At 39.8% G+C, this 144,179-nt stretch overlaps 2 protein-coding genes across 5 annotated transcripts; one reads left to right on the forward strand and one right to left on the reverse strand.

Moving 5' to 3' along the window:
• Window positions 1–21,337: 21,337 nt before the first annotated feature.
• On the forward strand, window positions 21,338–36,200 carry LOC122104563 (cytochrome P450 1B1). Of its 2 annotated transcripts, XM_042675500.1 has the most exons (4): window positions 21,338–21,721; window positions 22,091–23,134; window positions 26,672–27,270; window positions 36,189–36,200. In XM_042675500.1, exons 2-3 carry the CDS (start codon window positions 22,092–22,094, stop codon window positions 27,258–27,260), a joined length of 1,632 nt encoding a protein of 543 aa, XP_042531434.1. In that variant the 5' UTR covers window positions 21,338–21,721; window position 22,091; the 3' UTR covers window positions 27,261–27,270; window positions 36,189–36,200. The 2 variants fall into 2 exon arrangements, with proteins under 2 accessions (XP_042531434.1, XP_042531433.1); XM_042675499.1 differs by lacking the exon at window positions 36,189–36,200 and having other exon boundaries at window positions 26,672–28,800.
• A 12,840-nt stretch (window positions 36,201–49,040) lies between these two features.
• On the reverse strand, window positions 49,041–102,768 carry Rmdn2 (regulator of microtubule dynamics 2). Of its 3 annotated transcripts, XM_042675489.1 has the most exons (13): window positions 100,673–100,798; window positions 96,363–96,398; window positions 95,285–95,752; window positions 86,040–86,214; window positions 84,121–84,223; window positions 80,316–80,376; window positions 70,291–70,366; window positions 69,152–69,229; window positions 58,320–58,418; window positions 53,906–53,959; window positions 53,734–53,814; window positions 52,015–52,064; window positions 49,041–49,361 (listed from the first exon to the last, which is right to left on the reverse strand). In XM_042675489.1, exons 3-13 carry the CDS (start codon window positions 95,734–95,736, stop codon window positions 49,313–49,315), a joined length of 1,278 nt encoding a protein of 425 aa, XP_042531423.1. In that variant the 5' UTR covers window positions 95,737–95,752; window positions 96,363–96,398; window positions 100,673–100,798; the 3' UTR covers window positions 49,041–49,312. The 3 variants fall into 3 exon arrangements, with proteins under 3 accessions (XP_042531423.1, XP_042531425.1, XP_042531424.1); XM_042675491.1 differs by lacking the exons at window positions 96,363–96,398; window positions 100,673–100,798 and adding an exon at window positions 102,672–102,768; XM_042675490.1 differs by lacking the exon at window positions 96,363–96,398.
• Window positions 102,769–144,179: the final 41,411 nt, after the last annotated feature.

A 144,179-nucleotide genomic window follows, 5' to 3' on the forward strand; every position in this document is an offset into this window, starting at 1 on the left:
ACAAAAACAACCCTTCAAAAGAGGTCTCCATTGGACTCCTTTTTGGGGTTCTCTGCAAATGAAATCTCTCTCTCCTTAGCTTTCCTTTCACTTTACCACATAAACTTGCTGTGTCTGCTTTAAACGCTTTCCTGCCCCCTAATTTTTTAATGGTCAGAGGAAATGAATCCACACCTCTAGACAGAATCACCATCAACTCCTCACAACAGCCTGAGGAGAAAGACCCAACAGATATGGTTACCAGGTTTTGTAGACTTGGAACCAGCTGTGGGTCAGCAGAGGATGCTGTGCTGTATCACCTAGACTGGTCCTGAGAGCAGAGGAGCTGCCAGGAGTCCGGCTGCCCCTATGCAGATGAATCCCATCCTGAGAAAGAGAGGAGACGGTTTCATAGGCAGACTCTCCAATCTTTTTGTTTTCTTGCAAATGCTTATTGTAGAACCCATTTAATCCAAAATGAAACAGAGAAAAGGGTGAGAGATTGCCATAGCCACATTTTGGTGAACATCCTTTCCTATCTCTTTGCTGAGGTATATAAATGTAAGTGATGACTTAAACAAGTGGGTTTTACTTCATGTGTTGCTCTTAAAACTGCACTGTGTTGGGGCTGGGAAGGTGGCTCAGTGGTAGAGCGCTTGCCTTGCATGCATGAGGCCCTGGGTTCGATTCCTTAGTACCACATAAGCAGAAAAAACTGGAAGTGGCACTATGGTTCAATGGTAAAGCACTAGCCTTGAGCTGAAGAGCTCAGGGACAGCGTCCAGCCCCATGACCAATAAAAAACAAAAAACTGAACTCTCTTTTGCACAATAACACATTACACACATAATGTCCATCGAGTCACATTAAAAAAAATAGAGATGAGGGGCTGGGGAGGTAGCTCAGTGGTAGAGTGCTTGCCTTGCATGCATGAGGTCCTGGGTTCGATTCCCCAGCACCACATAAGCAAAAAGAAAAAAGCCGGAAGTGGCACTGTGGCTCAAGTGGTAGAGCGCTAGCCTTGAGCTGAAGAGCTGAGGGACAACGCCCAGACCCAGAGTTCAGGACCCACGACCGGACCCAAAAAAAAAAAAAAAAAAATAGAGATGACCTTTTTAAAATTTTTGCCAGTACTGGGGTTATAAATTTAGGAGCTCATGCTTGTTAAGCAAGTATTTTTATTACTCGAGCCACACCTCAACCGTTTATGTTTTGATCATTTTGCAGAGTCTCATGCTTTTGGTCCGAACTGGCCTTTGGACTGTAAACCTTCCACTTCAGCCTCTGGTGGAGCTGTGATTACAGCTGGCTCAGAATAGTTTTAATAGCTTTAAGCTGTACTATTGTATGGATATCTCCAAATTTATTTATCCATTTCCATCTCTTTTTAAAATTAATAGATACTAATTGTAAGAAAGGTTTTCATTATGTTATTTCCATACCTTTCTATTTGCTATTAATTATAAATGCTTTGTTATATATAATATACCACATATGTAAATATATGTGTATATGTATGTATATATATATGTTCATTAACTTGTTTAACTATCTTTAGGATAAATTCCTAGGATGGTAGAATGGGTGAAAGAAACTGTCCTCCAGAAAAAAATGTAGTGACTTACATTCCTACCTCAGTTTTTAGGAAATCCCAAATCCAGTGGTCTGCAGGATAAGGCTCAAGTGGAAACCAAGCATTGCACTCAACCACACATCAATTCTTCTAAACATTTTTATTTCTCATCAGTTCTATCCTAACCTTTCCTCTTACAAGCTTAGCTGATGTTTGGTTTCCTACCTTGTTTTCTTTTTCTCGTATTGGGTATTAAACCTAGGATTTTGCACATTTTAGCAAGCACTCTACCCCCTGAACAGCATTCCCAGCCTTTGCTTTTGCCCTTTAGAAGAAAATTAGAAGCCCCCCATCTCCTGCAAACTCACAGACACCGACAGACAGACAGACAGACAGACACACACACACACACACACACACACACACACACACACACACACACACTTTTGCTGCTTCACCTTTATCACAGAGAAGAGTCTACGTGGCTAACAATGGTCGATGACTTAATTGAATTATATTTGTTCAATCCTGTGAAGATTTCTCTCTCCTACACAATAGTTGGCACATGAAATCAATCCCAAACTTGGCATAGTCCAGAAAGAAAAATAGATACAGATCAATATCCTACCATCCCCGTCCACCTAATCTCAGTATATATTTACTGAGTATCTACTATGTGTCAGATACTGAGGAATTCGTTTATTAAACAGACGAGGTCTCTGTCCTGGAAGAATTTTAAATCTAGTCAGAAAGATTATATTCATCACTGCAACAAAATACCTGAGATGGACAGTTTGTAAAGATAGAGGATCCAAGAGTGTGGCATTAGTTGGTCAGTTCTGATGGTACATGCCATCCCATAGCAGAATTACATGAGGAAACAACCCTGTCTCATGGTGAGACAGGAGACCAGAGAGTGGGGAGGGACTAGTCTTTCCCTTTTTGTAACTCTCAAGAGAAGGAACAGGGGACCCACAAGAAGTACATTGATTCCTTCAGAGGGCAAGGTCCCAATAATCCAGTTAACTGTCTCCCACTTGAATCCACCTCTTCAGGATTCTGCTAACTCTTACTACTGCCATATCAGAGAGTACAGACACTTTTGGGAGATGATCTCATCCCATATGGAAACCATAGCACAAAAAGAAACTAGGTAGGAAACAGATGAACAGATGACAATGGAAGCCAACTAGAAAAAGCATGGTAGGACAGAACACAATGGGGTAGGGTCCAGGAAGTACTGTATACAATAGAAGGATAAGGAACAATGCTTTGGGAGGAAATACGTGATCAAGACAACCATTGAAAGATTCAGGTAAGAGAATAGAAGGCCCAAAAAATCTGAGGAACCAAAGCAGTACAAGGAGAATGGGTTGGCTGGAGAGTAGTTCATGAAGGGTAGTAGGGTCCAGATGATGGGAACCTTTGGAAGGGGTTAGACTTTTTTGCAAATCCATTGGGTGGAAACATGCTTAGGATTTCATTTGTAAATGTTTTGAGCTAACCTTTAGACAGTCAATTATATAGAAATGTAGTTAGAAAATGAACTCATATTTATAGTAAGAAGTTTCAATAATGCAAGGGTATACTTACAAGAAAATCTACCCAAAAGGTACAGGTAATAGAATATAAAAATCTGCCCTCAAAACAGAGGTGAGTTACTTGTCAAGATCCATGAGCTGGAACTGCATGTGAGCCCCGTTTTTATTATTTGGCTTTATTGAAGTATTTTAAGAAAAAAGAAAAAGCAGACTTGTGCCTCTGGGTAGAATAAAAGGTTGGCACAGATTCTAAACAAACACCCTAAAACCATACTCTTTAATCTTCCTGAATTCATAAATGAGCTATTTCCTTACTTAAGCACAATTAGGAATGGCTTATTTTCTCAATTTTAAGTGAGTTTCTGAAACATATCACATGGCAAAGAGGGTGAGTAGAAATGAGAAACATACTGTTCTCATAAGGTCATAAATCACAGCATTCTGTTTCCTTCAGCTTTGCTGCTGATAATGGGTGACATCTAAAACACCATCTGCACGTAATTCAATCACTTCAGGAGACCTTACCCAAATTAGGACTATTATATATAAACAAATATAAACATATGCAAGAGATATGCCCAATATGTACATATATATACATACCTCTCCTATGTGTAAATGATCCTTTCTGAATATTTAGATTGAAATAACATGCTTTTAGGATAAAATAAGGTAAGAATGGGCTGGGTAGCTCAAGCCTATAATCCTAGATACTCAGGAGACTGAGATCTGAGAATTGGCCCTTCAAAGTAAGCCTGGACAGACTAATCCTCGACTAGTTTTTCTCCAACGAACCAAAAAAGAGCCATAGGTAGAGGTGTGGTTCAAGTGGTAGAGTGTCAGCCTTGAGTGAAAAAGCTTAGAGACGGCCCAAGCCCTGAGTTCAAGCCTCAATACCCACTTGAAATGAGATGGGGATGGTGAAGGGGTTTCTCTGAGTTGTTTTCAGATAACACACATATAGAGAAGTGTATGATGTGTAAATTGGTCGACTCCCAAATCATCAGGGCAGACCCAGGCAGCAGAACCTTTGTATGTACACAGACTGAATTCTCTTGTTGGGAGGCTCTCTGGCTTCCTTTCATTCTCTTAAGATTTTATGTGGACATCTTGCATCATGGATTTCCCAGGCTAATTGTTCCAGCAGCCAGAGCCTGCTGGGCTTTCTCAAGGCTGTGATTAGTGCTGTTATTACTAGGAGATGAAAGTTGTCTCCTCCTCTTCATCTAGGTTCAAGATCTTTATGGGGAAGTACCTCCTGAGCCCTGGGGGACTAGAGAAGGTGCCTCTGACCTCCACTCCCCCATCCCTTATCATCTACTTCTCAGGCAGCCTTCAATCACTGCAAGGCACTTTGTGGAGTACTGTCAACAAGTTCAGTCTCCCAGGGTTAATAAAGAAGGAGGTGAGAGCCTTTGCTATACCCACTGTCATAATCATTGTAGAAATTGGTGTAGGAGAATCTAAGATCAGATATCAGAAACCTCCCAGGCATGGTTGGAGGAATTTTCCTTCCCCTCTGTGTCCCCTACACACTTCTCAAAACACATTTCCCAATGTCAGGTCACAAAGGAAACCTGCCTGCTCCAAGCTCCTCCATTTTCCCCAGAGTTGTTCCTGTTGCATTCCTTATTTCTCTGGGATCCAGCCACCCCCTGTGAGTTCCATCCACCTAAGCTGATGCATGCCGTGAAGTCAGGAAAGTTCTCATTCTTTTACCATTAACAGCTTCCAGTCAGCAACTTCTTATCTCCTGGTCAACTTCTTAACTTCCAAAGGCACCTTTTTTTTTTTTTTTCTGTGTTCATTAACAGTTTCTGAGATAACTTCTTAAGGAAAAACAAAATGTACCAAAAAATAAATAAAACCCCTAAAGTAAGTCCTTTTCCTTTACGCCTGCATTCCAGTGGGCCAGGAGGAGATGGATCATCAGCTCAGAGCTACTTCTTTCCTGGCAGTGGCAAGCCGGGGTTTTACCATCTCAGTTTCTCATGTGTTTATTTCTCATGTGTGCATCTTCTCTAGCCCCTCTTTTCACTCTCCTCTCTGAGGATGCTTTGTAGAGTTGAATTTGCTGTGCAGATGTTAGTGGAAAAGGATACTGTACCCATTGCACTCCCAATTTAGTTCTGTGCATTCTCTTCCAGTTCTAACCATGATCTGCCAAGTACACTATTTGCTACTGACCACTGAGAGCCAGGCAAGCACACAGGTTATTTCTCTTTAAGTATTGTTGGTGAGATTCTTTCTCACCAAAGAAAGCTCCACCCAAATCATCACCAAGATTTGTTTTTACAATTGACTTGATCCTTTTCTGAAGAAACTGTTCACATTTTCTCTAGCCCCAGCCTGAAGCCTCCCTCTGATCTTTTGTCTAAGGGAGTCTAGGGGAAAGGAAAAGGGGTGAAGAACCCCCCTAGGAAAATTCTTACTCCATTGTGATGAAATCCACAGGGATTCAACAAGTTAATTCTTCCCTGATTGATGATTGCATTCCAAGGGCTGGAGAAGGGGAGGAAGGAGGAAGGAGGGACTGGCTACACAGATGACCAACTCCCTGAAGGTTTAAGTTAAGCAGAGATTTATGGGCTTTGAAAACAAAAGTAGCATGAGAAGGCATGATGTCAACGGAGTAATAGTCTGAAGTACTTCAAGGAAGTACTTCAGAGTACTTCAGAGGTCAGAACAATTCCATTATGAAGAGGGCAGGGTAAAGGGAAGAGCATTTTCCAAAGGAGGTTTTTGATTGAAGGAACCCAACCTTCAAATTGGACTGTATTTAGATACAATTTATACTCTGGTGTGGGGAAATTTTAATTCCTAGGGAATGAGGCAAATGCAGAATCTTCACACCAAATCCTACCATGTGAGGTCCTACAATCCTTTTGTCTCATGTCAATCAGGGGCTCACTACGTAGGTTAAGCTAGTCTTGAACTCATGATCCTCTTGCCTGAGCCGCCAAAGTGCTGGGATTTTAGGAACCTACCACCATACCCAACTATACAAAAAAGTTTATTTAGCTTTGGTTTTTTTTTTTAATCAAAATTAGACAAAAAACAGTGCGATCACATCTGGTATGTTTAATTTGCTGTGACCATAGTGATGTTTAATTCTTCACTTTATGCAATTACATAAAATATTTTATTTTGTTTTTGTTTTTGTTTTTTGGGTCCGGTCGTGGGGCCAGAACTCAGCCTGGGTGCTGACACTCAGCTCTTCAGCTCAAGGCTAGCGCTCTACCACTTGAGCCACAGCGCCACTTCCGCCTTTTTTTTTTCTGCTTATGTGATGCTGAGGAATCGAACCCAGGGCCTCAGGCATGCAAGGCAAGCACTCTTCCACTGAGCTACCTTCCCAGCCCACATAAAATATTTTAAAAGAAGATTTTTTGGGGGGGGTCCAGTTGTGGGGCCTGAACTCTGGGCCTGGGCGCTGTCCCTCAGCTCTTCAGCTCAAGGTAGCGCTCTACCATTTGATCCACAGCGCCACTTCTAGCTTTTTTCTTTTTGCTTATGTGGTGCTGAGGAATCAAACTCAGGGCCTGGGGCATGCAAGGCAAGCGCTCTACCACTGAGCTACCTTCCCAGCCCTAAAAGAAGATTTTTGAAAGATTTGGGTGATGAGTAGAACCTTGGGACTATAGTAAGGAATCACAGCCATAATAATACCTATAATAATACTATTATTTTTTCTGTCAATTGTGGGGCTTGAACTCAGGGCCTGGAAGCTGTTCCTGAGCCCTTTTGCTCCAGACTAGCACTCTACTACTTTGAGCCACTGGTCCACTCCTAGTGTTTGAGTGGTTAGTTGGAGATAAGAGTCTCATGGGGACTTTTCTGCCCTGGCGAACTTTGAACCACAATCTTCAGATTTCAGCTTAATAGTAATAGAATGAGCCACTGGTGCCTGGCTCAATAATATTCTTAATTGTCAAGTTCTAAGTGATTTAGGATGGACAATTTCTAAAGCTGAGGTCTAGCTCACCTACTTTACAGATGAGGACATGGAGGTCCCTACAGAAGTTTCTGGTCTCAAATTGACAGTTAGGGACAAAAAGAAGTTGGAACAAAGCCTTATCATATGTATTAAAAAATGTGTTTGCCTGCATACCTTCACTGTGAATATGTCCTCTGTGTGTATGTGTGTGTGTGTGTGTGTGTGTGTGTGTGTGTGTGTGTGTGTTAGAGAGAGAGAGACAGACAGACAGAGAGAGAGAGAGAAACAGAGACAGAGACAGAGACAGAGAGAGATAGAGAGAGAGAGAAAGTGCCAGAGCTGGGGCTTAACTCAGGGGTTGGGTGCTCTCCTTTAGTTTTTCGCTCAAAACCGACACTCTACCACTTGAAATACACCTCCATTTCCAGCTTTCTGCTGCTTAATTGGAGATAAGATTTATCTGCCTGGGCTGGCTTCAAGCCTTGATTCTCAGATTTCAGAGTGCTGAGGAACCAGGCTCACAGATGTGAACCCCCAACGCCCAGTTTTTATATGTCTTTTGTTTTCCAGTCCTGGGGCTTGAACTCAAGGCCTGAGCTCTGTCCTTAAGCTTCTTTTTAGCTCAGGGATAGTGCTCTACGACTTGAGCCACAGCTCCACTTCCAGCTTTTTTGGTAGTTTATTGGGATAACAGTTTCATGGACTTTCCTCATCAGGCTAGCTTTGAACTGTGATCCTCAGATCTCAGCCTTCTGAGTAGCTAGGAGTACAGGTGCAAACCACCAGTGTCCTGAAATATATGTCCTATTTTTGAAAGAAAAAACACAGGATGGAATTTGAGGAGTTTGTGGCTTCTAATGAGACTCAAACTAGATATGTCATAGCTAGAATTATTCTTATTAAATTTAAACCATTAAGTGAAGCAGGAGACAGAAGAGAAAGTCTGGTGACTAAAGCCCCAACTCATATATCCCCAGCACCTGGGCTTTGGAGGCCTGCTATGCCAGCTACCAACCACGCCACTCCACACTAGCTAAGCCACAGTGAGTGCTCATTCTCCAACCAAGGACTTAACTGCAATGTGGTTTCAATCAGACATTTCTTGCCTGAGTAGAACAAATCACTTGGGTTATACACTGACTGAAAAAAAAAAAAAAAAAAAAAAAAAAGGAACAGTCTGCATGCTTGGAAAGCTTAGGGGGAATTAAATTATGTGCTGTCACTTCATAACTGCTCCTCTGTCCTCTACCGTCACCTCTGAACTGCCTGTGGGAAGCAGCCAGGGAGACTTGCGTGCAAATGCGGCTATAACCTAAGGCTTAACATAAACTCAGGTCATTGGGAAATAACAGGTATATCCGGTTGGGCCTTTGTGCTTGTCTGCACGCGATTTAAAGCGCGTGCAAAGCTAAGTCTTCTGGAGTGTCTGGTTCAGGAGAAGGGAGGATGTCTTGGAATTCTCACAGGATCACCCGGCTTGTTTGTTTTTCAGGGGATTTGGTGAAAGAGCTTGTTGGTGGGGAAGTTCTTGCACTCTGCGAGGCTGAGGTCAGAAGGGCTTGGATGCAGAGGTGGCCTTTGGTCTGCCGGGGAGCAGAGCTCCCAAGGACCCCAGATCAGAGCTTCATGGGGAGGGGATGGGGGGATGGGTGTAGATTTCAAATCCCAAACTTCCCAGCTAGCGGTACCAATGTCAACTTGGTCTTTACTGGCCTGCTCTAGCCAAGTGTGGTTGTCTTCTCAACAACCCTTCTCCAAGTCTTGTGACACAGTTCAGCTCTGAGCCCTCCAGAAGGATGGCAGGGGTAGGAACAGTGCCCACCTTGATATTATGTTTCTTGTTGTGGAAAACAGTCACATTCCCTGGGCTGTGACCACAGCCCACACCTATGCCTTTTGCCCTCAGTGACATTTTCTCCATCAGTAGATTTTGCCCACTTGGTGGGTCTGTGCTGGAAGAGAGTGTTTGGAGCTTGGTAGATCTGAAATCCAATTCCAGCTCAACCACTTTGGATGTTATGTAATTTTCATGGATAACTCCAACTTTGGCTGGATTGTTTTATTTGCTTATACAAATGGGTTTAGGATAATAGTGATCTCTGAGAGTTGGTCTAGAGGGATTAATGAAAAGATTAAAGTCGAGTGCTTTGGCACACTGCCCAGCTCAAAGTGCTCAAGGTAATGGTCGTTCTCACATTGTTAGTAATATATTATTATCACTGTCCTTGATATCATTGGCAGGCAACCACTGTGATTTCAGGCTGTGATGTTTCCTAGCCCTGTACCCCACACCCACACCCACCTTTTCCTCTGAGCCAGGTTTTCTCAGTTGTTTGATTGAGATAGCCCTGGATTCTGGGCAGCTGGGATTTGGGTACCATTCAATTTATCTTTTCTTCTTTGATCTCCTAAGATTTATGAATGGCATCATCCAGGCAGATGGCAGCCATGGAAAGGTGACATTTTCTAGGAGGGTGATAGCACCCCTGTTCTAGCCCAGCAGGGTTGCAGCTGTCTGAATGTGTCCAGACTCATGGAGATATTTCTTTCAAAATCAGTAGTTAGGATATGACTCCTGAAATCTATCATCACTCCTGCCAAATTCCTATCCCCAAAAGAAAAAAAAAAATCACACTTTTAATTACATTCCAACAGTGGTCCCCAAAGTGTGTTCCCTCGAGGAGTGTCTCTGAGACCTTTTCAGGGTATCCAGAAGGTCAAAACTATGGTCACAAGCTAGAATTACAGGCTCATGCCTGTAGTCCTAGCTACTCGGGAGGCTGAGATCTGCTCAAATGGAGCAGACAAATTCTTGAGACTCTTATCTCCATTTAGCCAGCAAAAAGCCAGAAGTAGAAATGTAGCTCAAATTGTAGAGTACCAGGGATAAAACCAGGCAAGAGCACAGAGCCTTAAGTTCAAGCTCCAGAGGCAGGAGTGATACAAACAAATAAATAATATCTGATGGCCAACAAGATATTCTTTGCATTTCTCACTCTCATACTCTCTGAAGTTTACTGAATGCAAAAACCGGTTGGGAATGTTCAGCTGTCTTCTATTAAGTCAGAAATTAAAAGACAGGTTGGGTTGGGAAGGATGGGGGAGAATGGGAAATGATTAATCAAGATGCATTGTACTCATAAACTGACATTGAATTGAAACCCTTTGCACAACTACTTAAAGAGGATACATTTTTAAAAAAATTAAAGAGATTTGTAAAAATGTAAAAGTCTCTCTGGTGCCAGGTGCTAGTGGCTCACACCTGTAATCCTAGCAAGTTGAGAGTCTGAGATCTGAGGATCATGGTTCAAAGCCAGCCCAGGCAGAAAAGTCCCCATACGACTCTTATCTCCACTTAACCATTCAAAAACTGGAAGTAGAGCTGTTGCTCAAAGTGGTAGAGCACTAGCCTTGAGGATAAGAGCTCAGAGATAGCACCCAGGCACCTCAGTTCAAACCCCACAACTAACAAAAAACAAAACAAAAAAAAGCCCTCTGACCAAACATTTTTGGTTTGGAAAAATATAGTAAATTTCCTAAAGTGTTGTTAATGTTAACATGCATTAGTTTGTTCTTTTTAAAAATGGTCTAGTGAGTAAATACCTTTAATTTGTAAGATTATAAATATTGGTGGATATAATTTAGACTAACAATAATTTTTCAGGTTGTACAATAATTTTTAAGTGTTTGGAAAGATCTTGGAAGCAAAACGTTTTGAGAAATACTGAGCTCATAATTTGGCACTAGAGCCTATGAAATCATCAATTTGCTCATTTACTTCCAAATAAAGCTGTATTTCTGGAGACTGGAATTGTGTGAATTTTATGATAATTTCAATATATTGGGTTTGAGTATAGCAGATCTAGTCATGAAGCCCAGGAGAAGGCTTTCTGCCAAGTCTCTGCAGGAAAGCTACTGTTTCAGAGGAAGATTCTCTAGATTCTTGCAAGATTTGATTGTACATTATGGACACCAAAGTGAGCTGGGCAGATGCTATGAATATGCCACACTGGGAGAGGAGAGAGAAATTTTGATTTACATCAATGGAATCTGATGGAATTCTGGACAACTAAAGGGAGTCAGCTCATCTGGCTGGGAAGGGGATTTGAGGTAGCACAAGTTCCTACCAGGTATGGATGCTTATGCCTATAATCCTAGCTACTTTGGAGACTGAGATGCAGAGGATTGCAGTTCCAAACCAGCTGGGCATGGAGAAGAGTACTGGAGAACTCATTTGAACAGAAACACTGAGAAGCAGTGACAGACTTCTACCATACCAGGTGCAACGGAAAGTGTGCATGGGAAGACCTTAGTCCTAGCCATCCCAGGCCACCAAAAAAGGCCCTCATTTCAAAAATAATCAGAACAAAGCTTGAGGAATAGCTGAAGCAGTAGAGTGCTTAGCAAGTGTCAAATACAAATGAATAAACAAACAAGCAAATATAAAATAAAGAACATTCTATTTTTCATCAAGAGTTACAAGGAAGAGGCTGTGGTAAGATTTGGGATGATTGAGATTAGTCTTTGGAGCTTGTAGACTGGAGTTCAAACCCTGGCTTCCCTTCTATGGTATGAGTGTGGTTTATTCCCCCAAAGTTCATGTTCACGGAGCTAGGTCTCCAGTGTGGCAGTGTCAAGGGTCACCTTGAAGAAGTGGAGCCTAAGGAAAAGTTTATTTGTTCATGGGAAGCTCCACCTTCATAAATAGGTTAATGTTGCCTTGGATACCTTGAGTCGGGCCTACCGTGACTGGATTAGTTCTTGTAAGAGATTTGTAAATAGAGACAATTCCACTCAGCTCTTTGGCATGTAGTCAGTTTTCTGCCATGTTGTGATGAAGCCACAAACCCTTGCTCAGATGTTAGCATGATGCTATTTGGACCCTCCAGCCACTAGAATGGTGACACAAATAAACTTCTTTACTTCGTAAATTATTCCACTTTAGGCCTGACAGCTTCCCTTAGTTACATCCTATGTGGCTTTTAACAAATAGTTCACTATCTCTAAGTTTTAACCCCCTTATACATAAAATAGGCCCCAAATGAATTTTTTAAGTTGGGAGAAATAAACAGATATGAAGCATAGAACCCAGTACTTGCATGAAGAGGGAATGAAGGTGGGGGAGAGGAGAATGTACTAATTCTTTTCTGTCTCCAACTAGCCCTGTGGTGTTGAGAATGCTAAGAGAATGAAGTAGCCTCAGCCACGGGCCCTGGCCTATAACACTGGAAGAGAGGACCATCTTGCCTTTTAGCGAGGTATGATGTGGCACTCAAAATATTTGATGTGCTTATTGCTTCTTAAACAATATATGTAACTGCATTTCCACCTCTTCCATCTGCTGCAGGAAGTCTCAGGTAAGTGTTCATAGCCAGAGAATAGAAGTGAGGCTCACATTCTCCTGCAGTCTTCATGTCTTTGCTGTGGAAGGGGTTTCTGACAAGGCTGATGTTCTACCACTCAAGCCACTCCGCCACTTTCAGAGAGTGGTTTCCACTTTAGCCTACAGCTCTAGAGATTCCACTGGGGCATGGCTGTGGCCTGGGGACTCGGGACACATCCTTACTGCACCCACACGTCTCTGAAATAGCGTAGGAGAGAAAGACATGTAAGGGAGGTAGCTGCCAGTCAGAGGCCTCAGCCATGAGCACACCTCAGTGCCCTGTTCTCAAGAACCAGACACTAAGCCAGGCACTGTGGCTGAGGATTGCAGTTTGCCAGCCTGGGAAGAATAGTCTGTGGGAGTTTCATTTCCAATAAACCACTCAGAAAAAGCCGGAAGTGGCATTATGGCTCAAATGGTAGAGTGCTAGCCTTGAGCACAAAGAGGCTCAGGGACAGCACCCAGGCCCTGAGTTCAAGCCCTAGGACTGGCAAAATAATACTATCAGACACTGACAACCCCTTTTCCCTTTTGCATTCTATCCTTAAAATGTACGACCCACCCAGGACTGACTCCACCCAATAAGTAAAGGAAAAATGGTTCATCAGGGCCAAAAATACAGACAATTGAATCTAATTTTCCATTTTGGACTGGGGACCATATCCCCCCTGGCATTGAAGATGGGAGATCCTCAGATCTCCCTGCCTTGTCTTGTGCTACAGTGCCCTGCACCAGGAAGAATACATCTGTCACATGAGCCAGAAGCCCCATGCTAAGGCCATGTGCAGTTCCTCCTAGACCTGGAATAGATGGCAGCAACAGAGCACTGTCTTCTGAGATGCCACATAGCATGGCTAGACACATGACCAGGAAGTCCTCAGCAGCATTCACTTGAGCTTTCTTCCAATCACACCACTTAGAGCTGTGTTTTGTCAATGGTCCTGTCAGGGATTGCATGAGGTCTGTCCTGGAGACTCATCATTACAGAGGTACAGAGCAGCCTTTAAAAGCCAGGGAGAGATGGATCTCTTTGGAGGAGGGGATGCAGCATGGCCTCTCTAGGTCCTTTGGGGAGCAAGCATTTTCCTGCCTGAAGAGCTGCCTCTTTAGCCAGGGTCCTGATAAGAAAGAGCACATGGGATAAGGTGAAATGGGGTGAGAAAAAAAGGACAGCAGAGCCGCCCTCTGGGAACTGGAGGAAATCACAAATGGGCTATTGGTGCAGGGCTCTTGTGCCAAGAGCAGCTGGCTGTGTGAGATCAGCCTTTTGAAGGCAGCCGCAGATGGTCTCCTAGAGAAGAGTGACAATGGCTGTCCCTGTCTGAGCACCTACTACATGTGCCAGACGTCATTCTAAAAGCTTTGCTTGTATTAGCTCATTTAGTGCTCACTCTATGAGATAAGCTGGTTTCATTGTCATTTCTTGAAGTGCTAAGTGGGCCAGCACCAATATCTCCTGCTTCTCTTTCTCAGGCAGTGTGTTTGGTGGCATTTCATCCCTCCAAAGCCAACGTACTAGGATCTGAGCCCAGTTCCATCCTGCAGAGCTGGGTGAATTCTGTGACTAGGCCCACTTAGCACTTCAAGGAATGACAAGGAAATGAGCTTATCGCATAGAGTGAGCACTAAATGAGCTAATACATGCAACGCTTTCAGAATGATGTCTGGCACACGTAGTAGTAGGTGCTCGGTGCTCAGACAATATCAGCCATTGTTACTCTTCTCTGGAGACCATCTGCTGCTGCCTTAAAAGGCTGAGAAGAGTTTGGGCTAGTTTTTCAGGTGACATTATCCCTTACATGTGTATATCTCCTTGATTCGATATTTGTACCAGACCACAGAATTGCACAGAAATGTGAAGTCACCATGTGGAGTCGATAATTACAGAGTTGAGAGCAACACAAAAGATCACTCATTATTTATGATTAAGTCATTCTCTGGAATTATTTTAAAGCATGAGCTAAATCAATACCTTCTATTGATAATCTTTAGATGGAAAAATGTCAAACAGTAATTCCAATATGATCTCATTTACATTAAAAAAAATGTGTGTGTGTTGCATGTGCATGTGTGTGTATAAATGGAAGGCCCAAAGTTACATGGTTAGGTCTGTGATGGAATGGGAATGTGAGTTGACCCATTTTTCTCTGTATTATATATTGACTCATTTTCAACCAGTCTATTTATATACTGTGTGTGTGTGTGTGTGTGTTTAAATCTGGCCCAAGCAGAAAAATAGTAAAATATGCACAATATTATAATGCATAATAATGTGAATACATAAACACAAATCAAAGCCCAAAGATTGTCCAGAGGTAATCCTGAGAGGGCTAGCGGCCACTTGATTTTTAGTGAAATCTTTCTTGCATGGTTTTCCTGTCCTGTTCTGGTTTCTGTCTATCAGGACCAGCTAGAGTATCAACATGGCCTCCTCGGATTGGACCACTGTCCTAAAGCCACACGATAAATTTAATGGGAAAAAATATAAAGTCTCATTTTTTTTAAACAATTGGAATTTGCCAATGAAAGACCAGGCCAGCTAGCAGATCTCGTGGTAAATGATAAAAATTTCAATTGATCCCAATTTTAGTACAATGCAAGTATTTTAACAGGGAATGGCAGGTATTCTGAAATAGGCAAGAACTTACCTTTGTTAAAAAGAAGTCTTATGGAAGGTAATTACATCTCCGTGGGCTGGACAGGATACTGCCTTTGGGATATTGTGCTCAGTTCCAGGCACATCCTTGGATAGACATTTTGAAAAACTACATTGTCCAGAAGGCATAGATATTCTTGATACATTTGTGGAAATAAATTTCTGCTTGGAGGCAGAACAACAGCCATGTTCCGTGAAAGGAGAATTAATCTTCATTTACATCCACTGATGTAAAGAGTAGATTGAGTTCCGCAGATGACAGAACAGTTATTCTAGATTTGACCTAATATGGAGAACTTCCTCACATCTGCTTTCTAACGGAACCAGTCCAGCAAAATAACAGGTTATGGCTGAGAAATAACCATTTCAATAATAGAAGGGGAAAATCCTGCCCCAGTCAATAGTTAAAAGAGCTAACATGCAATTATACAGGCCTTCTTTTGGCATCCTGAAGGAAAATATAACTCCTCTGTAATTTAACTAGCAATTATTCTCTCAAACCTTGGATACATTTTGGACTTAAACTGTTGTTCCTTTGTGGAAATAGATGAGATCTGGAAGAAAATATAGATACAATACTAAAAGCCAAGAGACTAGTGAACGAAAAGAAGAAAAGATTGGAATCTGTGTTTCCCAATAAGAAACTATCACAAAAATGGATGATATACACTTAACATACTCATAGCTAGATGTTGTGATTTAGCGGACCTGAATTATTATTACTTTTATTATTATAATATATAATTATTATTACTCTTATTATCCTTAATAAAACAGATACATTCAGTCATTCAAAGAGTAAGAACAGCAAAGAAATTAAGAGTTGCATAGAAAATTCTGAGGAAAATCATTGCCGTTGAGCACAAATATTTTCTTAGTGTTGAGATCTAGAATAGACAACATATCAGAGAGACAGAACATTGACTATAAATCCCAAGGGCTTTCCATTGTTCTTTCAAATAAAAATATTCTCAAAAAGATCTGAAAAGATAACATAAGGTCAATTTTCATATCCTTTCTGCAGGCTTTCATACAGAAGAGTTGCAAGAATATTTCAAAGACCTCTTTCTTATACAGATTCTCCAACTAAGATTTTACCATGGTTGTATTATAATTCTATCTCCTTTTCCCTTTTCTTCTCCCCTTTCCCAGTTTTTTCCTTAAATCATTTAAGAGTAACTTGAAGACATTAATGACCTTTTGCCTCTGAATATTCATGGAGCATTTTGATGGGAAATGAGAATAATAGTGTGCACTTCTATACCTTTTGTTAATACCAGACTACATAGAAATTGCTTAGCGGGGCAATGAAGTTAAAAGTGCTTTAATCTGTGTTGAGTGAGCAAGTGATCGTCTTTATGAAATGTACTTAGGTCAACAAAAATAAATACTTCCAAAGAAGCTTTGACTCACTGTATGTGTGTGTGCCAGTCCTCAGGTGTTTTTTTTTTTATTTTAATTTTATTGTCAAGGAGATGTTCAGAGGGGTTACAATTAAACGGTAAGGTAGTGAGTATATTTCTTATCTAACTTGTTAACCCCTCCCTCATTTTTCTCCTTCTTTCCCTCCCCCCTCCCACCCCCAATCTCCCAGTCCTCAGGTTTAAACTCAGGGTCTGAGCATTGTGCCTGAGGCTAGCACACTACCACTTGAGCCACAGGTCCACATTTGGGTGGTTCACTGGAGTTAAGAGTCTCAAAGATTTCTCTGCCTTGGCTGGCTTCGAGCTGCAATCCTCAGATCTCAGACTCTGAGTAGCTAGGATTATGAGCATGAGCCACCTGCATCCAGCTCACACTTTTTACATGATTGAGAAATATCAGTGTCTTCAATCTAGTGATATTAGTGGAAATAGCAATGGATTTGGAAGCAAATGCTACTGGTCAAAAACTGTTCATCAAAGAAATCTCAGCACCACCATTGCCTAATACAAAGATGAGGTTATAGTTTGAATATGAAATGTCCTCCACAGGTTCATGTGCACAGACATTGGTTCCCAGCTGTTAGAACTAGTTTTTGGAAAAGATAGAAATTTTAGGAGGACTAGCCAGAGGAGGTAGGTTACAAGGGGGCATGCCTTTGAAGGTTAGACTTCGTCCCTGGCCCTTCCTCTCTCTACCTCCTGGCTACCCCGAGGTGAGTAGACTCTGCCAAACTCTTCTACCACTATGATGTACTGCCTCACTATAAGCCTGGAAACAAGGAGCTACGCAACCGTAGATTGAATCCTCTGAAACTGCATGCCAAAATCAATCCTTTCTCCCTCAAGTTGTTTTGCTCAAGTATTTTGTCACAGAAATGCAAAAGAATAATGCAGATGGTGAATCCAGACTGGTTGCCAACATGAAAAATGCTTTATCAGTTCTAAAAAGTACTTTTAAAATGTTATGTTTCAATTTGAAATCTGGATGTGCTTGTATAGTCAACAGTATAATTTAAATCAGAAACACCCATTTCATATAGCAAAAAATGGTGTAACATGTGCTGACTTAAAATAATCATCATTATCATCATAATGAGTTTGGGTTTATCCTCTCAACCAAAAAAAGCAATGGGAGAAAGGCTGGAGTGGACTCTTGTGACTCTTTCACGTATTTCATTCAGTCTTTCTTTGGTAACAGGACCCAATTCCAGCCTGGCCCACCAGAGTTCTTCTAGTATCTTAGAGGGGACATTATCCTTCTCTTGGAGCTGTTAAAGGGTAGCATATAGGAAGGATAGCAAAAGTACTGACCATGTAGAGCAGGTCTGCTTGGAGCTTTCCATCCTGTGAAGTGTCCCTGTATTGATTCCACCTGAGACTGTGCGTTTTTGTCCTGCCTAAATAAGCTCAAGCTGTCTTTGGAACCGATACAAACTCTACTTTAAACCATCCTTTAGCTTAATCACTCTTTTTGAAAGTTATATGTAGCAAACAATTCAAGTTTGAGAGGTTGCAGGGTGAAATTCATATTGTGTGTTATTGACTAAAAAGTAATCATTAGATTGCTGAGTTGGTTAAAAAGCCATGACATGGATTCCCAGTTAATAAGCTGAATCAGAGGTACACAGAGACCACTTTGGATTGATTTGAAGTTTTCAACAGCTCCCTGCCAATGATGTCTGTGCCACAGAACCTGGAAGAACTTAAGGCCTGGTGATTCTGAAGATGGACCATTGCTAGCTGTTTTAGATGGCCATAGTTAATAAGGGTCTATGTTTCTGATAGCATATGTCCAGCTGGTTGCAAATGCTGATCCCAGGAAGGATCAGCATTTAAGTATTTGCTACAACAGGAAAACATGCATCTAGTTGACCTAAAGCTTATACCGCATTATTGAGGCATTAAAGAGGAGGTTCTTGGCCTTCTTGATTTATGCTTTTAAAATAGAAATTTGCTTAGATCAAAAAGGCAACTGCCATCTGCCCCAATTTTGGCCTAATTAAGGCTTTCAGGAATTCTAACTGTTTAGAATTGGCATTAGCCCATTGTTAATTCTTCCTCCCTAAATTAGAGTCTAGGGAGAACCTCGTGCAAGGGGGTAGAATCCTAAATCACTGAACAAGGGTCTTGCTAAAGTTGAATATTATAAGGATCCTACAAACTGCGATAGTTTGGATGTGCCCTCCAAAAGTGTTTGTATCAGAAGTTTAAATTTTTTCAATGCATTGTCAGAAGGCATGTGGAAGGAGAGCCCTCATTAATATATTGCTGCCTTTCTCCAGTGAGTGAGCTGTGATCTAGCAGGACTAGGGTTGGGGAAGAGGGTGGGAGATAATTACTTTTGCCCTCCCTTTTCCTGGAAGCTGATGCCACGCTCTTGGGCTTTCCAGTCTCCAGGATTATGATCTCAAATAATCTTTTTTCCTTCCATAAATTATCCAGTCTCACAGATTTGTGACAGCAAAAGAAAGTGGACTAAGATAGGTAGGCCAACACAGCTCTGAGAATAAAAAATGCTTATTATTAAAAATGGTGGTTGCTCCCAAACCATTTTCATCACTGGTCTGAATTCTCTGTCATGGGCTATAAAATCATTCTCAGAGAACTTTTCAAAAGCTACTTATGGAAGGCTTTTATTAAAAGGCATTTTCTTAACAGGCCAGGTATTTTTATTGCAAGAAGTCAGACTCTCAGACACTCCTTTCTGTTTCTCCATAATATAATCAGTTATGCCAAGGTCAGCTTTCAGGGAACATCCACAGGCCTTCTTCATGATCAATTTAATTGCCAAGAGCAAGTTATTGGGCTGGGGCTGGGCTGGGGCTCACATGGTGTGGCTCTGGCCTAGCCTGTGCAAGACTCTGGGCTCAGTCCTATGAACTGGGAAGGGAGTGCAGGAAGGCTGAACATAGTTTCTCTCTGGGACTCTCAGAATCCTTACTTCTGAAAACAAATCAATTCTTCAAGCTGACTTACTTATTTTTTAAACTCTGGGCCTGGGTGCTGTCCCTGAGCTCTTCAGCTCAAGGCTAGTGTTCTACCACTTGATCCACAGCGCCACTTCAGGTTTCTCGTGGTTTTTATTGGAGGTAAGAGTCTCTTGGACTTTCCTGCCCTGGCTGGCTTTGAACCACATCCTCAGATCTCAGCCTCCTGAGTAGCTAGGATTTCAGGCGTGAGCCCTGGCACCCGGCCCAGCTGATTTATTTTTTTAAGCAGGAGGAAAGAATGAACATGGGCCTTTTATCTGTGTTTTTCTTTCCTCCAAATCTTTGTTGGTTCAAATCCAGTCTCCACTTCTTGCTAGCTGTGTGATTTCTGTATGTCCTGTCACCTGTCTGATAGGATTTCCTCATTTGTGAGGCCTTCTTAACACAGGGGCCTGCGTGCTGGCAGAGCTCAAAACACCATCTTTTGTAATCACATTTACCTGGCCTGAAGGTGCAGTTCCTACTGGTTTAATGAGGTACACCCCACTGGTGAGCGGGGATCAGTCCTTTCACGAGAGCCCCTTCTCGCGCGCGTGTACTGAAAGAACCGCACTAAGCACCATTTGCCTCCGGGTTCGAGTCTCTCTGGCTTCGCTTCTGCAGGAAGCGCCCCCATTTCGAGCGCCCCGGCGCTGGGGAAGGAGACTCGAGTGGGCTGGGGGGTGTGGGAGGCGGGGAGCTGGGCTGGGGTCCTGGGGGCGCGCGCCCGGATCCCTCCGGTTTCGGCGGCTCCAGCCTCCGCCCCGTGGGCCGGGCGGGCTCGGCAGTGCGTGCGCCGGGGAGGGTGGTGGCGACAGGCACCCGCCCTTGGCGGCGGCCCCGGAGTGTCAGGTGCCGTGAGAAGCGCGCGCGGGAGGGGCGGCCGCGAGCAGCGCCCAGGGAGATGACGGGAGCCGACTTCCCAGAAGCGGTGCACGCAAGGCACAGCTCCGCACGCAAGGGGGAGGTGACCGCGGGAGAAACCTAGCCCGGGGCTAAAGTTCGTGGGCGTGGGGAGGGGTGCCGCCCCCGCCCCGCCCCCGCGGCTCGCCCGTCTCCCTGCCCCCCCACCCCACGTCGGGTGCTCACCCCTGCTTGGCTCCCCGCCCTGCGCCCTCGGGCTGGACGCGGCCAGGGCCACTCGGCCTTCAGCACTAGGCGTCGTCCCCGCCCCCCCTGGAGTCCATTCTACGCGGGAAACCCGGGGCGCCCTGCGAGGTGGCCGGGCTTTGTGTGCCCAAAGATGATCCAGGACCCAGATCGCGACTCCCCCGCCCTCTCCACCCCGCCCAGGTTTTCCTGATCTCTCCACCAGAGGCCGGATGAGAAGTTTGCCATGCCAAGTCTAGACGTCCGCGGAGTTTGTTTGCGAGAATTTAAGATTTATTATTATCATTTAAAATAATAAGCAGGCAAGGCCACCGCCACCACTTGTGGCTGTCCCCGGCTCCCAGAGGGACAGATTACCTTCCCTGGCCCCAGCAGGCACTGCGTGTCTGGGAAAACCAAGCTCAAGTCACCGAAAGGGGAGCGCAGGGACGTCCTCCCGGCGTGGGGCGCGCAGGGACAGACCTGGGCAGGTTGGGTCCCCCAGCGCGTCCTAGGGGAACCGGGAGGCCTCAGCGGAGCGGGGCTGGGATGCCGAGCCCTCACCCAACAAACGGAAAAGTGCTCGGGGCGGCCCCGGGCCAAGTCACCTGGCGGCTGCAGGACGCCCGGCGGATTCGCCGACCACGCTGGGCCCACCCCCTGACGCCCCCCACCCCCCGCCCGCCCGAGCCCCGTGGAGTGGACAGTGGCGGCGCGCCCCGCCCCCTCAGGCCCCACCCCCGCCACATCCCGCTCCCTCGGGTCTCCACATAGTCCTTAAAACTCGCGGGAGTGGGATGGCGCGTGTGCTGTCTGCCGCCAGCGCCGAGCCCTCGGCGACGCCAGCGGTGAGAACCGCCCGCGGGCTGGGAATCCGAGTCGGCCTGGATCCCAGAGCTATGGGAAAAGCCTGACTTCGGCGGAGCCCTCAGGTGCCCGAAAGGCTTGGCCCAGGACGGACCTTTCCTCGGGTTCCCATCGCCATCCGTGCGCTCGGCTGGCCTGGGACCGCGCCGGGCGCGCGCGCTCACGCACCTGCAGGTGTCCAGGGTGCCCCCCCCTCCCCCGGCTTCCCCGCGACCCTCAGGGTCACGTCCTGCCCCGGGCCAAGGCGCCAGCGTTTCGTGGAGGCGGCTGCTCCGCACCGCTGGGAACCACACGTGGCAGCAGGTCAGTCTGCAGAGCTGCCTTCCTGCGGCCTCTTCAGGGGAGGGGTGGTAGGGACTTGAAACCCCATGCCATCGTCGCCAGGCTTGTCCTGTGGCCCCGGGATTGCAGGAGCCGCTACCCAGCTGGGCAACGCAGAGGCCGGCGCGGGGGTCGCGGCGACGAACCTGCCTGCGCTCCCTTCCTTCTCCACAGAAGGCGGAGGCGCTGTGCAAAGGGCCATCGAACTCCACCTACCCCCGGCCTCCTCTCCATTCAACGGGGCACTGTAGTTTCAGGGTTTGGGACGTGGGGTACCCGCCTCCCCCGCCCCCCGCCCCCTTCTTTCTTTGCACACCCTGAGTGTCACACTCCTGCCTTCTCTGTCCTCAGCATGGCCACCGGCCTCAGCCCGGACGATCGGCAGCCGCTGAGCCCGCTGTCTATCCAGCAGACCACGCTCCTGCTGCTCCTGTCGGTGCTGGCCGCCGTGCACGTGGGCCAGTGGCTGGTGAGGCAGCGGCGGCGGCAACCTTGCTCCTCGCCCCCGGGCCCCTTCCCGTGGCCGCTGATCGGAAACGTGGCGGATGTGGGGCCCGCGTCGCACCTGTCGTTCGCCCGTCTGGCGAAGCGCTACGGCAATGTCTTCCAGATCCGCCTGGGCAGCTGTCCGGTGGTGGTGCTGAATGGCGAGAACGCCATCCAGCAGGCCCTGGTGCAGCAGGGCGTAGCTTTCGCTGACCGGCCGCCCTTTGCCTCCTTCCACGTGGTGTCTGGCGGCCGCAGCCTGGCCTTCGGGCGTTACTCGGAGCCGTGGAAGGCGCAGAGGCGCGCGGCGTACGGCATCATGCGCGCCTTCTGCACGCGCCAGCCGCGCAGCCGCCGCATCCTCGAGGGCCACGTGCTGGGCGAGACGCGCGAGCTGGTGGCCGTGCTGGTGAGCCGCTGTGCCGGGGGCACCTACCTGGACCCGACCAAGCCGGCGATCGTGGCGGTGGCTAACGTCATGAGCGCGGTGTGCTTCGGCTGCCGCTACCACCACGACGACGCGGAGTTCCTGGAGCTGCTCAGCCACAACGAAGAGTTCGGGCGCACGGTGGGCGCGGGCAGCCTGGTGGACGTCCTGCCCTGGCTGAAGCTCTTCCCCAACCCGGTGCGCACCACCTTCCGCGAGTTCCAGCAGCTCAACCGCAACTTCACCCACTTCGTGGTCGACAAGTTCCTGAAGCACCGTGAAAGCCTCCTGCCGGGAGCTGCTCCCAGAGACATGATGGACGCCTTCATCCTCTCGGCGGAAAAGAAGGCTGCCGAGGGCGCCGGCTCCGGCCGCGCTCTGTTGGACTGGGACACAGTCCCGGCCTCGGTCACCGACATCTTCGGCGCCAGCCAGGACACTCTCTCCACGGCGCTGCTGTGGCTGCTCATCCTCCTTACCAGGTAAGGACACCGGGAACGCTTGGGTTGGGCCTTTGGCTCCTCTTTGGGGAAAGGAGTGGGGCTAGAATGCTCTGAGGTCACCGCACGGGTTGAGGTTTCGCTCCAGGTCCCCACCCCTTGAAACGGAGATCGCGCCCCGGAAAGCGACGCCCAGGATCACAGAGCTCCGAGGCTGAGACGCGCGCACTCGCCACGCCTAAGAGCTGCCAGGACCTCTCTGAGTCTCGGATCTCCTCCGTCCCCTCCTCCCCCGCTGGTGAATGAGGACAAATTTGTGAGACAATCCCCCTCCCCCAACCTTAACAAGGTATTCACAATGCCCGCAGATCAGCCTTGGTCACTGTCGGCTACGCAACAGAAGCAAAAACTGGAACGGTTCCAGAAAAAAAAAAAAGGAGGGGGGAGAAGGAATGCAGTAAATACATTAAATAAATACAACAGGAATACAGCAATGTAATTGACACCGGGGTAAGAGGTCGCCTAGACCTGGCGCTAAAACTGTGCTGCAAATCAGAGGTTTGATTCCTGGGTAAAGTAACCTGGAGTAGGTCCGCCCCCAGAGGCCTGCCCTGGGACGGGAACACGCGCGGAAGTCCCCAGAAGGCAGCCAGGACCATCATAAAATTGCGCTTGGAATGAGAGAAGGATTAAGCAACAGCAGAAGCAGTTATTCTGACTGTGAAAAACAGCTAGAAGGCCTACGTGGTCTCTAGAAGGAATACAGAGTATGTAGAAGGAATATGGGTATTTAGGAGGTATCTGTGAACCTCTGTGCCTCTAAGGTGAAGCTCTTTCAGCTGTAGCTCAAGGCTCACCTTACTGAGAACAGCGATCTCTTCTGCAGTCTAGCTCACATGGATTAAACAGGTGTGGGTATCAAGTACCAGTATAAGCAAATAGAAGGAAAAATAAATTCTGTATGGAAATTTACCCTAGAGGACTAGCTTAGAGTTTGCCTGAAATTTAGAATTAACTAGTCATTTCTGTATATTATCTGGAACCATTACCCCAGGAACAAGCATTACCCATAAGAAAAATCTCAATTGAGATTTGAAAGACCTGAACTCTCCATGGAGCTATTTCTTGGTGTGTAAAAAAGCAGTAATGGATGCTGAATGAGCTGGTGCCCCAGGGTTTAGAAGGCAAAATCTGTTTAATTTTCTTACTAGAATCTATCCAACCTGTATTTCCTTAGATAATGTACAATTTTCACTAATTAAATGTTTTGCATTTTACCAATCCTTCTTTTGTTATTTAGAAATCCTGTTGCCATATTTATGAGGTAGGAAAGTCAACCAGAAAGTAGAAGGCCAGGCCAGAATGGGATCAGTAGGTCTGGGATAAACATAGAGTATTCTGAAAAGCAGGCTTTCTTTTTTCTTATGGGGAAGGAACTATAAAATAATTCTCCATGTATTCTATTTAGGGAGCAAAAGAAAAGAAATTTGAGGGTCACTTTCAATTCAATAAAGCCAAAGAATACTTTATTTTCCTTAGTACTGGGTTGGCAAAAGGTAATCCCTGGTTCTGGACATACATGTTACTGAAACCCCGCTGTGCCCATTCACTTATGTATTTATGGTCTATGTCTGCTTTCACTCTGCTACAGGAGGTAAGATTGAGGTGGCAAAAGGGAGGCTTTTGGCCACAAAGTCTCCAACACTGTCTGACCCTTTGTGAGGAGAAGGTTGGCAGGTTTCTTAAATGCAATGTTAAAGAACTGAATTTCAGAAGTCACCCACAGTTTCATCATTTCCATTGTTTTCAGAGTTACAGTGATTCTTATGTTCTTGAAAATTCATGACTGCTCTACTTACTGTTACCTGTAGCAAACACTTTCCCATCTATTAACACTGCTTTGAATACATGGGATAATTGTGTACAGATACATGTAATCATTTCATTTCATTTCATTTCTTTTTTTCCCATTCCTGGGGCTTGAACTCTGGGCCTGGGTAATATCCTAGAGGGTTGGGACTCTGGGCTAGTGCTCTACCACTTGAGCCACAGCTCCTTGGATTTTCTTTTTGTTTCTGTAGTTTGGGGAAGATAAGAGTCTCACAGACTTTCCTGCCCAGACTGGCTTCAAACCATGATCCTTAGATCTCAGCCTCCTGAGTAGCTAAGATTACTGGTATGAGCCATCAATATTTGGCTGGAATCATTTCTTAACCTTCAACTGTAGTCATTGATTTCATTGAAAACTTCTAGCTCCAGATGTGATGGTGCAGACTTGTGATTCTACCACTTGGAAGCTTGAGGCCGAAGGATCTCAAGTTTGAGGCTAGCCTTTGTTAGCCATGCTGTTGCATGGCTATAAACAAATATTGAAGGAGACACTATCTTTTTAAAAATATTTTTAAAGGCTACTGTTGTGTTATTGTACTGATTGATCTATTTTCTGAAAATACATTTCTAGATATGAATTACTGGGTTTAAAACAAAGGACAAAGACTTGGTAACCCTTATAGAACTTGCTTTCTGTTGAGCTTTGTTGTCCAAAGGATTTTCAGTAGTTTCTATCAGCAACACTGTGTAACTATTACAGCTTGTATTGGAATTAGCCTGTTAAAAGCTTTAAAATACATAGCTTATCAAGATAATAATAATACTTTATAAAGTAAGAGCAAAGCATTGCCCAGGGAAATGAGAAGACGAGATCTGACTTCAGGCATGCATTTTAATGTTTGTTGGTCCTGGGTACTTTTGACTTTATAGACTTCCCAACTCTTGCATGAATTAAAATTATATTTAATGACTACATTAATATAAAGGCCTACATTAAAATTATATAAAACATTTCTACCTACAAGTTCATTTTTAATGCCTAAGGGTTTTAAAAGATACGAAACATTTTTTGTGGTCTCTAAAAAGAATTGTAAGCTATAAACACTGTGTCTGCAGTGCCCAATAGACAAGTCAGTTTAGTTGTTACGATGTGTTTTTAGAATGAGAAAACTCCAGTCTAATTGTTTTCTGAGTTAGGAGAGGAAAGGGAGCTTTAGCCATATGGGGCTAATTACAAACATTGTAATTGTTGTGGGGCATAGGGACTCACTCCCATAATCCTAGCTACTCAGGAAACAGAGACTTAGAGGATTGAGGTTGGAGCTAGACTAGCCCAAAATGTCTGAAAAACTCCATGCCCAAAATAACCAGCAAAAAGCCTAGTTGGAAGCTTCGCTTAAGTGGTAGACTACTAGCCATGAGCATGTAAGCTGAGCAAGCACAGGGCCTAAGTTCAAGCCCTGGTACTGGCCAAAATACAAAGAAACATATATAATATGTATCAATCAATAAAATATAAATATATACAAATAGAAAGATATCAAATTACATATATATATGTCTATCTTAGAATTAAAAAAAATAGCAACCTGTTTTAGGTTTTTTTTTTTTTTCAGAAGTATTGATTCATTAACCTAGACAGCCTGTACAAGGAAAAGCAGAATTAAAACAAATTGCAATGTGCTTTTAGATGAAAGAATTAACTTGGCTAACTTGTTTCGTTTTCCTTGTGCATTAACTTCCAAACAGATACCCTGACGTGCAGGCTCGAGTGCAGGAGGAAGTGGATCTGGTGGTGGGAAGAGATCGCCTGCCTGGCATGGGTGACCAGCCCAATCTGCCCTACGTCATGGCCTTTATTTATGAAACCATGAGATTCTCCAGCTTTGTGCCTATCACCATCCCTCATGCCACCACTGCTAATACCTCCATCTTGGGCTACTACATCCCCAAGAACACAGTGATTTTTGTTAACCAGTGGTCTGTGAATCATGATCCAGTCAAGTGGCCTAACCCAGAAGTCTTTGACCCAACTCGTTTTCTGGACAAGGATGGTTTCATCAACAAGGAGCTGACGAGCAGTGTGATGATTTTTTCAGTGGGCAGACGGCGGTGTATTGGCGAAGAGCTATCTAAAATGTTGCTGTTTCTCTTTGTCTCCATCCTGGCTCACCAGTGCAACTTCAAGGCCAACCAAGATGAGCCGTCCAAAATGGAGTTCAGTTACGGCCTAACTATTAAACCCAAGTCATTTAAAGTCCATGTGACTCTCAGAGAGTCCATGGAACTCCTGGACAGTGCTGTTCAAAAGTCACAAGCCGAGGAAGCTTGCCAGTGAGAAGCCAGAGGTGAGCTAAGTTGAGAAGTTCTCCACCCTTGTTGGATGAGGGGAAAAATTGTTTTCCCCCTTGTTTTTGCAGCTTCACTTTTAGCTTCTAATGTGCTTTACACACCATATGGCCAGCAAATGAGGTGAGCTCTAGGTGTGAAAGCTCCTGGAAGAGGTTTAGTGTTGGAGATAAGGACCCAAGGAAGAGTGCATATTATATGCATCTATCCATACGCATATGCATTGTCTATATATGCATTGGATCCTGGTAATAATAATTTATTCTGAGAGCATTCTTTGGATTTAAAACATATACATGTGTACCCACATGTCCACACAACTATATGATGAAGAAATATTTCAGTGCCTTTCAAGGGAGACCTAAGATGGAATATCTATGAACAGAAATATATGCCATAGAAAAACTGTTAAGCAAAGCCTCAGGATGCATTCTGGCCACAAAGACAAGCAGTTTCAGTGTGCGATGTGACTAAGGGTGACAGAAAAAGGTAAAGCCAGCAATTCCTTTCTTGCTATTTCAGTAAAATAGCTTAGATTGAACATAGTTATTTTTGAGTGGATTTGTTTTTTTCTACTGATGTGCCTCTCTCCTTTAGGAGGAATCATAAATCCAGTGCTCAAAAAGAAATGAGTAGTTGAATTAATAAGCATACTGAGTTTTAGAGATTTACCCTGAATTTTAGAATGTAAATTATTTAAACTGCAAAATTCCAAGCTAAAGTTGTGCCAAAGTACAGTAACAGTTATGAAAAAGAAAACAACAACAAAAAGATTCAACAATCAAGCTAAGCTTTCGTTTATGTGAGAGAAATGTATTGATTTCACTCTTTTCTGCTAGAAAGAAGCTCATATCACCAAATAGTATTCAATACATACAAGATAGCATAGGTGTTCATAAGCAGCATGTAAGTTTTAATTATTTTGTTTAGAAAATGTTGAATAAAAAATCACACGTATAACCAGTTCAATGGGGGTGAAGTCAAAACCCATTTGTTGAACCTGGTTAAATCATCCTGTATATACAACTAGGCAATATCACCTATTTGTGATATAATTTAAACCAAACCAAAGCAAAAATCTCTTCTCATCAAAGTTTTGAGCTATTGACAAATCTCAAAATTAGAGCAGGAGATGTATTTTTATTTTGTTATATTTTTGTCAAAATTGTATTCATACTATATATTTTTTAAATTGATGCAGTTAATATGTAGAAATTGCAAGGCCTTGGTATGCCCAACTTTTAACTTGATTTTAAATCCATTCTGATTATTGAGTTCCATGTGAAGCTAGCAGAAATCTGGCTGTTGTTCTGTGGAAGACAATACGCCTAAACTTCTTTTGAGGGAAAAATGCCATGCATTATATAAATTATATAAATGTTCTTTTGCTAGGCAACAAGAAGGGAAACATGTTATTACAGAGTAGTTTCTCTTTTAAATGATTTCTGGAAATTTAGTCTTTTTGTCTTCTCTTTCTTCCTTTCTTCCTCTCTCTCTCTCTCTCTCTCTCTCTCTCTCTCTTTCCTGAGGCTGGCTGCTGTCCCTGAGCTTTTTTGCTCAAGGCTAGTATTTTACTGCTTAAGCCAAAGCTCCATTTCCAGTTTTTTGGTGGTTAATTGGAGAAAGTCTTGTAGACTTTCCTGCTGGGGCTGGCTTTAAACCAAGATCCTCAGATCTTAGCTTCCTGAATAGATAGGATTAAAGGCATGAACCACCAGCACTCAGCTTTAAAAAAAAAAATTCAGAATTGTAAAGATCCTCTTGGGAAATGTTTTAAAAACGGAACTGGAAGCCAGAGGAGAGATGGTTGTATATGTTTTCTTGTTAGGATAACCACCCTGTGAACAATTTCTTTGGTAGTTGGGAAAAGAATAAAGCTTGATTAGGATACATACATTTCAATCATGCAGACAACCTGAAAACCATCTAAAAAGTGATGATGAGTACAAAAATACAAGAGGATTTTTTTACATGTTAATTTTCATTTCAACAAAATTTCCAAAAGGCAGTTCTACTGTATTCTGAGAACTTATTGTTTGGTCTATTTGAGTAAGCTTTTTGGAATTTTTGTATCAAAATTACAAAGGAGTATATGGTAGCTGTGTGTATGAGTGGGCTCGGATGAAAAAGAGAAAGAATGAAAGGAAAGACAGCTCATATTCCCACTCACTTGAAGTTAATTCAATCAAAGCACAGAATTGGAATCATGAACATTTGGGGGGAAAAAGGTTTAGTTTGCTAGGACTCAATATGGAATAGCTTAAAAAAATTTTTAAGCAGCTCTATTTCATAGTTTGGAATTATGTATTAATAAAAATTTCATGATAATTTTTTATTTTAAAAGTTACAGTGTACTTTTTTGAATATGAAAAATTATTGTTTAAAATTATTTATTAACTATTTTTTAATCAGGCTTGCCCAATAATTTAAAGATTTTTTAGATTCAGGCTATTCTAAAATGTTATGGTCCATCAGGGCGAAGGTAAGCAATGTCAGGCTCCCTTACTTTTACTCTAAGAGATGCAGAAGAGCAAAGCCAACCATGTTCTGACCTTGATGACTCATGAAGTCACACAGGTCCAGAGAGACCACATGGACCACATGGAAGACAGGTGGGTGCTTGGAGTTTGCCTAGCTTATTTATATGTTTAAAAATCTAGTAAAAGCATAGGAATTTAAAATAAAAACATATGAAAATAACCAAATTTGGAAGCTACAGCAATCAGATTACTGGCTTAATAAACAGAAAGCCTCATTTTATCTTTGCTAGAAGTAGACTATGTTTGCCGATACTATTAAACTCAGAACATCAACTTCAGATTATTGCAACAATTAAAGTATACTTTTATGAATGCCTCATTTATTAAAGCTTTGGCTGTGTCAGAAAATTTTTTCCCCCCAAAACATGAAAATGTCTCAGATGTGTTTTGTGGATTATCTAAATGGTTTCATGTCCCAGAACTTAGCCTTTATCTGTGAAATGTAACCATACCTTTGATGTCTCCATACTAGATCTATGTTAGATCAAATTGTTGCATAGCAATATACATTACTTAGATTTTAGCTGTGGTACATATACTTGATGATAAAATGTATACTTTTATAGATGATTATAACTCAGTTATAGCTTCTTATTTTGCATTTTGTTATTTTTGTACTTTATCATGTATGCCTTTAGTGTATTGGTAGCAGTTACAGTACATAGTTGTAACCGAGATATATCCTGAAGACAAAACCGTGTAGTTTTTCTTGTTCGATATATTCAATTTCGAGAAAAATATCTGTGTACGTGATTATCTATAATGAGGCACCATTATGCCAATAATAAAAATCACTTTCATAATTATTGTTTCTGTTTTTTATTGTTATTATAAAGGTGATGCACAGAGGAGTTATAGTTATTAATTCAGGAAGAGAGTACACTTCTTTTTGGACAATGCCACTACTATCTTCCATAGGACGACATGATCATAAAGAGTCAGGCTAAGAGAAGGAAATACTTTCTTGGAGGGGAAATTCCTTTAAAAATCTAATGGGGGTGTGGATCAGTTGTTGGCAGGATACATTGTAACAATGTGGATGGATCCCAAGGGAGGTGAGTAGGAGAAGTCAGCCAGAAAAGGCTGTAAGCTGTAAGATGTAGATGCTCATCTCAGAGAGGCAGAAGTTTAGTGATGGAGAGCAGGTCAGTGATTGCCAGGGGTTAAAGTGGAGGGAGTTCACGAGTTAAAGAGGGTCCTGATTGTGCCAGTGGATACAGGGATATATACTTATGTAAATCTTTATAAACTATACCAAAAAAGCAAAGAAAGCATGAAAAACAGTTAAAAGGAAGTTGTTGCAAATGAGCTTCAATGAAGCTGAATAAAGTGTGGCAGAGAGCACAGCAGCGGACAGCAGCTAGCCAAACAAGATGGATGCACTGAATGAGCAAGGTCAAGCTGGGGTATGTGCATGAGGGACATGGCCTGTGCTGAAGGCTGGAGGTGGCATGAGGTGGTGGGGAGAGGACTGTCCGATTCTCAGGGCACAGTGGGAGATAGTAGGCTTTGGGATGAGCAATCATAAAGCCCTAGGCTTCAATTTCTCCTCCAGGCATTTTAATTTTGATTGAAAAATTAAATGAATTAATTTTAACGTGCTGTAAATGCTGATCAAGCCCCGATTGGGCAAGGGGCATGGGTACAGACAGTATTCTGAGTACTGGGGATGCCTAGGCCCCGAGTTCAGAGCTGATATGTAATTGAAAAGGAAACATAAGAATTCAGTTAGTTATAAGTGGTATAAATGTGGTATGTGTATAAATGGTGTGCATGTGTGAGTGAGTGTGTGTGTTTGGGGAACTATTTAGAATAAGTCAAGAAAGCCTTTCTGAAGGGCACAACACCGGGGTGAACAGTAAGAACAAGTCAGTGTCCTCTTACACCCTCCCTGAATGAAGGCCGAGTTATCAATATCAGTGATCAATAATTAATGACTAATAGTAATTACCCACAGTAGTTATGAAAAAGCTAGTCAATTAGGTTGATTTTTATGGCCACTTATAATCTGGGCAATGTAAAAACAATCTCAGCATATCCCTTGGCAGAAGTGGAGGACAGGTCCTTACTCTGTTGTGGCTTTTGGTTTGCCCAATGGCATTGGACAAATGACCCAGACCGTTCTCTGCTGGAGATTCCTAAGTTCATGCCTTATCACATTCTCCTTGGATTACAAAGGCAGTTTCTAAAAGTGAACCAGAGAGCTAATGCAATTTTCAGCAACATCTTTAAAAATACAAGCTAGGATGGTCTGTAATTTCTTCAACAGTATATGCACTAAGGAGCTCCAAATCGACTTCTGGATCTTCTGGAGGTATTTAATAAACTTTAGCTCTGCCCCTCCAATAAAAGTTTTACTGTATCTAGTTGAAAAGAGTTACTAGTCCAGTCTTCATGGGTTGCAGAACACAGCACAGGCAGCCTGCAGTTCATTTCTTGCATGGTGTGTGGATGGCCAGCCAGCTTCCCTTCCCGGTGATTCGCTTTATAGTCTGAATCTGCCTAGGGAAAGGAAACAGGGAACCAGGAGGCAGATTACAGTAGCTTTGCAGAGCCACACTCTGAGAGGCCAGATCTGGAGTTCTCTCTCTGCAGTGAGAGCTAGCAGATGCTCTGGCAATACAGGACATTCTGTGTCCCTTCTTCCTGCTCTTCCCTGGGGCTCACATTTCTCAGTTGCTCCGGTTCAGTGAGGCCCAATGGCTACCTTTGTTGTCTTCCCGGCTGACCCAGCCATTGCCATGATAATTTAAGGCTCTGCTTCTGTAATTTCCACAGCTGGCGCGGCTGCTCTGTGAGAGGTTGGCTCTGGCAATGAGACGTGCAGGGGCAACACACTGCACAAAGCAGTGGAAGAATCGGGCTAATTTTTTAACTGTGTGTTTTTAAACATGGTTTCCAGGAACCTACTGCTATAAAAAGTGGCTTAACTTCCAGAGATGGCTCTGGAAACATCCACCAAAGCTTTGTTAACAAAACCAACAAAAACTGTCCTCTTTCCTTTCATCAGGGCTCCTTCAGGGCTCATTTTCTTTAGGTCAGTGTTGGTGGAAGCAGGAAGATCCGGTTTAATACTTAGCCTGTTTCTCCACACTCTCTTTAAGGCCAGCAGTCTTCTCTATTTCTTCTGTCATTTCCTCTAACGTTTCTCTCTTGTGAATGCAATACAAAATTAACCATGGCTAGTGTTTGCATTCCCAGTCCAATCCCCACAACGTAAATGTAAACTCCATAGGGGTGGGATCTTTTTGTCCCACCCCCAAATGTGGCACATCCAATCAGCCTGCTGGATTTTTCTACACAGTAGCCAACTACTGGGTGATCAGATGATCTGATTACTGCTCAAATAAACAACCTACTTGTGAAACAAACTACTTGGGCTCCTTGTTTATTTATTGTTCTGGGGACAGTATGATAACCACTATGGTAGGCACTCTTCACCTGGGGTGGTTTAAATTTAACTTAATTGAAATTTTTAGCAGGGCGCTGGTGGTTCATGCCTGTAATCCTTAGCTACTCAGGAGGCTGAGATCTGAGGCTCTCATGGTTGGAAACCAGCCAGACTAAGAAAGTTGATGAGACTCTTATCTCCAATTAACTACCAAAAAAAAAAAAAGAGAACTGAAAGTGTAGCTGTGGCTCAAGTGGTAGAGTGCTAGCTTTGAGAGAGAGAGAAAAACAAAACAAAACAAAACTCAGCTACAGCCCTCAGGCCCTGAGCTCAAGTCCCAAGACCAACTTCCAAAGAAAATTAAATTAAATCACAAACTTCACAATTCAATTCCTAAGTGATATAAGCTGTATTTTAAGTAGCCTCATGTGGACAGTTGCAACTGTTTTTTTTTTTTTTTTTGCATTCCACCAGAACTGTGCAGCACTATTATAAATGAAACAATTTGTCAATTTATTGGGTGTTTTGTTTTTGTTCAATTGGTAGCCATCTGTGTAGTGGCTAAGTTAGGTAACACACCATAAGAAGGGAGATGTTCTCAGATGGGATTTCAGACTCTACTTCCTTGACAGGTGGCTTTGAAAATAAAAATGATATGAAAATACATATGCAAGAACCTAAAGGGAGGTTCAAGTAGAATACTTGAGGAAATCAAGGGAGGGAGAGATTAACATCTTCCACTTCAGGGGAGGAAATCCAGGAACACTTCTTGGAGGAGGTGAATTGGAAATAGAAAACTGGTCATTACCCCAGTTCTTGAGTTTGGAACCCTCAGCACCTTCAGAGAACTGGTGATTAGTAATGTTCTGGTGGAAAAATGAGCTTCCAACGAGAAGGTTCAAAGTTACGCTTCCTGTGGTTTTGGGGTTCTGTTCTTGCTTTTCGCTCAATTTTGCCTCTGGAAAAGTATAGCTTACTTCCTCGCTGTTGCAACAAAAACTTCTTGTTCTCTGAGCTGAAGAAAACAGAGTGTAGATGATTGCTTTTCCAGTCCTTCCCCACCAAGGCTGGGAATTAGAATTAAAGGAGGGTTTGCTTCTCATGCAGCTTTGTCTTGCAGAGCAAGGCCTGAAGTCATGACTTAAAAACATGCTGAGGGATAATGAATGGGTAGTTGAATGGGATTTTTCCTTACCTGGGACTCTCCATCTGGGCTTTCTCACTCCTTCCTCTTGCCTATATGGGCCAATTAATTCTAGCCTGGTCTTTACCCACAGAGAAGCCAATGCCCCACATGGAAAATAAATCAGGTCAAAAGAACAAGATATAGTAGAAGCACAGTTTATTTCCAAAGAAAAATGTAAATTTCTGAGAGCTAGCATGGTTTGCCATTGCTGCCACTACAAGTTGTACATTTGCCTACATGGTTCTCTGCTATTGTTCCAACAGCCTCTATGGACTCCATTGGTCACCAGCCTTCTTGGTAGATGAATCTTCTGTGGTTTGTGCTAGAGGTCAACACACTATGGTCCATGGCCCAATTCTCATCCATCACCTGTATTTGTGAACAATGAATTATCTGACATTTTTTAAATGGTTGGAAGAAACTAAAAGAAGAAGAATGTTTCATGACACATGACCAATTTATGAAACAAACATAATCATGCTTATTTGTCACTCATTGCTTATGCCTGCTCTCATGCTGTGATGACAGAGTTGAGTAGTTGTTAATAGAGACCTTAGGGCCTGCAATGTCTGAGATACTTATTATCTGGATTTTTAGAAAACAAGTTTGTCAACCTTGGTCTAGGCCATCAACTTCACAAGGCACTGTGACAAAGAACATGCACATGTATCATTTTTTCCTTGCTTCAATAGCCTTGGCTCGCTAGAGCCCTGGCAGTCTCTGATTGACAGAGATACATAACCTCACAAAGCTAAGACCTCCCTGTCCTCCCAAAAAAGGAACAAGTTAAAGGCTTTTTTCCCACAAAAGCAATATTTCAGATGAAGATCGTGTGTCACAGACTAGACAGCTCAGTAGTTTAATGGAAGGCACAGTTCAAAATCATATAACAGTGAGAGAATACATCAAGTTAATATTTCCAACTCTTTACTATACAAGTTAAGATTTGTCACCTAAGCAAACAAATGACAACTTCTTAAGATGGCACCTACAATAGAAACCACTGGCCAAAGAAAGGGTCAGTGCTGGCCAAGGAGTTGCTAAGAAAAGATGCTGTGATCTGAGGGGGTAGACTCAAGAATCAAGTCTAGCAAGATCAAAGTGTCTCTGATCCTACCCATCCACAGCATACCCGTTAGTCCTAACACTGGGAACTTGTGAGAAGTATTTCATGTAACCAACTCACTTTCCATTCTGGTTTCAAGAGACTTTTACTGGGAGCCTGCCATGTGGAAGGTTTTATTCCAGATGTGGTGGAGGCAAAGCCTGTAGCTCTGTGGTCTCTATTGGGCTGTAGGAGATCTCAGGAAACTCAAAGAACACAACTTGTCTCCAAATGTTAGAGTACTTGCTAAAGGCACTACAAGCTCCATGGCTACAGATGCAGACAGTGGTAACCAGCCATGAACCATACAGGAGACATTTCAGAATTTCCCAGAAACAACTTACTCAACATGGAATATCGGCTTACCTCTTGGCCCTTTGCCCCAGACATCAAAATTCAGTAACACAGAACTCGTGTGATTATTGGGGAAGCCAGAAAACATTCCCAAGGAAATGCAAAATGCTACAGAGAGAACAGGTTACAACTGTCAGTCCACTGTTACTGGACTGGATCCTCCATGCACTCTGGGGTCCCTGCAACCACCTCCTCCAAGGACTCCCACAGCCAAGGCAGGTGCCCGCCAGTGGAAAATCCCCAGATCCTGCTTCTGGGCTTAAAATTTCTGGCTAAACTGGAGACTGGAGGCACCTCTTTACTCTCTAGATGGGGAAGGAATGGAAGAAAGGAAGGGAAAGGGAAGTGGGAAGAATAGAGGCCTAAATGGCTACGAGAACATAGAAAGCACGTGGTGAGGCTCTTCAGGGCCAGCCTACAAGTATATCCAATAAATGTCAGTCTCCACAGGCCTATCAGGCAGATCTTAAAATGATTCTCTCGCCATCCCATTCTGAACTATTTGCATGTGACTCTTGACTTGGCAGTCTCTATCTCTGGCACCCTGCTTGAGTTACTTAACCTCAGCAAGCTTGTGTTTTGTCATCTGTAAAATGGCATCATGGCCTGCTCAAGAGAGAGGTGTTTTACTTGTTAAGTGCTTTGGGGTTGCCATTCCTCAGCTTCTTGCAAGCTCGTCCTGGCCAATCAGAAGCTGAGAACAAATGTGCATTCAAGCAGGTATCATGAGCATTCTGAACTGTTTTGAGACTTGATCAAGTCAAGAAAACCAGCACCAACTCACCAGCAATGTGCTGGCGCAACTCAGTGAGTGAAAATTGCACTAGTGAGAAACTTGCTCTCAAAGTTCCTTTGGTGTTACAATGAAATTCTGGGATTCTGGGAGGTGAATCCACTTCTGAATATAGATATTTATTAAGCAAGTAGAATCTCTATGTAGGCAACTGCAGCAGTGAATGGGGGGTGTGGACATGCAAAGCCGTGTATACATCTGTGCTCTGTGGAGGTGGAAGTAGCTAGAAGGGCTGGGGAGGGAAGCTGAGAAAATATTCTCCATGTGAGTGTGCCAGTTGCTTTATGTAAGTATATTTAATGTTTTAACAAAATCATTTGCAGGAATTTTTACCCCACTTTGCAGAGGAAAATGAGTGTCAGAGAACTGAAGTCATTGATCTAGTTCCCACAAGTAGACAGCGCGAGGTCTGGAATTGAATCAGGCTCCAAATCCAGTAACTTTTTCTTTTTTATATCACACTGCCTTGTCCTAGAGGCCTAGTTCCTATTATTAGGAAGTAGATGAAATCTTATTTTAAATATATGGAATCTTACAATATAGAAGTTTCTAACTAAAGAAGTGAAGGACCTTTATGATGAAAACTTAAAAAACCTGAAAAAGGGAAATTAAAGCAGAACTAAGGAAGTGGAAAAACCTTCCATGCTCCTGGATATGGAGGATTAACATTGCGAAAATTACAATACTGCCAAAAGCTATCTACAAATTCAATGCAATACCTATCAATATTCCAACCTTATTCTTCAATGAAATAGAAGAAGCAATCCAAAAATTCATATGGAATAGTAAAAGACCCTGAATAGCAAAAATAATCCTTAGCAGAAAGAACAGTGCTGGAAGAATAACAATACCAGACTTCAAACTCTACTACAAAGCCATAGTAATCAAAACAGCCTGGTACTGGCACAAGAACAGACTTGAGGACCCATGGAATAGAACTGAAGACCCAGAAATGAACCCACAGAACTATAGCCACCTAATCTTCGATAAGGGGGCCAAAAAAATAGAATGGAAGAAAGACAGCCTCTTCAGTAAATGGTGCTGGCAAAATTGGCTAAACACCTGTAGAAAACTAAAATTAGATCCTTATATATCACCCTGCACCAGAATCAACTCCAAATGGATCAAAGACCTCAAAGTAAAAGCAGACACCCTGAAAATATTACAGGAAGGAATAGGAAAAACTATAGGGCTCCTTGACACAGGCTGAAAATTTCTTTTTTCTTTTTTCTTCGGTCATGGGGCTTGAACTCTGGGCCCAAGTGCTGTCCCTCAGCTCTAGCTACACCGCCACTTCCGGTTTTCTGGTGCTTTGTTGGAGATGAGTTTCACGGACTTTCCTGCCCAGGCTGGCTTTGAACTGTGATCCTCAGATCTCAGCCTCCTGAGTAGCTAGGATTACAGGCATGAGACGCGGGCACCTGGCTCAGACTGAAAATTTCTTAATAGAGACCCAGAAACACAACAAATCAAAAAAAGGTTGGACAAATGGGTTGCATGAAACTGCAGAGCTTCTGCATGGCAAAGGACATAGCTAGCAAGATCAATAGAAAGCCCACAGACTGGGAGAAGATCTTCACTAGCCATACAACAGACAAGGGCCTCATATCTAAAATACACTTAGAACTCAAAAAATTAAATCACCCATTGCAACAAGGATACCACAAGACAGTATATTGGAAAGGAATTTTACAACTTCAGGCAGAGTGGTGGGGGATGGGGGGAATCGGTATTAGGTTTTTAAAGAAGAGGCAGCTGAGTAAGAGCAGCACCACACACGTGGTACTCAGGTAAGGGATAGGTTTATTCATCGTTCTGGCTGGCATCAGGCCATGCTGGCACTCCACACCTCTGGAAAAGGGCGCGTCTGGCCCTGGGCTAGGCCTTATCTAGGGTAGGGACAGGAAAAGCTGTGGCCACATTGAATCCAGATGTGATCTCAGCGGATGCAAATGTGACCTCTTCCAGGTGTGCCAGTTACCTAGGTATGTAGGTACTAGGCAGAGATTTGGGTGCGAGGAGGGCGGAGTCTGCTCGCCATCCAGGAGCGGACCTTACAATTGGGGGGAAGGGGAGGAGTGTGGGAGGTGGGGGGAGGGAAGGGATAGTGGGACAACAAGGAAGGGAAGGGGTAACAATGATCGACAAGTAATGTACTCATTGCCTCACTCATGTAACTGTAACCCCTCTGTACAGCATCTTTACAATAAAGTAAAAAGAACAATACAGAAGTTTCTTTGCTCTGCATCTCCATCTACTCAGTCTCTGGAAATAGACCAGACAGCCACCACAATACCTGTGGCAGCATTGGTCATCCTTGCCAATCAGTATTTGACACTCCACAACACACCTCTGGCCCTGTTTCTTCCCAAAGAAACCCGCTAAAGAGTTACATGTGGCAACACAGAACAGAGCTTTGATCTGAGCTCTGCAGCTAAGAACGTCCTTGTGGGTTGCTGTGTCCTGGCTTAGCTCTGTGACTTGCCAGGGGTTCCTGCAAGACTCAGTTGTCTGCTGTAAGGAATGCAAAGAAAGCATTGTAGGAAGATGCTCATTACTTGGATGGAAGGTATCGGGACTCTGGCAGGACCTACATGGTCAGTAGCATCAAGGTCTCCTATGGAAGTAAAAAGTGACAATAGCAAACTTAGTGCTTGTCACACACTAGACTCAACTCAAAGTGAGCCATTATTCTTTGAGCATCACTCACCAGAGTTCGAAAAGCGTACTTCACTTTTGTCATTTCCAATATTCAAGGTGACCTCTGGGGGTGGATGCCACAGGGCTATGCCTCTTGGCTCCTGGAGTGATGTTGCCACACAGACAACTCTTTTGCTGAGAGCACATCAGCATCACATCATCAGATGAGATCTTCAAAACCACCTCCCATGGGCACATCTTTATGGTCAACCTGAGCCACATCTATGAGGGAGGGGCCCAGTTAGGCCATTTTCTTCCTTTCATCTTTCTTTCTCTTTGTACTTATTTCTTCTAAGCCCTAATTTCCTTCCTAGCAAGCACATACTTCCTTGCTGTGGTATTCAGAATGTAATAGCAAATACACCTGTTGCTTCTGTTGAACAACTACTATGTTGTAACATGGTGCAGTCTCTGTGCTTGGTATGTAAGGCTGGGTCAAACACATGCACAGGAGCCTCTGAAATGGATCAGTGAGCATTGTGGATGAGCTGAGGATGTTCCAGTTTGTTGCTTGAGCTAAAACAATTGCTTGGTGATTTTATAGCCTATTTCATCTCTCTGTCGCCTTTGTGACCCTGCACGGTGCATGTATTGAGTACTTTTCTATGCCACTTTTACTGTATATTAAATTTGTGTGTGTATTTGAGACTTTTTCAATTCTGTTATCATTTGCTCTGGCTATTCATTCACAATATTTCTTTGAGCAACACAGCTTCGCACATTTTTTCCTGTCTAGTCGATATTACATCATTTAACTTACTTGATAGTTTCAATATTTTCATAACCACTCAGAACTTGCAAGTTGTTGCTTTGTCTTCTTTTCATTTGAACTTAGACTACAAAACAATCCTATTATTTATATTAGAGTTACATCATGTTCGTTGATTAACTGAAGGGTATTTGATTATTTTAGGATTCTATGTCCCTAGTGAAGGTATAGCATGCATTTCTGTTTGTTCAAAGCTTTGTGGGGGTGGGGGTGGGTCTTTCAGCTTCTGTTTATCCATTGGACATTGCTGTTATGTTTATTCATAGATTTTCAATTGTGTTTCTGTTGTGGTCAGTGAAGTGTTACTGTCCAGTACATCTTCTGAATGACTTCTATATCCACTGCAGCGATTGATTTCTATACATTAACTAATCCTCTCATAGTTGAAAATAGTTTACACATAGTTCCCTTTACACATACAAAGTTATTAACCAGTATAAGTGATGACATGTATTTTCTTAGTACATTACTTTTCCAATTGATTAGTCTTTTCCATTAGTGCTAATACCCCCTAACACTATTAAACAGTAGTATTGATAGTATGCTTGTCCACCACCCAATGTCAAGGCTCTGTTCAAAAGTTCAATGAGTTCAGATAGATTTATCATATTAACAAAATATCCATTTATTTCTTCCTGAAGGATATTTTAAATCAAGAAGGACAGATAATCTTACCTTCTCTAATGTCTTATATTTGTACACATGTTATCATGAACAGTTTGGTAAGGTATTAATATGTATAATTTATAGATAAATAAGGGTAACTACATTACAGGATGCTAATTTTTACAAAATGATTCAAGCATTCAATCAAAACGTTTGTAAGCCAGACGTGGAGGCACACATCTGCAATTCCACCACTCACACTGGAGAGCCTGAGGCAGGAGGGTCATGAGGTCAAGGCTAGTCTGGGTTACCTAGAGAAACCCTGTCTTAAACAAAACAAAAAAATTTGAGATCGCGAGTTTAAAATATTATCACAAAATTACTATATACTATGTTATGATTAATGCATACAAATTTCTTATTTTGTAATATAGAAGACCAGTTAGGATCTTTAATGCTTCAAGATCATGAGTGTTCATTGATAGGTTGGTTAACTGAGAATCTATTGGTGAGAAGCCTAAATTCCCCACTTAAAAAGCCTAATTTTTATGGCCCTCTGGACATCTTATTCTGTACCAGACAGTTTTCATAAAGCAGCTAGGACTAGACTCTCCTAATTTTCCTGAACTTTCATTACACAGAGGCACCAAAATATGCCAGAGGTAGGAGAAGAGGTTAGCCATCTGAGCTGGGCCCAGCTTGTCTAGATCAGAATCTATAAGTAATATCCTGGCTGCACGAAGCTGGCAGAGGCAATGTGGGAGCTGACACATCCACGGGCAGAGCAGGCAAAGGGTAGGAAGGAGCCAGGCCTCAGAAAGACCCAATGCAGTGTTTCTGCACAGTGGTGACTTCCTCTTGGGACAACTTCCAGAGTTTTCCTGTGGAGATGGTTCTGAAAAGGAAAGAAAGACCAGCACTCTGTAGTCAAATGATTACCAATAAAAGAGGCAAGATAGCTGGAGGCATAAATATGTCTACGAATAGTTCTTTTTATCTTAGTTTCTGCAAATTTCTTCTGAACCAAGACATGTTATTTTAAAGTGAATACATGCTGTTCAAAACTCAAAACAATATGCTGATGTACTTCATAACGATGATTCCCAGACTGGGGTTTGTGTTACATTGTCAACATAGTGGAGGTTGGGGGAGGGAATCTCACAAAGTCCTGGAGCTGGAAAGTTTGTTTTCTTATGAAATGACTGTTCTGAATGTTAGAGTAAATTTGACCTCAAATTCTCTCTCATATGCTCTCAATTGTATAAAGAATAGGCAAATTAAACTTTTAAATTGGGTACTATGGAAAACAGAAATGAGATAAGTTGGAGTACTTTTTACTAAATATGTGTCCATATGAAGTAGATGCCACCTGGAAAAATGGAATTGAACAAAATAAGGAGCATCGATTGTGTTGCTAGAAGTCTGAGAATTTATGACTGGCTGTTGGGATTGTATCAGTGGAGATTCCATAAGTGTAGCTGAATATGAGAGAAAGAAGGTTATATCTCTCCATTTCTTCAAGAGTGTTTCAATGCCACAGGCTCAGTCTTTCTGTACAGATTTCTGAAGATCTATCCTGAATAATCTCATTTAGAAGTAAGAGTGAAAGGAGGTCCTCTGTCAGTTTGTTTATATACAGACACTGTTAAGTCAAGAAAGACAAGGATTAAGATGGCTGAAATCAGAGTAAGACAGAAAACATCAAGTGGTAAGGAGAAGGTGAAACAACTGGAACTCTCATGTATTTCTGATGAGAATTAAAATGTTCAAATCATCTGAAAATTTGTCTAGTAGAAGCTGGGTGCCAGTGGCTCATACCTTTAATCCTAGCTACTCAGGAGGCTGAGATGTGAGGATTGTGGTTCAAAGCCAGCCTGGGCAGGAAAGTCCTGAGGCTTTTAGCTCCAACACATCACCAGAAAACTGGAAGTGGTACTATGGCTTAAGTGGTAGAGCTCTAGTCTTGAGCTGAAGAGCTGAGGACAGCATCCAGGCCCAGAGTTCAAGCCCCACCATCCCCCCCCCCCCGCCAAAAAAAAAGTCGTCTAGTAGTCTTTTACAAATATAGCTTGTTAATAAGTATGCTCACTAAGTGACCCATCTATGTCATTTGTTTGTACATCTTCTTCCCATCCCCCCAGTGAAAACATGCTTCCGAATATTTGTCATATTCTTTCAAAGAAATAGACAACGTGTAACCTTTTCTTTTCTTTCTTTCTTTGTGCTGGCCCTGGGGCTTGAACTTGGGCCCTGGACTGTCCTTGAGCTTCTTTTGTTCAAGGCTATCACTCTACCACTTGAGTCACAAATCCCTTCTGGATTTTTTGGTAGTTTAGTGGTGATAAAACACTTTCCTGCCTAGGCTGTCTTCAAACTGTGATCCTCAGATCTCAGCCTCCTAAGTAGCTAGGATTACAGGTGAGAGCCACCGATGCCCGGCTTTGTAACTCCTTTTACTTTTTGAAAGTTATTAGCACAAATTAGTTATATAAAGAGGCTTCATTCCCATTGTGATATGTGTTTTGATCAAATATATAGCTATATACTCATGTATGTAACTCTTTCTTAACCCTTTTCTCCTCCATCCTCCACCTTTTCTCAAGTTGTTGGTAGGTTTCATTATGCTATCAAGTTATCTTTAATCATAACCAAAACTGTTAGTTTCACACGGGTGAGACTAATATAAATTAAGGAATGCTACTCACCAACAAAAGAGAATTATTTATGTGCCCAATAGCACAGATGGATCTCAAAATCATGCTTGGCAACAGAGCTAAATGTAAAAAAAGAGTCGGTTCGTGTGGTGTTTTTGCAAAGCATGTCACCTGGCAAATTGGTGGTGGACCCGGCTGGGGTGCCTGAATGGAAGGGAATGTCAGGGGATCTTTTCCAGTAATGTACATATTCTATAGTTAATGATGATAGAGATACATTATATGTAAATTTGTCAGAATGCATCCAACTATAATTAAAATATGTATATTTTGATGTATATTTGTTCATCAATAATTTAAGGTGGAAAGGAGATCACTTTTCCATTTGCCTGGTTTCTAAGGAAGTAAGAGATAAAATCCGCTGTTAAGAGAACTCCTTGAAGTGTTGAAGTGTTGGGTCTGTGAGCAGCTAGTCTTCAGACCTACTAGTGAAAAGATTGGAGCCAAGTGATGCTTTGTTGCATGATTCCTTTGAGATCTGGCACAGTCCACCAGCTCCTCCCTTAAACAAAAACCTGAAGCTAGAGTCTAGCTATTTTTGGCCATTGCATTCCTCCAGGGTTCTGTGCATCCTGAGGATAGCACACTTTGAAAGCAGGTCTACCTTTGAGACCAGGGCGGGGGACAGTCAGGAGGACACAAGTAGTTAACTATTTCTGCGCCGCAGTAAGTTGTTTTTCTTGTAGAGAAAGTGAATGCTGATCATTTTTAGTTAATTGGGCTTGTTAAAACACAGATAAGATTTGTCCCTTCCTCCAATTTCTCTGGCCAGATCAGGCAGACATAATTGAGATGGGGATTTGCAACTGCCAGATATATCATAATTCAAGTAACTATGTTATAAAATGTTAATTACTCTGTAACAATGGACATCCACATTTTCCACATTTTTGCATGAAAATAAAAAGAGATATAAAGCATATATGAGCTACCAACATCTTGTGGCAAAATCACCAATCCTGGGGGAGGGAAAGGATAGTAAGAAAAAAATCAAAGGAGGGGGTAACAATGTTTGACAAGACATGTACTCATCACCTTATTCATGTAACTGCAATCCCTCTGCACAGCATCTTTGCAATAAAATAAAATTAAAATCACCAATCCTGTGCAAGTAAGTTGTTCCCTAAGGAGAGGAGGGCACCTTTCTAGGTCGTTCCCATGAATTTATCTCATATAGACACCAAACTTCTTGTCTCTTGCTCATCTCAAATTATTATTTTCCCTTCCAATCAACCATTCCTACGTTCCATGGGAAATACTGACTTGGCTAAGCTAGCAATTTTACAATTTTCAAGAACAACATCTTTTTCAAAAGAGTCTCCCCTTTTATTTTAGCAGCCTTAAACACTTTGGAGGCAAATAGGAACAGAGAGCTAGTCCCTATAGACTTTAATTATAAATGGCTGGAGACTATGTGATTTGAAATTTGAATTCTTTCAGTGATATCCAGGCCAGGGCTAGAAGTCTGGCAACAAATTCTCTTCCTTCACACTAAATAGGTATATGGAATACATCGTTTCAGCTTTCTCCCTGGTTAAATGAGAATGGTATTGTTTTCTTAACTTATCCCAGCAACAAAAGTTTTATTGAATAATTAGCTATGAGAAGTCTAACGCTGCCCTTGGCCTTGCCTCAGACTTACTGTCTCTTGTCTGGCCCCTGACAGGTGGGGCTTCCCATTTCCTGACTGTCCTCCCTTCCTCTGCCCCCTACCTTTTTTTTTTTTCAGTTGGTCTTGGGGTTTGAACTCAGGGCCTAGGCACTGTCTCTGAGTTTTTCTGCTTGACACTAGCCCTCTACCACTTTGAGCCACAGCACCACTTTTGGCTTTCTGATGGTTAATTGGAGATAAAAGTCTCACTGAGGGGTTGGGAAGGTGGCTCAGTGGTAGAGCACTTGCTTTGCATGCCTGAGGCCCTGGGTTCGATTCCTCAGCACCACATAAGCAAAAAGAAAAAAGCCAGAAGTGGTGCTGTGGCTCAAGTGGTAGAGCGCTAGCCTTGAGCTGAAGAGCTGAGGGCCAGTGCCCAGGCCCAGAGTTCAGGCCCCATGACTGGACCCCTTACTCCCCCCCCAAAAAAAGTCTCACTGACTTTCCTCTGCCTGGGCTGGCTTTGAACCTCCATCCTCAGATCTCATTCTCCGGAGTAGCTAGAATTACAGGCGTGAGCCACCAGCATCCGGCCCCTGCCCTTTTTGTACTTCCCTTCCCTTTGCTCTTTCTCTGCCCTCTCCCTGTCATGTCTCTCGCTAAGGGTAGGCATGACTCCCAGCTTTCTCTTTTAGGCTCCTAAGGAACATGTGAAGTGTCTCTCTTGAGTTGCTTGATTTGTTTGTACAAATATTAATTGGGCAAAACTACTCCTGATGTCACCTGAAGATCTTAAAACCACACATACACAAAATGCTCTTGCACTTGAAAGTAAGCAAGACTGCAACTGATAATGTGGATCCAAAGGTTTTATGGATGATCTTCCATCGTTCAAATAGGGTTTTATGGGAGAGGAAGATTTTCATGGGCAGGTGTGGGAACAGGGAAAACAGAATAAAACCAAACCACAGGGCAGAAGAGTACCAAATGAATTTTTTTTTTGGAGGGGTGGGGGTCCGGTCGTGGGGCCTGAACTCTGGACCTGGGCATTGTCCCTCAGCTCTTCAGCTCAAGGCTAGCGCTCTACCACTTGAGCCATAGTGCCACTTCCGGCTTTTTTCTTTTTGCTTATGTGGTGCTGAGGAATCGAACCCAGGGCCTCATGCATACAAGGCAAGCGCTCTACCACTGAGCCACCTTTCCAGCACCACCAAATGAATTTTGAGCAACAATCAATCCAGTAATCATGACAGGACGGTGCTGGAAGTCTGTTGCAATGGCAAGTAGTATAGGAACATAGGGTACCATTGATGCCTGGCTAACTCCTGACCTTTTTGCATGGACAGTCTGGAAGGAGATAGCCAAGTATTGGGATTAGTTAGCTATTGTTCAATGGGCATGTGCTCACTCTCTTCTCCTAGTCTTTCCTCTACCCATCCACTCAAGAGCAGCCCTGTCTCCAGGAGGAAGGCTTGGGGGAGCCTGGTTCCTAAACATTATGGTGAATTTGATGATAAGTATGGTTAGCAGGCAAGCTTCTAACTTCTAAAGCATCCAGTTCCTAGGGCAGGTTATTTCTGGAGGCCTACACTGAGCTTTAGATCCTGCCTTTAACCCTCCTTCCTGCAAAGAGAAGAATATAAACAAGATGTTGCTTGTATCCATCCCTGGACCTATTATGACTCAGGCTCCAAGGCGTATTGGGATCCACCCACAGCTGGGTTGAGATGGAGCTGGGCACTGGAGGTGCCAAGGTTTGGAAGAGTTAAAACTGATTGCTCCAGGCAGCTTTAGTGAGGGAAATTCAGCCTTTGGGTGGATATGCTCAAAAGCTCTCCAAAGGCTCACCCTGGGAAGAAGGGCTGCTGAGGAAGTTGCTTCGGGCCCCTGCCAACAAGAAATGAGACTGAGCAGAGCTTTCCTAAATCATGTCTAATATAACACAAATGTCTCTTGATCATGCTAAATACCAATATTTCATCTTCTACCATTTCAACAGAAAATGGCATTAAAATTAATGCCATATGGTGAAATGAGAAAAGAATGCTAAAGAAAATATGCTAAAGACAAAATGCTAAAGAAAACATGCTAGAGGCATGCCACATCATTAATGAATAATCAGATGTTATTTTTCTAGCTTTTGTGTTGTCTGGGCTATTCATCAGCTCTTTATATCATATAATTTGTCACGATGTCTTTTTTATTACAAGCTCAATTTTATATTTGTAGCATTATATCCTTTTTTTCCTAAAGATCCCCAACTTGTATATTCTTCAGACCCTCACAAAATTTGGCACAGCTTCCAGATGGCCCCACAATATTCTCAATAAATCTCAAATTAATTACAATTGCAAAGTACACTGAGCTCCTTAGAACAAAAGAATGCAGGGAAATTAAATGTGTCTCAAACAGAGACAAAATAAACTATTGAATTAATGGTTTGGCTGGGAAAATCACTACCATTATGATTGAGACCTTTAAAAAATTATGATCCTCAATGCTGGGCACCAGATGAATTCTATTCCCAACATGGTGGGTCCAGCCGCTTGGCTAGGACTGTGCAATTAGGGCTGGAGGCACAGTTGCATGACACCAGTAACTTCCAACTCACTTTCCACATGTAACTTCCAGTTCATAATTTTCCCAGGCACAAATTAGATTTCCAAATTTTAAATTAGTTGGGATGTCATATTCCAACCAAGTATTCAAGAACTTTCCCTTTCTTGGTGGAGGTAGTAGGGAGAAGGTGGGAATTTGAGACTTAATAATGTAAGGGAGGAAAACATGTTTATTGTGAATTAAAGATGTGAAACTAGAAAATACAGGCTAATATTAAAAAACTAAGTCTAAGAGTTTTCATTACTTCTTACTATTTTCTTTCTCTCCATAATCCCTCCATGTTACTTTTTTTTTTTTTCCAGTCGTGGGGCCTGAACTCTGGGCCTGGGCACTGTCCCTCAGCTCTTCAACTCAAGGCTAGAGCTCTACCCCTTGAGCCACAGCACCTCTTCTGGCTTTTTCTGCTTACTTAGTGCTGAGGACTCGAACCCAGGGCCTCATGCATGCAAGGCAAGCACTCTACCATTGAGCCACCTTCCCAGCCCCATGTTACTATTTTTAAATTAACCTTTTTTCCCCCTTCATTCTTCCTTCATTTCTTTTTCTCTCTTTCTCTTTCTTTTTTATTTTTTTATTTTTGTGAGGGACCTGAGCTTGAACCTGGGCATTGTCTCTAAGTTTCTTTTGCTTAAGGCCAGTGCTCTACTACTTGAGCCACAAATCTCCACTTTCAGAATTTGGGGGGTAACTTTTAGTGGAGGTACGAGTCTTACAGACTTTCCTGCCCTGAGTGGCTTTGAACTGAGATCCTCAGATCTCAGCTAGGATTATAGGCATGAGCCATCAGTACCTGCTTCCTTCCTTTCATTTTTAGTGCTTCTGCCACCTCCTGTCGTTCATCTCCCCATTCTATCTTCCCCCATTTGCTGGCAGGATTGCATAGTAGTCAGGAGCAGTTGTCCAATGTCAAATCCCTTGCTCATTGTGTTAGGCATGGGTTTTTAGTATCTTGTGCATTTCCTTCTCTACCTACAGATGGGGCAAAAATGAATGCTCCTTCCTCATAGGGTTGCTCTAATGATGAAATGAGTTGATCCAGAACAAACATACAAACAAACACTTAGAATCAGTAATGGCCACGTAAGTTACAATCCTCTCAGCCACGATTCTCTGCCAGACTCCGTTCGATGCAAATAGCCCTTGGCTTGATGTAAAAGACAATGAGAGTCCAAGGCCTGAAGCCCAATCCTGTCTTGTCTACTAACAGTTCTCTCTCCCTTTATACACCAGAGCTTAAACTGTTCCTTGGTATAATGTGAAGTTTGGTTCCAATGATTGTATTTTACCACTGCCTTTTTTTAAATTTCAAAAGTATAAAAGTATTATAAAACAAAAGCCTCTTCACAACTTTTAGATACAACTAAGAAATCAGACTAACTTTCTTGTTACAATGAAGGCCATCTGTTTTATTGTATGAAATTACAGGGACACCACAACTGTTAAAATTTTAGTGGAACACGCAGTTACTTCGTGAATGTTTTATGAGAAATATCACAGACAGCTGGACGAGTATCTTCTGAAGTTGAACCTATTCACATTTCTGGATCTGAACTTCACTTTTCCAAAGTTGTACACAAAGTCTCTTGAGAGGTCAGCAGTTTGTGTACTTCATCTGTGAGTGCAGAATGTACCAGGAACTTGACCTTAGCTGTCCACCAGGAGAAATCCTCATTTCAAGAGTACTGCTGCAGAGATAATCTGGGCTTTCCAAAGTCATGCGTCCTGAGTGATGAATGAAGTAACCACAGAAAATTAGAGTCTATGTGGTTCACTTTGTATGACATTCTCTGGAGCAAGTATAATATTCTATATGCAATGCTGTCATACAAAAATAAAATACTCAGCTCCTTTGCTGAAAGCTAGTGCTCTACCACTTGGAGCCACAGCACCACCTCTGGTATTCTGGTGGTTAATTGGAGATAAGACTTTCATGGGGACTTTCCTGTCCCGGCTGGCTTTGAACTGTCATCCTCAGATCTCAGTCTCCTGAGTAGCTAGGATTACAGGTGTGAGCCACTGGTGACCAGATTAGAAAATTGTTAGTTGACTTCATCACACTTTTATTTTGTGTGTGTGTGTGTTTTGACCATGTAATTTGGTAAGGACTGCAAATATGACTCAGTGTAAATTTGGAACTAAGCAAATGGCAGTGCTTATTGGTAACTTGAAACGGGTATGACCATGTCCCAAAGGGGAATTTTCTTTAATACCCTATTGGAGAAACTACCAAATGTTCTAGAAATTCCTATTACTCTGAAGCTCAATATTATTGAGTCAAGCCTTTATCCATAAACTATTATACCACTTACCCAATCGGTGGATTCCAACTTGCCTATTGAAGACATTTATGAAAAGGACCAAATAGGAACATTATTAAAATAAATGAATGTTGATCAGACATTATGCCATGTTTCAATTATGAGTTCCAAGTCTTATTTCTTTTTTTGTTTTTTTGATCCGGTTGTGGAACCTGAACTCTGGGCCTAGGCGCTGTCCAGCACTCAGCTCTTCAGCTCAAGGCTAGCGCTCTACCACTTGAGCCACAGCGCCACTTCAGGCTTTTTTCATTTTGCTTATGTGGTGCTGAGGAATCAAACCCAGGGCCTCATGCATGCAAGGCAAGCGCTCTACCACTGAGCCACCTTCCCAGCCCCCGAGTCTTACTTCTTTATCTACAGGAATGAGCCTCTATAGTCTTCATAATTTTTAGAGGAAGTCTTTGTACTATTTTCTACTGGAAAGAGCTGTTTTCACAAGGCCTATGATGTAATTTTCTATTACTTGATGCTTTCACAATTTTCCAGTCCTTTTCATCATGTAGAGCTAGCCAGAGTATCCATAGTACTATGGGCTCTAAATCCATGAGGGTATCTGTGAGTCCCTGGCCTCCATCTAACCTGCACTTCCAATATGAGACCAGTTGCAGAAGAGAGTGGGTGAGAATTAGTATAAAAGATGAAAGAGAAAAAATAGTTCTATTTTATTAACTGACACCTCTAAGGTAAGGCTTGAAACTTTTGAGTTTGTAAGTCAGTGTATATATGTGTGCATGTGTGTGCACGAGCACAGATGTATTAAGAAATTCAAGTTTATTCTGATTTATAGACTGAGTTTAGTTAAAGGATACCAGGGAATCCTTTATAGATTGTTGCAAGCTAAATTCTCTGTGTGTGTGTGTGTGTGTGTGTGTGTGTGTGTTACTAGGGACTAAACTCAGAGCCGTGAATTTGCTAGGCAGGCTCTCTATCACTTGACTCATACCTCCATCCTTTTAGGTTTTAGTTAATTTTTTTCAGATAGGGTCTCTTTTTGTCTGGGCCAATTTTACATTATGATTCTTCTATCTCTACCTTTTAAGTAGTGTGATTACATACTTCAGCCACTATGCTGCTCTTATATTCATTTTTTAAAACATTATATACATTTTTATTATTAAAATTGGGAAATGCAGCAAACAAAAAACAATTTTACAAAAATATATAAACTACAACCATTTTAGTGTATTTCTAACTTTGGAGTCCAGAATGACTTTGAATTCAATCCAAAGTGCATGGATTTCAGCACCACCACACCAAGCAAATACTAATTTCTTATGTCAGAAATAGTACTGAAGTGCATTTTAATTCTGATGTAACTGTTCTCTTAAAATTGGATATGGTTATACTGGTATGAACATTTGTATATAAAGCATTCGGACTTTTTTATTTAACAATATCTCCATAAAATGGAAAGGTAAAGTTGGAGTTTATGTAGCTTAAAGGCTCTAGATACATTTTGCCAATAGTTTGTTCCCAAAAATGTCCTCCTGCTAATAGTATATGAGACTATTTCCTCTTGTGGCATTGGCATTAGTATTTTCTGAAAGAAGAGAAATCCTTGCAAATTTGATAGTAAAGCAGTATTTTATTATAATGTACCATGTATCTCCACTTAGTAGTTGTATTTCTTCTTTGGGTTTTGCTACCAACAACTGTGCTTATTATTTTCAGTTTTCAACATTAATAAAATTATTTTGCTTTATAAAATCTCTATTGAAACAAGGATTCAATATTAGAATTTATTTATTGGATTGATTTAAATATTTTATTTAAAGAAATATTCTTAAGGCTACAGTTTATTGATAGGAAAAATACAAAGCATACATGTTTATAGATCATTATATACTGACATTATAGTAAGTAGGATTCTCCAAATAACATGATTTGTTTATAATGCCTCTAATAAGAGTCATTATGAAGAAACACATTTTACCTTCAAATCAGAGCACATTACCCTTACATAGTAAAGAAAAAAATGATGATTAAAAATATAACTGTGAGAAACTTAAACTTTACTAGACCCATCGGATTTTTGAAGAGTAAGTTCTTTTATTTACCTCTTCAAGGCAGCAATTATTTTTTTCACTTCTTTATGCGCTTCTTTGTCCTATAAAAGAAAATATAATGAAATTTCACACAATTACTCTGGTACTTTGAAACAGACCACAGTGGAGTACAGGCATATTTTTTGAATGGCCTTTACTGAGAAACTGGATTTCTTAGTACTGAGCAGGATGGAGATCTATGAAAATGTGTGTTAATGTGAAGAGTTATCTTCAGGCTCTTCCTCCATCACAACTGGAGTGGTAAGGACTCAGGAAGAGGAAAGCCTTCCATGTAAGTTCACACAATGGATCCATCAGCATGTCAACAGGATTGCTGTTTTTTCTCTCTAACTGTGAGATGTGAGGAAGCCCTAGTGTGCACTCTCTCTCTCTCTCTTACTCTCTCTCTCGCTCTGTGTGTGTGTGTGTGTGTGTGTGTGTGTGTGTGTGTGTGTGTAATCTGTGTGTGTGAGATGGCCTTTATATATTTTTTATAGCCACATCCTGCTGTGAGCTGAGGACCCGTAACCACATGAACATTCATTCACTGTGCCCTAAGTGTGACGATTTGTCTGCTGCACAGAGTTTAATGATCAGCTCCTTCCTGTGGGGCTTGTCTTGTTCCCTCCAGTCTTACACCTAACTAGCAGCATTAGGATGCTTTGTATGCTAGCTGCCATGTGAATGTCCATTAACGATTCAACTGATCTCTCAGGGAAAGGTTATCTCACAGAAAGGGAGAAAAATTTGAAACTTTATAGTACATGTAAAAATCTAAGTAAGAAATTTTTTTTAGAGCAAGGAGGATCATTTAGTGCTAATATACTCAGGAGTTCATCAATCTTTTTCAACAGTTGATAGGTGAAGGATGGAATAGCTTCTCTGTAATATGAGACAAATGTCCCATTCTCACATGTAGTTATAGAATACCAATCACACTAGCACTGACATTGTAACAAATGAGTTCTTCCAAGGAAGAGTTACTTAATCCATAGACCAAGACAATAAAGAGTTTGCATGTTACTTTGGTTAGAGAAAAGAAAATAGTGGGGTGTGGGCAAAGAAACTAGGTCTATCTGAGAGTTTGCTACTAGACTATCTTGATATAACATTTGTAGTGACAAACTATAACATGGTCTCAGCTCCTGTTCAATAAATCCCGGTCAGGTTTATAGATATTTAAGGCCAAAAAGCCCAAATGTTTTTGTATAAAAGAAAATGCTGGAAGTGGCGCTGAAGCTCAAGTGGTAGAGCACTCGCCTTGAGCTGAAGAGCTGAGGGACAGCGCCTAGGCCAATTGTTCAAGCCCCATGACCAACAACAACAGCAACAAAAAATGCTATGACAGAAGCAGAAAATGGCTGAAGGGTACAAACTTTCAATTATAGTATAAGTAAGCTGTAAAAATATCCATCTTGTGACTGTAATTAATAACACTGTATTGTACACTTGATGTTTGCTAAAAGATGAAATTTTTGGTGTCAACAGCAGTAACAAAGATAACTGTGGTAATGGACATGTCATTTAGTTTGATGGTGATTATCATTTCATAGTATATACATATATTAAAACATCAAGTTATACACCTTACATATACAGTTCTATTATATTTTAGCAAACTTGGAAAATAAAAATAAACAAATATTTAGAAAGTAAAGAAAAATCCATATATACTAAGCTAGCTGTTCATGTTTTATCTTGCATAGTACTCTTGTCACTGGGTAGACTTACCTCTTTGGAAACAATAGGGAGTAATAATGCCATGTTACAGAACTTCCAAGCATCCTGATTTTTCTCAAGATCAAAACAACACTAGAAGTGAAAAATAATTATATCAAAGGTAGCAATCTCATTTTTATGTAAATAGATTCAAAGTGATCTTTAAACAAGTAGTCTTCATTACCTTGGCCAAATACATGTAATTGGACATAGAATAGCCAGATTGGAGTTCTTCAGCCTGATTTAAGAGAAAGCAGACAGAATAACAGTCAAATATCACAATAATAACATTAGCTACAAGAGATATTATGAACCAAACTGTGTTAAGGACTTAATGTGGTTATTTCACAGTTGACTCCTTAGCCAGTACCATTTATCAATATCTTTGGGGAAATACATAGTCTTTGCACTTAGCCATTAAAGTATAAATAATCTCATAAAGTAATGTCAAAAAAGGAAACTCACAAATATGTGTGTATACATATACATACATGTACATACACATGCATATATAAGCATATGTCTTTCCCTAGACTAATAATTGATTTTAGATTAATTCAAACATGACTGAATAACATCAGAATTACTTCAAATGTTTTAAAAGGAAAGATAGATCCTTGAAACATCTATTTCAAGTAGTAGACAACAGCAGAGAAGGAACTTAAGGAGGTACTTTTATTTAAAAGAGATTTTACCCTTCACTATTTCTCCTTTATGGACCAATTATATATCTTTATCTTTGGGAGAGAAGACGTCTTTCCTGGATATGGTAGTGCTACAGCAAAGTATTAACCCCAATCCCCAAAGTGATAACCCCAAGTCTAGAAGAAAGCTGGATCTAAGAGAGGGACAATTCTAAAAGCTTCCAAAAATATGCTTGTTTTACAAGATACAAACTATCTTGACATTTCCAAAATTTAAAAGGTGAAAGCTTCTCCTTTCAAATTTTCTTCTCAGTTCAATCCCATTTCCCAGGAGTAACCACTATCAACAGTTTGACACATACCCTATCAGATTCTTCATAGAAGTCCAGGGCAAAGGAAAAAAAAATGAGACCATTTTTTAAAATGTGAGCCTTAAGCTACTCCCTCCCTTCAGGTATTACAAACACATTTTCATGTTAGCATTCAAAGTTCTACTTCATTATTCCTAGGAGACATATTTCATACTATAGGTATTCCATGATTAAATTAAGCATTCCCTAATGGTATTCTCTATTTCCACTATTATCAATATTGACCAAAAACATTCTCGATCCTACATGCTTGTTGGAAAGAGACTAAAACACATGTCTAACTGTGAAGTGGAAGAGAACTAGTAAGGCCAAAGGAAGCTGTAGCTCAGACCTAGCCAGGCCTGGCTTTGAATGTCCTGTGGAGCCTCCCATGGTGTAGGTGGAGCCTGGCTCGCCCACGTCTTCTCTTGTTTAACCATTTCCACTTCAACATTTGTAGTTTAGCATTATTTTTAAGCTAGTCTAATAAAAAGGCGTGGACTGAAATTTGGTCAACTTTTCCTTCTTCTAGGTCCACTAGCTGCCTCAGCTTTGTGCAAATCCTATCTGGATAATTTGCCTCAATCCATGCATCCCTAAGTAGCTTATTTCTTTAATGTATACTTTTGAATCCTTTATACATATTTTAGTGCCCAGATTTAATTAATAAAAGTTATTATAAATCAGAATATTTTAATTTTTATTTTGTTCTTATGGCTAAAAAACAAACCAAAAGCTGAGCACTGGTGGCTCATGCCTGAAGTCACAGTTACTCGGAAGGCTGAGATCTAAGGATCGTGGTTTGCGGCCATCCCAGGAAGAAAAATCTGTGAGATTCATTTCCAGTTAACCACCAAAAAAGTCAGAAGTAAAACTGCAGCTCAAGCGGCAGAGTAGTAGCCTTGAGCACAAGAGCTCAGGGACAGCATCAGGTCCTGAGCACAAGCCCCAGGACCAGCATACAAACACATAAAAAATCCCCAAGGAACCGTCAGGCTATGAACAATACTGAATTTTCCAAAGTGAGGCCAATTGTGACTTTTTACCAAATTCCTTAATGAATTAAAAGGAGAGTAGTATTTAGTATAATGCTTGAATTAGTCCCTCTCTCTAGAGAGACTCTTAGAACAGTCTTTGTCATAATATGTGGCAAAGAATACTACATGTGTTTACTTGCTCTTGGCTATCCAAGCTCCTTAAAGGCAGGCGCTGTGCTGGTCACTTCTGCGTTCCCTACATTTATAGTATGTTTGATATTAGGTATCTGCTTAATCAACATTGTTGAATAATAAGCTACGCTTTAAAATAGAAACTCAAGGAATTGCTTGCTTCTTTTTTTCTTTAACTATAACAGCACATAAAAGAAAGCTTAGAGGCTAGGAAGTTGGCTCAGTGGTAAAGTGCTGCATGTGGCCCTTGAGCTAGCCTTGAGCTGAAGAGCTGAGGGACAGCACCCAGCTGAGTTCAGGCCCCACGACCGACAAAAAAAAAAAAAAAAAAAAAAAAAAAGAAAAGAAAAAAGAAAGCTTAGTAGCTGGGGAAACAACTGATAAAGACTAGAGATCCTACAATTGGAAACAGTATGTAAGATCATGGCTGCTGATCTATCAATTTTGTCATCCTGTCCTCTACTACATTCACTCATTCTTGGTCCCGTAGTTCCCAACTCTGCCATAGGTTTCCAGAAATCACTCTGAAAGCTTCAAAACTACTGATCAAACTTCAAAAACATGTGCTATATATTCAACCATTCAGTCCCTAGATATAAACCTAAGAAAAATAAAAACATGTCCACACAAATATTTGAATATAAATATTTATGGAAGCTTTATCCAAAACAGTCACATATTGGAAATAACTCAAATGTTCACAGATTGTATAAGATATAAATCTTGTAGTATAATACCAATAAGAAAATATTACTCTGCAATAAAAAAAACAATATACTAAATAAAATGAATCTAAAATCATTCTAAGTGAAAGAAGTCACGTATGCATTCAAGCAAAAGTTGTATGATTCCATTTATATAAAATTTTAGACCAGGCAAAACTAATCTATGGTGACAGCAGACTAGTGGTTACCTGGAGTGGAAAACTGCCTGTAAAGGGCCAAAGGTAACTTCATGGTGATGGAAATGCACTATGTTTTGAAATGGTGATGATTACACAGGGATGTAAATTTGTCAGATTTCACTGAAGTATGTTGAAATGGGCATAATTTATTATATATAAACTATACTTCAATGTACACAGAGACTCTCAAACAATTACTGTGAGTCATGGCCTTGGGTGACATATTTTAAGGCTCCAATGATGTTAACAGGTAGCAGTTTTGACTGTCACTGCCCTAGAGAAGAGTGGCAGAATTTTGGATGAGATGGGAATCATAATCCAGCTTGAAAGCATTTCTATAGGGAAGTCATGGATGATGATTAGTCAACTTTGAGGCCATGGAAGACCAGATTTTCCATTAATAAAGAACAAAATATCTATATCTATGCATATCTATATTTATATAGGTACAGGTAAATATTTACTTGGAATCCTTAATGTGCTAGAGCTCTGGGACAAGACGATTGCAGGTACTGTTGTGTATAATTTTTACAAAAGCTGTACAAAGTAGGTATTACTATGCCTACTTCATAGATGAACGATTTATGATGTAAGAAAAATAAAAGAAGACATCCAGGTCATGCAGACAGAAAAGGCTCACTCCCAGTTTCATTTTTCCTATTCTAAAGCCTGTACAGGACCCAACTGAATGATGCTCTGCCTAGAAACAAAGTCCTGGTCCCTTGAACTCTCTATAAAGAGATGTCTAGGAGCAAGAACTCCAAAATCTGAAACTTTTTGAGAGCTGACTTGATGGTACTCAAGTTTCAGATTTTGAGACATTCATGATTTCAGATCCTTAACCTGTAACTAAGATTTTATAATCAGTTCCAGAGAAAGGAATGAGACCAATCAGATGTTAATTATATGACTAGACGTATTATACATTTCCATGAGTGCCTACCTTCATATAACTCTTCAAAGTTATATTAATATAATAGCTTTGCATTTTAATGTAAGAATAAAAATACTGGATCTGATGTCCTAAGAGTCTTCTACAGAAATGTTTATAAGGCTTTTAGGAGGTGGTTTTTAAAATAACTCTCCCTTTGGGATATTTTAATTAAGATTAAACCAATTCCCTCTTAAGATTATGAGTAGTGTGGGAAGCAAGTCTGAATTAGAGCCTGATTGTTCCTACACAAGCTACATGAGGTGGAGCTGCTTCCAGATTTAGTAGGAGGATAATGTGATGGGGCTGCTGTATCTAAAGTCTCATGTAGATAGCTGGATGATTTTTAAAAAGGATCTTGTTATTCCTAGGACTAGCATAGCTAGAGGATCAAAAATGTTTATGCATGAAGCATACTTTGGATCATGATGCTCATCATGATGCTCAAAACAGAGCATCGTAAAAGCCAGGATTCATTCTGGGGTTTCAAGCAGAGAACTATACAACAAAGAAGAGAAACATTTCCTTGACATCAGGGGTAGCAGGGACTGGTGAAAATAGCAGGCAGTCTGACACTAAAATAACAGAGAAAAATTATACCTTTAGGAAGTTGTGAAAAGATTCTTGTATAGTTGAGGATGGTATTTTTCCAAACAGAGTAGCAGCCATTTTTTTCTCGATCCAACTCAGTTTTGAGATCTGCAAAGGCAGAGTAATATCACTCTTAGGAGTTATTCACCTTTTGAATCTAATCTCTTCAATTCCATATAAATGTATATAACATACCTAATGTGTATGCATTTAGATAAGACAAATATAAGTACAAATACTTGAGCGATCTCTTCCTTTGGGTAATCGAGTATAATGTTTATTTTATAGTTTTTTTGGGTGTGTACTGAAGTTAGAACTTAGGATCCTCACACTTGTTAGGCAGGTACTTATCAGTCACGTCTCCAGTGGTATTTTACAGTTTTGAGGCTGTTAGTAGGAGCATACTGGCTTTAAAACACTTTCTTGGTGAACTGATTTACTATTTTACTGTTATTCTCTTTATCTCTAGAGATAATTTTGCCTTTAAATTTATGTATGTGTGTGTACCTGTGCACATATGTATTTTGTTTACAATTTGACTGATATAATTTTTACTTATTTTTCACAGTTTTTGATGGCTATGAATATATTAAATCAGTGCTTATTGAAGGATAAGCCTCATAGAGTTTTTATATATTATTTACAATTTTATACTATTTGTTATGAGTTTTTTTTTTTTTTTTTTTATTGTAAAGCTACTATACAGAGGGTTACAGTTACATGAGTGAGGTTATGAGTACACTTCCTCTTGAACATTGTTACCCCCTCCATTGTTTTCCCCCTACCATCCCCTCCCTCCCTCCCTTCCCCGAGGTTCTTTTTTTTTTTTTTTTTTTTTTTGATTGTGATTAAATGATTACATAATTTCAAAGTCACAAGTTCATTCTAACTTCCCTGGAGCAAATTGTCTACCACAGTCTGTAATATATAACAGTGTTCACATGTTATGTACCATATTTGTGATCAGCAGCATGAGGATATTTAGTAGTGGTTCAACCAGATGAGCGGGAGTTCTTTGTTTCTTAAGTCCTGTTAGTTTTGTCGTATCACCTAACCTTTTGGATTTAGCATCCACTTATGAGGGAGACCATGTACCGTTTGTCTCTTCGTTCTTGGCTTACCTCGCTCAACATGATTCCTTCTAGCTCCATCCATTTCCCTGCAAATGCCATTATTTTGTCATTTCTAATGGCTGCATAATATTCCATTGTGTATAGATACCACAATTTTTGGATCCATTCATCTGTGGTGGGGCACCTAGGTTGTTTCCATATCCTAGCTATTGCGAACAGTGCTGCAATAAACATGGAGGTGCACGTGTCCTTGTATATTGGTTCCTGTTGTTCAGGGTAGATGCCTAGAAGTGGTATGACTGGGTCGTAAGGGAGGTCAATCTTTAGCTTTCTAAGGACCCTCCAGACTGCTTTCCAAAGTGGTTGTATAAGTGTACATTCCCACCAGCAGTGTAATAGGGTTCCTCTTTCTCCACATCCCCTCCAGCATTTGTCGTTGGCTGATTTGTGGATGTGGGACATTCTGACTGGGGTAAGGTGGTATCTCAGGGTTGTCTTTATTTGCATTTCCTTCACCACCAGGGATGATGAACATTTCCTCATGTGTTTCTTTGCCATTTTTATTTCTTCATTTGAGAAGTCCCTCTTTAGTTCCCTTGCCCATTTAGTAATTGGTTTGTTAGGTTTGGGAGGGATTAGTTTCTTGAGTTCCCTGTATATACAGGATGTTAACCCCTTGTCTGATATATTGCTGGTAAATATTTTTTCCCAATTAGTTGGTTGTCTTTCTAGCTTAGTTGCGATAGATTTAGCTGTGCAGAAGCTTTTTATTTTAAGGTAGTCCCATTTGTCGAGTCTCTCTCCAACTTGTTGTGACCCTGGGACTCTGTTCAGGAAGTTCCTTCCTATGCCTATTAGTTCAAGTGTCTCTCCTACTCTGTCCTGCAGTAGTTTCAGAGATTCAGGTTTAATGTTAAGGTCTTTAATCCATTTTGAGTTGATGTTGGTGCATGGTGATAGGCTGGGGTCCACTTTTAGTTTTCTGCATGTGGCTGCCCAGTTTTCCCAGCACCAGCGGTTGAAGAGGCTGTGTTTCTTCCATTGTATGTCTTTGGCTCCTTTGTCGAATATCAGCTGGCTGTAGGCCTGTGGATTTATATCTGGATCTTCTATTCTGTTCCATTGGTCTTCGGGTCTGTTTTTGTGCCAGTACCATGCTGTCTTTGTGATTATAGCTCTGTAGTAGAGTTTGAAGTTCGGCATGGATAGCCCTCCCATATTGTCTTTATCCCCTAGAATTGTTTTGGCTATTCTAGGTCTTTTGTTGTTCCATATAAATTTTTGGACTGTTTTCTGTATTTCAGTGATGTACGTCATTGGGATTTTAATAGGAATTGCATTGAATTTGTATATTAATTTTGGAAGTATCACCATCTTTACTATATTAAGTCGGCCTATCCAGGAGCATGGGAGGTCTTTCCATTTCCTAGTGTCTTCTGCAATTTCTTTCTTTAACTTTTTATAGTTCTCATTAAATAGTTCTTTTACATCTTTGGTTAGGTTAATTCCTAAATATTTTATTTTTTGGGAGGTTATTGTGAATGGGGTTGCTCCCTTTATTTCCCTCTCTTCCTGTGCGTTATCAGTGTATAGGAAGGCAACTGATTTTTGTGGGTTTATTTTGTATCCTGCTATTTTGCCGAAGTGACTTATGATTTCTAAAAGTTTGGGGATGGAGTTTTTGGGATCGTGGAGGTATAGTATCATGTCGTCTGCAAAAAGGGATAGTTTCACTTCTTCTTTCCCTATGCGGATCCCTTTAATGTCTTTTTCTTGCCTTATTGCCCTGGCTAAGGGTTCTAGGACTATGTTGAAGAGGAGTGGAGACAGTGGACATCCTTGCCTTGTTCCTGTTTTTAGGAGGATTGGTTGTAGCTTTTCTCCATTAAGTATAATATTGGCTATTGGTCTGTCATAAATGGCTTTTATTGTTTTTAGAAATGTTCCTTCTATTCCTATTTTCTCCAGAGCTTTTAGCATGAATGAATGTTGAATTTTATCAAAGGCCTTTTCTGCATCTGTGGCGATAATCATGTGATTCTTGACCTTGGCTCTGTTGATATGCTGGATTACATTTATTGACTTACGTATGTTAAACCATCCCTGTGTCTCTGGGATGAAGCCTACCTGATCATAGTGTATTATTTTTTTTATGTGTTTCTGGATTCTGTTAGCTAGAATCTTGTTAAGGATCTTTGCATCTGTGTTCATCAAGGAGATTGGCCTGTAATTCTCCTTTTTGGTTGGGTCTTTGCCTGGTTTGGGGATGAGTGTGATATTGGCTTCGTAGAATGAGTTTGGGATAGCTCCCTCCTTCTCTGTTTCTCTGAAGAGCTTGAGGAGTATGGGTATTAGTTCTTCTTTAAAGGTCTTATAGAATTCTGCTGTGAATCCATCTGGTCCTGGGCTTTTTTTTGTTGGAAGACTTTTGATAGCTTCCTGTATCTCATTATAGGATATTGGCTTATTTAATTGGTTAACTTCTTCTTTGCTCAGTTTGGGTAACTTGTATTTCTCTAAAAATGCATCCATTTCCGCCAGATTTTCTTCCTTTAGAGAGTATAGCTTTTGAAAGTAGTCTGTTAGAATTGTTTGGATATCTTGGGTGCGTGTTGTGATGTTTCCCGTGGCATCCCTAATCCTATTAATATGGGTTTCCTCTCTTCTTTTTTTAATTAATCTTGCCAACGGGCCATCAATTTTGTTTATTTTTTCAAAGAACCAGCTTTTTGTTTGGTTTATTTTGGTTATGGTTTTCTGATTTTCTAATTGGTTAATCTCTGCTCTCAATTTGGTTATCTGGCTTCGTCTAGTAGCTTTGGGTCCCATTTTTTCTTGTTTTTCTAGCTGTTTTAGTTGCAACATGAGATTATTTACTTGGTCTGTCTCCATTCTCTTGATGTGGGCACTGAGGGCAATAAATTTGCCCCTCAGGACTGCTTTTGCTGTGTCCCACAAGTTTCTTTGTGAGGTGTTTTCATTTTCATTGAGTTCTAGGAAATGCTTTATTTCTTCTCTGATCTCTTCTGTTACCCAGGCCTTGTTAAGGAGTGTGCTGTTCAATTTCCATGTATTAGAGAAATTTCTGCGGTATGCTTTGTTATTGAGAGCTAGCTTGATTCCACTGTGGTCAGATAGGATACAGGGGATTATGTCGATCCCTTTGTATTTGCTTAAGTTCCTTGAATGAACTATGATATGGTCTATTTTGGAGAAAGTTCCATGAGCTGCTGAGAAGAATGTGTACTGTGTTGTTTTAGGGTGAAATACTCGGTAGATGTCAGTTAATTCCGCTTGAAGTATGGCCTCACTTAATTCGGTAGCTTCTTTACCAATCCTCTGGTTGGTAGACCTGTCCTTTGGTGAGAGTGGCGTGTTAAAGTCTCCTAGTATTATCGTATTGGGATCTATTTTATTCTGTAAGTTTGAGAGCATTTGTTTAACATATCTGGGTGCACCAATATTTGGGGCATATAAGTTGATGATGGTTATATCCTCCTCTTGGATTGTTCCCTTTATTAATATGTAGTGTCCGTCCTTGTCTTTCTGTACTGATTTTAATGAAAAGTTTATTTTGTCAGATATCAGGATAGCTACACCTGCTTTCTTATTGGGGGAATTTGATTGGTAGATCCTTTTCCACCCCTTCACTCTGAGTTTGTTTGTATGTTTGGCTGAGAGGTGGGTCTCCTGAAGGCAACAGATGGATGGGTCTTGTTTTCTGATCCAGTCCTCAGTTCGTTTTCTTTTAATTGGCGAATTCAGCCCATTTATATTAAGAGAAAGTATAGAGAGATGCATTGTTGTCCCTGCCATTCCGTTTTCCTAAGTTTTTCTTCTTTCCTTTCCTCCTGTGCTTGCTCAGTTAGACTTTGAGTAATGCCTGTTTGGGGCAGGTTCCAGTTCCTGGTTGCTTTCTTCAGGTTGTGTCCCCCCTCTTAGAATTCTTTGTAATGCTGGCTTAATGTTTATGTATTCATTTAGTTTTTCTTTGCTATTAAAAGTTTTCAGTTCTCCATCGAATGTGAATGCTAGCTTTGCCGGGTATATCAGTCTGGGTTGGCAGTTATTGGCTCTCAGGGCTCGTATGGTGCTTTCCCAGGCTTTTCTTGCATTCATTGTTTGTGTGGAGAGATCTGCAGTGATTCTAATTTTTTTCCCGTTGTAGTATAGCTCCTTCTTCATTTTTGCTGCATGCAGGATTGTTTCCTTATTATTCAGATCCATCATTGTTACTATTATGTGCCTAGAAGTGTTTCTCCTGGGATCTTGCTTGTTGGGTGTTCGATAAGCTTTTGTGATGTAGTTAAGATGGTCGTTTTTGAGGTGGGGAAAATTTTCATTGACTATCTTGTTAAATAGGTGTTGCATTCCCTTGCTCTGGAATTCCTCACCTTCGTCCACTCCGATTATGCGAAGGTTAAATTTTTTAGCATTATCTGCTTGCTCTTGAATTTCCCTTTGGTTTAATTTGAGTGATTTTTCCATATCTGTCACTTTTTGGTCCAGTTGGTGTATTCTGTCTTCTGTATCTGACACTCTACCTTCCATTTCATTCACTCTGTTGACCGTGGCTTCTATTGTGGTTTGCATGGTGGAAATGGATCCCTTTATGGATTCAATGTTGGTTCTCAGAGTACTGATCTCACCTCTCAATGAGGTGATATCAGTATGCATTACCTCTAATTTGGCGTTTATCTCACTTCTTACTGAGGTTTGTGCAGCTTCTATTTTTGCATCCAATTTTTGTTTGATGTCCTGTATATCTTTTGATAGTTCATCCTTGTGCTCTTTCAATTTCTGATCCATTTCTCGCTTTATTTCTTGAGTCATTGCCTCCAGCAACCCTTGGATGTAGTTTTTGTCTTCCATTCCTGCTTTGCTCCCACTGGGGCTCTCCCCTGCGTGGCTGCTGGGTTTTGAGGTGAGCTTGCTGTCCTGGGTAGTGGTAAACCTTGTGATTTTTCTCTGTGATTTTCGCATGGGGGTTCAGGAGACTGCTCTTCAATCTTGTTTTGGTGTGTCTGTCTTTGCTTGGTTGCTGATTCTGTATTGGTAGAGAGAGTCTGTGCCTGATCTGGATTCTGTTGGGAGCCTATTTCCAGCTGCTATTCACTTAGGATTCTCAGCTCTCTGCTGTAGCAATTCCCGCCTTTGGAAGAGTTGAGCAGCCTGGACTGCTTGTGTTTGCTCCTGCGGGTGCTCTTGGGAAGATCAGATGCTCTGGATGCACTCTCCCAAATACTGGAGTCTGCTATGGGCTCCTGATGTGTTTTTGTTTGTTTGTTTTGGGCTGGTTGTGGGCTTGAACTCTAGGTTTGGGTGCTGTCCCTCAGCTCTTCAGCTCAGGGCTGGCACCCTACCATTTGAGCCACAGCCCCACTTCTGACCCTTTTTGCTTTGTTCAGGCGCCGGTCCCCTGGCCTGGGTCCGGCCCCAGCCTGGAGCGCGCTCGTTAGGCCTGTGCTAATGTGTATACCACCTTGGTTATGCAGCCTGGAGGACACAGTTCAAATTTCTTCTACTGTTGGTAGTCTTGACCCAGGGGCACTGTTCCTGGCTTGAGCATTTAAGTTCCCTTCCAAGGGCGCTCTTGCTCTGGCCTGGCCAGCAGAGTGTGCTCTACCGGCTGGTGGAGCTCTCGAACAGTTCCCAGTTTTAGTGGGTCCTGTGGTCCGGGTGTTGGGGTAGGGAGTCTAGGTCAGGGTCTGGGGATTCCCTCCAGCTCTGGTCTCCCTTGATGGATTCCCTGTCCCCTGATGGGTACTCACCCTGTAGGTCGTCAGTTGTTGTTGCAGTCCGTCAGTTGTTGTTGCAGTCCGAGTTCAGTTGGGGTGGTTGCGGGCTGGGTTGGGCGGCCCCCCGCCGGGTCGTTGCGATCGCGATTGGGCGGGTGGGTCTGCAGACAGGTCCCTTTGTGGCGCTGCTGGTGCCGGGCGGCTTTGGCGGGATGGAGCCTCTCCGCTCCGGTGGAGAGTGATGGGTGAGGTGGGATCCTCCTGGAGACTCCCGGCTGGTAGGTTTCTCTGTTCCTGGCGATCCGCTGTTCTGCAATCCGGTACCTGGTGATCTGCAAGCAGCCCCCTGTGTCTCTGTGGCTCCGGCAGCCCCCGCCGGGCCGGCTGGCCGGCGGCTTGGCGCACTGCCGCGCGGCCAGTAAAGGTTGGGGGAGGGGTCTTCGCTCTTCTCTGTTCTGAAATTCTTCTTTTCCTCTCTTTCTTTTTTTTGTTATTTTCCACCTCTGGTTTTTCTCTGAGTGTTCGTCTTTTTGTTGTTGTCGGTCTCTTGGGGAGATTAAACGTTGGAACTCGAACTCTCTTTTTGGTTGGAGAGAGCTGTGGCGTTTCCCTACTGCCCCGTCGCCATCTTGGTCCCCCCTCCTGTTATGAGTTTTTATAAATGTACACAATTTCAAACTACCACAACAACCAATAGAGTACGTTGGTATCATCCCACAGCAACCAATAGAGTACGTTGGTATCATCCCACAACAACCAATAGAGTACGTTGGTATCATCCCACACCAACCAATAGAGTACGTTGGTATCATCCCACAACAACCAATAGAGTACGTTGGTATCATCCCCAAGGTTCATACCTTCTCCCTTGCAGGTAGTGTGCTCATCCTGTTATTACTGCCAGGCAATTACTGATGTGTTACCATAGCCTACCTTTCCTAGAGTTTCACATCAATGCCATTATACACTTAAGCTTTGTGTCTTCTTGGCATAATGCTTTGATGTTTCATCTGTATTGTGAGTCTGCTTAAGCTTTTGTGACCCCTTAGGTGTTAGTCTATGTATGCAGCTATATTTTCATTTCTTGTATCATCATCACTCAATTTGAGAGCTCAAATATCCTTGGTATTGTCTTTTTCATTTGAGCCATTTTAGTGTGTATAAAGTGATTCCTCCCTGTGGTTTTATGTGTTTAGTTGTACAAAATATGTTGAATGGCTTTTCATATGCTTACCTTACACACTCACAGACTTTTTTTGTGAAATGATTTAACTAAAACTTCAAACATATGCAGTAGAGACAAGTTCCAGTTTATTCCCTTTTGATTAAATTTTGTGGCTATAGTCAGTAAGAGACAAACTACTGTAAATGTTATAAAAACTGATATCCTGGAATAAAAGATAAAAGCTCTATCAAGTCCTGTGGTGAGTTACAGTTTCACTTGTTTCAAAACTATAAACTAATAGGTTATTTTCAAAACTATAAACCAATAGGTTATTTTCAGAGAACAGCTTTAAATTTTGTTCATGGTTATCACCCATTTCACCTTAATATCTTTTATTTAATAAAATACATTATACAAAGCTGTTCAATATTCTGCCTGAAAGTCTTTTAGGTTTATTTCTGTTCTATTTGTCCATTTGTTCCTGTTGGCTTATTTCTTGCATAACTGACTATTCTTGACTGAGTTAACTATTATTATACTGCTTGTATATTCTTCATTTTCTAAAAGTTTTCTTTTTCAATTACTCAGCCATTCAAGCAACAACTTGGTATAAAGATACCTATTTAAAAATTTTTTAAGGGGAAGCACAGAAATGGTGAACACAAAGGGTGAACTAATTCAGTAGTGATACTCACTAGACACTAGGTTGGAAATGAACTATACAACTTAGGGACCTGGGGGGTTGGGAGGAAAAAAAACTGGGAGAAAATGAGGGAGGGGATGACACTGTTCAAAAACAAATTAGTTATTACCTGAGTTACATAATTTTAAATCCTCTACATATCACCCTCACAATAACAAATAAAAATAAAGTCAAAAAATTATTAATTCTTTTATTATCCTTAAATAGTTGTACAAAGGGGTTTCAATTCAACATATCAATTTATGAGTATAATGAAGAGATGCTTATCTTAAGTGGGAAGATCTGGGCTTGCTGCTGAGCACACCAAGAGGTGTAAAACATGGACCTCTCCATGTAACCTCTTCCAGATAACTCAGCTTCAAAAGAAAGTAAATAGCATGAAAAAGTAGGAGTTGTTGGGAGGTATTATAATTTTTTTAAAACAACAAATGGTATAGTTAACAGTTCACTATTTCAGAGAGAGAGAGAGAGAGAGAGATCAATGTATATTTTATAACATTAAATAGATAACTAAAATGTGACTGCTATAATAATTCCATTATTTGACTTTGCAATCTCCTATCTAGGACAAAAAATGGGGAAAATTTATTTATCTTTCTTCTTTTCCTTATCAAAATGTAAGCTTCTTTCCTATGTGGCAGTATATGAAAAGCATGAATTTTGAATTAAACTTGAATTCCACCACTGGCTCTTTCATAAACTACTTCGTTTATGAACATGAAGAGTTAGTTTCTTGTTGTTGTTGTTTGTTTTTTTTCTGCCACTCCTGGGGCTTGAACTCAGGGCCTGGGCACTGTCCCTGAGCTTCTTTTGCTCAAGGCTAGCACTCTACCACTTGAGCCACAGTGTCACTTCTGGCTTTTTCTGTGTATGTGGTACTGAGGGATTGAACTCAGGGCTTCATGAATGCTAGGCAAGCACTCTACCACTAAGCCACATTTCCAGCCCCAGGAGTTAGTTTCTTAATTTTATTTATCTATTTATTTATTTTGGTTGGACGTGGGGCTTGAACTCTGGGCCTAGCTATGTCCCTGACCTCTTCAGCTCAAGGCAAGTGCTCTTGAGCTACAGCACCACTTCTGGTTTTTTGGTGGTTAATTGCAGATAAGAGTCTCATGGACTTTCCTGCCCGGGCCTGTTTTGAACCATGGTCCTCAGATCTCAGCCTCCTGAGTAGCTAGAATTACAGGCGTAAGCTACCAGCGCCTGGTTTAGTTTCTTATTCTTTTAAAACTGGAACTGCTTGAAGGATTCAATGCAACAATGAATATAAAGCATAAAATGCATATGTAGCATACTAAAGCTGTTCAATAAAAGCAACCTTCCCCCCATAATTCTCTTTCAGGGGTCAGTGATAGAGGACTCGTCTAGCAGGCAAGAAGCCCTGGATGTGATCCTTAGCATGGAAGATAGAGATACAGAGATAGACATAGAGATGATTGACCTTAATGAAAAGGTTACTGTTTTTTCTCAGCCTACTTTCCATATTTAAAATAGCATTTTCCTGTTGTGGCAACTTTTTTTTGACATTTTCAAACTTTGTTACATTCAGAATATTTTTGCTTTCTATTACTCCTCTGTAAACTAATAAAATTCTTAAGACACTGGGTCTTAGCATGACTGGTACTTGTATCAAACTACTTCAGTATGTCTCATATCTCTTCTAGATTAGAGTCCTTAAAGAAGGAACAACACACACACACACACATACACACATATACACTTGAACATATTTTGTGTGTATAACACTGAATCAACTTCTGACACTAAATTAGTACATATTTTTGTTCTGTAATCCCTGTGGGATGAAAAGTAGCCTTCCCACAGAACTATGAATGTACTCACACATACAAGTGTGTGAATGCCTGACCTCAACCAGAGAGAACACAAAGTATTCTGCAACCTCTTGGTTGTGTGCAATATATAAAGTGCTAGCTTATGTATTATAAAATAGACATTACAAATTATAACATGTAAATTATAAATTCACAGTGAAAGATAAAACATGTATGTTGCATTAAAAATTTATACTGATTTTGTGATGCTCCCTCCAATAAGCACCAAGGTAAAAAAAAAATCAAAGAATGAGCAGATGACTGAAAATGTATCATATCCTCATAGTGCATTCAAGTAAGATTTATGAGCATAGACACTCAACTTACAGTGTAACAGTATCTTCCCTTGAGATAATACAAAAAGGGTTCTGCAGGTAAAAGTTCGATTGCCATATCTAGATGCTCCTAAAAAAAACAGCAAAAGGAAATGTCAACTCTCAAGTTTCAGATATTTCTGAATGACTCCATTCTAAAACCCAGTGAACTCTAAGGTGGTTTTTCACTGTCCTAGAAACCTCCTCCATCCTTACCATTAATACAGTTAAATACTTGTGACAATTCAATGATCAAAGACACTTGCAAAGAGAAGCCAAACTATGGCTGTGAGAAAGGCAATAAGCAATCAAAAGCTCAAATGCTACAATAAGAAGAGAAAACATTCAGGCTGAATATTTGCCTCTGAGCTCACTAGATTTGCCCAGAGAGGGATACAGATTCCTAATGGCATGGAGTATGGAGTAGGATGTAACAAAAGAAAATATAACAGAACAATATGGGCAAGGAATAGATTCCTTTTGCCTTGCCAGAATGTTCTCAGGAAGCCAGCAACCAGGGAAGAACTGTTTCTCCTTCCTGCAATTACTGATCCTAGGAGGTTATTTACTAAACTATCCTTAAAGGCAAATAGCAAATGGTTTGCATGTGGATTACTTATTTTGCTCATGCATTGTAGTAAATTCATGCTCCAGACTAGTTGCTGCCATATTTATGATGATGGTGAGCTCATGACTAACAGGTCAATCCTTAATCTTTAAAAATAAATAATTCTTATCTACTGTTTAAATTCTTTTTTTAAAATCAGGATCTGGGATAATAATATTTAACCGCCTAAATAGTTTGATTCTTTTTGTCATAGTACTATTTAAAAGAGTACCATTTTATTTCCTTCTGTTTAAATGACAAAAGAATAGGAGAGTTTACCTTCCATAATTTAAACATTTTTAAGTATCAAGAACTAACTTCCAAGCTCAGAGAGACAAATGGCACGTGTTTTCTCTCCTATGTGGAAGCTAGATCTAAAACATACCAGAACACTAGAGATTCCACACAGTGAGACTGAAAGAGAATTCTCTCAGGGGAGGAATGCAAAGGCTCAATGTCTTAGTGCCTCTGATCATATAATGTAATATTTTATCAAAATGAACTCCAGAAAATGGAAACAAGAGTTTTTTTCCTTCAAGAAATACCTTGAAGTGATGTCCATAGTTGATTTTGTTTTGTAAGCCTTCAAACTCAGATACACATCCACACAAAACTGCATACCTGCAAAAGATTAAAATTATGTAATAATAACAGATTAAAAAAATACAATTTGGGACACTTTCTCAATCATCTATGTAAGCATAATGTTCATATACAAAATGAAGGAAAACGCTTCCTTAATTTGAAAAATGACATTATGAATTTTGACAAATGTATAATGACATTCAGCCACCACTGAAGTAACTTATAGAATTATTTCACTGTTCTAAACACATCCTTGATGCTCTGCCTATTCACGTATGATAACCCCTCCCCCAACTCCTGACACTGATTCTTTTATTGTCTTAACACTTTGGTATTTTCCAGGATGGAATCACAAGGTGTTTAGCTTTTTCTAATGGGCTTCTTTTACAGGGCAGTATCCATTTACGGTACCTCCATGTGCTTTCATGATTGATCATTCTTCTCTTTTAATTGTTGAATTATTTATTATCAGGATGTATTAATTTATACTTAGCTATTCACCTTCTTGGCTGCTTCAAAGTTTAGGGACTTATAAATAAAGCTGCCATAAACATTCATATGCAGCTTTTTTTTAAGCATGGAAACAAATTCTCAATTCCTTTGGGTAAATATCATGAAGCATGGAGGCTGATCATATGTTAGGAGGCTGATCATATGGTAAGAGTATGCTTACGTTTATAAACAAACAAATACACACCAAAACCTGTCCCAACTGCTTTCCAATGATTTTACTATTACACATCCCCACACCAGGTATACATAAAAATCTCTGTTGCTTCACATCCTTGTCAGGAATTGGTGGTGTTAGTGTTTCAGATTTTGGTTATTCTGGTAGGTGTGCATCTCATTTTTGTTTTAATTTAAAATCCCCTGTGACATCATGTTGAACGAACATTATTTCATAGGCTTACTTGCCATCTATATTTGCCTTAGTGAAATTTCTGTCCAGGTCTTGTTACATTTTTAATTACTTTTTTGGTAGTCCTATTGTGGAGTTTAAAGTATTTTTTCATGTATTTTGTATAATAGGCTTTAGTCAGATGTATTTCTTGAAAATATTTTTTCCCATTAGCTTGTCTTCTCATCTGTTGACTGTCTTTCATGGAACTTTTAAATTTTAGTGAAGTTCATTTTGTGAATTCTTTCATAGATTGTATCTTTGCTGTTCATTGTGTCTATAAAGTTATTGCTATGTGCCAGATTATTTTGGTTTTCTATAGACTATAATCCATTTTGAGCTAGTATAGTGAAAGATAAAGGCCACATCTATTGTCATGTGGATATCCAGTTGCTTTAGTACTTTTTGTTGAAAAGTCTGACTTTGTTCCTTGTATTCGTCTTTGTTCCATTTTCAAAGATCATTGACTATATTTATGTGAACTCATTTTGTCCCATTGATCTATTGGTCTCTTCTTTTGGCAATATCATTCTGTTTTGATTACTATAGCTATTTATAGTCAGTCTTGAAGTCAAGTACTTTGCTTTGTTTTCACCTTTAATATTGGGTTGGGTTTTTTTTTTGCCTTTTAAATATATGGTGTTTATTAATAACAACAAGGTAAATAGCTGAGATTTTGATTAGGATTGTATTTGAGTCTACTGATCAAGTTGGAAAAAATTGGAATCTTGACAATGTTGGATTCCTCTGATTGGGACCCTGAAATACTTCTCTATTAACATTATATATATTTCACCAGAGTTTTGTAGTTGCTCTCATATACATCTCATATTCTACTAGAACCTAAGAATTTCAATTTAGGGATGACAATGCAATGCAGTTTATTGTGTTACAGATTCCATTTGTTTTTCTACACTAACCTTGTATTCTGTAACCTTGTTATAACTGCTTAATCTCTCCTTTTTCACCATTTATTTTGGAATTTTTCAGAAAATCATGTTATCAGCAAATGGAAAGTTTTATTTATTTCCTCCCAGTCTGTACTTATTTACTTTCTTGTCTTATTGCCTTAGCTAGAATTTCTACTAGAATGTGGAACAGCAGTGATGACAAGGGAAAGTCTTACCTGATACTACTCTTAGTTTTATTTTAATAATAGGAAAGTTTCTACCACTAATATTGTTTTTGTATTACTTACAGGTTTTTAGTAGATGTTTTTATTAAGTTGAGGAATTTCCTTTCTGTTCCTAATTTGCTGAGAGGTTGTATGTGTATGTCTGTGTGTGTATGTATATGCATGCCCACATGTATGATTTTGTAAGTCATTTTCTGTATTTAGTAATATGATCATTAATTTTCTCCTTGGCCTGCTAAAGTAATATATTAATAAATTTTCAAATGTTGAGCCATGGTATATAATTATTTTTATACTTTGCTAAGATTCACTTTGCTATTTCACTCAGGAGTTTTGCAACTATATTTATGAAACATACTAGCCTATATTTTTATGTTATTATATTATTTTTGTCTGGTTTTAATATTAAGGTACAGGTATTACAGAATGAATTAGAAAGCATGCCTTCTGCTTCTCTCTTCTGGAAGAGATGATAAACTATTAGTATAGACTATTTACTAATTATTACTAATTGTCCATTACAATTAGCATAAGTTTTTCTTAAATAACCCATCTGGACTTGGTAACTTCTATTATTTATTTTGTTCTTTGGTAGATAAAGACTTACTCAGATCGTCCACTCATCGAAGTCTTTGGAATGCTCTCTACAAGTCTGTTGTACTATTCTTATCAAATAGTTCTACATTGTAATGCCAACACTTCCAAAATACTGCCTTCAAAAACTCCCTATTTTTTTTTTGAGCATTGTAATTTTCAAACTCAATTGGACCTAAAATCTTAGGCCACTTTCAATGTTGGAAATGAAATATACAACTTGTGGGGGAGGGGAGTTGGAATGAGAGAAAACAGGGAAGAGGTGACACTATTCAAAAAGAAATGTACTCATTAACTGACTAATGTAATTGCAACCCCTCTGCACATCACCTTTGCAATAAAAATAAGAATTAAGAAAAGTTTCATGACAAGAAATGTACTCACTATCTTATTTATGTAACTGTAACCCCTCTGTACATCACTTTGACAATAAATATTTTAAAAGCTGCATATAGTACAGAGTTTCTATACCTCACACCTAGTTTCTTTCTTTCTTTTTCTGTTTTTGGGTCTGGTCGTGGGGCCTGAACTCTGGGCCTGGGTGCTGTCCCTCAGCTCTTCAGCTCAAGGCTAGCGCTCTACCACTTGAGCCACAGCGCCACTTCTGGCTTTTTTCTTTTTGCTTATGTGGTGCTGAGGAGTTGAACCCAGGGCCTCATGCATGCAAGGCAAGTGCTCTACCACTGAGCCACTTTCCCAGCCCCTCACACCTAGTTTCTACTATTACTAACATCTTATTTTGCTACATTTGTCCCATGAACTCATTAATTTACTAATATTACTAAACTTCATACTTAATTTCTAAGCATTTCTCTAATGTTCTTAGCAACTTCTCTTTTCTTTCTCTCATTCCTTCCACCTTTACTTCTGTTAATTCACATATTATTATATCTTTAACATGTATAATCTCTTGAATTATTATTATCACTCATCATAAACTGTGCTCCTCCAGATTTCGTGTTACCTACAGCTTCTATAAGAATAGCTTTTTGGGAAGGAGAAACAAAGGAGGAGGCTACAATACTTAATAAGAAATGCACTCATTATATTGCCCATGTAATTGTAACCCCTCTGTACAGTATTTTCACAATTAAAAAAAAGGAATAGCTTCAATTATCTTCATCAACTGATAAAATTCTTAAACATATGGGTGTCTAAAATATAGACTTGTTCCTAAAACTACTCTTAGATTCACAAGATCTATTGGATATCTAAACCTTAAACCCTCCTGGGAGTCTAGGTAATGTATCTGCTTGCCCAAAGATGTTTTAAGTGATACTGATCCAATTCATTGTTAAATCTAGCTGTACCAGGACAATTTTTTTATTCTACTTAGTAGTAAGGATCTTAAAAAAATCATCATGTGTTTTTACAACAGATGTCTATATTGGTCTGCTGGAACTTTTTCTATCACCTAGAGATTCACAAAACAGACCAACTTTTTTTGTGCTACAATCAAAGGAATAGGTAGCACAAAGTCATGGAACTGACTTTTCAATTGTCTGAAAATCAGAACTTCTTATGTATTATCTCCAAGTCATTGAGTGAAAAAAGCAAAATTATAAACGAAGTGAAATTCTATGAATAACAAATGTCATTATTTGAAATACATATGTTTTTTATTTTAAACAATGTCACTAGACTCAAAGACAAACAGTATGTGTTTTCTCATATGTGGAATCTGGACTTTTTTTTTAAAAAAAGGACATGAACATAAAAGAGGAACTATTAGCAGAAGGACCAGCAGGAGATGGATAGAGAAATGAGAAGGTATGAGTAGAGGAGAAATGATTCAAGTACATTATATGCATGTCATAAGAATGTTGTAACAAAACACATGTAAAAGTTTACAAGCAAGTTAAAAGGAGGGAACAGGGAAGAAGGAGAAGAATGAGTAATAGAGGGGGTGAATATGACTGAAGGACATTATATAGAAATATCATACCAAACCCCTTAGTTTGTAGAGCTAATATAGTTAATAATTCAAAACACACATATGTAGCTTTCTAAAGTCTCTTATAAGCAAATATTTGTAACATTTAATAAAGCTTGAATATCATCATAAAAATGTCACTAGTCTTGTTTTTTATAATCATTAAACAAATCTGCTTCTTAGTCAGGCACTGGTTACTCATGCCTGTAGTCCCAGCTACTCAAGATGCTAAGATCTAAGGATCACAGTTTGAAACTAGCAAAGGCAAGAAAGTCCATGAGACCCTTATCTTCAATTAATAACTAACCTGAGCTATGCCTCAAGTAGTAGAGCACTAACCTTGAGTGAAAAAGCTAAAGGACAGCATATAGGCCCTAAGTCTGAGCAAAAGAAAGGAGGAGGAAAGAAGGAAAGAAAGAAAAAAAGAAAGAAAGAAAGAGAGAAAGAGAAAGAAGGAAAGAGAGAAAAAAAGAGAGAGAAGGAAGGAAGGAAGGAAGGAAGGGACTGTTCCTTTAAAATCTAAAATATTTATCATTGTTCATATCATAAATTCAAAGCTCACCTGGTTAATCTTCCCCAAAAGGTAATTTCTTCTCTTTCAATCAACTGTATGTGCTATGATTTTTATTCATTTATAATATATTTTAAGATTTTCTCAGACTTCATGTAAAGAAAGTTAGTTCACAATATGGGATATTACTTCCATCCAGAGGCTGTTGTAACTATAAATGTTTTAACAATAATTCAGTATTTTCTTTCATTGATTGAAATAATCCTTTGTAGTTGACAACTGGACTGTTCCAACAAATACTAAAATAACTGCTTCCCTAATATATGTATATGTAAATATTTAATAATATCTACACATATATATACATACATACATACATAAGCACATATATATTGTACCTTTACCAGGGTTTGAACTCAGGGCCTAGGAGCTGTCTCCTAACTTTCTTGCTCAAAGCTAGTACTCTACAATTTGAGCCATACCTTCACTTTTGGCTTTTTGGTAGCTAACTGGAAATAAGAGTGTCATGGACTTTCTTGCCTGGGCTAGCTTCGAACCATGATCCTTACATGTCAGCCTCTTGAGTAGGTAGAATTATAGGCATGAGTCATCAGTGCCCACCTTCCACCTTCCCTGAAACATTTTCCATGTCTTTAATGGTAAGAAACCAGTGGCAGCCTACTGTAACAAAGCAAAGGCTGAGCAGATAGGACAACAAAATCTAGGTTCTGGTTTCTGTTTTCCCACTTATTGTGTGGCCCTGGTTGCTGATCAACATATACACACTTGTGCTTTCCTAACTCTGTTTAGAAAATCGAAACAGGCTGTTCTCTGAATCACATGCTAGAAGGCATGTGGATGTAATTTGCAAACAGTAGAATACAACAAATCTGTAAGACATTATTTGTAATTAAAGCCAGACCTATTTGAGCAACAAACTGCAAATCAACTTTATTCTCGTGATTCCAGAAGTATTTTAGACTGGTACAACAAAACCACAAAATCTTCTAGAAACTTACACAGCTTTAAAATCGCAAAGCAATCTCATTTTGGAAAAGATAATGGTAATTGCTATTTTATGCTGATAAAATGTTTTTCAAATGGTTTCCAAAAATTAACTGTTCATGAAAATTATCCTTAGCAATTACATCTTCTCTTTCAAAGTGAAGGTTTATAAAACCATCATACATTTCTGTAAACCATGGGTTTATATGAGTATAAGGAAAGCAAAATTTGCTTCAGGATTAGATAATAAATATTTCAGGCTTTGAAACCAGATCAATCCTGTTGCTGTGAACAAATGTATGGATGTGGCTATTTCGAATAAATATTTATTGACAAAATAGATTTGCCTTGCAAGCCATAGTCTGTCATTCATGCTGAATGATGATTAAAGGTTTTACTACCATCTTAAGGACTGAAAAGGACTCCAACAGGTTAAGATCTTGTCTTATCCCAGGAATCCCACTCCTGGGCATTTACCCAAATGACCACAAACAAGGCCATACTAATGCTACCAGCACAACCATGTTCACTACAGAATTATTTATTACCATAACTAAGATATGGAACTAACCCAGATGTCCCTCAATACATGAATGGATCAAGAAAATGTGATACACACACACACACACACACACACACACACAGTGGAGTTCTATGCTTCCATCAGAAATACTGACATTTGAAGTAAGCCAGGCCCAAAGGAAAGTAGGTTGCATGGTTTCCCTAATTTGTAATAATTAGAATATGTCTATGACATTCTTAGCCCCAATTGCTAAGTATATAGGACCATATATAATGAATTGTATCAACATGAAGTCTACGAATTGGAAACAAGAGGTTCTTATTATGCCCTGTATACAGTTTTTTCTTTTTTTTTCTGTTTTAGTTTTCTGTACCCCTTGTCTTGTTATTAAGTTTATCTGATCCCTGGAAAGGAAAGGGAATCACAGCAACAGCAGGACAAAGGATGAGCTAATGCAACAATGATACTCACTTGACACTATGTTGGAAATGAACTATACAAGTTGGAGGGGAGGGAAGTAGGGAAGAGTAAGAGGGAGAAAATGAGGGAGGGGGTAACAGTGTTTAAAAAGAATGTACTCATTACCTTACTTATGTAACTGTAATCCTCCTGTTCATCACCTTTACAATAAATATTTTTTTTAAAAAAAGATCTTGCCATTTTCTTAACAATTCAGTATATAATCAGTTTGCCTACAAGTCAAAGTTTCTTTTTTTATAATCATAAACCTCTATTACTTAATTGAATGAGGACTTTTGTGTTCAGTAGATACAATTTATTCCAAGAATCAAGACTGAACTGGCATTCAAATTCATTAAATATTTATTAATTGATTTGTTTTTAATATATTTTTAATTAAAAACTGATCATGACTAATTAGTCATGTGAAAGACAATTAGATCATTGTTTTGTGGATGTTCTGGAAGACTTCCTCTCACTGCAAAAGCCCATTGTTAGAAACAAGGCATTTAATTCACAAGAAAAAGTAAAACAGATAAAGGAGATTAGTGGTGGAGAGACGAGGCAATCCACTAAGGGTGAGTTTTGCATGATCAGTGCTTACAAGATGGAGTTCATGAAACACAAGTCCTTAGAGAAGATTTAGTATTGTTCTTTTGTAAAAATTGAAATCCTGAACTGATAAATGCCCTCAAACTGAGGATGAACATATTTAATGTGACTCTTCATGCATACAGATGAATACAGAGGAGAAGGAGGAGAACAAGAGGGGAAGAGGAAGCAGAGGAAGAGCAACTGAGGAGGAGGATGGAGAGGAAGAGGCAAGAAAAGTAGAAAGAGAATGGAAGTAGGAGAGGGAGAGAAAATATAGGTATTCTTTCTGCATGCTAATCTAGCAGAACAGTTTTGCAATACCTCCAATTTCAAAGGAGATGTAGAAATATAGCTTTCTCAGTATAAATTCAATATTACCCCTAAAAGGGCTATCTTAACACATAAGGATATTAATTTATTAGTAGGTATTAGCATTATATAAATGAAACATCTAGGAAAATTGGCTATAGAAATGAAAGCCAAGATCCTTATGTATTAGAGTAGTGAACTTAACAAATCTGTGCCATATGTTAATTGCATAAGTACCTTTTTCTTCTAGTTTTCACAGAGAAACCAACTCTAAGAATAATATTTTCTCTACTACGTGCTTCAGTTCCTAAATCAAGATGGCATGTAAGGAAATGATTCACAGGTTCTACCATCTAAATACCTTTTCATGTTTTGTCATCTGTTTGGAATTTGGGAGCCATACAAAATGTTACTGGATCCCTGCCTTTAGGTGCAATCCTGTAACTGTAGCTCCCCCTGGTGATAGCAGAATAAAGAAACAAGTCTGCTTTGGAAAAAATGATTTGCACAACTATGTTTACTGCAGCATTATTTACCATAGCTAAGATATGGAACCAACTCAGATGCCCCTCCGTAGATGAATGGATCAAGAAAATGTGGTATATATACACAATGGAATTCTATGCCTCCATCAGAAAGAATGACATTGCCCCATTTGTTAGGAAATGGAAAGACTTGAAAAAAATTATATTAAGTGAAGTAAGCCAGGCCCAAAGAAACATAGGTCCCATGGTCTCCCTTATTTGCAATAACTAGTATATTTCTGAGACAAGCAGAAAAGGTCAGATATGATTATGTTAGGTAAAATGAACCCCAAGATAAGGACACAAGGGGTTTTTTTCTTTCTTGCTATTGTTTCTAATGTATTTATAGGGTGATTTTTTTGTTGTTGTTGCTTTGTATGTCTCTCTCCCACGGTATAACCCCTGTTTTCACTGTACTTGATGTTGGTGTAATTTGGGGAGGGGAAGGGAAAAACAAAATGTTTAAATAGGGATACAGGTGGACCTATTGCAACAATGAGATGTACAAGATGCTATGTAGAAAAATGAACTTTACAACTTTGGGGTGGGGTGGGGAGTGGTGGGTGTAGTCGTGGAGGTGGGAGGGCAGGGATGGAAGGGGAAAAACAAAGGAGGAGGCAACAATGCTTGACAAGAAATGTCCTCATTATCTTGCTCAGGTAATTGTAACCCCTCAGTACGGTATTTTCACAATAAAAACCTTATTTAAAAAAAAAAGAGAAAATGATTTACACTTGAGAGTTCAGCAGAACAAAGCAGAGTTTCCTGAGAAACAAGTGGGGAGCTATGAGGAAGGAGCTGTTCTGAGAGAGGTTTTGCCTAATAGTGTTCCCAGGGAATAAAGTAATTGGGAAGAGGGGAAGATTGCTGAGGAGAGACATGAATTAATTTATTACCATATCTTCCTGAAGTCATTGGTGAGAAAAAAAGAACAATAACAACAAAAATAATTAAGGATAAAAAAAGTAAACACATGACTAGAAGTAAAAGGAAGACTAATAAATTAAAACAATGTTTCTTTTTATTTGTGTTTTATAATTCCAATATACAAAGGGTCTAAAACCAACCATAATCATCATTTGTTTGCTCTTCCCTTGAATTTGCTCTTTTTCAAAATTTGTATCGCATGACTTAACCAAGTTGGAAGAAAATGGCTCATATAAATTATTCCTTAATATTTTTTACACTTTGATTAGAAACATGGTATTATTTTAACATTTTAAAACAAATTGTTATATTTACTACATTTAATTATCTTCAGAGCCATCAGACTTGAACTATTCATTGAATAGTTCATGAACTATTCAATGAATAAAAATACATTTAAAATACGCCTAGCAAATAAACTTAACAAGAACAGTAGCTGTAGTATCTACTAAATACATTTTTCAGTGAATATGGTGACAAGTTCAATGCATTAGTCATATTTTTAAAAATCTACTGCAGTGCCTAAAGAGGCACATTAGAATTTATAAGACCACATAATTCCTGAATACTTACCACAGATGGCAGTATCCATTTGTAGGTGCTTTACTAATAGCTTGTTCACCTAAACTTTTCCCTGAAAAACAAATATATTTACATTTATCACCTTCATCTGAGTTGGTAGGAGATAAATCTTGAATTCAACCAGTGGTTTCTAAAGTGTGGTCCCAAGAAAAGCATTAATATCACTTGGAAACTTGTTTGAAAAAGCACATTTTCACCACATGAGTGAACCACCTACTTTGGGGGTGGGGCTCAGTAACCAATGACTCTGAGACCAACTGGATGAACTGATTGATTTAGTCAAATGCAAGAAAAGTCATTCAATCGTTACCTCAGTAACATTTACCGAGTGCCTACTAAGTACCACATCATGTGAAGATCTGAAAATAAAACACAAGCTTGGCACCTAAGTGTTTACAGTTTAGTAAATAGCCTGTATACAAACAAGTAATCCATATTAAAAAAAAAAAACAAACCAAGAAACAAAGTATAAAAAGAGCATAGCACAAGTAACTGTCCAAAGGAGTAAGGCTCCCTGAGAAGTTCTTGCCTAATCTTTCAAACCAATTATTCACCTCAGGGATGTAAGAATTTTTCTAATAAGTTTTAGAATAGCTTCCAGAGTAGCTTTTACTCATGCAGTAATGACTTTGGATAAAGGTTTGTATAATGTTATGACTATAATGGGAGGCTTTCTCAAAAGGGGCCATTTTGTTTCATACTTTTTTCCTTGTCTATTCTATTTTTTTTTTTGTCTTGACGAGATCATTCAATGGTATACAAAAAAAGCCTTTCTACATGATTGTTTTAAATAAATTGTTATAAATAAGGCTCTTTCTTTTCCAAACCATTCTCCTATTTGTCATTTGGTTAAAGCAGCTTTATAAAACTATAGTCATAAAGAAAACAATCTTATGTAGGAAATGACAAATTGAAAAAAAATTAAAAGTATTTCAGTGACAATTGATACTATATTGTGGTCAGACATTAGAGGAGTATGACATTTTTTCATGATTAGAGACATTCTCCTTAGTGTAAAAACAATAAAAACGAAATCAAGCTTGGTGCTGCAATTCCAGCACTTGGTCTTTATAGTAAGATTTGTTTCCAACAAATAAAAAACTCCAGCAGCATTTCAGCTTTCTCCAAAGAACCAAACATTCAGCACACTAGAATGTGTCCCAATGCAGAGGTGATGCCTTTGCTCTGATAGAACGCGGGCAAAATGCAGACTAGTTTCATAGCCTTCCTTAATGCAGCTCCAACAGCATTTTATAGTCTTTTTGAAGTATTCACTTAATTATGTAATCACTTAATTATGAAAATTATACTCCATCATTTTTAGTATAAGATTTATATTTTACTTGGAATACAAGTTATGGTCAATCAGAATACTTCACAGTACTGTGCTAGTGATCAAATCTTTTCTAATGATCAATTCTTTTCTTAAAACACACTATTATGGAAGAAAAAAAAACCTTTAACATTTCTCTCTCACACTCAATCCTAACATTCTTCAATAGTTGGTCTGAGTCCTATTCTTAGCTTCATGGTTAGTTCATGACCTTACTAAGCATATACTCCTCACACACTGAATTAAATAATTAATTGGCTGTCTCTATTGGTCGCTCCATATCAAAGTTCCCTAGCATGGTACTACCTTAATCATGTATCTGTCCTTCGTTGCCTCTCTTTTCTTTCTCTTTACCCCTCATTTAATATTGTTCCTGGACATAATAATAATTTTGAGTAAGTCTTCCATCTTTCCTGTCTTCCTTTTATTTTTATTCACCTCGGGGTTTGAACTTACTTGCTGGGCACCTGTTCTCTCACTTGGACTACATCCCCAGACTTTTTATGCTTTGGTTAGTTTTTAGGTAGAATCTTGTGTTTCTGCTCAGGTTCTGGGGAAGCCTGAGTTTCTCCTACTATCTCTGTTATAGCAGGGACCACAAATGTGGGCTATGATACTTGGCTTGTTGATTGAGAGAGGTCTAACATTTGCCTGGGCCTACCTTGAACTGTGATCCTGCTTCCTGTATACATGGGATTGAGTCACTATGTCTGGCCTTCTCTTTTTTCTCATAATAGCTTACTTCAGTTTGTATGATGAAATGATATTGCCTTCCCATAAAGTTATATGGTCCCACATAGTCAATTTTGAGACCATGTCAATTTTGCTGTCCTATTCCTACCTGCTAGCATAAAGCTCAGGGAAGGATAGTATATAGAAAAGGAATGCATTTAATATGAGTGAGTAGAAAAAGTTTTTACATAGATATGCTTGAAATTTTTCATTAGAAGTAGATAAATTCTTTTGTTGTCTTTGGTCACATTTTAACTTTCCTTTATGTTAATAAAAATTATCTTCTAGGATTCTACTTCATATGGTCTGCAATTTGCACTCCTACAAAAACTGCCTGAGAAAGCTGATGATGGATATGTAACAGAACAAGAGGGCAGGTGCTCTTATTTTCCTCTTATTTGGAAAAAAGTCAAAGTGTAGAGGTCATTTAGCAAGGAAATATCGAGTAGAAGAAGGAATATTGCAAATAGTTTGGTAACACATCCTTCATGGAAATAAAAATGACAGAACTAGACTGGAAGGAATTTCCTCTTGCTGTTTCTTCTTCATTTTATCTTTGAGAAGGAAACTAGGAAAAGATAAGGCTTTCCACTAAAGAGAGAACAAAAGGAATTATGAGGTAAAATTTACAATGCACAAGCTTGAAGAAATGGCAGTTAGAAGAATTTGTAAGAGGGCATTTTTGACGTGATTGAGTGAGAATCAAGATGAAATAAAAACACAATTGCTAGATATGATGGTGCATTCCTATACTACTATTAGCATTCGGGAAGGGAAGGCAAGGCAAGAGGATTGCAAGTTCACAGCCATGACATGGCCATGTCTCAAAAAAACAAAATAAAATAAAATAATAAAGATATATACCACTACCACTAACAATTTTACCTTCTGGTTATTTTGTATTGCTATTGTGGAAAATTTCAAAAACATACAACAAAGTATGATAACAGAAAGTATAAGATCACCATGCTTTCTTCATTCAGCTTAGCAACAATCAAATCAAAGTTAATTCTAGTTCAGTAGAATTTTGTGGTCCCTGAAGTTCTACAGGAAGTAGACATTTTGGTGTTTAATGCTGGAGACAACTGTCCTCTGCCTATTAATATTTCTCAAATATTATGAGGGTCTTATCTTGATGTGATTTCTTTAAATTTTAAAAGGTGAAGTCTAAGTTTACTTAGTTGCTTACTTTAATATGCTTAAATAATTTTGAAAAAAATTTAATCCCAAAGGGAGTTTCTCTTAGACTGTGTATTTTTTGGTATTAAGGTATACTGAAATAGGTTCAATATATATATTTATATATGGTGTGTGTGAGTGTGTGTGTGTGTGTGTCTGTGTGTGTGTGTGTGTGTGTGTGTGTGTGTGTGTGTGTGTGTGTCTGTGTGTGAAACAGAGAGCTGGCCCTGGGTCATGAACTCAGAATTTTATGCTGTCCCTCAGCTTTCTTGCTCATGCTGGTACTCTACCACATGACCAACATCTCCAGTCCAACATTTTGTTGTTGGTTAACTGGAGATGGAGTCTCACAGACTTTTCTGTCTGGGCTGGCTTCATACCACAGTCCTCTAGGTCTTGGCTTTCTGAGAAGCTAGTGTATGAGTCCACAAGCACCTGGTAACATAAAATTGATTTTAACTAAGATAATCTGCTTTTAATTAAAATTCATTCATGGTTTGCTATTGATCACAACTACCACTTAAGAATGACCAATCTTGGCAAATTACTTACCAATATTAGCATAATGTTTCTTTTCTTGTGTATCTGTAGATAGCTCATACATGTCTCCATAAGCACGGGCAAATCGCCACATAAACTCTATTTCATCTCTAAACTGAAAAGATAGAATTACATATTAGGTTAACTCAGTAATTTGTTCAGACTACAATTGTTTGTACTATGACTATTAATAATAAGCAGATCAACTGGTATTTATAGATGACTGAATTCATGTCTATGAATATTTACATATCTAGTATCTAAATATTCATAGGTAAGAAATGTGACATAACATAGTGCTATGATTGGATCTTAAAATCAATTAACATCATTTAGACATTAAATCCACTAGTTAGAAGAGAAAATTACAGAGGCTAGAATCAATCAATTCTTCCTAGTGATAATATTCTCTTTATTTCCCTAAGTTATCTACTTTCAATAGCTGAATGAGTAGTTCAGTTAATGTCAATACATTGAAGACCCTACGCTTAAGAGTAGTCATACTCATATTTTTTTATTTTAAATTATATATATATATATATATTTGTCCGTTATGGGGCTGGGTGCTGTCCCTCAGCTCTTCAGCTCAAGGCTAGCGCTCTACCACTTGAGCCACAGCACCACTTCCAGCTTTTTCTGCTTATGTGATGCTGAGGAATCAAATCCAGGGCCTCCTGCATGCAAGGCAAGCACTCTATCACTGAGCCACCTTCCCAGCTCTAGTCATATTTTTTACTTGAATTAAATATAAACCTAGATATCTTTAAAGTTTTAAAATATTTTATTGGTAGATAATTCTTATACATCTACTTGGTACAGAATGTGATGTTTGGGTACATTTGTATATTATGTATTATCCAACTCAGGATACTTGGGTTTTAGATAATGTGCTTAGAGTTGGGTTTTTAAAGTCAGGACCATTGACCAATTTGGCTTTTTATACCATGATAGCTATTCTATTGATAATAATGTAGAAAACATAATAGCTTGGGGTTAGGAGAGATGAAGGAGAAGGATGAAAGGGGTGACATTGATGCATTGTACTCACAAACTGACATGTTGAACTAGAATGTCTTTTACCATTACTTAAAGATCATTGAAAAAAAATTACAGGCTCACACTGTAATCTTACCTGCTCAGGAGGCTGAGATCTAAGGATATCAGTTTGAAGCTAGCCTGGGCATGAAAGTCCATGAGACTCTTATCTTCAACAAATTACTGAGAAAAAGTTGGAAGTAGTGCTGTGTACTCTACCACTTGAGCACAGAGTAGCTCAGGGACAGAGCCCAGACCCCGAGTTCAAGCCCCAGGACTGGCAAACAACAACAACATTTAAAAAAAATTTGTCTTTCTCTCTAGAGAAAACATACAATATGCCTTGGTATAATATCTTATTTTTTATCAGTTATAAAATAGGTAATAAATACACAAACTAATAGAAAATAAAAGTCAATCTGTATAATTATAAATGTGGTTCCTATTTTTAAAACTTCAGGTAAATCTAATTAATTCTTGCATACTTTTAAAATATTTTAATCATTTATAGAAAATCCCATGTACTTTATATGAAATGTTGACACAAGCATCATGGTTACAACATGAGCGGGATATTAGATTGAGTCAAAAATAGAAGCTATAAGCACATGTTGCTGTCACACTGCTCTTACCTTTTCTTTTTTTTTTTTTTTTTTTTGTCGGTCGTGGGGCTTGAACTCTGGGCCTGGGCGCTGTCCCTCAGCTCTTCAGCTCAAGGCTAGCGCTCTACCACTTGAGCTACAGCACCACTTCCAGTTTTCTGGTGGTTTTTATTGGAGATTGGAGTCTCACGGTCTCTCCTGCCCGGGCTGGCTTTGAACCGCGATCCTCAGATCTCAGCCTCCTGAGTAGCTAGGATTACAGGCGTGAGCCACCAGCACCCGGCTTGCTCTTACCTTTTCTTTGTGATCACAGAGTAGTTCAAAACTTTCCATCTTGCCAGATTCATTCAAGCGTAAACGATCTGCCTTCTGCAGAAGAACATCTAACTTCAATTCCTCTACATGTGTGTTAAATGCTTTTGCCACTGGAAAATTCTGTTCTTCTGTGTCAGTATTAGCTGTCATATACCTAAAATTGCAGGAACAATTGTCATCTCCTTTGGAAGTGATACATTAACAGCCAAACAGGTTCTCTAAAAAAGGCAAGTTAAATTGCAAGGGTGTCTGCTATCTGAGAAAAAGCTCAAGTCTGACAGTCTACCAGGCCTTGTGCAATATCCCCGCCCATAACACGAATGCTTCTCTGACCTTTATTCAGCTTGTCTAGTAAAGCCTGTCATGCTCCTACTCAGGACCTCTACCTTCTAATCTTGAGCGTGTGCATGTGTGTCACACTGTTCCCTTAGACAGCCATGTAACCCATATTGTTAATTCTTTCAAGTTTGTACTCAAATAACATTTTTCTGAGTGTGGCCCCATCCAGACCATGGTATTTAATGCCGTAACTCTCGCACTGCCTTTAGTTTTAATTTCCTGATATACTAGATTTTCCCCCTTTAACATAATATGATGTAGTATATTACTATGAAATTTATTAATTTCCTACACATGCTCTTTCACTATAAGTATCAAGTGCCCAGAACAGTGCCTAGATATTGTACACATTCACTAACTGTTGGTGAATGGTGTTCTAAGCAACATACAGTCTTATCAGCAAGTTCTGTTGGTTCTATCTAGGGAATATATACAGAATTTAGCCATTTTTCACCATCTTACTACACCATTAGCAACTCATCTGGATTAATGCATCGGCCTCTTTCATGTATCCTGGGCTTTAATCCATGATTCATATAGTCTTTTCTTAACACATTAGCCATTATTAACCTTCAAAAACTTCCATCAGATCATGTTCTTCCTTTACTTAAAATCCTGCGACAGATGCCCAAATCAGAGCAAAAATCTCAGCCCTTTCAATCGTCTAAAAGGCCTTACACAACCTGAGCCAGTGTAAGGTTGCAGGATATAAAATCAACATACAAAATCAATTGTCTATATTGCAAATGAACAATTCAAAGATGAATGAAGACAATTCCATTTGTGATACAATTTTTAGAAATATAGTTAACAAAAAAAAACCCACAAGGAAACTAAAGATGAAAAACTGTTAAAATTAAAGACCTGGTAAATAAATCTTACATTCATGAGTTGAAAGACAATAATATTAGGATGCAATACTCCTAAAAAAACAATCCATAGAACATGAGAAAATACTTGTAAAACATATGTCTAAAAGGAATAACTATAAGAACTATAACTTGATAATAAACACCAATAATCAACTTAAAAATGAGCAATTATGAATTAAGTACACCTTAAGGGAATTGTGTGTGTGTGTGTGTGTGTGTGTGTGTGTGTGTGTGTTCTGGTCCTGGGGCTGGAACTCAGGGCCTAGGAGCTGTCCCTGAGCTTCTTTGGTCATGGCTAGTGTTCTACCAGTTGAACCACAGTTCCACTCTCAGTTTTTTGGTGACTAATTGGAGATAAGAGTCTCTTGGACTTTCTTGCCAGAGCTAGCTTCTAACTATGATCCTCAGATCTCAGCCTCCAGAGTAGACAGGATTACAGGTGTGAGCTACTGGCACAGCTGCTAAGAGGATAACCCTGTTTTGTAGTTGTTGTTCACTAGTGGTGGTTATGGGGCTTGAACTCAAGCTCTAGGCACTGTCCCTGAGCTTTTCTGCTCAAGGCTAGCACTTTATCACTTTGAGCCACAGCTCCACTTCTGATTTTCTGGTGGTTAATTGGAGATAAGTGTCTCAGGGATTTTCCTGCCACCTGAGTAGCTAGGATTACAGGTGTGAGCCACGAGTGCCTGGCCGAGAATAACTTTTATAGTAAAGAAATACCTCAATCTTGAGAATCTTAAGGAGATAATTAAGTAAAATAAGACAGAAAATAGCAGAAACTATACAACTCCACATATAAGAGACAAAACATAAAAAGTGAGTTGGTGGCACATGCATGTAATCCTAGCTACTCACAAGGCTGAGATCCGAGGATTACAGTTAGAAGAGAGTTGGTACAGGGAAGTCTGTGAGACTCTCCAATTACATACCAAAAAGCCAGAAGTAAAACAGTGTCTCAAGTTATACAGCATTAACCTAGAGTGAAAAAGAGCTCAGGGATAACCCTGAGTACGTGTCCCAGGACCAGCACTAAAAAAAAAAAAAAAAAAAACCTAGAATGATGGTTGGCAGAGACTGAGAGGATTATTGTTAAATGGATGATAAGAGTTATGGCAATGATTGATCCTGCTGGTTGTACAACAACATGAATGTATTTAATGCCATTGAACTGTACATTTAAATTTTTACAGTGATAAACTTTATGTTGTGTGAATTTCATTACAACTGAAAAATGTAAGATTTACAACATTTTCAAGGTGTTTTTGTACATGGTTGAGGTATCTTGCAAAAATAGTTCATTACTTTCTTGTCCCAGGAAACTCCATAAAATCAATCAAGCGAAGAGGTTCAAAACTTTGTGTTCAAAGAGAAACTGATATGGAGTAACTGATATCAAAAAGCTACTGAGGATCTGAAAGATGTCACTTTAAACAAGCATTACAATGGAGCCAGGCAACATGCCCAGGCTAAATACCAGGTTTGAACATAAGGCTGGTGGCCCTAGTGCTGAAGTTTTGTTTGGTGTACCAAAAATGCAAGTGATTCAACTTTAAGAGTTTAGGCATAGATTCTCTGGCCATTGACCATATCCAGGTGGGGAACAAAGCATTTAAGATGCATCACCATTCTTACAGAGCTAGGAGTAGAATAAACCCTTACCTGCGCAACCCCTACCACATTGAGGTTTTCCTACTGAAAACCTAACAAATTGTTCCTAAACCATAAGAAGCTGTCCAGAAAAAAGATATTCCAGAAGAAACAAAAACTATGGCATGGAAACTAATTCAGCATAACATAAATGCAAATAAAATGATTAAGTTAAAAATCCTACATACATCTATTATTATGACATCGTTTCCTTATAATTTGATTCTTACATTAATGGTAACATTTGTGGGCTGTCTAGCATGAGAAAGACAGCTATTAAGGTCAATATAAGTGAAATTGTGTGATCTGATCAATATATTGCTAAAGATTATGCAGGAATGGACCTCTAAAGATTAAAGCAAGATAGAAGAAGGTGCTACACTCTTAAAGAATGTAATGCCTTCACAACTTATACATTAAAGTTTGATGCTATTTTCAGGCAATATATCACCAGTATCACTTAGAAATCTGTAGGTAGCCAATCTCTAAACTATAATTTGAAAAAATCCTGAAACTCATGAAAACGCTGTTGGCTTCTACATTCTAATAATGCCACAAAACTGACTTTCCAAACTATAGCACTTAAATTCAGACCAAAATATAGGAATCTTTTTGTTTCTCCAAATAGGCAGCAAAGAGTAGGAAGGAAATTTCCAAAAGAAGCAAATGATGATGTCTTACAGACTTTGGAGTGTGACAAATGGGAAGACATCTACTTATGAGTTGCCTTTCTAAGACAAGATAAAGTCTAAGAGACCTTGTTTTATGAACTTCAGTAGATGAACAGTTGTCTTCATCTTCAGCTGAGTCAGCTGAGTTTTCTTCTTCAATGAAGTCTGTGTTGATATTATTTTGATTTTGAATAAAGCTACTGGCATTTTCATAAGACAAAGAAAATCCAACATTTTGGAAGGAAGGAAGAATTATATTTTCAGAGGACTGTTGCATCACAGCTGGAGAATAACTTTTAGTGTGACTTTGAAACCCAGAATGAAGGTAATCTTTTGCATTTCTATATAATAGACCACTTTCTTGTCTATCAGCAGCAATTTTACTTGCTTGATTGGAGGAGGAAACAACAGTTGGAAGAGCAAAGAAAGATGCCATGCTTTGTTGAAAGAAGGTTCTATCAATGGAGTTCCGACGGGTTGCAGTGGGAACTTTTGCCTCAAAACTCACGACATGCTTAGGGATATATTCATGGTCAGAGAAGCTTTTTCGTTTTGGAATCTCAGGATTACTTGGGATTTTAGAAAAGAGTTCAATTTCTTTTAGATTTAACAGGTCCTGATTACTTGATTGAGGATCAAAAAGAATGGAACTCTTGTAGCAGGAAACTATACTTAGTTTACGGGAAGAAAATCGTCTTCCAGATTTGGCAGTACCAAAAGTGTCTGAGGAAAAGTCTTTATCATTGTAGTTTATGTCTTCTTGAAACTCAAAGTTAACTCTACTTTGTTGCCGAGAAAGGGAAGAATGGTTCTTATAAAATTTAGCAAATAAAGATTGTCGTTTTTCAGAGAAATATGAAGGAGTAGATGTATTTGATATAGAAGAGAATTTTCTTCTTTTGGGTGAATGGACTTTATATGTTGCAGAAGGACGAGATGTTATAAGACCAAGAGATATAGTTGGTTGTGGAATAGAAGAGGCTTCATGATGGTCAAGTTCTGAAGTGGCTTGATCTTCAGTATGCTTTGGTTGGAAAATCTGGTCCTCTTTGTAGCAGCTAGAGTGAAAGAACATTCAAGTGAGGGAAAAAAATAGGAAGCAGAAAGGAGACCTGCCAAGTCTCCTATGAATAATTACCCACCTTACCAGCATGAATATTGACCTTATTGCCTACAGGGTAGCTGAAGCTGAGAGCCACACAGATGCACCCAAAAGAATGTATGTAAAGGTAGGAGATGATTTCAATCTGCTTACAACATCTGCCCACTGTATTAAAGCTTGGGGAAGGAAACTGAATCACTTAGAAAAGCAAACCAAAAGACAAAGGGAAACATCAGAAAGGACATCAGAGTTAAAGATCCCCAGAAAGAAAAACAGAACTTCCAGGTTTAAAGATAACAAACCATAATGATCTATTTGAAACTATTAAATGACTATATATAAAAGACTTAACTAAACTAATTCAGCTTATTAATAGAACTTTAAAATATTAACCATGGGTCAAGGGTAATCTCTCTGGGAGTATGTTCCAATGAAATTACAGTCTATTCCATATACCCAGTTATTATTGGAAATAAGGAAGCAGTAAAGCTTGGCTCATGAATGTTTTCAGTGTCTTTTACCATATGAGGCACAAAACACATGAAGTGTTTTTTATTGTTGTTTTATTTTGAAACACTTACCTTAAGCATTTTCCCATATTTAATTAAATCTAAAGTAAGTCTTCCCTTCTAGGCCATCATCCTTAAGCCATAAAATGCCTTGTGTAGGTGGAACAGGTCAGAAGACTGAATTACTTAAGCTACATGTGGAATTAACATGGCAACAACCCGGAATGCCATGACAGCACTCTAGAATCTAATGACATCAGGTTAGAATGAAATTGTTCTGTGGCTCACCTTTTGGAAAGCTGCAATTCATGTGGTGGTAGAATGTATATTCTGACTTCAATACATTCAAGAAGTTAGCCAACAAACCAAAGGTAAAAAAAAAAATCCCACTGGATGAGGGCCAATAAAATGCATGACAATTGCTCAGTTATTTCCTTAGGATTGTCTTTTTTTTTTTTTTTAAACCAGCAGTTTGTTTCATTCATCTTTCACTTGAATGTTCTTTATTCCAGGTTTTTATATCCTCTAGAGACATGGAAGAGGATTGTTACAGACTTTGGTCTAAAGATATATTGAAATGAGGACAAAATTTTAGTAACAAGTGTCATTTCCTACCTCCCCGCCCCAACAGCTTCTTCCACAATGAAAATAATGCATGCCATCTGGTTGTCAAGCTACATGCACTGATTATGGAGATCGTTATGTCACTCTTCTTCATCTTACACTTAGCTAATGATGAGATTAACAGAATTATTAGAAAATATTAACTGTGCTTCCCTTTCCCAGCCCAGTTTGAAGTATATTCTTCCATGTCTATAATTATTATATGAAATGTTTTTCTATCTCTATTCTAGGGCATTTATTCCATTTGATCACTTCCTTATTGATTAAAAACACTTGTTTTAAATAATTTATTACAGATTAGGCACAACATAAAGCACCTTTGGTATCATCCCACTTAAGATGAAGCAAAATAAGACATGCATTATTAACTACATTTTAAGATAAATCAATTCAGGTTTAAAGAATTGATTGATACATAGTTAACAGCTAAGGAACTAGGATAAGAGTGATTCTAAAATCCAGGACCTCCATTATTGTTCTTGAAACCTTGTGGTTCCTTGGTTTCTGTCACACTTTGTCCTTTGGTTCTTTTTCCACTTTGAGCAATTGTCTTCTTTGTTCATTCAGCTCCACCCATTGTCAGTATGGTTTTAGAAGGCTATGTAGTATGTTCTCTTTTCTCTTCCCACATTGTATATTCTGCTTATACAGTAATATCCATTCTTACAGCACCTGGGCTTTGTACACATACTAGTGGGATGCTCAGCTATGAACAAGTTTCTCTGGGGAAATGGTTCTCTCAACCCTGTAGCAGTTTCCTTTCATGGGCTGTAGGTGGGTAAGTCTCATGCAGGCAGTGGCTTCAAGCTCTTAGCAGGTCCTTCTCAAGAGGCTCTAGTGGAACTTGGCACTTGTTGCTTTATCTTTGGTCCGTGGAGCTCTGGTTAAAAGACACTTAGAGCAAATCTCTTTAACATATTGTTACTTTAAAAAGAAGTTAAAATTGTCAAACTTTAGGGTTTTTTTTTTCCACAATAAACCAAAAGTCCAGACAGTGCATGGCACAGAGTAGACATATATTCAATGAATAAAAGAGACTTCAGGCTGGGCACCGGTGGCTGACACCTATAATCTTAGCTACTCAGGAGGCTGAAATCTGAGGATCCTGGTTCTAAGCCAGCCCAGGCAGGAAAGTCTATGAGACTCATCTCCAATTAACTACCAGAAAACTGAAGTGGCGCTATGGCTCAAGTGTTAGAGTGCTTGCCTTAAACTGAAGAGCTCAGGGATAGTGCTCAGGCCCAGAGTTCAAGCCCCATGACTGATAAAACAAAAAACAACAAAAAACAAAACCAAACCTTCAACTAATTAGTGATATCCTTTTTCTCTTGCCTATCTGTCTCTCTGTCTTGTCTGTCTGTCTCTCTGTATCTCCCTCCCTCCCTCCCCCCCCCCCCCCCCCCCTGTCAGTCTTGGGCCTAGGTTCTGTCCCTGAAGTTTTTTTTTTTTTTTTGTTCTTCAAGACTAGAGATCTACCACTTGAACCACAACTCTACTTCTGGCTATTTTGTGGCTAACTGGAGATGAGAATCTCATGAACCTTCCTTCCTAGGCTGGCTTTGAACCATGATCCACAGATCTCAGCCTCCTGAGTAGCTAGGATTATAGGCATGAGCCAGCTCTCTTTTTATTTTTAAAGGGATGCAAAGAAGAGAAGACCTACTAGCAAATATACTAGAAGATACTCAATCTTACTATAGTTTCTAATAAGGAATTCACATTTCCAGGTGCCAGGGCTTACACCTACAATCCTAGCTACTTTCTAGTTGGAGAAGAAAGTCTGCAAGGGTCCATCTCCAACTAACCATCAGAAAAGGCTGGACTGGAGGCATGACTCAAGTGGCAGAATATCAATTGTGATCAAAAAAGCTAAGCAAGGGCATGAAACTCTGTAGTACAGGCCTCGGACCAGCAAAGAAAAAAAAAAGAAAGAAAAAGAAATGTAAATTGGAAATTAATGAGTAATCTCCATCATGTTGGCTAAAATTCAAACAGCTGACAATAATTTGTATGGCGACGTAAGAATTTTCTTATACAAATGCAGCAGTGGTACTGACTAGCCACTATCTTGAGAATGAACTATACAACTTGTGGGACAGGAGGAAAAACTGGGTAACAGCAAGGGAAGGAGTGACAGTGTCCAAAAATAAATGTACTCATTACCTGACTAAGTAACTGTAAGCCCTCTGAATATCACCTTTATAATAATAATAAAAAAACATTAAAAAAGAATTATCTTACATATGAATTCGTACCTTTGAAGTATGATTTAGTAACATATGGATATAGTTTGGATATTATGGTTTGGATATTAAGTGTCTCTCAAATACGTGCATGAATGGAAGGTTTTGCCCCAACTGATGGTGTTATTTTGGGAGATTCTGGAAATTTTAGAAAGTAGGGAATAGTTGGAGGAAGTAGGTCACTGAAAGCTAATCCTTGGGGATTATATCTTATCCCTGGAGGTCATGAAAAAGGTGCCTAACAATTCTAGTCCTAGCAGTGAGCTCTAAGACTTATGACCAAGTACTTATATTTCTTTATGCAATTACCCTTTTATCCTTACTCTTTATTATATCTTTCCTCCAAATACTTCCTCCCAATTCCATGGAAACTTTGCAGATGATCATTCATGAAAGTAATATTAACTACTCTGTTCAGGGCATAGAACTAAGCCATTAGGAATCTCAGATTGAAGATACAAGGTTCTTGCCTTCAAGAAGTTCAGCTTACATAATATATTCACTAGTGCTTTTATTTTTTTTAACCAGTCTATTTTGCTCTCCAAAAAATACTAGTCAGAAACGATTTCTTATTTCATATGGTGTTTTTACCTGAAAAAACAATTACATGTTCTTTGTGTTAGAATTCAACGAATTAATCCATATAAGTTTGAAACTTACATTTTCTCAAATCTTTTGAGACCTGCACATTCAATATCTACTAGCCCCCAGTAGCTATTTAAATTTACTTAATATTAAGTAAAACTCTAATTACAATGAAATAGAATACAAAATCATTCACTGCCTCAGTTGTACCATCCTCATTTTTCAGTGTTTAAGACCCAGCCACAAATGGTTAGTGGGTACTACTACACTAAGGTAACATTGACGTAGCCTATTTCCATCATCACAGTAAATTCTATTTGACAGTATTGGTTTAGGGAGTTCCTATATAAGAGGTCATTTAGGGACCACATAAAAATAATTATTAATTAGCAATTAGTGACTGCTAATTATTTATATAACACCACTTACCACTATTCACTAATGTTCCTTTCATTAATGTGGTCTAAAAATAATCTAGCATAGACGATATTGAGCAAGGTTTTATTATCATCTAAGTCAAAATAATCATTCATTTTCATTTCTTATTCATAGCAAAATAGACATACATAAAACTAAATAATAGCAATAATGCAATAAATAACCAATTCCACATGGGAAATACGGAAACTTACCCTCCTTCGCTTTCTGCTTCTTCTGAACTATTACTTGTTGCTGATGGCTGAACAGTTGTGGGCTTTCTCTTTCTAGTTCTGTGCTGAGGGCTTGTCTTATGAACTGTAATCTTTCCTCCAAGTTCATCTTGTATATATTCTTCCAACTTTGGGATAGTTTCTTTAAGAAATCTGATATCTTCCTTAAGTTCTTCCACATTTGTCAGTAATTCATTGAGTTTCTCCAGAATTTGAAGTTGCCTTCTTTGAAAGATCATTATTGTTCCTTCATCATTACACTTTCCATCTTGAAATGTGATTGACTCAAATGAGTTCCCCAGAGAAAGAAATGTAGGTAAACTCATTGCTGCTCTTGGTTTATGGACCTTGTGGTACCACAAAACCAGCAGACTGATTCCAGCAGTTCCTACCATGATGCCAAGTACCAGTTCTTTGCTTGTGGAATGAGGCATTTCTTGTCTTTTATTTCTAAAATCAAAAGCATAAATGTAAGTGAATGTTTTTTCTTGACTTTGTCCAAGAGCAATATTAGTGTTTTTCAATTAATGAAAGTCAATTTAACATGATCTGTAAGCTAAAGTATATTGTAAGTCAGCATCTCGATAAAATATGTGATCCAGGGCTCGGAAGGTGGCTCCGTGGTAGAGTGCTTGCCTCAAATACATGAGGCCCTGGGTCTGATTCCTCAGTACCACATAAGCAGAAAAAGCTGGAAGTGGCACTGTGGTTCTAGTCAAGGAGGGCTAGCCTTGAGCTGAAGAGCTGAGGGACAGTGCCCCAGACCCAGAGTTCAGGACCCACAACTGACAAAAAAAAAAAAAAAAATGTAATCCAATGACAGTAGTTTCTTTAAGGATATTAATGAAATCTAGTATAAAATAACTTTTAATTCAGTTTGTATTCTGCATACCTAATAGGAAATTTATCCTTCACTTATGTTTATGAAGTTTATGTTTATAAACTTATGCTTATGTTTATAAAAGCAAAATTAAATTTCTGAGAAAATTATTTAAGAATTAAAGTTATTCTTAACTTTTTCTGATGTTATTACACAATGTGCTGGATTTCTTAGACTTACCAAGTCTTCAGTATTAAGCTGAAGCAAACAGAAGTTCTGCAAAGAAAAATAAAATACTTAGAATTTCTTTTAATAAACTTGATTAAAAGTAGAAAATTAATGGCAAGACAACCAAAAATCAACAAATCTGAAGATAGAGCAATAAAAATTATCCCAGATGAAGAATGCAGAGGAAAATACAAAACAAGCATTGCTTATAGGGCAATACTAAGTAGTTTAAAAAAGTGGATGGAGTTAGAAAGGAAAACAGAAACATCCCCAAATTCAACAAAAAGTATAAAGCGATACATCCAAGAAAGTCAACCTAAGTGAGACAGAATAAGAAAGCGAAACCAAGGTACAATATTATTAGAACAATAAAAATCAATGATAAAGAGACATTGTTAAAGAAGCCAGAAGAATAAAAGGACACATTATACATAAAGAAAGAATAAGATTACTGCAGGTGGTCTCAGGGGACTGGTCAAGCAAGAAAAGCTTGGAAGAAACTTTCACTTCCGTTTCTGTACTCAGTGAAGGTAAAATAATTATTTCTTTTTTAGATAAAGAAATACTAAGAATTCCTAACCAACATACCTGTAGTATCAGAAATGTTAGTTTTTCAAGCAAAAGGTAAACAATAACAATTAGAAACTTTAGACATACACAAAGGGTAAAGAAGACCAGTATCTTTGTTTTTCCTGAAACTTTCTAAAAGACAGTAAGTAGTTCAGGGCTACCTAAACTACTGCTACCAATGGCACCAATAAAAGGGAAAAAAAATGAGTACTATAATCCTACAGGCTCTCAATTGGAGGCAAATATGTAGGTAGGTAAATATAAGCCCACTTTTCTCACTTTAAAATCTCTTTGCAAAGTATTTGTTTAGTAAAGATGCTAAGAACACACCACAAAGTTTATAACATGTAGAAAAAGGATGACAATAGCCCAAAATATGAGAAAGGGATGAAAATATTTATACTATTTATGTCTTATTTAGATTACAATGAAGAGTAATGATATTAACTTAAAGATGCATAATTGTAAACCAAGGAGTACTCACTAAAAAAGAAAAGAGAAAAAGATAAAGGCCCTACAGTAACCACTAAATAAAGACAAAAATTATAGGTCAGCAAGCAGAGGAAATAAAAATGGAATACTAAAGTCATTCACTTAGTCAAACGAAGGTAAAAAAAGGACAAATGAGCACATAGAAACCAAACAGGGAGAAGAACAATGGTGCCATAATTATCTGAAGAAATGGTACCAAAAGATCAATAATAGCATTTTTGTTTGCCAACAAAAATCCAATAAAGAAAAATCTGGTGATGTAGAAGAAATAGTAGAGAACTATACAGTATGAACTAGAGAAGGCAAAAGCAATGGACTGGAGCGCACAGTATGACCTGTGAGTTTGTGAGAACACAAACCATTCATTCATTCATTGTAATGAAAGGGCAGTTGTGCGACTAGTCAGGTAGGTGGGTAGATACTGTGGTAGGAGTTTAAGAAAGCTCTCTTTGTATCTTGTGCTAAATAGGAAGAAAAACAACAGCTTGTGAGAACTGGGACAAAAAAGTATTGGAAAGATGTAAATTTTGAATTGGGTTGTATACTTGAAACTTGGCTTCTTATGGCTTATGTCCTAAGATTCCACATATTCTGCCAAAGCATTAATTTTTCCTACACAGTAACTAGGCAACTAAATGTAAATTTTTACATGTTCTATGGAATAAAGTTTGAAAAAAATAAGCATCAAAATCTATTTCTGAGAAGTCTGCTTAAAAGAATGTCTCTCTTTAGATTCCTATTATCCTACACCGTATGCAGGAACTGAAGGAATAATCCTACTTGGATATGCTAATTTATTGCAAACTGAATTGTTAATAAGAAGGACTGGTGGTAAAATAATCTAGAAATTACCTCAGATGTTTTTGAAATCCTACAGAGGTTTAACAGTCATTTCTCTTAAACCACAGACAGGCTTGTTGTTTAATCTGGCTTGCCTGACCTTGGATATTTTGCTTGGATTTTTTTTTTTCTTTTTGGGTCTGGTCGTGGGGCCTGAACTATGGGCCTGGGCACTGTCCCTCAGCACCTTCAGCTCAAGGCTAGCACTTGAGCCACAGCACCACTTCCGGCTTTTTTCTTTGTTCTTATGTGGTGCTGAGGAATCCAACCCAGGGCCTCATGCATGCAAGGCAAGCGCTCTACCACTGAGCCACCTTCCCAGCCCCAGCATTTTTTTTTTAACTAAAAAATAATTTTACTGATTGGAGAACTGGGAACAGTAAACCTAACCATGTGCCCACTTGCATCCATACAGGAAATATGCCAGCAACAGATCCCAATCAATCTGTAAATCCAAACTAAAGTTCTAGGTAATTATTAATGGCTTCATTTCCACAAAACAGTATACTATATCACAAAATAAATTATCTTGAGATTATCACACACAAAAAGAGATAAGAAAAGTCACCATATGCCTACGGTGTATGCCAATAATCATCATTTAAACTTAATCATCTTCAGTTTTGGTCCCCTCCCCAGTCCCTTGGTTTTGGTTGATAAACACATTCAGGCAGGGATACAACTCAATGGTAGAGATATCCTTCAGCATGTGTGAAGTCCAGAGCTAGATCCCAAGCAAAATACACACACACACACACACACACACACACACACACACACACACACACACACACACACACAGATTAATGTAGGATGCCATCTGCTAATCTAGGCATCTATTTTTTTTAAAAATCTACCTATACTGAGTGCTTTCTTTGTCCCATTCCTACTAGGTGCCAACTTTGAACCTCACATAAGTTACATAGACTGGTTTGAAAATATTCATTTATTAAACAGAACTGCAAAAGCTACTTAGGAGAAAAGACTATGTCTGAGGCAGAATCAGGTTTAAACATGTGAGAAACAATTTTTTGTTTGGCCTTTCTTTAGGAATTATAACAGTTCTACATTATCTCTTTGAGGAAGGTCAAAATGATTTTGCAGAGAAGCAAACTGAAGCACACAGCTGTCAAGTTATTTACCTAGAGGGTCATCTAAGAAGGAAGTGAGAAGTTACCCTTCTAACTCCCATGGTGCATTTAGCTGTATTTGGAAGACTCAAAAAGAATCAACAAGGACACGAGAATCAACAAGGACTAGAATCAGTAGCTCAAACTATTTGACTCTTCTATCAGTATAAAACGAAGGTGCTTTTCTACCAATAATTTGAAACATGACACGTTAAAAAATGAAGCATAAAAGTAATAATTTAGAACAGTTGCTTGCCTGTAATATAATTTTAAAGGTTGTATGAAATTTAGTTCATACACTCTTAGTGACCATATTGGTAGCACACACCTGAACTATGGTCTAACAATACAGTAATTAAAATTTCTATTGGGCAGATCTTATAACTCTGACGTTTTAGTGATCAAATACATGGTATTTCTGCCACAATTCTTGATCTCTAAGGCAGCTGCAGCCAGGGAAAGTGACAGATGTTATTTAAATGTAAATTTTAGTCATCTAAAACACCAGGCGTAATCGATAACCAAAGGTGATGGACAGAGGTGCAGAACACAGAAAGGCAAATTCTAATGCAGTCAATCCAATCGTTGGCCTCCAAGAAAGCTCGATCCCGAAAATGCAATCTGAAGAAAACCGATCTGGCGCTGTCGGGTTCCAGTTTTGGGTGTGGAAGTGGTGCTGGGCTGACCACTGCGGCTCCCAGCCCGCCCGCGTCCGTTCATCGTCGGCGGTCGGGCCTCACCGACAACCCGGGGAACGAGCGAGTTCGTGAGTTCGTTCTGCGTGTCAAGAAGCCGGGTGGCGGGCAAGCTGGGCTCGCCTTCCCCAGGAACCGCCTGGCACCCTGGGCGGGGACCCAGAGACGCCGACACTCCGGCGACGAGCCGTCTTTGGTCAGCTGTCCCGTCATGTACTGTCAATTCTGGGCCGGGTCCGTGAACCGGGCGAGGCGGCGGAGAGGACCCGGATGCCCGCGGAAACTTCGGGGTTCGCCACGACCCGCCAGGCTAAGGGGTGCCGCCAGCCCCTGCCCCCCCTCCCCGCGGCCCGAGGAGAAGGGGCGTCCAGCGTGGACAGCCCCGCGCGACGCCCGGGGTGCGGCTCCCCCGGCGGGCGGGGCCTCTGGCGCGGGAAGCACGCGGCCGTGCCCGAGCGCCCCGACACCTCGCGGTGCGGCCGCGACCCGGAAGCGCAGCTACCGCCCCCGGAAGTGCTTCCTCCGCCTCCAGCGCGCCCGCCGCCGCGATGGCCTCCCGCCGTCCCCGTCGCCCCCTCCTCTCGTCCGTACGCACCTGTGTTTGCTGGGCGGAGTCCTCGGCCGTGGGGGACCGGGGATCCCGCACCGGGACCCGCGGGCGATCCGGAAGCGGCGGACGCAGCAGGCTCTATCCCGAGAGCCCGCGGGCCCACAGGTCCGGCGCCGCGGCCGCCGCGTCCTGACCCGGAGGGCGGAGGCTCGAGGGGCGGAGCCGGCCGGGCGACCGCGGCTCACGCCCGCTGCGGCGGGGACGAGGGCTCCCCGGGACGCGCACCCCGCAGCCTGGCCACCCGAAGAGAGAAGCTGGCTCCCCCGTGGCTGGCCCGCGCCGGCCCCGGTGGCTCCGCCGCCGCCTCCGCGCCGGCCCCTCCCCCGCCGCGCCGGGCCCGCGCCCCGCGCCCCCCGAGCCCGCCGCCCGGGGGCCGGCCCGCCTGCCCCGGCTCGGCGCGGCCCGCGGCACGCCCGAGGCAGGTGGCACCCCGAGGGCAAAATGATCGGTCCTGCCCGCCGGCCAGCTCCACTGCCCTGCAACTCATTCCCCTTTGGTCCTGAACTGGACCGTGGCTTGGCGGTGGTTCTTCTTCTTCATCTTGATTATCATTAGAGAGCCTTGTTTCTACGATTTTCGTCACTTGAATTTGCTTACTGATTTTAAGAGTGTGTCCATGGCATGCACCGACAAGAGACTAAAACCCTTTTGGACTGCCTTCTAAGGATTTCGAAACAGTATAAATTTGTTCCCTTACCGCTCCTTTTAAAATCTTTTTTATTACTACATATTGCACGTTGTGACATTTCATACATGAATACAGGGATTTTTATGTTCCTTTTTAACAAGCAAACATCTACTAAAAACCACCATCTTTTCCTTTGGCTGGTGTTCAGATTCACAATTTCACTTATTGTAGTTTGTATAATTTGGCAAATAAATTCTGTTAAAAATAAAAAACACTGTTCACATACTCCAGCATTACTGGATTAGACTTAAGTTTATATAGAACTTAGTCACTAAATTAGTCATCAATTTCCTGACAAAAATGATTATATTCCTATTCTATTTATCAAGATTCTCTAAGGAATCAGATGAATTGTATAATACATAGGCTTCTATTTACTAACAGAGCTTTGAGGATCTTGGTTTATTTTTATAAGGCTTACTTTTTACTGTGATTTTTGTTTTGTTTTTGGCAGTACTGAGGTTTGAATTTAGGATATCAATGCTCATTAGGTTGGCACACTTTCAGCCCCATCTTCTAGCTTATAAGAAAGCAATATTGAAGCCTAGCCACTGTCATTTTATTAAGAGTAGAGAGAAAAGGTGCTGGGGTATGGCTCAGATTTGTGAGGCCTTGTGTACCACACACACACAAAAGTAGAGCAATTTAATGCTTAACCTTTTTCTCTGGTTTGAAAGACGCCCTTTCTGAGAACTACTTTCACTCATTCCTGTCTTATGGTTTGCAAACATACTATCATGAAGGGTAGCCCTAGTGGCTTACTATCTATAAGATTACTGTGCCCACCAGGCTCAAGTTAGGGAAGAAATACACTTTGGGGAAAAGAGGGAAAATAGCACTATGTCTAGTGTAAATAGTTGTTCACTTTTTTTTTTAAGATCTCTAAGCCACAAGAAATTTACAAAAGAATAACTTCTGGAGATAACTGAATAAAATGGTCTTTCCAAGGAAAGTGCTTTCTTGGAAAAACTACAAAGATACATTTAATAAATACTTTTATAAGGCTGCTTAGTGCATCAAATTATTAATCATTTGAATATATAGAATGGTTAGCTCAGTATTCCTGAAGCCAAAGAATAAAGTATTTTAGAAAGACTTGTACAAACAACAAATTAGCAATCTCTATAATATTATTTAGCAATTCAAAGTTGAGTCAATTGACTAAAAATATAGCTACCTCATTAAGCTATAGATTTCATATTAGAAGCTTTCTATCTTGTTAGTAAAGTCGCTTTTGTTCAATGAGTAAACAGTCATTCTCAGGCATAGCCAGTACTTTGCCTAATGGATACTAACCTTGCTCAGTGGTTATCAGCAATTTTTCCAGATTGTTTCAACAAAAGAATGAAGTGTCTTCAGAGATTGCAGAAGAGTTTTTAAGTTGCATTTTTATACTGATGTTTGGAAGCCTTCTCAAAGTATGGTCATGGATACGCCGTTAAGTGGAGTTAAACATACTAAGAGAGAAGAGTGAGTATCGCCCTCCCTCATTCTTTCATCATGAGAAAGAATGGTCAAGGACATCCTTGACTGTGTGTGTATGTCATGGCCACAAGCCAAGGTCACTTTCATAGTTGAAACATTTAAAAAGTTGAACATTTATCAGACAAAATGTTGTTGGAATACATATGAGTAAAACTAGTTAATATAACTAGTTTATTTTGAATAAGAACAAAACATTTCATTTTGGTCTTGAGTATTAAGTCAATTTTGTGTAATATTCTTCGGAAAAAGTTAAGTGTTAGCAGTTTTCTAGGCATCCTTTCCTCAGACTATGGAAAAGGTGATTATATTCTTAGGAGGAGATCTTGTTCAAGAAATTGCTCAGGACATCAACCCAGAACAGAACAAAACAAAACTCTTGGTATATAAATATATTTGGTGAATGAATTTACAGTCACAACAAAGGTACATTAATCATTGTTAAAACTATAATTATGATATAGTTGGACTCTCATTCAGAGAAGCAAATCTAGAAAAAAATGATAGTGGGTTTTATCTAAAATCTAATGATTTTAGCAGAAAGCCTGTTTTATAAAGCAAGTAGGCAATTTATATTGTGTACCTACATAATTATGATTTTTTTCTGGCATATCACATTTGCTAGGCAGGCATTGCACCACATTTATTTAATAACTTATCTGTTGTTATGGCCTTGACTAATTGATCTCAAGTGGACAGATAAGGTAGACATGTCCTTACCAGCTATCCATTATCCAAGGACAAGAGAAAATCCACAGGCTCTACTAGATTTCCAGCAATACCAAGGGAAATATCATCCTTTTAGGCACAGGGCTCTTTGATGTTCTCACATAAGGCAAAACAGCCTTCCAATACTCCTTTAAAAATAAGACAATTCTAACAATAATGACCTCATACTTACCTCCTCTCTTGGCATCAGAAACATCTCATTTCTCAAACAGTAGACACTAGAAGGAACCTTTCTATAATGCAAATTCAGTCATTCACAGTACAAGAAGTGTCCTACTTAATAGAGACATTAACTGACGAATAAATTTGAATATTTGCACACAGAAATTCAGTAAGACCGCAGAGAGTGACTTAACAGTAACTTAAAGGATTTTCAAAAAATATCTTACTTGTGAGATTCCATCTGGAGACAAAATGCTTATAAGTAGGCACTATTATTTTCTCCCCCTTTTAAGAAATAGAAACTGTAAAATAATACAGTTCTACTGTAGCTTAAGTTGTTGCTTCAAAAGTATCATACACCTAATTCAAGTACTTTTAAAACTCTGTCATCAGAGTGTTCTACATAAATAAACTTCCCATTAACTCAGCCTCCCCTCTCAGGCTCCTCCCAGGCAGCTTTCCACCTGCTTAACCCACTACACCAACTACTAAAGCTGCTATCATCAGAAGGGCAAAGTTTTTTTGATTTCCCAGATAAGTGTCTTTTGATCTCTTTGGAACAGAGTTTCTCAATCTCAGTGCTATTGACTTTTTGGACCAGAGGATTATTTGTTGTAAGGAGAATTCCATGTTGTCTAGTGTTTGGCAGCATCTGTGTCTTTTCACCCTAGTTGCTTGTAGACTATACGGTAACGTGGCGCTTCATAAATTCTGAGCCCTTACTAACAGTAAGGAGCTCGAGCATGGATACATTCTTCTAGAGAATTAAATAATGCTTGGGTAGGCTTTTTAATACCCCAGTTCTGAAAGGATAGGCTACAAAAGTTTTGGATAGTTTCTTTAAAGTATAGTTCATGTCTTATTCATTTTCTTACTTCATTACTTGACATTCAGTGATATATATCTTGATCTTGGATGGATGAATGAATAAGTGGATAAAAAAAATATCCACTTATTACCTGACTTCTACACTGATTCTAAATGGGAGGAAACAAGAAGGAACCCAAGTCCACTCATGGGTCCTCATTGACCAATTATGTCCTTGGGTAGGAGAATTAGTAAATTATAAAGGACACATCCATGGGACATTTCTTTGGACTCCCAGCTCCCTGGGCCCTTTTCTAGGAAGAGCCTATGCTTAACTTTCACTTTCAATAATAAACGTTGCACACACACACACACATATATATACATGTATATAAATAAATAAATAAATAAATATATATATTTCACTTTCCAACTACAAATTTGGCAAGATTCACATATATGAGACTTTTTAGGGGCTGGGAAGGTGGCTCAGTGGTAGAGCGCTTGCCTTGCATGCCTGAGGCCCTGGGTTTGATTCTTCAGAACCACATAAGGAAAAAGAAAAAAGCCGGAAGTGGCGCTGTGGCTCCAGTGGTAGATCACTAGCCTTGAGCTGAAGAGCTGAGGGACAGTGCCCAGGCCCAGAGTTCAGGCCCCCCCACACACACACAAAAAAGAGACTTTTTATAAAACTGGTTAGCATTAGGTAAGATAGCTCTTAAAGGAGAAAGGCCCACTGGTGGTGGGATGTGGAATTGCAAGAAAACATAAAGCTTGCAAAAAATAATTGGACACCATTGACTTTACACTGGAAACCTCAATTTTTTCCAAAGCCAATTTTGCTTACCAAACTAACTTTTCTCATCAGAATTTACTATCTGGTGCTCGGCATTCTTTCTAAATCTATGTATACAATATTTTAAAAATGTTTCACTGTTGTTAGTTCTGCTATGCAAAGTCCACTTCATCTTTTAGGTAGTATTTGTAATTAAAATGGCAAACCAAAAGATAGGGTATTTATATTCATGTAATCAAGTGGATTGCTTGCTGATTATGATGATTCTTTGGCCATCAAACCTTTGGATTCTTAGTTCTCAGGTGGAGACAAAACTCAGGAATTTGCAGTTGAAGAGACTGGTGAGGTTGCATGAACCGCTTTTTTGAGAAACTTGCTTATACCAGTCTACTGATGAATTCTCAAATAAAACAGAGATCCGGGAGATGAGTTAGAGGAGCCATAGTTGAGTCTGTTCTTCATTTGTTTGATTTTAGTCTTTTATGCAAAAGGGCCTTAAAGGATCATTCAAAAGGAATAAATACAGTTCTTGGTTTGGAACTTCATTATTGAACCTCCAAAGATAATACTATGGTTTGAGTGTCTTCCTCAAAAATCTATTGAAATTTAATCCTCATCTTGAAGTATTGAGAGGTGGGACCAGGTAAGAAATTAAGAGGTAAATAGATAATTAGGCATCTGTCCTCTTGTAAAGATGAATCCATTTATGGTATTCCTTTCTGATGTGCAAGTTTGAGGTCAGACAGTAAGGGCTCAAAAGGAGAAGATAGTACTAATTAAATTATACTGTATAAATCAAGGAGTTCATCTTCAGTTTTCCCCTTACCCATATTTACTTAGTAGGAGATGAAGACAAAATATTAAAGAATAAAAATGTTACCCTTTATTAATAAATGATTAGCAAAGCACTAGATGCCTATAGAGATGCAATTTGGGTACGTGTATATCTGTGTGTGTGTGTGTGTGTGTGTGTGTGTGTGTGTGTTTGATCTCAAGTACTGATTATGCTCTTTTATTATCTTTAGCCAGCATTGATTTTCAGTTACCTCCAAACTATGTTCCACCCATGGTTTTCTGGAGATACCTGATTTATTCACATCACTGTAAGTTTCTGTGGCGTGCTTATAAATTTATATACTTGGAGTGAGGAAAGACCCAGGGAAGTCACTTTGAATTTCAAACACATTCAGGTGGCATTTGGTGTATTTCTAAAAGTTCCAGGAGTGCAGCAAGGGCCTTGTAGAAGTTAGATGTGCTTGTGCTTTTACTGGTGCACTTTGGGAAAAATTGACACATTCCTAACTAGGTAGACTGAGCTTTACATATCCAAGTGTAAGATTGGACCTATTCATAAGAAACATGTAAGTTGCAAGTTTCAAATACTTGCTCAACTGAGACTTTATTCACTAAAGTACTGCCATGATTTCTGAGAAGTATTCTCACAGAAAGTAAGAGTCTTGGAAAGCCTATCCAAAGCATATGAGTGATAAATATGACAGCCTTATAACTTACCTGGAATAAGTTCAAATAAGGGAAGTCTACATTCATTATGTGAATTGCTGAGAAAGCATTCTCAAGATCACAGATCAAAAAGAGTATGCTTTGTGCTTTGGTTTATCTAGAGCAATAAGAAATTGGTGATTTTTGGACTGGCCTTTCACAGCATCAGTTAGATTACTGAACCAAACGATAGAGGGTATGAATATTGACAATTGTAGAAAGAAACAAAACACAGAGAAGGAAAATCTAGGTAGAAAGAGGATCACAAAAAGAGCACAGAGGCTGGCCATCTTGTCCACATCTATATTTACAATCAATACCCATGATACTAAGTTTCTTATTTAATATAATAAATAAGTTTTATGTTTATACTTGTATATTTATATATTTGCATTATATTTATATTCTATGTATATATTCTATGTATATACTTATATTTATACTAAGTTTTATTTGTTATGGTATTGTGCATATTCCATCTGAAAACAACATAAACTGTATTAAAAAACACTATCAGGAGTACTGGGATTGGAAGCAAGGTAGGGAGAAGATGGTATGGAACAGGCAGGAAGAAAGAATAGTGCCTGTGAACACCCAAAGAGCAAAGATACAAAATGAAATCGTTCTTGTGGCTCTTAGCACATCAGCAAAGTGTGTTAGGGTTCAGTTTCAGCCTTGAGCTGAAAACACTCAGTGTTGAGTCATCGGAGCTCTTTGCTGAACTAACAGAGCGGCTTCTAAGTTGCACTTGTGAAGAGTAATCCCATCAGCAATGGCCAGCAGCCTCTTGACACTACAAACCCAGCCTTGCTTCTGAGATCTCGGCAGGAAGAGAGTGACATGCTGGATACTCCATGTCTCTTTTTACCAGAGGGGCGTGGGAAAGGGTAGAAGTTTGCCAAAAGAATCTGTCATGCAGGAAAGCTGGTATTCCTTCCTCTTCACCTCCAGGTGGAGCTCAACTGGTTAGTCTTGGCTCAGCCCTCCTAGGGCAAATGAGTCTGGAAGGAACTCTGGGGAGGATGAACAGGTTAGAGAAACAGTCATGTTCCTGATCTGAGTTAGTAGAAAAGCAGTCAGTGAATTATGGCCTATAGAATTTGCCCATGGCAAGATAAGTTGATAAACTAAAACCTCCCGGACAAAGGAATGGGGGCAGGGGTCTGCAAAAGAATTAGAAAGAAGGACAAAAGAATGAGGAAATAAGGACAGGCAATGAAATCTTTAGTCTTTGGCATCACAACTTTACAGGAAGCAGAGAGGAAGCCCATCAATTGAAAGCCATCTTCAAGGAATCTGCTTCTCCCCATTTAACCCAAGGCCAACTTCTGTAATAAGGAAGACACACAAGATGGCTAAGATAGGCTGAAGTGTTGTCCTGTAGCATGTCTATGCCATGCTGCCATATTTCTTCTCTAATAAACTTTCCTATGACCTTTACTATGTTTGCATCTTGTCTGACTTCTTCTCCTGCTAGATACAAGGACCAAAGTTTTTTTTTTTTTTTTAGCTCCCTGAGCTTGCTGGTAACATGTTTGTTGTGTTGGGCAGAAAGTTAGGGATTAAGTATGTATTTGTCTGACTTGGATTTGTTGAAAGGTAACATTCTAAGAAATACTGAAAATGGATCCCAACTCACCAGTGGAAGTGATAGACCACTACAGGGCCAACTGGGGAGGACCATTGCAAAGAGAGAGAGAAATTTGTGCATTTCACAGTGTGGTATTTACCTTCAGCTGAATTGACTTGGGAAGGAGCATTCAGGCATGGTCACTTTTCCAATTCAATGACAACTATCCAGGCTACAATCAGTCTGTGCATTTGATCAGCTGTGATGACTAAGAGAAAGGGGGCAGGACCAATATCACCCCCTCTGGCTACCTCCCTCAGAAGCTATTCAGATGTAGGAGGCATCACAAGCAAGCAGGGAGAGGGCACACCAACCCCATGAGAAGGTATCCATTCTACCCTTCCCACCTGCACTGATGGAAGAGGTGCAGGAGTTGAGGTGGGAGAAAGGGAGAGAGGGTGAGGAGGGGTGAAGAGCAAGTCTAGCCCACTCTAGGTTGGAGAGGGAGTCTAACTTGATCTTGGTTGACCAAGAGTTCCTGGGTGGAGACTGAAATGCCAATTGGGCTACATTTCTATATAAAGAGTTAGGGGGCCAGGCTGCAGTGTGATCCAGGGAACCCACTCTGCAGTAGAAAAGGGAATTTGGTGGGGGTATAGTTGTTTCTCTTCCTGAGACTGAATGTGGTTAAGTCCAAAAAAGAGAGATTTTTTTTGAAAGACAATAACGTAGAGCAAAGATCTAATATAATTTTCTGAACCCCGTAATTTAATTATCTTCTGGGAAAATTTTTAGTAGTTCAAAACATTGTAGTTTGAAGGTCAGCTTCACCATATCTTCAGCTATCAAAGGAATATAATATAATATATACATCATTTTTTAAGGGAACACAATGGTGTCCACTGGGAGAACTGCTTAGTGAACATGGTCATACTCTATAATGAGAAGGCCCACTAGAAGAGTGTTTTCTAAAAGAACAAGTAGTATGTATGGGGTGAACACAAACCATAACAAATGTTGGCAGGGATGTAGGAGAAAAAGGAACCCTGATGTACTGCTGGTGGGAATGTAAACTAGAACAACCATTCTGGAGAGCAATCTGGAGGTTCCTCATAAAGCCAAACATAGACCTTCCCTATAATCCAGCCATACCACATCTAGACATCTACCCTGAACATCATAAGCCAGGATATGATAAGGACACCTACACATCCATGCCACACTGTTAACAATACCCAAGATATGGAAACAGCCCAGATGCCCCACAATTGATGAGTAGATCCAAAAAATGTGGCACCTATACACATGGAATTTTACGTAGCCATTAGAAAGAATAAAATAATGTCATTTGCAGGGAAATGGATGGAACTAGAACAAATCATGTTAAGTAAGATAAGCCAATCTCTGAGAGACAAAAGGCATATGTTCTCTCTGATATGTGGAAATTAGATATAAAATACACTGGGATGTGATAAACTATGCAAGATTCTAAGTATGTGCACACAATGAGACCAAAAGAGGATACTCTTGGGAGAGAAACTCAAAGATGCAATGCCTAAGTGCCTCACTTTATTTATATAAAATAATATACATATCAAAATGAACTGCAAGATATGGAAACAAGAGATCTCTCTTTTCTTTTTAAAATTATTTTTAGTTTATAGTCTTTATTTTTGATGATTCTGTCTTCTTTTACTTATGTTTGGTATATTCAAGTGTATATCTTTGGAAGAGTTTGGAGAAAGGTACAGAATTTGAGGGAAAAAGGGAGAAAAAGTGCATCAGTGGAGCTCACTGGACTCTGATGAAAGTGAACTGCACAACTCATGAGTGGAGACAGGAGGGAGGGACTGGGAGAGCGAGGGGCAGTAGACACTGTATGAAAGGAATGTGCTCATCATCTGACTTGTGTAATCCCTCTTTATATCATCTATATAATAAAGTAAATAATAATACTGAAAAGCAGGGAAAAATAGAAAGTGGGGCTGGACATGATGACACATCCTGTAATCATAGCTGCTCAGGAGGCAGAGATAAGAAGAGCGACAAAAACTCGGTGCTAACCTTGGATGTAAAGCAAGACCCTATCAGAAAATAAAACTAAAAACATAATAACCAGAAGTATAACTTGAGTGGACCTGCTAGGTAAGTGTGAAGCATTGAGTTCAATCCCCAGTACCACACACACACACACACACACACACACACACACACACACACACACACACACACACAATGTATGAAACCTCCTGGAAATTTCTAGAAATATTTGCAATCTTAAGTTTTAGAGATATCAGAGGTGAGGAGCTGTCGCATTGAGTACTGATATTAATATGATGCTACTTATGCTCACAATAGAGTCTGTGAAACGTGTGTGTCTAATATGTTAAGTGACCTACTGCATTGCTTGCCTGGGCTTACCTGGTCTGCTAAACGTCTCAAAATTCAGATAATGGCAGGCCTTCCCAGCATATAGGACTTGATGGTTGCTAATTCTGGTAACTGAAGTACTTTGTCTTCCACCTGTGAATTCTGTATATGCAAAAAATCTTACTAATGATAATGGCACACTTAGTAGTAGTTATAAATCTTAGGCAAAGAGGATATTAGGAGGGAAGGTGATCTTGGAAGAAGTGATGTATCTAAGATTGATATATTTGGTGAGGGTTTGGGAGTCTTTTTTTTTTACTTTAAATGTAATGAGTTCTGGGAGTTTTTTGGTTTTTTTTTGGGTCCGGTCGTGGGGCCTGAACTCTGGGCCTGGGCGCTGTCCCTCAGCTCTTCAGCTCAAGGCTAGCGTTCTACCACTTGAGCCACAGCACCGCTTCCGGCTTTTTTCTTTTTGCTTATGTGGTGCTGAGGAATCAAACCCAGGGCCTCATGCATGCAAGGCAAGCGCTCTACCACTGAGCCACCTTCCCAGCCCCTGAGTTCTGGGAGTTTTTATTTGAAGGAGAAAGTAGAAAAATGTTGATATATCAGTTAGGAACACTTTCAAATATAAATAACCTCAAAATAATCTGACTGGTGGTAGATGTTAAGGAAGTTACTGGCTTTGATTCATCAATCAATGATGCCATTAAAGGTCAGACTATGTCATTCTCAGTGCTGGCTTTGTGTTTATTGTTTGTTTTTCTTAAGACAGGAGGAAGGGAGAAGGAGACCAGTTACCAGCAAAGAAAAGTGGTCTCAGAAAACTTTATGAAATGCATATTTATGGAAGCAGAGCACATAACCACTTCCAGTTGTAAGCGAAGCAGGGAAACCAGGTGTCGGGTTTTCTGACCTCAAGAGTAGCAAAATAAAAGAGAAGTTTGTTATGGTTAAAATTAGGTGACAGGATCTGCCACACTGACCAAGAGGGAGTTGGAATGTGAACCAAAAACCAGATGTGAAACTCTAAAATACAAAACAGTGACTCTAAAGCACATAAGCTACATACTGTCTTTGAATAATACTGTTTTTAAGCTTCAAGCCATACTCTAGCACATCAATATAACTGTACCAAGAAATTTCTTGCACTGAAAAATGTCCAGGCCCTAACATCATCTATCTAATTATACTATCCTAGGTTTTAGGTTCCATTTAATACTCAACTTTCATACTCAGGAGTCTAAGGATATCTTTACCGAACCTGTCAATTGCTAGCAGATTCAGCAAGATGGGATTTTTTTGCATATATATATATATATATATATATATATATATTCCTTTTGAAATAGGAATATGGTTTATGTAAAGACTTGTGGTTTGAAATGCCTCAGCAGAGTGGGTTAAGCAGATTAAGGGAAAAGGGCAAGAGAAAATAGTAACCTAGGGCTGGGAAGGGGAGGTGGGGCAGGTGGCTTTTGAAAGAAGAGAATTCTTAGGAAAATTGAGAGTGTCACAGAAGATGGAATCCATACAGCTTTATCAAAAAAAGTTTTAGGGAAAGAAATCAGGCCCTTGGGCCTTGGGAATATGAGAGAAATATCATTTTTAATCTAGAGACAAAGTATTGAGAACTGAATGTGTGTGTTGGCCTCACCCAAGTTCTAATCCCCCAGTGTAATGACAGTAAGAAGTGAGACTTTCTTAGGTCAGGAGGGTGAGCCCTCATGAATAGAATTAGTGCCCTTATGAAAGAAATCCAGAGATTTTACTTCCTCTTCTCCCTACAGGATCCACCACAAATAGCTGAATGATATAATTGATTAACCTAAACACACTACATTGAAGTCACTCGGTTAATAATTGCACACAGGGATAAAGGCATCGGTTCTTATTGTTTACTAAATTATGCAAGCCTGGTTTCAAAACTGATTCATATTCAGCACACACTTTTACTTCATTTTCATTACGAAATCTATCCTCAGCCAGCAGTGATGCTGAAGTCGAATGACGGCCTGAGGCCCAATGTCCATGTCCTTATATGGCAACAGGGTGGAATGTTGCGTGGTGCTGGGTCCTTCCTCCATTTTCATTTGATATAAATTTGCTGAAAACTGTCGTCACTTGGGTGCGAGTATGGGGGGAGGGGTGGTATTCTGGCCAGCAAAACAATGGAACAAATGATATGGTCCATTTAAGGCAGTGACTCATAGAAAGTCTATGGCTAGGCTTAGTCAAATCTGGACCCTTTCCCCATCCCTTCATGTCCTTGAAGGAGGAAGGGTGGGCGAGAGGAGGTTATATACTTTTGCCCCCATCTGTTTGCCATGATGGGAGTTTGTGCTCCCAGCCTCCACCTCCAGTCCTGTATTTGGATTCATGCTCCAGCCTCAGCTGCTAATATTTATGATCATTTCTATGTCTTTCATTGTCAAAGCATTATATTTCCAATTTAGCTGCTCTACCATATGGCTACTATCTTCACGAAGGAGATAGCTTAGGCAGATATCATTGCTTAAGCAAAGTTGGGTTGAACAGGGAAGACTGAGGGATGCTGACCCTGTGCATAGAGGAGTTCATGACATCATTCTCAAGAGCACCACAAATATGATTTTTCTCTCCTCTGGTTGACTCTTATAGGAAAGGAAAAAACTCCTTTTCTCTCCATGCATTGGAGACCCTATAAATTAGAATAACTTTGGACAGATTAACAAGGGAAACACAAAACACAAAAAGTATCCTGAGAAGAGTGCTAAAACTTGGGCATTTACTGCACCCTAACACAAGAACAGTAGATTGTTAGAGCAGTGGTAAGACAGGAAAAGGATGGTGGGCTTCTTGAGGGGACATCCTGTGGGGTGGTAAACACACTGCAAAGTCATGGAACATAGAGTCAAATTGGTAAGGTTTGTTTCATAGACTCTATAGGCAAGGGTTTCAAATTCTCAAGTTGGCTCAGAGATTAAGAATTGCCTGGCCCTCCATGGTAGAATGTGGAAGGACAGAGAGACAGAGAGGCATTTTGCCCGGTTGTTGTTTTTTCCTATTTTTTTTTTTTTTTTGCCTATTTCTTAATTGTCTCCAGCTCAAAATGATCCCTGTGTTGAAGTGGCATCTATTGGAATGGCATACCCTGTTGTACTTCCTCCTTTGAAGAGTTTCTTTGAGAGGTTCAACTCTCATGTTTGAAGCCGGTGACAGTGTGACTCCTGGTTAGAAATTGCAGTTCCCTCTCATTTGGAAGTCTGACTCTTTGAATGACCAGCAGTGGGCGACAGTCTTGTTCTTGGCAGCAGAAGTAGGAATGGAGTGAAGTTAAGGGGAGAAAGAAAACCAGCAGATGAAAGAGAAAGGAGATGCATGCTCCTGACTAGGTATGGTGGGTGACTTGGTTAATAGGAACCTCTGGACTTCAGGCCAGAGTCAGTGATGGAGTTTGAAAGAGAGCGAAGTTCAAGTAGTGTCAAACTGGAACCTTCCCCACAGAGCTCCCAGAGAGCTGACTGTTCAGAAAGGAGTACTTGGGCAAAAAGTGCTGTTCATAACTCCAAGTGACACCATCCTAGAGATAGGATCTTTTCAGCCCTACAAATTTCTGGCCTTCATAATGAATGATAAAAATATTTATGCTCTGTGTGTATGAAATATGATACTGTTTTTGTTCTCTGCTTCATTTGATAACTACAATAACCTTCAAGTTAAATATTATTCTCATGTTACAAGGCTTAACTGTTCTCTGGGCTGATGTATTCTGCCTGTTGTATAGAAAAAATGGCCACAGGAGGGCAACAGGGAGCCACGAAGAATCTCAGATTACTACAGAGTAGGCTCTAGTGTAGTTTTATGGATACCTATGGAAAATGACCTAGTCAAAATAACTGATTTTGCAACTCTATCCTGAACTTTCTGATTCTCTGGTTAGGATGGGATCTGGAATATGTAACACACAGGATATAGGAACAATTCCTATGCAGAATGCAGACTTCCATTCAGCTCCCTGAAGCGAGGATGACAAATTCTATTGCTAGGAAAATTATACTTGCTAGAATGTTTTACTGGGAAAGCATAACAAAACATTTTGGAAATATATGCTTATTTCAAAGAAGAATTAAAAAGCAAGTAGCTACGCAAACACTTCTTAGGTTAAAACACAGAATGTCACAAGCATCTTACAGACCCCTATGTGCCCCTCTGTCCCTACTTCCCTCCCCATGTGTCCCTCTGTCCTCCCGGGAGGTAACCTTAATTATGATGTCTGAGAATTGTCCCCTCATCTCCTTGAAAGACCAACACTCATATTCCCATATTAAAAATACATTTTTAGCCAGGTGCCTGTGGCTCACGCCTGTAATCCTAGCCACTCAGGAGGCTAAGATCTGAGGATTGTGGTTCAAAGCCAGCCCAGGCAGGAAAGTCTGTGAGACCCTTCAAAAACCACTCAGAAAACCAGAAGTAGTGCTGTGGCTCAAGTGGTAGAGTGCTAGCCTTGAGCTGAAGAGCTTAGGGAAGTGCCCAGGCCCAGAGTTCAAGCCCCATAATGGGCAAAATAAGTAGATACATTAAAAATAAAATTTAAAAATACATTTTAAAACTTGGGCTAATTTTTAATTTTTAATAAAGGGATCTTTTCTCCCTCTAGTTCACAAGATGGTTGTAAGATCTATCCACTGGATGCATGTGCTTGAAGTTCTTTTCTTTCATAAACAAGCCAACAGGTTTGTTTGTTTGTTTGTTTGTTTTTCTGGTACTGGGATTTAAACTCACAGCCTCATATACCATCGGCCAGTGTTCTATCACTTGAACCTTACCCCTAGCCACCCGTACATAGGTCTCTTGTTTGTTCTTTGTTTCTTTCACTTTCTCTTTCTCTCTTTCCCTTCCTTCATTCTTTCCTTCTGCCATCCTTCCTTTCTCCTTCCTGCCTTCCCTCTATCTTTCTCTCTTTCCTTCTTTTTCTTTCCTTCCTTCCTTCCTCCCTCCCTCCATTCTCTCTCCCTCCCTCCATTCTCTCTCCCTTCCTTCCTTCCTTCCTTCCTTCCTTCCTTCCTTCCTTCTTTCTTTCTTTCTTTCTTTCTTTCTTTCTTTCTTTCTTTCTTTCTTTCTTTCTTTCTTTCTTTCTTTCTTTCTTTCTTTCTTTCTTTCTTTTCCTTCGTTCTTTCTACTTAAGAGTAGAACTATATGTATGGTAAGCCCTAATCCTTTGAAAAAGGGACTGGTGAACTTTATCATATGAAAATCTGGAACTTTTAAAATAGAGTGAAAAGGCAAGCTGGTATATTTACAATACATACAACTGTTAAAGGATGAATATCCAGAGTATATAATGAGCAAAACTCATGTGCACCTCAGAGAAAAATACTAAACGATGTCAACCTCATTAGTTACCAAACTAAATACAAACTAAACTCACAAAGAGATTCCAACACATAGCTTACAAATTGGTCCAAAGTAAGAGTCAGCCAATACGAAGTGCTGTTGAGGTTATGGAACAAAAGAGACTTCCTCATTGCTGAATAAGGTGACATAAGTACCCTGAGAAACACCCTTATTGTTATCTAACTCTTCCTCCTTAGGCTCTGGAATGGAAGGACAGGAAACAAGGGAGAAGCCCAGTGTCCAGGGCTGAAGAAGGACTAAGACGTAGAGCTTGGGGAGAGTCTACAGGCAGCTGTGGCCTCTGTGGATTCACAGCCATACACTTGGGCTCTGATGGGTCATCAGGGCCAGTGGTCTAGAGAAAGAGCTGGATACACAGCTGTGGATAGTAAGGCTGGCCCCTTAGAGTACCTTATCTCATCACAAAGTCTTCAGAGAGGTATAGTTTTGGTTCCAAACTTTCTTCCCAAATTGCTTCCAAATTCATCCTTTAGCCCACCCTAGCTAGATTCCGAGGGGTGTAGTTTCCATTGTATACATTTTCTACTGGTATCATAGCAAGTTACACAAGCTTCATAGATTAAAAATGCACATTTATTTGCATTTACAGTTCTAGAGGTCAAAAGTCTGAAATGAGACTCATTGGTTTCAAATCAAAATGGTGGCACGATTCGACTCTATCTGGAAGGTATCTGGAGACACTCTCTTATTGCCTTTTCAGTTTTAGTATCTGCATACCTGGTTCAAGGCTCTTTCCTCTGTCTTCTGAGTGTGTCACCCTAGTCTCTACTTGTGTTGTTGTATCTTCTTCCTGAGTCTTAGCCTCCTGGCTTCCTACAACAAGGACTCTTGCATTAGACCCATGTGGATAATTCAAAATAATGTCCCCATTTCACAATCCTTAGCTACTGAACCCCTTTTGTCATGTAAGGTCATAGAGTCACAGATTCCAGGGATTAGAAGGTGGGCATGTTGCGTAGGGGTGTTATTCAGTCTAACCTATGAGCACCACCAAGACCATACAGTCCAGCCATCTTCCACCATTCAACTGCAGCTTTTCTCATTGGCTGGTTTTCAGTTTGTTCACCTAAGTGGTTACACAGTGTGTGGTTCTCTCCTAAAATGTATGGATTTTATGGTTTGTGTGATATTTCTGACCTTTAGTCTCTTAGGCCTTTCTACTGTCTCATGACTTGTCTTATCCACCTCTATTGTAGACATTCCTTTTAACCTAGCTTGGTTGACAATGACTTCCATGGTTTTCTTCATGATCCTAGTTGCTATGTCTACTTTTTTTGTTTTTGTTTTTTAATGATTTGGGAAGATTAATAAGCCTATACTGGATATCTGAATGATCTGTCTTTTGCCATGACTCTGTACCAATGGAGAGAGCAAATAGATACCATGATAAAGATTGCAAGGTGTTAGTGGCTCTTTCCTGTAATCCTAGCTACTTAGGAAACTGAGATTTGAGGATTTCGGTTCAAAGCCAGCCTGGACAGGAAAGTCCATGAGACTCTTATTTCCAACTATCTACCAAAAGACAGAAGTAGAGGTGTGGCTCAAGTGGTAGAGCACCAACTTTGAGGAAGAAAAAAAACACCAAAAATCTCAAAAAGGACAGTGCCCAGATCCTGAGCTCAAGCCCTAGTACTTACATAAAACATAAAAAATAAAAACAAGCTAGAAAAAGATTAATGATGATTTTCCTTTCTGAGAATTACTTTTCTCTGCAATCTCTTCCCCAACCATTTCCTAAAATGTGACTCAGCATTAAACTTCAAAGCCAAGGAGTTGTTTGTACTACTAGAAATAAAACTGGATATAAGCCATGATGTGGTCAAGGCATCTCCATTAAGGTCTGTAATAAAATTGCAAAGGCTCAGGACAAAGTTACTCTCTCTGTTGAAATATCAGTTACAAATACTTGTTTTAAAGATCCCCCAACAAGTCCCTGTGCCTTCACACTGCCTTATAAATGTTTGGCTGAACTTCATTTCCAGTGAGATTTTAGACTGAACCACACTGAGGAATCCCTTGGCCCACCCACCTCAAAGCTTCTCACAGCAACCACAGACTGCATATACTCCACAACCATCTGAAGTGTGACCCTCTTTGTGGTTATAACGTTCAAGGATCTATTTCTGTACCCTTCTGTGGAGAATTCAGATCTCTAGTAGAAAGTAGGCTTCAAATAAAACCTTACCCATCACATTTGGGCAATAGACCACAGACCACCTGGAAAACCTTCAAAGCCCAGACTGGTAGAAACTATCATTTACAGCATAAAAGGAATCATGATGTCTTGAATTGAGGAGGAACAAAGAGATGCCTGGTACTCCTCCCCTCTGCTCAACTTGAGGGTAGCCAGCGATTAGTATTCTTTCAGATATAAAAACTACCTTCAGGAGATGAAATATGGAACCTAGATGTCGGCTGAGATCCCCTGCCATTCAAGAATTGAAGAAACTTTTATATAAAATTCTGCTGAGCTCTTCCCGTTCACAAATGCTCATGGGAGGTTTATACCTCATTCATTAATCAACCATCCCATGAAGTTAATGATGTCACAGAGGAGTCTTGGGTAGTGTGTGTGTATGTGTGTGTGTGTGTATGTCACGTACCATAACCATATTCACTCCACATTCTGCTACCTCATGAATCCTCCTGTCATCTGTCCTCCTTCCTCCCTTCCTAACCCACCCTGTTCCTCCACTAGTGAGCAACTATCCCAGTCCTAATTCCATGTCCTTGTGTTGAATATTGTTGGTACCAGGTCCCAGCTGGCCATGGAGAGACTTGCCTGCTCTAGTAAGCCACTGAGTATTTTCTCAACACCGATGAGAAAGGAATCCAATGACAGCCGCTAAAAGAACAAAACAAAAACAAAAACAAAACAAAACGAAAACCCTTTATTTCTTGACAAAGACCACAGAGACAAAGACCATTATATATCTGGAGGTGTGGATCAGGTTGTAGAGCACCACCTAATGAGTGAAAGCATCAGATACTGAGTTTGAGTCCTGGACCTGAACCAAAAAGGAAAAAGAAAGAGGAAGGAAGGAAGGAAGGAAGGGAGGGAGGGAGGGAGGGAGGGAGGAAGAGGGAGGGAGGGAGGCAGGAGGGAGCAAGAAAGAAAGAAAAAGAAAGAGAAAAGAAGAAAGGAAACAAAGAAAGGAGGAAAGAAAAAGCATCAAAATACATTTAAAAATATTTGGTTACTTCTCCCAGAGAGGAAGATTCATACAGAAAAACCCATTCAGATGAGGATAAAAGCCTTCCCTGACATAACTCTTCCCTTTAGGAGACTCAAAAAAATACTCCTGATTTAAGTTTTATGTTCCTCCTGTGCTAACATTAAATAGGTTGGCTTTATTCTTTTGCATTCTTTTTCCTGGGGTGGGGGGAGCCGAGGAATCTTCCTTTCTTGTGAAATCAACTTTGTTTTCTTCTTATGGATATATACTCAAAGTTTCTCTTTCTACCACTAAGTTTTGTACTTACTGTACCTGTTGTTGAAAACATTACTTGCAATCAACTATATTCATCTGCAGTTTCAAAAAATGGGTTCTAATAGTTTCCTTTCTAAGTTTGATGTGTGCAAGTGTTGTATTAACCAACCTACAATGCTGCCACCTCCTTGCTTTAGAAATGAACACAAGTCATTGAGTTTCATGTGGCTGTTTCCTACAAAGTCAGACCAAAGAGGGCATGTGTGATTTTTAATCAAAGGACGTTAGGAAGCAACGTAATATTGTCAGTCATGCTGGACTTACAATCTAGACTTTTTCATTCTACCAAGAAGTGTGGGCAGGCTACTGCGCTTCTCTGAGTTTATTTGACGTCTTTGCTTGTAAAATGAATATAATTACTGCTTGTCAAGGGACCATTGTGAGAACTGAGTATGGTAAAGCTCTATGAAAGCATCTAACAAGGTTAAAACATTAGGTCAGAAGAAAACAATAAATACAAATGCCAATATAGGAAAGTAGGGTGAAGCAGAGCCAGTCAATTCTCTGAGTTATTAGGTCAATTTCTATATACTTGAGTTTCACATGCTTCCTCCAGACCAACATATCACATAAACCTTTCCTCTGTGCAAAATACTTAGGAGCAAGTAGCACAAACCTTGTCCTCTTGAAGGAAGGACCCACTGAGCTATGAATTGTCCTGTGATCTGTTCATTGCTCGTCCCTATGACTCGTGAGCTTTCTCTTTCCCAGAGCTCGCCAAGTAGTGCTCCAGTGCACACACAGGTACTGAATCTGGGCATCCATGCTGGATGACTCAGGACTAAGCAAATCTTATGGCTGTGATCCAACTCCAAGAGGGTTTCCCCTATCCCCTTCTTGTAGACTCAGGGATGTAACACTGTCAGATGTGGTGAGAGGCCTGACCAGGGTGGGCACAGCAGTGAGTTAGTTAGGCTGTCGGCTGGGTTGGATCTGTAGTTCCCACTGAGTTGGGCTTTAACTCTTCAGCTGATAGAACATGGAGCAATCCAGAGAGAACCACCTCTGGATGGTGAAGGGAAGGAGGAAGAGGCCAGAAGAGAACCTTTAGGGACGTTGAGTTGGAAGCTATTTGCCAACTAGTAAGGAAACGCTCTAATGTATTAATATTGAAAACTCTTATAGGGCACAGGTTTCATCTAGCCTTCCCCCTGGCCTTTCAGATGGACACATGGAGTTATCTGGACCAAACTACTCTTCCGGGAATGACCTCTTTTCTGCCAGTCTTCCTCAATTATTGGGCTTCACAGCATTTAGATTTGAAGGGCAGCCTGGTTTCCATGGCAATCACGAAACAGGTACTACTTCAGCAACGAAACATTTTTGTATAATGGCACCTTTTAGAGCTTCCCCCCACCCCCCTGTTTCTTCACTAGTAAATCACACCAACAAAACTTTATTAGTAAGCTACTGTGTCGCTAGAAGTGTGCTATTGTCTACAGCGAGTGCAAAGAACAAGGGAGCTCCTGGGCTTAAGCAGGTCACAATCAGAAGGTGACAAAAGTGTTGTCTGAGGGATTCCAGGAATTCTGGAGCACTGAGGGGGAGGAGGGGGAGGTGAGAAAGCATCCACACAGATATGGAGGTAGACAAAGAGCCTGATATAGACATGCTTAGCTGAGAAATGATGTGTCTTTGTCGATTTGCAGGTAGTACTAGGTAAAACTAGAGAACTTGACATAAAGGGCAAATGCAAATGGTAGCAGGAAGGGAAGGCAGTTTCCAACTTTTCTTAGAAGCAAATATGATACCTGAGCAGAAAGAGGGATGTATGTGGTAGGACGGAGGCCTTTGAGAGCCAGTGGTTCCCAATGGTTTAAGCAATGGTTACACAGTAGACCCTTGGTGGCTGGCTGCCTCCTGCCTTCTCATCGCATTCCAGTATCCAGGTCTTTAACTGCCCCAGAAAGTTTTTCGATTGTAAGAATGATGCCATCAGAACATTTCACTGCGTGATACAAACTTTTCATTTCACTTAGTTACAGTCTAATGCTTTCTGATTTTGCACAGTTGAAAGCAAGTTGTATTTCTCAGTGATATAATAGTTAAATACAATTTTTTCCTTTATATAAACATCAGATTCTAAGTATCTATACTAAAGGCATTCATTATTCTGGCCACAGCTCTTTATACTCATTAAGTTGAAAGGGGCTTTGCTAGCATGCTAGACCAGCTATAAAGATCAGAGCCTGAACCAAAGCAATGAGAGTGGGGACTTGGAGAAACAGACATGCCCTTGGGATACTCTTGGCTAAATTGGAGGAGTGGAGTGAGAATATTGGGGTGAAAGAGAGAAGGTATCAGAAATTGCTTTCAGGTGTCTTGCTTGGAAGATTAGATGAATTATGGTACTAGTAAATAATATATGGACCATAAAAAGATGCTAAGGCTTAAATGGAAGTTGCTACATAGTTCCTTCTGTGTGACATGCTGATTTCAAGTACCCATATAGGCTGATCATTCTTCAAATCTAACCTGAACTCTGCTAGATCAATGCCTGCTAGCCTAACATCATTGGTAATAGCACCATTTACCCTCTCAAAATAGAGAAAAAAAGAAGTACTTGGCTAACCTCATTTGTCCTTAGCTTTGGTCTTCCAAATGGTTAGCCAGTTTCTAAACATGGCAAGTTCCAGTGTTATTAGAAAGTGAGCTTGGGATATTTTCACTGGATTCATTCATAGTTTCCCAGCCATGTGATGCAGTCTTTGCTGATCTCTTAGTAGTTGCACCTGGAGTTTTAGTATTACTATGCTGAGCTGTTTTTTATATGCATCATGAAAAGTACTAATGTGTAAGTGACAAGCACTGAGCATTTATTTTTGTTAGTTTTGGGACTCAATGCATTGTCTTTGGATAGCTTATTATTTTTATGGTTGTACTTTATTTTTGTATATCACTTGTGTTTTTATGGCTGTAATTCTCAGCTTTTGTCCACATTACCTTGTGGATGGCCAACCTTCTATAGGCCTTAAGTAAGTAGCATCAATAGAATTTAGTTGCATCTTCATTCTGGGGAAGAGATTATTTCATGTTCTTTATCTGTCTGGCTCTTCCTGCAATACTGAGTATCTCCTCTCCCAATGCACTTAATACACTCACGCACGCACGCACGCACGCACGCACGCACGCACGCATGCACACACCAAGGTTGAGGGGGGAAAACGAAGAGACTTTTGATCTGATGTGTTCTCAGCCTTTCTCTTCTTTCTTCCATCTCTCTGGGCCTCAGAGAAAAGACTTTCCTCACACCCTTTATCTCCTAAATATACTTTTCTCGTGCTGTCTGTGTCTGGATTATCATGTGAAAAAAGATCAAAGAATTTGAATTGAGTTTCTGTCTCTAAACAATGAGTGGTTTTCCAACTTAGTGTTTTATTGTAAAATCCTACTTTGGATAATTAAAGCTGTTCTTCAAAACATAATTTTCCCCAAGTTTGCATTCTTGCTATGACAATTTTCATCCTAAGAAATGGGGATGTTTCAGGCCACCTAGGGGAAAGGTCATGTGCCTCCAAAATGTAAAGAAAAAAAGCACATTGGCATTTTTTGGTGACTCTTGCATTACAGAGATCTATCGGCCCAGTTCCTCAGAAGGCTTTGCAGTACAGTGGCTGCCATATGTTTTAACAGCATTAGAGTCGCACAGGCAACAGCTTGCGGCTCTCCCAGGGCTCTTTGTCTGGGTTGTCTGTCATGATCAGTGTTTCCCCATTAATGCTTCAGCTACAGAAGTGCTGGGTTTTGCTCTTTAATCTCTTCCTGCCCTTTGTCACCAGGGACACTGTTACCTACCACAGGAAGTCTCCAGTTCTTAAACAGTCTGTTTTCTGAATGTCTGTAAGTGTAGCATTTGAAACTCAGCACTCATTTTTCTGTACAGAGAAGTTATAAGTGTGTGTTGGGTCTCCAGGTCAACCCACAGAGGCTCATTCAACTCCGAGTATGGGTAATGCATTTTCCCTTTGCTCCATATATGATAGAATTATAGAATGTCAGAGCTGAAATAGAATTTAAACATCATGCTACAGAGTTGTTTTCCAATGGATTCTATTACAAGCACCCTACTTCCGTCTTCAGTAGACATTAAGTAGAGTCCTGTGATCCATCCTGGAAACCCAGACATGCTTTAAGCTATAATAAATCAAATGGTCATAAACCAGCCACAGAGAACTTCATGATGGCTCCTTTCCTTTCTATTCCTTGAGGCACACTTCAAGGCTCATGTCTTTGTCAACAATATCTTTATATGTGTGCATAAACATAGTTGATAGGTTATGTGCTTTAAATCAATGTGATTTTGGGAACCACAGTCAAGAAAACCAAAAGGCTCAGGTATGGGAGCAGAGATGGGAAGGGGTTTGGTAAGCCAAGCAAACCTCCATCATAGAGGCCTTGTGTTCTTTCCTGTCAATGATGCTTTTGTTAGCTAGTGCCATGGTACACTCTCTAGCTCTTTTCTCAGCAGAGCCTTTAAGGACTGTTCTCTCTAAACCAGCCCCATCTGGTGATCTCCGTCCCCTATCTCCTCATTGCTTCTCTTCATAGCATTTTTCATTTGCTTCTTTGGTAGATCCCTTGCCTGCCATCATCCAAAGTTTAATGGAGGTTTCACAAGTGTAAGACCTGGTCTCTTTTGTTTGTTATATCATTAGTGCCTAAGAAAATTGTCAGCCTGCTGCATATTAGTACCATGGCCCAGAAAACCACGTCTCAAAGTATAATGCTATACCATATAGAAACTCTGAACTAGAGGTGATTGGAAAGTCTTAGAAGCAGCCTCAGAGCTAGTCTTCATTCTCTGCATGTCTCCTGCTCTTCTCCTCATTTCCCCTTGAGCTATAGCAATTAGATTCCCTCTCCTCAAAAACAAGTCATTAAACCTAGAAAGATCATTCTATCCCTTCTCCCTTCTTCCATGAAGACTCTCATTCCAGTGTAGTTCTCCCCTATACCAGACAGCACGAAATGCTACCTAGAAAGGCCCTGATGGCTAATATTGGCAATACTAGCTACCCAGGAGCCTAAGATCTGAGAATCATAGCTTAAAGTCAGCCCTTATCTTGATTTAAATTTTTTTAAAGCTGCAAGTGGAACTGTAGCTCAAGTGATATAGGGTCAGCCTTGAGCAACAAAACTCAGGGACAGCACCCACTCCCTGAGTTCAAGCCCTATGACTGGCACACAAAAACTGCAAATAGTCCCTATGGAGTTTTCCTTCTCAGCCTACTAGCATTAGATCAGATCTTCTGTCCAGTCAATTTCTACACAGATATCTCATTTTTTTATCACAAGGAAGCAAAAAACAAAACAAACATAGCTTTTCTTGTTGGTTAGCCTATTTCTTGTTAGAGGATTATCAGCTATGACCATATGAGGAGGAGGAAAGGAATCATACCTTTCTATCTCTACAGTAAGAGGGGGAAAGTATAAGTAAATTCAGTAAGTGTGTTTTACGGTGGAAGAATGAAGTGATGAAGTATCTGCAAGCTACTATTCTACATGTCCTATATACACTATTTCACTTAGAACTAAAAGCATGTCCATGAGGTAGGTAGAAACAGATGAATGGTACAACACCTCTAATTTAAAATAAAATTTAAGCATACAATTTTATGTTTTATATATGGATTTTATTAGTTTCTAATTGTTGACATTTTTTCTATCTTGGTAAAATCCTCTTAGAGTCCATGAAAAAGAAATGTCAAGACGAATTCTCTTTGAATTTGGCTATTAAGGCAAGGAAAGGGTGGCATTCTAAAGTTGTTCTTGTTTAAGAAAGTATCTTAAGGGAAAGTTTTAGCCCACCTGATTCAATGCAAGTGAATGAATCTCAAATGACTAATCACTTTGCGCTAGAGTGAGGAGAATTTAAGACCCTCAGCGTCCAAGATCTTATTAAGGCATCGTGTCTTTATATTGGGAAAACATGTAAGCATTTGTCATCATCCATGTAACAAACGTAACTTTTCCCTTGAGGAATTCTATTCCAGATAGACTGCTTATTTAAATAAAAACAAAAACCATGAACAATGCAGTGAGAACTCTCTAGGAGTCTTTTGGACATTAGTTTCTTAAATATTACACAGCTAGATTAACTTGACATAGTTATCCACTGGCATCTACATGTCAGACTAAAGAGAACAGAGCACACATCAAGGTGAGGAGAGCAAGACTTCTGCACCTTGAAGTGAGTATTTATAGGGATAATCAGAGGGAGATTCAGAGCCATGTTTTGGTAATTCAACAAGAACAGTATTGACTTTGGAACCAGATAAAGGTTTTAATTGAACCCTGGCTCTCGCTTAACTATGTGGTCTTGTATGGTACTTGCTGTTTAAGAGGCTGTCCACCTCTCAGAATTACTGGAAAGAAAGCACTTAACACAGCCGGGTTTCTATCATTTACACAGCAAACTTTCTGTAACTGAGGCACCATCCTGCTACCTTTGGGGTAAATTTTACACGCCATTTAATAAAACAACCCTATTACTACCATTGTTCACATCTTGACAGAGAAGAAGACTGAAGGTAAGTTTAGCTGAGTTTTGCCCCATTTTAAGCCCATTCCCAAAGTATCACTCAGAGGCATTATATAAGCCATATTTTAATTCCACTTGGAGGCATTATATAATAATAAGCCATATTTTAATTCCACTTGGCTATATATATGGGTTGTCTATTATAATATAATATAAAATATATAGGAATCTATGGGTTATCATAATATCATACAAAAATACATAGGAATCTGTAATTTTTAGTAAGTGCTGGTGCATAAAATTATCTTTCCCCAGCGAAGACCCAGTTCTCATTGACAAGTTATGTGACAGTAGATGGCGCTGATGGTCAAAAGATATAAAAATTCCACCACATATCAGCCCCTTTAGCTATTTAAGAGGACCTAATTAAACACCAAACAAAGCCTCTTGTGTCCATTTCAAGAGACTTTTCTTTGTTGTTGTTGTTCTTAATGTACTATGTGATTTTTTTGCTTCTTTTTTTATGTTCTTCCCCTATGGTATATCTCCTGCTGTCAGTGTATCTGATTTTGGTACCCTGCATCTTGTATATACATTTATCTAATTTGGGGAGGGGAAGGGGAATCACAAAATGCTGAAACAAGGACACTGGATGACCCATTGAAATAACGATACTCACAAGATACTAAGTTGGAGATGAACGTTACAACTTCAGGGGTGGGGTTGGGGGAGGGGGGAGAAATGGGGGAAGTGAGGGATAGTAGGAGAAAAACAAAGGAGGTGGGAACAATACTCAACAAGAAATGTACTCATTACTTTACTCATGTAACTGTGACCCCCCTCTGTACAGCATCATTACAATAAAATAACACTTTAAAAAAAAAACCACCAAGAGGGCGGGGAAGGTGGCTCAGTGGTAGAGCGCTTGCCTTGCATGCATGAGGTCCTGGGCCTCGATTCCTCAGCATCACATAAGCAGAAAAAGCTGGAAGTGGCTTTGTGGCTCAAGTGGTGGAGCACTAGCCTTGAGCTGAAGAGCTGAGGGACAGTGCCCAGGCCCAGAGTTCATGCAGGCCCCACGACTGAAAAAACCCCACCAAGAATATCTGGTAAAAGAAAGAAAAGTTTTTTAATTGGGTAAAGGAGGACTGAAATTAAGAATTTCAGACTTCCATGTGATTGAGTTGGACATTTTATTTTGGACACTAGGAAAAGTTCTCTGAGTAACTTGTATACATTTGTTATCAGGATTAAAAAAAAAAACAACAAGAGAATTGAATTGTCTAGACCACAAATTTCAAGTTCTTTATTAGGCATACTTGGCTTTGCCACCATAATTTGAATGACCTTTAGATAAATTACTTAACATTTCAGTACATACATTTTCTCATAAAACAAATATTTCTGTCTGATTCACCTGGCACGGGTTGGATGAAGCAATGTAGTGTATTGTATTTTTCATTCCAAATAAGCCATTCTGCATCTTTACTATACTTTAAACTCAACCTCAGAGAGGCAAAATCATACCGAGCAGGAAAACTGAAATGAGAATTAACCTCTTGAGTGTTTAAGGGCCTCATTTGTTCATGAACAATTTAATAATCTTGGAAGTAGATTCCTGCAAAAGAAAGAGACTAAAGCATTTACAACCATAAAAAGAGTGTGTTCAGCTTCATATTCAGCAATCTCGAAACTTAAATAAAAGAACACCTGAATCGAAAGCCTTTAGGTTGAGATAGCCCGTGTTCCGTGCTCTTTTATCTTGTCCTTGCCATCTTTCTTGGTAAGAGTATGTGCTAGTTGTGCGTGGAGGTGGCATCTGTGGGGGGCTGATGCTAAGCAGACTTCGCTGACAGTATGTAAGCTCAGTACTTAATACTCAGTACTTCACTGCTACTTAAGCTCAGTACTTAATACTCAGTACTTCACTGCATATATTTTAGCCTATACATAATCTTAAGGAAGCCTATTTGGAGACTCCCCTTGGGTTTTAGTGAGAGGTAATGTTGACCCTAATGTTTCTTCCTTTTTTTTTTAAATAAATTTTTTATTGTGAAAATACTGTACAGAAGGGTTACAATTACATGAGTAAGGTAATGAGTACATTTCTTATCAAGCATTGTTACCTTCTCCTTTGTTTTTCCCCTACCATCCCTACCCTCCCATCTCCACAGCTACATTCCAACCCTCTCCCCCCCCAAAAAATTGTAAAGTTCGTTTTTCCACATAGCGTCTTGTACATCTCATTGTTGCAGTGGGTCCACCTGTATCCCTATTTAAACAATTTGTTTTTTTTCCTTCTGCTCCCCAAATTATACCAACATCAAATACAGTGAAAACAGGGGTTATAGTGTGGGGAGGAACATACAAAGCAACAAAGAAAATCACATGGTACCTTACAAATACGTTAGAAACAATAGCAAGGAAGAAAAAACCACTTGTGTCCCTATCTTGGGGTTCATTTTGCTTCACATCATCTTATCTGACCTTTTCTGCTTGACTCAGACATATACTAGTTATTGCAAATAAGGGAAACCATGGGACCTATGTTTCTTTGCGCCTGGCTTACTTCACTTAATATAATTTTTTCCGTCTTTCCAACCCTAACATTTCTTTAACAAAAGGTTCCAAATATTAGCTGACAATGGTAGGTCCTTGCATTTCTGCTTCAGCACCCATAGATACACTAGAGCAGCACCCATAGATACACTAGAGCAAAATGCCTCCGCATGAGCACTTGGGGGCATGCTCAAATTTTCAGCTCTAGCTAGAAATGACCTTTTACTAAACTCCAGTAATTTGTCAGGGTTTGGGGGACCTAAAGTAATCTACTCCCTTGGCTATTCTAACAGTGACTGGCCAGCTTCTAAAGACACAATAGAAAAATTCCAGCCTCTGCCTCTGCCTCTTGCTGACATGGTTCTATCTGTGCTCTCTAAAGCCTTTTAAACACAGGTCATGGAGGAACAAGGAAAGTTTCTAGTGAGAAATCTTCTGTTTCTCTGTATGCCTGGTTTTAAACTCTCCAGACCTTTCCTGTTAAGCTAACCCTGCAATCCAGTACCTGGGCTGTCCCTTCCTTCTCTTCCATTCATCATTTCCTATGGGGGTGGGGTGGTGCAGAGCTAAATCCCAACTAAGTCTGTTCTAACAGGAAGCTAATAATGTTTCTCCAGGGGTGGAGGTGTTTCCTTCTTACAGGAGTTACAAAGGGCTCTTTCAGAGAGCAAGGGAGCCAGAAGGAGCGTATGGCTAATCTGCTGTCTGCCCTGTATAGAGTCAGGAGTTTCCCTTTAGGGAAACTAGGTGGAGCCTGCAGTGGGGTGCCTGGCCTCTCCAAACCCCATTATATTATTATTATTATTATTGTTAACTTAGTATCTATTACTGCTATCATTATTGTTAATAATAATTATTATTTTCAAATAGTTGTTCAAACAGGTTAGAGTTTAGCATGTGAATTTATGTGTACAATGCATCTTGGTTGGTCATTTTTCCATCGTTCTAAAGCCCCCTCTCATCTATACCCATGCCTGCCCATTGCCTCAAGTTTCCTATTTCTGTTTTCACATGGGTACATTGAGTATTATGACTATATTCTCCCACCATTCCTCTTTCCACTTTTCTGTCCTCTCCCTTAGCCCCCACTCCTTGTAGGCAAGACTTGATTCAGCTTTCTGATATTCATCCTGTTAAATTGTGAATTTTCAAAGGGGTTGCACCATGGAAGCCCAACCCTTTTCTATTATACTTTAGTCAATTAGACCATGTATAAATACATATGACCTTGTTTAGGTGTATATTTTAGGTTTAATTTCCACATATGAGAGACCACATGTGCCCTTTGTCTTCTGAGTCTAACTTACTTCATTTGATAGTCTTTTTTTTTTTTTTCAGGTTTTTGTGTTTTCCTGAAGATAAATATTATTTTTCCTTATAGATGAATAAAATTCCATTATACATATATAATGAGGTTTTTATATATGAGATTTTATATATGTATATATATCTTTCTTTTTCTGGTTATATATATATGAAATTTTATTTATACTCATTGCTTGTTGGCCTTGAATATAACATTCATCATATAATACAGGGAATAGCTATTTCTGAAAATTATTTAAAGGCAAGGTATTTATGTTTCTGAATTGCATATAAACTCAATTCATTGCATATAAAATCATTCATATAGTTCTAAATACTTAAGGGTATATTATTTTGTGCAAATATCTGTATCTAAATTCTTTTATCTAAGATCAAAGATTAATATCTTTTGTTTTTAATAAATGTGACATAAAGGCAATATATTAAAAGCCATATATCATAATTAGTGGAAGCTTTAATCTAAAAAATAACTTAAAACAGGATGCAAATATTGGATGAATCTTGGTTTGTTTGTTTTTAATCCAATCTGCTGTCCTTCTATTGACTGGGGAATTGAGTCCACTAATGTTTAGGGATATTATAGAGAGATGTGTCATGTTTCCTGCCATTTTTTTGATTTCCTGTATTTTGTTTCTTTCTTCTTTCTGTGTTTATTAAATTGATCATATAATGATTTTTGTCTGAAGTGTTTCTTTGATTTTGATTGTTTTCTTCAGATTGCATTCTCCCTTTAGGATTCTTAGTAATGCTGGTTTAGTGATCATGAATTTCTTTAATTCTTATTTGTCATTGGTTTCACCATCTAGTGTAAATGATAGCTCTGCTGGGTAGATCAGTTTGGGTTGGCAGTGGATCTTCAGTGCTTGGATTATACCATTCCAAGCTCTCCTTGCATGGGGGGTTTGTGTGGAGAGGTCTGCAGTGATTCTGATTTTTTTTCTCCCCCCCCCCCCCTCCGTGATTCTGATTTTCTTTTCATTGTAACATAGCTTTGTGGCATTTAAAATTAGTTCTTTGCTATTCATGACTAATGTTTTTACTATGATGTGTCTGAAAGGGTTTCTTCTTGGATTTAGTCTACTGGGTGTTCTATATCACATCTTCTTGGTTCATTTATTGGTTGTAGAGCATCTGAGTTGTTTCTATAACTTGATTATTATGAATATTGCTGCAATGAACCTAATATATGCAAGTGCCTTTATTGTATCCTGTCTTGCAAGCTTTTGGATTACCCAGTAGTAATATTGAAGGATCTAGAGTAAGTCTGTTTTTGTTTTTTGTTTTTTAAATTTTGAGGAATTACTCTATGGGCTTCCATGAGATTGAACTAATTTACATTCCCACTTGTTCTGCCCCTTTACTTGCTTCACATAATCATCCTCTTGAAGTCCCTCAATTACTGTGAGTTTCCTAGCTGTAAATTCTTGCATTCTGCTGAGGAATGCCATCCTTACTACCAGTTCTGCCTTACTCCTGGTTCATCCATGCTACATCTGCCTGTCGACTTCTGTTTCCACTTGAATGTCTGATAGGTGGTTCACACTTACTAAATCTGAACTTGTCTTTTTCTTAATCTTCCCTACATCATTGAGGAGTTTGTCCTTGATTCTTCCCTCATTTTCCATATGGAATCCTCAGAAAAACCTATTGACTCCATCTTCAAAATTCTTTCCTTGTCTTACATATTCTGATGGCATCATCTCAAATACTTTAAGCCTTGATGGAGACTCAAGCTTCATCCTGGACCCTGGCAGTAGTTTCTAGTCTTTTTGCTTTTAATCGTGTCCTTCTATAGCAATTCTTCCTACAGCAGCCAGTGTTAACCTTTTTAATAGCAAAGTCGTCATCCCTGCCCACAACCTGTCTGCAGCTTATTTCACTCAGAAAATAAAATTCAAACTGTATTTAGAAGGAGTTACGTAAGAACAGGAAAATAAGGACGAGGACACTTCAGAGAGAGTATTAAACTAAACTCCATGTCAGGAAAATGCTGAACATAGTTCTATTTATAGATTATAAAGAATTTCTGAGAAGCCATGTGAGTTGGTTTAGTTGCCTTAAAAAAGAGCTAATTACAGTCACTTCTGAGAACTGCTGATTACCACATCTAGCTAATCATCCTGCAGACTTGATTGTCCAGATCATGAATGTCTGCCTGTGTCTTTTTGTTGTGAGTTTTAGTTGATTGCAGCACCTGCTCGTGAACATCCTCTTTGTCCTCGTGGTGCATGTTACCTGCTCAGGACTACAGTAAAACAGTTCAGAAGGAATTCTTTTTAAAAAGAAAAGAAAACAAAACCAGTGCTTACAAATACTATATGCCTTATCTTTTTATTATGGGGGGGAGGAAGGTTGGTGGAGGAAGTCAACAAAACATTAAGAATTTTTGTTTTGCTTTTGCAACTTCCTATACCTTCTTTCTTTATCTTCACCACCACTACACAGGCGTATATGTATTCAAGGTTGTACACACACACACACACACACACACACACACACACACACACTTCATTCTTTGAATATAAGATTCATGTTAGTTTTAAAAGTACATCTTATCATCTGTAAACTCATTCCTTGTTCCCTCCACTGTTATTAACAAAATTTGCTTCTCCCATTTTACCAAAAAAGGTTACAGAGGTCTAAGTGTCTGTTACTAATGATGTGCAGGCCACTCTGGAAATCTGTGTCCTATCAAGTAACTTGGTTTGGATTACAGCAAAGGGTTACATTAAATCCAAGAAAAACCACTTTTGACAGTTAGCTTAAAAATATGTGTAGTTCCTGGTCTTAGAGCAATGACTTGGAAATTAGCTTTCCCAAATGCATTCTGTACCTGCATACATTCAGATGTGTCATGTACATTGGAAGAATGGATGGTCATCGGGCACCTACTACTGTCATCTCTGTGCATAGATGAGGAACTAGGGCAGTGGACCAGGCATTTTCTGCTAAAGGTCAGAGTGCAGACTGGGAATTGCTTATGGAGAAAAAGAAAACAGACTTGAATCACTTTGTTCCCATAAAAGTTCATCAACTTCCATCCAGCCAGCATTTGGCATCGTCACAGGGGAATGGGTCTTCACAGGCCCGTTGTTTCAAATGAAGACATTACAGAACACAAAAGGCATGTCAAGTCCTCCAACATGGCAGCAGGCCTGAGATAAAACCCAGACTTTGGAGTCAGTGCGAACTAGCTATTTCTGTTTTAAAATGTTACTGATAGAAAGAGAAAAGCAAGGGGTCAGGAACCAGATAATAAAATATAAGGCATAAGACTTGTTCTTGAGGAAGAAGTCAGGACTTGCTTTCCAAACCTCCCTTGCCACTGAGGATTGTGCATGTGATCCAGATTCTCTGACCACGTGGCCACGTGAGGCTGTGGTTTGAAATACAAGGCATGAGGAAGCAGGCCTGTGCTTCTGACAGGCTGGGAGGGTTGGATGCAGGATGGCCAGCATGTGAGAACAGGTAAGAGGTTCTTAGGGGAGAGTTTGAGGGATATACTACAGCATCATTGTAGACAGAACAGGAGCATCCCAAAGATGTCCATGTCCAACTGCCCATAACTTGAATGTGAATATGTGCTTCACATGGCCAGAGAGTTCTGTAGCTGTAACTAAGTTCAAGGATTTGGAAATCCCAAGATGGCCCTGGATTATCTAGGTGGGACTAATGTAACTATGATTCTTTAGAGCAGGTGGATAGGAAACTCAGACCCAGAGAAGATTACAGGAGAAAATGATATGGCATACTAAACATAGGTAAGAGAAGAAGAAAGAGAGACAGAGAGAGAGAGACAGAAAGAGAGAGAGAGAGGAAGATGCCATGTTGAGAGGGGCGATGAGCCAATGATGCATGTGACTTCTTGCTGCCAGAAAATAGAAAGTCACAGTCCCTTCAAACCCTATAGTCCTGTTGAAACCTCAGTTTTGGCCCACTAAGACCCATTTCAAATGTCTGACCTCCAGAAATGTGGGAATAAATTTGTACTGTTTTTGGCTAATTTAGAGGCAAGTGGTTATAGCAGCAGTAGGAAACTAATACCTAAATACCTACTACCTTAGCCCAGTGGTGACTATAGTAGAGTCACTGCCAGAGCAGTGCGATAGAATTCAGGCCCTTTCTTACCTGTGACACTTCCAGACTTGATTCTCTGACTTATTTTCTTTACAACTATCTTGAATATGTCAGTTCCATGTCCTACATCAAATTCCTGTCCCCAAACCTCGTTGGCTCCATTATCTCCTCTTTCCTTTCTGTTTCATCTCTCAAATCTGTTTACTGCTATGTGGTTCTTGCCTGGTGTTAGCCCTTGTTACTTCTTATCTAGACTGCTTTCTGGCTCTCCAAATTGGTTTTCCCATCTCAGTTATTTCCCCAACTTTCCTGCTGCAGGAAAGTTATCTACCTATAATCCATTCACTGAACATCCTAGCCACTGTACAAGTTGAGGTGCTCAGGTTCCAACAGGACCAAATCCAAAGCCTTATATGGCAGGGAAGGATCCTAATCACCTTGCCTAATCATATTTAAATGGTCATTTAGAGAAACTGATTCTAATGACACCTGATGAGCTCTAGAACCTTGTGTAAATTCCTCAATCATGTGGTACCTCATCCATAAGTAGTGACAATTCACCATCTGCATCTGTAAAAGGGCCATTTAAATAAATATTAACATCCCAATACCATCATGAAAAGGAAATGAGATAATAAAAAACATAATTTGTCTACTGCTTGACATGGTGGTGGTTGTGGTTGTGGTGGTGGTTGTGGTGGTGGTGGTGTGTGTGTGTGTGTGTGTGTGTGTGTGTGTGTGTGTGTGTGTGCACGCGCATATGACTTGCCTCTGCCCACCTTGCACCACCAAATGCTCCCTGTGTAATCTCTGCATTTCTATGCCAATATCTTTAACCTCAAGTCAATATATCTTTAACCTTTCATTTTCTCTTTAACCTAGCAAATGCATGCAAGTTTGACATTTTGTGGAGACTATTCTGACTCTAAGCAAGAGCTCACTCCTATCCCTACGTACCTCCCTGGTGGCAATTGTTTGAGTCTACTACAAATATTTACAAATATTTACTTGCAAAGACAGTGCCTGCCTGGATAATCCTTGTGCCCTTGCCTAACTGGCTCCATTATCTTCTTGATTCTTTCTACTTTATTTCTAAATTATTTCTCAATCTTTGTTTGCTGCTTTATGGCTCCTGCCTCATTTCGGGTGCTTACTATTCTTTTTAAATTTTCATTTATTTATTGTGAAAATACCGTACAGAGGGGTTACAATTACATGAGCAAGGTAATGAGTACATTTCTTATCAAGCATTGTTGCCTCCTCCTTTGTTTCCCCTTCCCATCCCTTCCCATCTCCCCCAGCCCAGGTCCACCCGTTCCCCATTCCCATCCTCCCTCCTGCGCCAAAGTTGTAAAGTTTGTTTTTTGACATAACGTCTTGTACATCTCATTGTTGCAATGGGTCCACCTGTAAAGTCCTTGCTATTCTGATCTTTTCCATTTGGGCATTGACAGGTCTGGTATGGTACCCAGCAGACAGAAGCACTCAGTAAATGGCTGTGAAAAGGAGAAAGTTGGGCTCCAAAGTTCAAATTTAAAATATGTGGCTGGGGGCTGGGGGCTCATCCCTGTAATCCTAGCTACTCAGGAGGCTGAGATCTGAGGATCTTGGTTCAAAGCCAGCCCAGGCAAGAAAAGTCTGTGAGACTCTTATCTCTAACTAACCACCAGAAAACTGGAAATGGTGCTGTAGCTCAAGTGGTAGAGCATTCGCCTTGAGTTGAAGGGCTCAGGACAGTGCCCAGGCCCAGAGTTCAAGCCCTATAACCACCACCACCAACAAAAATAATAATAAAATAAAATAAAATATTGTCTGATTGGAAACCTAACCAAGATAGGTGTTTTAAGTAGATTTTAATGAAAAGTACTTTTTGAAAGTTGAAGATACATAACGGGCACAGACAGAGTAATTATACTGGAGAGAGGAAGAGTGGGCAAATACAGTTATTATATTCAATGAACATATATGAAAATGGAGCATGTAATGAGGGTATATATACTTCTAAGCTAATTTATTGAATTGGAACTTTTGTACCACTACTTGAAGATAATTTTAAAAATAGTAATTTCAAAACATTTTTAAGGCATACAAAAATTGTTTGTCCAAAAAAAAATGTTTTAACAAGGTAGTTGGCCAGTTGCTATAAGCAACTTATTTACCTCAACAAGAATTTCAAGTGTGGGGAAGGCAAATCTCTGTGACAGAGGCGATGGCCAAATGAACTTCTATCCAAAATGGAAACCACACCTCAGTATTGTGTGCTGATGGAAAAGAAGTGCCCTGACTCTTCATGCAGCTAACATGCTTCCATTTTTGCCGGCACTGATGTACACCTGAGTGAGAGATGAACGCTTTTCACGAAGGTCAGCGAGATGTTTCAAACAAATGTATGTATATTGTTGATGCGAGAAGTCATGAAGACAAACTATAACAAAGATTGCTTAGAAAAAGATTATTCTGTAAGTTACCTGGACTTTCAAAGCAAATACACAGAAATGGAGATGACTTTTCCTTTGCTCCAGCAGGACCTTATAAATAAATTATATAAACATAGTTCATAACTCATGTGGCTTCTCATCAAGGAAGTTCAGGTCAACCTCTCTGGAAATACTTTCCAGAGGTGGAAGTTACAACTAGTACATTAGTTAGAAGTTAAGCTAGTACAATAGTTGGCTCTGCTGACATTGGCAGCTCAACCACATGGAGAAGTCCAGAGGTAATGTAAAACTTGGCTGGGGTCACCAAGTCCATTGAACCTTTGTAAGCACAAAACCCAAGAGGTTATGACCTCCATCGCCTGTAAAGTAATGCCTTCCCTGCTTTCGATTAGAAATTGGTTTGGATGGAAACCAGCAGATGGGTGGACAATCTGATGGGTTCAACCGGCTTTGCAACACTTGTAATTATGTCCTTCCTCAAGTAAATGTTAGCTTAACCATTGACATTTGATAAGTCATTCTCTGCTACCCAAGACAGAGAAGATAGATAAACTCTTATTACTATTTGAGTAGTTAGCACACACTTCTTATATAGAATTCTATTCCATTTTGTTGATTTACTATCTAGAAACAGTTCTTATGATGCATGTGCAGTTAAGTAGACACAATTATGCCTGTGTACACATTTTCCTATTTTTAGTATGTGACTTTAAAGGCATGTTCATGGCTTAATATGCCCATGCTACTTTAAAAACGTGAGGTGACAATTGCAAATCTGAGGTTCAGAGACAATGGTGATGAAGAGGCAGGGATGCAGTTGTTTCCCAGGGACCAAAGGCCTTGAGGGAAGTGTTTTTGCGAAGATTGAATACATCTTGCCTCTATCCACCATCAAGCAGACTCCTACATCTCAAATTAGTGAGAACAACCTTTCTCAAAAGATGAGAAACAAACCATTTCTCAATAAGGAGACAACCTGTCAAAATCAAACATAAATAAAATGATACAACTTGAGAGCCTTTGTCCTTTACAACCATTAATCTTTCCCATCCTCTTTGAAATAGCCCAGGGCAAAGGCAAGTACCATGAAGTTCACACACAGAGACATGGGCAAACCTGGGACTCTTGCCAACTCTAAGTGATCTAAAATAGTCCTTGGCAACTGAGTAAGGAATGGATTCCAGACCCTGAAGCAGCCATGCACATCATAGGAATAGGCCCCTAGCTAATCCTGTGGTCTTTCCTTGTAGGCAGCTCTGCTTTGAAGGCCGCCAACTAACACTTGACAAAAGCCAGCAGAGGGAACAGCACAGCCAAGCTTGTACCCACACATGCTACCGAAAATGTTTCAAAGACCCTGGAACATCTTATTTATTTTCCTAACAAGAGAAAGTACCAGTGTCCTCCTTTTTCCTTTCCACACAGGGCAGTATCTACTCCCCTGGATGCTCTTCAAAGTCCAGTTAATAGGGGCTCCCACACTGGACATTGTCCACTTTTGTGAGAGTTGATTGAGACTGGTTTATCTTATACTTAACAACTATTTCCCAAACACTGATGAGATGCAGGGTCCCCTGGCAGCCTTAATGGAAAATTTCAGAAATCATTTTAAAAAGAGGGACTCAGGGAAGAGTTATAAAGCATCACAAACATTCCAATGCAGCGTGTTTGCTGTGAGGCCAGGCCCTGAACTTTGTGTGATTGTCTTATTTGATCCTCAGAACAATCCTGTCATTCCTATTTCACAAAGGTCTCAGAGAAATTAAGGGACTTGGTGAAGGTGAGTGAATTGATTGTGGAGTGAACTGATTCACGGATTGGTGGTTCTCTTAAGTTGTAAAAATCTGAAGAACTATACAGAATCATGATAAGCTGAGGTGGCAAAATCAGCTAGATTCACTAGTGTTTAATGAAAAATGTGTTGAAGGTTGACACTCAAATGTAAACAATATGAATATATGCAAATTTGTTTTAGGAAGACAACTACAATAAAAAAAAACTATACACAAAAGCAAAGGAATTTTAATGCAAAAATTTGGAGTAGTTAGTCACTTCTGAAAAGATGAGCCAATAAAGGGAATGTATTTACAGATAGAATCTGCGGGGCTTAAACAGCAATGAGTGTTCTACTGGAGCTGTATTGAAGACACAGCCCTTTTCAGTTCATAGTGTCCTTAGTGTCGCAGAAAAATTTTCAATGTCTTAAGACAAAATCTAAACACCTAGCAGTTTTTAAAATTAATTATTTGATCCAAATAACTTAAAAGCCATAGCCTGTGTAGTATCTGTTGAGGATTAAAATAGTCCTTTAAGCCCTTATGATTCCCTGCTGTGTCCCTGGTGCTGGGAACTATGACAATACAACGTGATCTGTGTATCCACATGTATAAAAGGTCCTATGATGTGCATATGTACATGTATCTATTGTATTTAAATATCATGAAACTTTGTTTAATAATGAGGCCAACGGAGACAAAAAGTATGTAGAGGATCTTTTTTGGCTTAGAGGTGGGGAGGGAGAGAGAAGTAAAAAACTTCAGTAGAATCTTGCTTTTTCAGCAAATTTGAAAAAACAAAAAACCTTGATTGAGGGATCAAAGAGGACAAAGACTTTTTTTTATTGTGTTTTGTAAGCAATGGAGACTTCTGTTCACTTCTAGGCAAAGAAAAGGAGGCTCAAAAGAGAGGGAAGTTTTTTTTTTTTGTTTGTTTTTTTTTTTGTTTTTTGGGGGGGGGTCCGGTCGTGGGGCCTGAACTCTGGGCCTGGGAGCTGTCCCTCACCTCTTCAGCTCAAGTAGCGCTCTACCACTTGAGCCACAGCGCCACTTCTGGCTTTTTTCTTTTTGCCTCATGCATGCAAGGCAAGCACTCTACCACTGAGCCACCTTCCCAGCCCAAGTTTTTGTTGTTGTTGTTGTTTGTTTTCTTTAACAGAGAAATAGAAAGGACAATGTAATTCCTGGAGCAAAGTTACAAGAGCAAACAGGACTATGACAACAGGACATGCAAAGAGAATATTCCTAACTCAGAGGTAGGGGATAAAAAGAAGAATGAAGCTCAAAAGGACGGACATTAATGGGGGGTCCCATTTATGGTTACAAGTGTCTCAGGAAGTCCAGAGCTAAGACTGAAGGAGTGGAATTTGTTTGGGTGCTGGAGAAAAAGGGAAAGTCATGGGAAAGTCAAGATGAGAGATGCCCTCTGACAATACTGAAAGTGCCCAGTGGTCCCCCAACAACATGAGAAACGGAGTTTCAGTAGCCTGTATCTGGTGTGTTCAGCATCTTTCTATCACCAGTGCTACTCCCAAGGGTTCTACCAGTTCTAGCAACCATCCTGGGCTATTTCTGATGAGAATATGTCAACTGTGAATTGACTCCCTGGTGGAACCGTGGATTCTGTCTTCAGATTCTAGTAGTATGGGAGGCATAATAGAAATCAATAGACTCTTGGCATCAATGGTATGGTTCTGAAGAGACTGCCACTGAAGAAAAACTGAAGTGGTCAGCATGCATAGGGTTTAATACTGTATTGATGGTGCTTGACTCATTTATTCCCGTAGCTAAAATGCCTACTTTATCCCTTAAATTAAGCACATGAACATTCACTTTGCTTTTAGGGTACTATTTGGTTTGAGGGAGACAGATTTTCACAAAATTAATGGACACTCAGCAGATCATATGATTTAAACACAACCGATGACAATGCAAGACTAAGAATTTGTCGTCAGCTGAGTAGTATAAGAGTGCATGGGAATTTGAAAAGTTTGTTTTTGCTTTTTTTTTTTTAAAAAGATGATTAGTTTTTTTGACTGTACTTGTTCAAAAACTGTATGTAATAAATACATGAATACATGTATTTATTCTGTTTACTGTTAACATAAACACAGTAGATCCCCAAAGGATCCATTTCCATCTCTTCATTCATTTGCCTCTAGAAAAGTGCAGATTTCTATATAATTTCAATATCATTAGCAGAGGATCATAGAGAGTGCAAGTGGAGACATAAATCTCCAGTGACTGAGGTGAGCGAAGGCCTCCCTTCCAGTATAAGCTTCTCTCTACCTTTCCAAGAAAGAGGCAGTGTGGACACAGCCAAGTGGATCAGGGGATGTGGTCATCTACCTGGCCCTCTTACCTCAAAGTAAGCTCTCTATCATAGATTTTGATATCAAAAGTTCCCTACATCTCTACCACCTTGAGTAGATTTACTGAATCATCAGAAGGTTTCTACTGAAATAGAATATTCAAAGTTCTATATAAGAACACTAATCAATTAGACCGGGAGTGCCTAGAGTGGTTAGTACTGTTTTAGGAGATAAAACTGCAATCAAGAGCTGAGGTTTGAATAGGCAGAGGAGAGTGGCATGGTCTGATGGGGTTGGGCAGGTGGAAGGTAACCACTGATGATCACCAGTGCACAAAGAAGACAAGTGTGGGCAAATTTGCTTGACATAGACAGTAAACATAACACAATACCTCTATCTGGCAATTAAGGGAAAGAAAGGCAGACAGGTGAGATGGATCCAAGAGACCTAAACTGATGGACTCTATACTTGGATTTCTCCCAGAAGGCAATAGGAAAGTGAGAGTTCTGAGCAGAGCTGGACCCTGTCAAAAGTGATACGTTCGAATAAATCCCTGAGCTGGTGGCAGTATGGAGAGTGGATCAGAGGCGGGGGGAAACCTGAGACAGGAAAACCAAGGAGGAGGCCTTTGCAATAATCCAGGTGTGATGTGATGAGGAACTGTGCTAAAGCAGTGGAAAGGGACCAGCGAAATTAGGAAGGATTCTTTTGTAGGATTAGAGTGATTGGATAGGAGAGGTTTTAAGAGATGGATGAGATTCAAGCAGGGTTGATTTGTTGGAAGTGCTTCCAAAATGTGCACTTTATTACTTATTTCCAGATATTTATGACTTCTCTAGTGTCATGACCTAACTCATTTACAATCTGGAAACTCATATCCACTTTATCCATCATATCTTTAGTCTATATGTCTTCACATGTAGATTAGTTTGACCCTTGAAAATGTCTTTATATCATGATAACATGAAATTAATTTTAAAAATTAAGGCTCATAGAGCTCCAGCATGCCCATATCCAGGATTGATCAACAATTACTAGAGAAGCTCAAAAAGGTAACTAAGCACTAACTAGCTGTCCCAGCTGGGGAAAAGGCCACTCTGCTTTTATGGTTTAGCTCAGGGCATGGGGCATGACAGCTCAAAGCTCTTGTGCCTTGTCCATGAGTCACTCTAGCTCCATACAACTTGTGGGTCACATCCACTGGAAAAGAAAGTATCCTGTCTGACAGAAATAATTTATTTTCACATGATTTTGGTAAAAAATAGAGTCATCTTTTGGGGTTTAATGGATAAATCAAGGTATTTAGACTTCAAGTTGCGTGAAATAGACCATATTAGGTACAAATGTAAGGATGGATTAGGAAATAGAAATAGCAATGGAAGAAAACTATGATTTAGTCCAGTCTGAAGCAGAAGAGCAGACAGTCTGTTGCTTTTGATACATTTTTCTTCTCTGAGCTGTATAAGAAAATGGTGCTGAAGATACATTGTCATTGGTATGAATAGATACATTTCTTATATCTTCAAAAGCATAATATCTATTTTAAGAGTATCAGGCAGTTAAGGATCTAGGAGTTAACATTCATTCTCATGACTTTCTTTAATCTGCTACACTTACGCCCCATAATAGATGTTAGACCTGGCAGCCTCTCTCAATCACAGACCTAGTTCTCAACCGCTCCCTCAGATTCCCTTCTCCCTGCCCCACCTCAAAATGTTCAGGTCATCAGATTCCTGCTACCATTTCTTTCCTGCCTAGAATCAATAAAAAAAATTCTCTTCTAACTTTGACTTTGGTGCATCTGAATGTGGTCCTGTGCTCTACCCTGTCCTTGCTTTCTACTCCTTTATTATTTAAATAATAATAAGCTGCTTTTGATTTAAATGAACATTTTTGACAAGGTCTTGTTTAACAATGCTTAGTGAGCACTGCTTAGTAATAAGCAGTATACCAAATGCTGAGTAATAACTCAAGGTTAGTTCCCTCAGAGAGCTCTTAGGCTGGAAAGGGCAGAAAATTAACACACAGCACACACACACACACACACACACACACACACACACACACACACACACACACACAGAACTCACAAGAATTCTGCCAATTTTGAGAGGAATTTTCTGTACTAGGAATTTTGGTATGTAATCCTCTCCCTGCGCACCCCCCCCCCCAATAGGAAAGAACATCATCAGTTATTCATCATAACATTAATCACATCATAATCTGTGATGTAGGGATGATTTATATATATATATATATTTTTGTTATTGGTAATGGGGCTTGAACTCAGGGCCTAGGAGCTGTCCCTGAGCTTTTTTTTCCCCTCAAGTGTAATATTCTACCACTTCGAGCCACAACTCCATTTCTGATTTTCAGCTGGTTAAATTGTAGATAAGAGTGCCATACACTTTCTTGCCCAGGCTGGCTTTGAACCTCAATCCTCAGATCTCAGCCTGCTGAGAAGTCAGGATTATAGTCATGAGCCACCAGCACCTGCCTGATTTGTATTTTTATTTAAAGTTTCTTTCAATGATAAAATAATATTCAAGTAATAAATACAAATATACAATTTGGATCACACCACTGTGTCTAGTAGAGATGTCTGTAGTTACTTGCCTTAACCCAACTTCAAAGGCTCCTAAAAGGAGCTCAAAAAATGAGCAAATGATGAATTATGAATCACCCTTCTTCAAATATCCATTTTTCTGAATCTTTTGCTCATTCTCTAAGTCTGCACAATTGCTCCTTGTTACCTCTTTAGGAATCCAGTACTATGCTGGATATCAGGACAAATAAAAAAGAAATAAAAACCAGGAAGTGGTGGCTCAAGCCTGTAATCCTAGCTATTCAGGAGACTGAGATCTGAGGATTACAGTTTAAAGCCAACCCTGGCAGAGAAGTGTGTGAGACCCTTATCTCCAATTAACTGCCCAAAAACCAGAAGTGGTACTCTGGCTCCAAGTGGTAGAGCACTAGCCTTGAGGACAGATATTCAGGGACAGTGCCCAGGCCCAGAGTTCTGACCTTCCTGGGCTGCCTCAGAGAGACACTTCAGGCACAGCCACTGCTGTGTAAGCCTGAGAAAGGTAGAAAGAGTTGGTAGAGGACATGAGGAGCCGACAATGTCTCTGTTATATAAAGCCTGTCTATCAGTGTCCATGGATAGATCAAGGGATTCTGGGAGGGTCAGAAAACTCCATCTCTTTTGAGAACAGATCCAACGGAGGAGGTCTTACAACCTTCTCTAGTCCCACAAGGAAAAGCCACCAAATGTCAGCACTGCCTTTTGTCTGAACTTCCTAGGTCCCCTAAGGAGGTTGACTAAAGCCACTTGGGTCATCTGTGTCTCTCCCCAGGCCTCACTTCAATACATGGTGTGCAGGCTGGGCCAGAGCTTCATCCCTTGCTGCTTTTAGGAGGGAATGGGAGGGAGTTAGCCAAGGTGCCTGTTGTGTAACCAGAGCTGTAAGCTGCCTCTCAGGGAGTTCACAGAAGGACACTGCTTGCTTACTGTCAGGTTTGCTCTGTGGTG

The sequence above is a fragment of the Dipodomys spectabilis genome, unplaced genomic scaffold, assembly GCF_019054845.1.
Source record: "Dipodomys spectabilis isolate Male_0828 unplaced genomic scaffold, ASM1905484v1 ptg000026l, whole genome shotgun sequence".
In the NCBI taxonomy this organism is placed as follows: Eukaryota; Metazoa; Chordata; class Mammalia; order Rodentia; family Heteromyidae; genus Dipodomys; species Dipodomys spectabilis.

What these genes read in the sequence shown, in the direction of transcription:
- LOC122104563 (XM_042675500.1), top strand. Translation starts at nt 22,092, where the DNA reads ATGGCCACCGGCCTCAGCCCGGACGATCGGCAGCCGCTGAGCCCGCTG. An exon ending in CTGCTCATCCTCCTTACCAG is followed by an intron (nt 23,135 to 26,671) that starts GTAAGGACACCG and finishes ACTTCCAAACAG; the next exon opens with ATACCCTGACGTGCAGGCTC.
- Rmdn2 (XM_042675491.1), bottom strand. Translation starts at nt 95,736, where the DNA reads ATGCCTCATTCCACAAGCAAAGAACTGGTACTTGGCATCATGGTAGGA. An exon ending in TCTGTGATCACAAAGAAAAG is followed by an intron (nt 84,224 to 86,039) that starts GTAAGAGCAAGC and finishes CTATCTTTTCAG; the next exon opens with TTTAGAGATGAAATAGAGTT. An exon ending in ATAATTGCTGCCTTGAAGAG is followed by an intron (nt 49,362 to 52,014) that starts GTAAATAAAAGA and finishes TTCATCACTCAG; the next exon opens with GACGCATGACTTTGGAAAGC.